Source organism: Xiphophorus hellerii, chromosome 15 (genome assembly GCF_003331165.1).
Source record: "Xiphophorus hellerii strain 12219 chromosome 15, Xiphophorus_hellerii-4.1, whole genome shotgun sequence".
Taxonomy (NCBI): Eukaryota; Metazoa; Chordata; class Actinopteri; order Cyprinodontiformes; family Poeciliidae; genus Xiphophorus; species Xiphophorus hellerii.
Window position 1 is genome coordinate 9,305,919 of NC_045686.1, and position 144,179 is coordinate 9,450,097.

Sequence of the window (144,179 nt, forward strand, 5' to 3'; positions counted from 1 at the left end):
AGAGAAATGTTTCAGAGTGTAACGCAGAAATGTCATGTAGCTGTCACATGCTATATTTAAATTAAGGAATGAAATGTCTCTATTAAAGGCACTCAGTTTGAAATGCAAATCAATGACATCTTTAGGAGCCCTGGCTTTGAGATGATGGAAGACTGAGTTCACTTTCTTAACTGCATGATTTATAAGACAAACTAGTGATAGTATTTGAAGTTAACAGCTAAAGCCTAATTCTTTGATCCTTAAATGACAGATGTTTTCGATGCCAGTGAACTCTTTTTTTGGATGAAAATATCAAACGATTAACTTCAACTTTTGCTCTTCAAAAATTGATGGACACCTTTGAGAGAGTCTCCAAATATAAATAGCTGATTCTACAGATGGGTAGAAGCCAATTACTCCTCAATCCAGTAAAAATGTTCTCTGTGGAACAGATTGAGGACGGAGAAAGGTAAGTGTATCGCAATAGCCGAGGTCACTGACGTAGCTTAAAAGCTCCACAATTTCATGTTCCTCCTGTGTATGAGACTGACCCAGAGACACTGAACGGTCTGGACATTGCTGGACTGTGCCTGACATGCCTCTTCTGTGTTGTAAGGAGATCTCAGATGACATCTGTGGAGTTGCAGACTGGGGGTTGTGGTCCTAGTATTTAACAAAGAAAGAATGTGTTCCAATAATTGGTTGACCACACTATTCTTCCCTGAGAAAGTTTATTCTGGGGTGTTGAAGAAGAGACTCCAACAGATTGCTGAATTTCTAATCGAGGAGATTACCACCTGGATTCCCTAGTTGGTCTAGTGTGCACTGAAAGCCATGACTTGAATAGGATTGCCTATTCAAGTCATGGCTTTCAGTGCACACTAGACCAATTTGTAGGCAAGTGCGAAGTGGCTAGGATGTGAGTCAGTTCCTCCAAGTCTGTTGTCATGGTTTACAACTGGATTGCTCTGCCTCAAGCAAAAGAGTTCAAGTATCGCCATGAGCGATATTAGGATAGAGAATCAGATGGTCTGGCAGAGTGGAGCCCTATTTGCAGTAATGCCTCTCTCTTCTGTTGTAGTGGAGTAAGAGCTCTGCCAAAAAGGTGCAGCTCTTAATTTGCGTCACTCACTCACTCTGGCAGCTCTGCTTGGCTTGACCAATGCCTGTCTCCTATTGAAAGAGTTGTAATTTAGGGCAGTTATAGGAAAACTTTTCCACCACCATTAGTGAGTTTCTCTTCCTCACTTAAATACTTATTACTCACTTGCATGCCTGAGGCAATCTTAAGAAGTAGAGGGAAAGAGGCTGGTATCAGGATACAGCCTCCAGGTTCCCTGATTGGACTGGGGCTGTTCCTTGTTTTTGCCATATAACTGAGCGAATTAGTGATGATGCTTATCCTGTGATATTCAGCTATGCTGCTCATTTAAGCCACACGAGGTTCACAAACTGTCCTCTTTGTTTAACCGCTTACCAAACATTAAGTAGTGGTTGAATAATCTACTTACAGATAAAGCCAGATTTTGATACCGGACAGTGGCATGTATGACAATAAACAGCAACTGAGTGACTCAGACTCAAAACATTTATATTTGATTAAGCTTTTTCTCTAAACCATAATTTAAAATACATTGTAAAAACATCTCAAAACTTACAGTATATCAAGAGTGTCAACAAGTGAACTTGAATGACATGTTTACTTGTTCCTACAAGAAGGATCTTGCTTGTCTTCAAGTTGTCAAAAACTCTGCTCCAAGAATACTGGCTCGCTCAAAAAGATGAACTTGTATAACTTCTATTTTAAAGTTGCTACACTGGTTGCCAATCAGATCCAGGTGTCATTTTACATTTTTAGTCTTAACCCTTCAGAGCTATGAGGAGACAAGATCCTTCCTATTTACAAACCAATTTACCCAATTTAGATGAATGGAATGTCTATAGATCAACAAGTCATGCTGGAAGTTACATTTATAGCAGTAGCCCCTACACAAGTGGGAAAGAATTGATAAATGTATAGTTCTAACCAATCCATCAATCTATTTCTGCACCTGCTTAATCCTTTCAGTAGTCAAGAGGCACAGGACAGGTCACCAGTCCATCACTGGGCAAGATGGATTGCATAGGGAAAAACATATCAGACCAGCGGGAAAAATGTGTTTCTCAAGTTTATTTGATTTGTGGTTATCAAAGACAATGCCCAAGAACATAAGTTATGAAAAAAGCCTTCATGGTGGGGAGGTTTGATATGACATAGCACTTTAAAAAAACAACAACATATATTTATTTCAAATCTTAAAACAGCAAAATAAAAAAAGGAAAACAAACGACAATGGTGGAGGCAGAAAAAATGCCTAAAAAGGACCTAATCATCATTGGAGAGCTTCTTTTTGGTGAGCCTCGGGACGGCTCGTGTATCGGTGCACCATGAGTTTATCACTCTTCATACAACCTAATCATTGTTTGTTATCGCTAGCAGTGGAGTGACAGGTGTTCGTGGTTTGATCTAAGTGCTAAGGGCCGATCAGAGTCCCCACTGCCGCCGCCCGAACACTGTTCACTCAGATATACAAAAAAGAATAACCAGGCACATGGTTATGACATGGCCCCTTAGACTTAAACCTCACACACAGGCACACATGATCACACACATCCTTCTCTGCTTTTCACTCTCTCTTTCACACACACACACACACGCGCACACGCCCACACACACGAGCACACACACTGTACAGTATACAATGCACAAGCCCCAGGCGCACAAAATTAAGACTGTTAAAAACACTCGATAAAAGCACAACATGGTTTCAGTGAAATTAATTGCACGTGATGACATGAAATGGAGGAAGCACGGTGAGATGACGAGAAGCATGGCAAGAAGAGGACACAGTACATTCAGTAAACAAAAAACAAAGAAAAGTACATGAGGAAAAACAAGGCAAGATTAGAATCAAAACCACTGGAAAGAATTAAATAAAAATCAAAACACATAATTAGATTTTTTTGTTTGTTTCTTCAGTCATTGATTCGAAGCTCGTACTGGGGCGTGCCAGGCTTACAGTAGTCCCAGTGTCATTTCAGGACGGACAGCTCAGCCCGCTTGCGTGGAGATCTTAATTGTTTTTTATTTCTTTTTTTCTTGATTTGTTTTAAAAATCAATGTTCACGTCTACGTATCTCTACAAACCCGACGTCAAAACGTCAGGTGGGGGCGCTGGGGAGAGGGAGCAGTGGTAGGGTGCAAGTCTTCCGTGACCTGACGTATGCACAGGCATTTACAAAAGTGCACGCACTCATACACGCCTTCGCAGATACACACACTCGCACACACACACACAGAGTGCATTTTGTTCCTATCACCCCTGGGTGCAGGCTTTTTCTTTTCTTCTCAGCTTAGCGCAGCGTGTACGCCTCTTTCTTCTGTACAAAAAAAGGCAGCCTCCTTCCCTGGAACCGGAGACTACATGTTTCTCCATACTCTTCTTTTTTTTCCCTACTGTCTTCTTTTTTTACTTGTTTTGAGAGTTGAGCAGTTTGTCTGCCTCGGGGTACAGTGGGTACTTCACCGTCTCAATTTTCTCCTTGACCTTGTAGGAGGGGTAGAGGCCTGTGCGTCCCAGCTTGCGGTTGATGCCTTTGGAGTATCCGTCCCAGTGGTTGCCGGCCACGCCGATCACGTCACCAGGCTCCAGGGGAATGTCCTCGCTGTTGCGTGGCTGGTGCGGGTAGATGGCGATCTGATTGTGGGCGTTCTGACCTCCGAAATAGTAGATGTCATCTAGGGAGTAGAAATAAGAGGAGGCGTCCGGATGGAGTGTCTGCATGATCTCATAGGCTACACGGCAAACCTGACAAAAAAACACAAGCAAGGATTATTTTTACAGTCTAAAAAGGTGCTTTAAAAATTAGTGAAATAGTGCCCTGCAAAATAATTCATACTTTTTAAACTTTTCCACATTCTGTCACAATACAACAACAAGCTTTAATAAATTAATACTGAACGGCTTAGCACCACAACGCATTAAAAATCTGCTGTTGTTGTATCAAACTTCCAAACTCCTCAGGTCTTCTGGTTCTGGTCATCCCCGGAACCAGAACCAAATGAGGAGAAGCGGCATTCAGCTTCTATGCACCACAAATCTGGAACAAACTTCCAGAAAACTGTAAAACAGCTGAAACACTGACTTCCTTTAAATCTCGACTAAAAACCCACCGGTTTAGAGTTGTATTTGAAACGTAATCATTAACAATGGCACTTTACTTAATGTGATGTTTTGATTGTTGATTCTATGTTGCATGACTTTGTGTTTTTGTGTTTATGATGTAAAGCACTTTAAAATGCCTTGTTGCTGAAATGTGCTATATAAATCAAATTTGATTGATTGATTTGATAAGTTTTGTTGAGATTGTATGTAATTGACAAAAATATATTACATTTTTTAACAAGATGGAAAATGACAAATGGTGTTTGAAAGTGCCTTATGGGCTTTTATTCAACCCCCTTTACTCTGTTAGCTGGGTCAGTTATTTAAATATAACCAAAGGTAAATTGAGTCAAGTTTGTTTGAATAGCAGATTTCAGCAACAAAGCAGCTCAAAGTGACTTACATGAATCAAACATAACACAATAATAAATTATGAAACAAGCAACATGTGAAGACATAGTTGCAGTAATCATTCCGCATGAAGATAAACGAATGGGAAGTGTTCCAGAAATGTTCTTCAGGTGATAAAAGGCTGACTTTGTAATTAAGTTTATATGTTTCTGAAGGTTCAGATCTGAGTCCATCACTACACCCAGATTTTGGGCTTAATCAGTAGTTTCTAGCTGTAATAACTGAATCTGTGTGCTAACTCTAGAGAATAACTTCAGTTTTGTTTCTTTTCAGCTAACAAAAATGTTATGGCACATCCATACATTGATTTGCTGCACGCCTTTGTTCGTTGCTTGGATGGGTTCATAGTCATCTGGTGACATCGTAATGGAGAGCTGTGTATCATCTGCGTAGTTATGGTAACTTATCTTATTTGTCCTAAAGGAGCATGTAAATATTAAACAGAAATCCCCCAGGACTGAACCCCACATGTGACTTCTAAATTTTAGCTAATCTCAATAATTTCTGGGAACTGCTGTTGTGGTTGTAATATGACAAAGGGTGAAAAATGTCAAGTGGTATGAATACTTGAGCAAAGCACTGTATAGTGCAGCCACGGCGACGTGGAGTCTCCATTTCTTTCTATAGAATAGAGGGATAACATAAAATGAGCTAAGCACCTTACTCTGTGAGATCTTTGATGTAGGTTTATAAACCAGGATTATACGCTGGCATCAAGGAGCTCTCACTTTATTTTTAGGATTGGAATAAGGCCTTTGCACTTCACATAAAAATTTGCAATAAACACGACTTTGGAAGCCAAAATAATCAAAGGAGTGATGCGACATCAAAGCTGTAGTAAATGGGGTAATTGTTTCTGCGCTTTGAAACGTGAGGGAAAATAGGACAATGGGGTTGTTGACAATCACGAGTGTCTTTAATGAAGTCGCTCCAGTTTGGCTTGTGACAAAGTAGAAAATATCAGCTGTTGCTATTTTTTTACAGCTGTAAAATATTTTCTGTCAGCAGAAGGTATCGGAAAACGAAATGCACATCAGATAAATTTTTTAGTGTAAAAATTAATGCATATGATTTTCAAAATAATACAGTTCTGGGCAATTTGTTCTCTAAAGTTGCAAAGAAATTGCTACCTCTCAACCAAATTTCTTGTTTTCCATATTACACAACTTTCAGTTAAATTTTTAATAAACTCCAGTAAGAAATGCTATATAATAGCATGCACGGTTATTTTTCAAGCCAAGAGTCAACTGCTGTGAGCAAACCTGTGAGGAGAACGTGCAGACCAGGAAGTCCGTCTGAGACAGGAAGTGGATGTCCAGAATGACGCCTCTCAGTGAGTTCTCGGTGTAACGGTTGTGAAGGCCCGCTGACCACGAGATGGAGTTATCGCTGATGAACTCGTAGTCCGGATACCTGAGGAAAGAAACAAACAAATGAAGATGATGAGTGCTTTTTAAGATGGTTTAGCCTACTTCATGTCATCAGACAGGTTGTATTTAAGTGATTTCTTGATTGAACGGGAATGGGTGTTGCTATTTTACTGAAAACACTTGAAACTTAGTCACTTAAGCCCCCCATAATTAAACAAGTGGGGCAATCATATTTTCACTCAGTGGTGTGGGTAGTTTTTTTCTATAATAAACAGCGATCATCATCAAAAAACAAATTTTTATATTCATCCAACCTATCTTTGATCATTTAAATGTGACAAAAAAAAAGCAAAATAAATAAACAGATATGTAAGGGAGAATACTTTTTCACTGCACTTTAGCTGTGATTACAAAATCACAAACACTCACTTTGTCTTAGCTTCCTGCAGCAGGGAGGGATCATCTGTGGCCAAATAAACCCGCTTCTTGTCAAGATTGACGCGTCTGGCTAGAAGCTGGAATTGTTCCTCCACGTGCTTCATGTACTCCTCTATTGGATGGAAGGCTGCCTCTGTGCCCACCTTATCCGTCCTCCTAACATGGACCCTGAAAAATCAAAAACACACATGACTATATAGACGAGCACTGCAGGTAACAGATAATTTTGATGAAGCCACTGATACGTTGATGTTTTTTCAAAAGAAAAACAAAAAGTCAAACATGTGAATTAATATTTTAAATTTAGTAAGTACTGATCTTGCCAGTTCATCAGAACTGCACTTCCACTTCGGATTCCAACTTAAGCGCAAAAACAGCAGTCTGCTTTTCATGCCAAAATACAATCAAATAATTCATTTTCGTCATCGATTTCTCCTTTTATTTAATACAATGTGCTGATTCCTGAAGCAGAATTAAAACTTTTGAAAAATTTAGTTTTATACTGCCTGTCTACAAAAACCTGTATTGTTTCTTTTGTCCTAGTCCATTGTGATAATTACAGTTTAGTTGTTCAACACAAATACTTATTGTGGTACAATACAAAGAAGTCCTCACGCTATAAAGAGTAATGTTTTGGTGGAATTATTTTTAGGCATAAATCTATTTTAATTTTTAATACAAAAAGTGAGACGTGGTAAAAGATTTTGCTTGCAAGAATTTTTTTTGTGAAAAAATTAGTCAAGGTGATGGAAGCTTTGTGTGACAGCAGTCACATTATTTGCTGAATGGAAAAAATAATTAATGATTTCATTAACAACTAAAATAAACAAATACTAATAATAATACTTTTATAACAAGTTTATGTCAGATCATGATTTCTTGGTTAATGTCAAGTTGTCATAATGAAGACATTTTGAATGATGTCAACTTTGTATTAAAAGTTTCATTATTTACCGAATGACACTTTATGACAACAGTCATAAATTTTAATGAAGACTTACTCATGTTCATGACAGGTTGTTATGTCATGTTTATGACGGTGTCATGACAGTCTTATTCACAACCCGTCAAATAAAGTGTCACCAAAAGGACTAAGGCACCATAACATTAATGCTTTAAGCTTCCTTTCCTGGAATCTTTTAAAAAAATTCTCCAGCTGTTTTAATAAAATAAAAAGCCACTGAAATTACCCACTTTATAAATGATTTTATTGTTGCAGTAGGAGAGCTATAGGAGAAAAACAAAGCTATGAGGAAACTGTGGCAAACAGGGAATTATAGTAGAAATCATAGGGAGATTCAAAGACAAAGGAAAGAAAAGAAATAATGAGCCCAGTTGTCATTCTTTTTAGCATCCTGTTCATTGCTTCCAGGGAAGAAGGAGAAAAACAGAGAACTCATGGTCGCAGAATTTACATGTGAGGATAAGAGCACAGCTTGAAAATATAAAAAGACAAGAACTCCCTCTCTGGCACAGAAGCAACCCTTAAACTGATGGAGGATGAAACAAAATTTCTTTCTATCCTGAATTATTCAATGACGAAACCAGCTGCCACTAAATCTGCATTGTGACATTTAGATTCAGGGAGCAAATGAAATTTCCAAATCTGAGCGATCTCCCATTTAAGTCGGAAAATCGAGCGAGCATTTTTACATTTTCCCTATATGAGCTGCCCAACCTTTCCATGAACCAAGTATTTGTCCAGACATCCAGAGAGTGATGCAAAAAAATATTTTACCAACCAGTAGAGTGAATGTGAAAGACATTCTAGTAGCTAATTGGTGCTAATTGGGGCCTGTTCTCTTAATTTTGAAACAAGTTGTGATTTTCTTGGCATCATTTTCCAGTTTGACCATCCAACAATGTCCTGGATTAGTCTGGCAAGAAGATTGTTTGAAAGTGGAGATGGAGATTTGGAGGTAGTTGTCCTTCCTAATTAAAAACCACTTTGTGAAATGCAGCAGGGAAACAGCTCCACTACGTGACGCAGTAAGCGCCATGCTTAACAGCTTTGGTTTTAAAGGCTCCTCGTATCTTAGGGTTCTGACACATTTTCCATTTCAACATTTTTTTTTTTTAACTTTTTCAGACCAGATTTTGCTGGCAGATTTTCAAATGTTTTGGACATTTAAGACCGATTTAGATTTTCCCTGACATTGCTTAAAGTTTAGTAGTTTAAAGTAATAGTATTGAATACTGTTTATTTTATAGTTTGTGATCTATGATACTTTTTCTGCAAAAAGTGGAGTCTTAATGTTTTCTTTGCTGGCATCTAAGCCAGACCTAGTTTTAAAATGAAAGATTCAGCTGAATAAATAAAGAGCACTAAAATGGCCCTTACTTGATTCCTCAGTGTGCTTTTAGCTTTGGGTTTCCAGTCAGTGACTCAAGAAACAAAATAGTGATGGATGAAATATTTATCTACAGTTGTGTTGTGGATTTACCAATAACGAATATAAAACTCAAAATGTTCGTAGAAATTTTGATTTTCAGAAGTTATAAGACCTGGGTGGAAGAAAGTCTGGAATCTCCAACATTTTCCAAACTTTTCCAGACCTGGAAGGGAATACTTTCTTGACACAATAAACATTCTTGTCATTGGGGCCAAATAGTTCAATCTTTATCTTCTCTGGCCAAAAACAGTTTCTCCAGAAGCCAGTCATCTTTTACATGCAACCAGCTGCAAAGGTTTTTCTCTTTAAAGCATGGTCTACATTTTTGGCCAGCAGCCTCTTGGCCTATTGTGACGGTGGGGTGAGAGGTTGGAGAAGGAGAAAGCAATGGTGGTTAGCCACTCTAACCCAAAACAGCAGGACGCACTGTTGAAGTATTCCACACGTTCACTTTATTTCACTTCGTCCATGTAAAGCCAGATCTCCACGGTACTAACATTATATTCTCATACACGAGAAAAGTAAGAATAGTTTACCGTTCTGCACCTCATCATCACGATGTTTCTCTCTACAACGACGTGGAAGACGAGTTCTCACTCTGTACAATAGTACTACAAAGAAAAAAGGGAATAGGCGCCCCCTTGTGGTGATACCTACTCATCTCTAGGAACCAAGCGGTATAATGACTGTTACGCTATGGCAAAGTGAAAAATTCTTTACTGAAGACAATGATAATGGTGTTCAATAGGTTTCCAGCAAGCAAACACTTGCACATTTCCCCTCTGGGAACTGCAAAACCCATCCACTGGGTCAAGGATCCATTGGAACATCTTGGGTGAGGAAATCCTCAGAGGGACAAAAAATTGTTGTCTTTTATCTGTTCAGTATCTTTCAACTGATTTACGGATTGCAACGACTTCTTTTAACCGCTGTGCTGCATCCACTACCTTTATAAAAATAAAAAAAAACTCAGGCAAAGGCACAAAAAAGTGCCTCAAAGGTTCAAGGAAAAAGAATAAACAAGCTATACCTAATTTCTGCTTCTGGCAGGAGATCAATCAGTGCCTGTTCAAGGATGCTCTGATTTATTTACGTGGCAAACACAAGCCAGAGAATGGAGGTGAGAACAGAAGGTTGAGTGGGTGACACGGATGTTGGAGTGTTTCATTTGGTCTTCTGTCTGGGATCGGACAGAGGTCCTGACATCAGGCTTTGTGAGGAGCCCTCCCTCCTGCTCACCTCTTTCTTTCATGTCTGCATTTCTTTGTTCCTGTGAAACCTCTTTTTTTTCAGCCCTGTTCTCCGTCTGTCAGAGCAACAGAGGCCGTAGTGACGCACCGCGCAGCTTTCTGCTACTCCACTCCCCCTCCGGTTTCTCTTTCGAACCTAACGGCACTCTCCCACTCCGCCACTACAGTGATTCAATTCAGTCCCGACTATTCATACAGTATTGGCAAGGCAGGGCGATGCTCACGGTGGGCGTAAAAGCATACATTAATGGCATCAAATACGCCCACACAAGGCACAGCAAGTGCTGATTCTGGCAGACTGTGACAATAGCACATAGACTGAATAAATTATTTGTTGGAGACTGACCTCGGGGCTCTGGCTGTCGATCAGAAGCCAGCCGAGGGGACAACAGAAACTCAGGGAAACTTGGCTTTCCAAACCGCAGCCTCCATTAGAGTTCCCGTCTTTAGAAAAACAGCTCATAATTACATACACACGAGCAATAAACTCATTGCTTATGCAACACGTGCCTTGACATCAAAACATGCCAGAGCTGTTATTAAGACGCTTCCTCATTGCGTAAAATTATAGATAATGGGGAATTAAAAGAGCAGCCAAAGTAAAGTGTTTTAATAAGCTGTCAAGGTTGCAAGGAGTCAAAAGAGGAGCAGCAATGATTGCACAATTGTAGCACTTCCAACGCATATTCTCAGATTGAAACGGCTCGTGTCAATTCAAATCCCCCACTGCTTTCAATTGAACTGGCATATGGCGACTTGAACGGAGGGAAAACATGATTCAGAATATGCCAGGACAGGGAGCCATCAAGCCTGCAGTGATGCACCTGATTTTGTCATGTTTGTTCCACTCATGTTTTTGAGATTTTTATTTAATCTGTTCCCCCGAGGAAGTTGAGCTCACAGTTTTTGTGAAATTGTTATTTGTGTGTGTTTATTTCACGAATAAAGTCAAAATGTTTAGAAAAAAAAACACAATTCTGTTTCGTCATCAAAGTCAAAATATTAACAGTTTTGTGGAAACGATATCTGTAGGGGAAGGGGAAATGCTGAAATTGCTCTTCTTGTTTTATTGCAAATCAGACTTCTGACTTGGAAAGTTGGAGTTACCTTACCAACCTTAAGTTTATATTTATTATGGCTGTCATGCAGAGAAAATATAGCTAAAAGCATGCTTCTTTGGTTTTTGTTTTTTTCTTTACATGCACACAGTTGAGAGAAGTATCTTATTATCAGCTTCTGCTGCATCTAGTTGTTAGCAGAACAAGTCCAGAACCTTTTATGAGCCGTAGCAGCCAGCCACCATCAACTAATCACATAATCTATGACGTCTGCCCTTATCTATTAAAATCAAAATTATTCGACAACATATTTCGTATATATTTCTTAAGAATTTCTTTAACAATTTGCAATTGCTCTACCAATGTATATGAGGAGAGGGGGCAAGCTGCAGTCATAATGGCTTTTAATAAGTAATTTGTTCATTAAGGAGGACTGCCTCCAGTTGTGTTCGGCTCCAGCCAGGCTGGTTCTGTATGAGCTGTATTAGGAATAAACATGGGAAATAAAAAGTCTGCTTCACTAACAAATGAGCCAGGTACACCAGACTAGAAGGTGGGTTTGTATGCTTTGCTTATTTCACACCCCATAATAAAGGTGCGATGAATCATGAACATCAACACCTAATGGGCCGTCTGAAAAGACAAAGCCATCGTGAGTTTTTTTAAGCTACTAAATGAACTCTATGAAGTAAGAAATGTTTGTCTCATATGTTCTTTTAAACAAATATACTGAATATGAAAACTTCTGGACCCATGTTTGATGGACCTCCTCAGTCCCTGCAAGCGGAAGTACAAATTCTGTACAGCTGACCAAATAAATCTTACTTACCCTTATCCTGTTTTAATCTGATTTAATTGTGAAGATGATAGTATTTAAATGAATTGAATGCAGAGGCTTCACTTCATTACAACAGAAAGTAATTTAAATGATTAGGTTTTTTGAAAAAGGTTTGTGGATAGATTAATGAATGGAAAAAATCTGAGTACATCATGATTAGACAATTAGGTGGTCATAAGTGGAGGATTATGCATAGCTTCAAAAAAACAAACAAGATTGAAACAATTACTAACTGGAACCAGAACCTCAAACAAATATAGGGGCCATATTATTTCCGACTGCCTGTGTTCCAGTCTAGAGGCAGACAACATGATGTTTTATGCGAGTTAAATATTCAGACATAGAAGCTTCTTTTGCTCTCTTTTTACACCAGCATACAAAATTAAAATCTAAATAATGGATTCAAACAAGTAAACTCAGAAGGCGAGTTATTTTTATTTAAATTTGCAGCTCCAATCATACTGAACACACCAAACTGATGAGCACACAGAGAAATCTGACCTGCTGGTAACCATACTGCACACAGGGAGGATGCAAGCGTGTTTTTGACTGAAACAGCACTTTCTCTCTGGGTATTCTGGCTAATATTACACTGCACTAAATTGTTGCGAGTTGGATCTGTGCTGACGGCTGCTCCTAGTTTATGGCTGCAGAACGGGTCTGAAGGGAGCGGCCCAGAGAGAGTGATGGCGATGTTTGGGACTTGTGTGAGTCCGCCGAAAGACTTTGGGGGCAAAATGTCATCCTACATCTCTCGACACCCTCTCCATCAAACCAAGCCTGCCCTCCTGTTGCCAGGTCTTCGCACTACTTCTGTGGTTTACTTTCTTTCTTTTTTTTTTTTATAACTTTATTTTTATTGAAATTTTTGGAATACATTCAAAAATAAAAATCAAACAATACTTAGAAATTACAAAAGACAAAAAAAATAAATAAAATACAGAGCAACCAAAACAAGTATAACATACTAGGGGGATACTCTTATTCCAGTATCACAAAATTCAAGGGTACTGTTCATACCCGAAATTAGTTCTGTGGTTTACTTTCAGTTCAACCTTTACATCCTCCACATTGTTTTTAGATGCACACAGGCTTTTTCCTGCAGCTTGACGTCAGTGCGAAGTGGCACTACTGAAAGCCAAATAACGAGAGATAAAAGCTTTATTCTACACCAAAATGATTTTAATAACCCCTCTCCGGGTGACATGGATAGAAAAAAGGGAGGGCTATGTGTCGTGTGTTGGGAGTTGTACAAAGGAAAGCACAAAGCGCAGTGATAGAAACGTGGAAAACTGCGAGAGTTGGAGGAATATAGGTACAGCATGATGCCTGGGGTACATAAGAGAGACTGTGGAAAATATTTGAACAACCCTGAAGCAGAGTGAACAACTGAAGACAGAAGAACGATCATAAATGAGGAGATCTGAGGGCCAGGGTTTGGTCGGAGAGGATGGGAGACCAAACCCCCTTTATGACTTCATCTAAGGGCACAGATGAAGACATAAAGCAGCAACATGAAAGTAAAACAAGACAGTTAAGATAAGACATGGGTAAACCTTTAAAAAAACATCATACACTAAGTCTAAGCATTTGTTTTAAACATCTTCCTCAAACAAACAGAGTTAGTCTTATGGGATTCTGCAGAGACTTACAACTACCTGAAAGGACCTGAAAGTCATTTGAAAGACTTCCCAGTGTCTGACAGTTAACCAGTCACCATGCTTATTGCCTTCTTAAGGTAAATCCCGTGCCATCTGCAACAAGCTTCAATGTGTGCTAGAAAAACTGCAAAGAATTATTTGCAAAGTCTTTTTGATTTCAGATTTAAAATGCTGCTAAAGAAGAATATCAGAATATCACGACTGGAGAAAACGCTAGCTGACAGAACATAAGAGCCGGTTGCCGCAGCGCCTGATGGGGATTTGCTGAAACGTAAACAAGTAAACAGCTAAAAAATGTACAAGCTGTTTAAGAGAGTGCTGCTCTCAAAATTGGTCTTCAGTATTTGATAGGGTGCTCTTCAAGTTCACTGTCCATCATATAACTTTTGATGGACTGTGAACGGCAAGTGAGTTAGAGCTCACTTGCTGAACTGGACCAAGTAAGTTTAAAACAGTGGTGAACTCCTGCAGATAGCCCAGTCCAAACAGAGCAGTAATAGGCATATAAAATAAACCCTACTACGTAGTATTATCTGAAATTTTCATCTAGACTTTATACGTGTAGTTTCATAACAGTGATATCAAGACTTAGATTAGTCAACATAATTTGCAATATGGAAATGCATGTAAACTGTGCAAAACCAATTTATAGGTAAGAGAGATTTTTTAAATTTGATTATTATATATTATACATAATATTTTACTAACCTTTTGATTAAAAAAAAGACTAAATTAAAATGAAAATATAACGTGTAGATTATAGGATTTCCTATGAAATATTATATGAACGAATAACTTTCAAAAAAGAATAATCTTCTAACCTAATTTGAAATACAATAAAATAAAATAGATATCTTCCCATAGTCTGATATTTTTGGACTATTTTTGTGTTTTATGCTTTTATTAAGAAATGAAGATCTTTCAAACTAATGCCCAGCGTTTTAAACTCAGTATTAATTTTAACAAAAAAATAAAAGTTTTATTCTATAAACAGTACACGTTAGGAAAGCATACCACTCTTTTGTTGTGTCTTGCTATAAACAGACTTATCTGTGGGCTGAATTTAGTACAAAAGAGCACATGCTGCATGTATCTGAAACTATATTTAGCTATGAAAAAAGAGTATTTGATAAAACATAATTGCGTGTGTGGGATCATTTCAAAATAAACAACAAATACACAGATATAGATCTTTTTGTGTTTAATATTTTCTGGATTATAGAGGTCATTGAAACAAAGCGAGACTACTTTGATTAGATGAATAATGCTTAATAATAGCACAAATTGATAAATTCACTGTGATGCTCCGGCTTTTTGAAACATTGGTTGACAGCGAAGGAAATGAAGCGAACAGTTCGCCTTAATTAACAGAGGCCATTGAAGATAAAAGAACAGATGCTAGGCCACTGCATCTAATAAAAAGTGTAGTTTCCTTGTCTCGTCCAATTTCATTTAATTTGAAACTGCCTCTAGCATTTAATTCTGCAAGTTCCTAGCTAAACTGAAGGAGCTGATTTGATATGAGGTCACTGAGGGCGACAGCAAAAACAAGAAATGATCAAACAAACTGCTTTTAAAAGATAAATAAAAACCTCTGAGTGATGAGTACAGAGTGATGAAATTTCTTTAAACTAGTTGATTTGCATGAGCATAAGCTGAGTATATGCCGGCAGTGCAGCAATACAAAGCAAAACCCTATAATGAGTAACATTTCAGTTTCTTTTCTCTAATAGTAAAGGAATTCTACTGTAGAGGAATACCATAGTAACTGACTCTTTTGTAACCACTGAATTAAAGCAAGGCCGCAAACATAAAAAAGAGAGAGCTAAGTGTCCTTACCCGATGATGGGATGTTTGAAGCCCAGCTTGGCGGTGGTCTGCTGGATCTCCTTTTCCAGCCACGCCTGAGGGCGAACAAGATACTTGACGAACTGCGACACCCACCAGACAGACGGGTCGCCATGCAGACGCTGCAGACGAGGGGCCAGGTCCTCCGGGATTGCCAGAGGTAAGTAGGGGGGCCGAGGGTGTAGACTGTCCACAATGGGCAACTCCACAACTTGAACATCCTTATCATGAGCCTCCCCTAGATCAGAAAACATACAAAATAATCGATAAGGATAAAGAAAATCCCTGTTTTTGGACCCATAAAGGTGACCTACGATATCCGACACTAAGATGTCAGATCTTAGTGTCTGACATCTTAGTGTCAGACATGTGCCAACGATGACCAATCTTATCCACCAATCAGTCATTGTCCAGTCACACTTTTTAAAGTTCCCATTGAACTGCTGTTCAAAGAAGAGGCACATCATCAGCTCTGTGAAACCTCATCACTCAGCCGTTTCATTTTCATTACTAGGACTTATAATTTTAACATCCTTCCAGAAGTCAAAAGTTATATGATGGACTGTGAACTTGAAAAAGGAATCTGGATTTTTGGGTAAGGTACATAAAAGTTGAATTACATGATCTATTACCATTGCATTTTCAGATGATTTGGGTATGAAATTTTATGTTTACGTTTTGCTAAAAGGCAGCTGTTGTCAAATTTATAGAGATGTGCAAGTTTAGGAAAACTCCAGAGAAAAAAAAAAGTTAGACAAAAAGCAGCTGAAACACTGTTTATCACATTTTATGATGTTTCGCAGCAACATTTGATCCTAATTTTGTCTGCATACAGTTAACTAGAACAGCACTGAGTTACATTACAAGCTGATTTATGGAGTCGCATTGGTGAGTACACAATACTATAGAATAGTGGTGCATTATCTTACTCCACTTTAAAGCCACAAATTCATAAATTTTATTACCTTCAAGAAACGGACTGGGACTTGGTGGCCGCAAATGTCTAATTATGGAGAACTAATTGGTGTCATGGACAGAAAAATATCTTTTAAGTTTAAAACATCAAAATCTTTGGAATTTTTTTAAGTAGTTGTCATAATGAGGTTTTAGAGTTATAACTGTTTGTAATTTGTCATAATTAGCAGGAATGGTAAAAATAATGAACCATGTAACCATAATCAAGCTTCATGACTTTCACCTGCCCTTTCTCAAAGACTACAATTACCTTTCAGTCCACTTAAAAAGGAAAAGGAAGTGGTGGTTTGTGGACCAACACTGGATGATCCAAGGGTTGAGTCCTGCTTGGAAGCAGCCCCAAGAAGAAGGGTTGACAAGAGCTGATTATGAAGGTCAGTCCTCTGGACTGCACAACTGCCTGAACTGCCAGACCTCCCTGACCATCAAGGCCAACTGTGCACCCAAATACATAAATGCAGAAGCTGTGCACCTGCGTGTCAGAACAAAGGTTACAAGCATGTACAAGCCTGCAAACTGCATGTATCTACACACACAAATTTATAAAAATGTGCAGATGGTAAAAAAAAAAGTCCTGTGAACTACAATGAATGTGGTCAGACATTGATAAGTTATGTCGGTCCAAATAAAAATGGCAACAAACAGAAATTGCATTCACACTCTCAAACTCACACAAAGAGCTTCAGCTAATCACATCTCGCCAGAAGGGATGTGCCTGGCAGACACAACCTTCACTCCATTTCAGTCTTAAACCCCAAGCTAGGTTTGCTGGTGTGTGTGTGTATGTGTATAAAACCCTTGAATTATGTAAAAAGACAAGTTTTGAGGCCTGTGCTCTGTCAGACTAAAGTGACTTTCGTAACTGCCATACACAGGCTCTAGCACAGCTGCAAACACAGCCTCCATAAGACGCTTCCAAATAAATGGCATAATGACTCGTTAAAAACGGCCTTTCACAGAAAAAGAGTAGCTAAAAAAATATGCTAAAAACAAGTAGAGGAAAAAAGGCTTGGATTTGTGTGTGTGCGCCGGAGTATGAACTGAATATAAATTAGAACAAGCATTAAATATTGAACAGAAAAAATATTCCCAGGCTCGTCTTTGCTTATATAACAACATTGGCATGATTCATAGAAGGGGGAACGGGCATATTTTGAAGCCTGCTTTTCTTGGCACAGATATAGAGATATGAAGTATGTCTGCTTCTCACTGCTACTTAATTAGATCACAAAGCCTCTCTCAAGTATGTCTTAACTGCACAACCTCGGCATATGTTTTCTGTAACAGCCTCTTCCGATGCATATGGATCTGAACTAAAAGAAAAGTTCCTGTATTGTATTTGGAGTCTAAGATGTGTACTGGCCCCAATAAATCTTTCATAAGAGACTATGAAACTGGAGAACCGAGAGTGACACCATCAAGACACAAAGTGCTGAGCTTCTCCATTCATAATACATTTGAGACAGAATTTATGATCTTTGAGATCTCTTGTTTCAGCCTTTGCATGTCAGGGAACATTATGTTTCGCCTTCTGCTCTCAGCATCATGCACAATGCAGAAATATTTTCACAAAGGAGTGCACTTTCTTGGACAAATTATCTTTTTGGTCAGCCAGTCATGGTTTTAAAGATAAACTGGGTTTCTACATATGAATTTGAACTTAGCCAGAGAAGGAACCTTCAGTTGTTCTAATCTTTGCTTCAAAGATGCAACAATATGCGGAGATAAGGCAACAGGACTAGATCTGGGCATTAACACTTATTATTAGATCATCAAAATCCCAGCGTTATGCTAGTCGAGTTTCTATATTTTTGTCATGGCTTCTAACAAAAGGTAATAGGAAAAAGGAATGGAAGACACTTCATCGGCATTGTCATCTATCACCCAGAAGAGTAAAGTTGGTTTTTGTAATTGTCGCTGACTATTTTAACTAAACCAAACACTATATTGTAGAAAACTTCTAATAAAATCTGTATTTCCTCTAAAGAAGCTTAATTTGGGTAAGATTTGTTTCTGATTGGAAATAGGAAGGAGTCTCTCAAAAAATAATTAAACATTGTATTAAAACAATCAAACAATAAAGTTTTTATTACAATTCCTTAAAGCAATGGAATGTTAAATGTTTATACCCTTTTGAACAATTAAAGGAAAAATCACTACTGACATTATAATAATAAAAGTTTTGTATTTGCTAATTATGGTCAATTTAAATGATTACCTTAAAAATATGTGTACCAGGTTAATGGAATTGTTTTTTTGTCTAAACAAAAACATTTTTTGTCTTTTTTAAGCAGCCATGATATCTTACAGGTTTACTTGTTATTTTTCACCTTCACCAAATAATTGTAAATTTACAGTTTAATTCATCCCCTCCCAAAAAAACCCAACAAGAAATGAAATTGCTTATTGGAAGACTTAATATTTAGCATATCAATTCGTCAAGGGGACGTTTCTTACCCCCCTGGGACAGTTGACCATTCAAAGAAAGTTTTCTTTACAGCTTATAGTAATTTCAGAAGAGATTCAGTAACATGACTTCAAAAAGTGAGATATACTGTATCTGTAAAAATAGTTACTTTCCCCATTATGTGTTATGTCTTCTGAGTCAAGTGAGCTAAACAAGCATCTTAAACACAATAGCTGAAAATAGAGAGGACCACAAAGCTCACACGGTCTGTAAATAACAATATACACAATAATTTACGACCATTTATCTCCAGTACCGTACATGGTTTAAGCAAATGGGTACAAAATGGTTTGTTTACAGGTTAGACATTATTGTCGGAGGGGATGAAATGGTAATGCATAGGTGTGAAATGGAGGAATAAACTGGGGACGGGGGCAAACTGCCCTGCAGCTTCAACCTGTTTTTCTTTTAAAAAGATTAAAGAATATAAAAGTGTAGCTATCAAAATGAAAAGGCCTGGAGGAAGAACCTCTTCACAGCATGAATGCAAAGTAATATTCCAAAAGCTGTCAAATGGGGATAGTTGTGCTTTTCCCCTTAAAAATGCCTCAATATTTCAAATAGTGTTGCGGGAATCAATGAGCCGGTGAAAGAAAATCACCAGCCTTCCCTTTCATCGGCTGTGACCGGTGATGTGTTCTGTGGGTCAAATAATTCTTCCTTGTAGTCATTAAATGTATCAAAACTGAAAACTTTTTTTTTTTTTTTTTTTTTTGTTCCATCAGTCTAGCAAACAGCATGATTTGTAACACAATTTCCAGTTAGTCATTGAGTCATTGACTTGCAGCAATCTAGTGATTCTTTCATTTCTGCTAGATTCAGGAAACCTTAAGGACTTTTCTTCTTTTAGGTCACTATGTATTTTATTTAATTCTCGAATTAAAACTAGTCAGCCAAAGTAGGAATCAGAAATTTTACTCTATCAAAGTAAGATCAAATAAATTTATGTTAAGGCAGAGAGTTTTTACTTCAGGGATTTAAATATTGCATAAATCATTTTTTTCTAATGTTCATACTATTATACACTGCTCAGACTTTCATGAACCACAATCATTTTCCAACTGTCTTTGGATCAAGACTTAGCAGTTTATATACATCTCAAGATGTTCTTGAGACGTATATCCCTAAACAGGCCTTCAGATTTCATTTTTCAAAAGCTTTGACTCGTATCCCCAAGCCGTCTTACCGAAATTGACACACTGACACATGCAGCCAAAACAACTTGCTTTGTTCATTGTGAGATAATGATTGGATGGTCAAGTGACAACCCAAACACTGAAATGAATGCAGGGCATCTCCAGTGTCTCATCTGGCTTCAACAGCCCCATTAGTGACCCAAGGAGGCCAGTTCAGGTTTGACTATTGACAACTTTAAAGTATGATACTACCAACTCATTTTTAAAATTGAAAAAGTATTTTGGATTTAGGATGAAGACGTCAAAAAACATCTGCAGTTCTATTTATAACATGTAGCAATCCATTATCCTGGGTGGCTGAGGATCTGCACCAACCTTTCTAAAGACAATAAAATGAAGCAAACTCATTTTTGTATTTGACCAGCCCATCACTAATCTATATTTCCTTGTCTGTCCAACGGTTAGGTTTTCATTTGGAATGATATTATTTTCCACTTTTTTTTAGGCCACAAGCCATTTAATCTCTGCGATGGAGCAAATCCGAGTTGAGGGTTATGTTTGTGTGAATGTGCATTTCTTGCAATGTTTTGTTTTTTTCCCCCTCCTCCGTTTCGCATTTGCAAGAAGAAAATCAGCGGCTCCAATAATAGCTCCATCGCTATCTTTGTCTTTATCTTCTCCTCCTCCCCTAAAGCAATATGTTTTCTTGACAGAAATACCATGTCACAGACACACATAGCATGCATCTTCTTTTGGTCTGTAAGCATCTCAGATCCCAAGAGAAGCACTTAAAAGAGAGCAGGCTATCCATGTTATGATTTGTGGGGAAATTGGAATTTTGCTGGTTTGAGGCATTAGGCTCCAGAAAAGTTCACTCCCTATGTAAGCATAAACAACATGAAAAACTACATTGAAGGCACATTTTATATAAATACAAATAATAGGTTGTGTTTTGGTTTCAGGAATACAGCATAAAATAAATTCTATAACCTACAAGTCACAGAAACAAACCAATAATGACAGTTTTTACATTAAAAAGCCTGTATCTACAGTGTTATCCTACATATGCAAACACTAATCAATCGGTGTGAATCGCTTGTTGGGCGTGAATTATATTATATGGCACATATGGGTCCTTAAAATGTAGCTTTTAATACACACACCACTCACATAAATGGGAAGAAGGGAAATACATTAAAAAGCAAAAAAAGGACATATGAAAGGCAAGAAAATATGAGAGAAAAGGCAATGGGAGAGCAGGAGATAAGAAGAGGGAGCCCAGGAGAGCACAAGTCAAATGAAGCAATACGATAAAAATATAGAGCTGAAAGAATTCAAAGATGATCGCAGAGAAGCTATGAGAGAGAAAATAATTGAGGTAAAAGGCCGCACTAAATGCTTAAGATCATAAGTAAACTCTGTTAATTAGTGCTTTAAATTTTTTCGGCGTATTGAAGTAAATATACATGCAAAAATGTGTAACAACTGAAACTTGTAAAATATTATGTTACAAAAACAAACTTGTATTTTGTCAGGATTCTATGTGATAACCCTGCACAACACAGAGTAGAACTGTGAGGAGAATAAAATGATGTATAGTTTTTAACCTTTTTCACACTTACAAATCTGAAAAGTGTAGCAGGCATTTGTATTCAAGTCCCTTTGAACTTGAATACAAATGTTCACGTGACAGTGCGAAATAAACCAAGTGCCACCAATTGCTCCCAGATGTCACAGAACTAAAAAAACACTGAAACCTAAAATTCTACCAGAACTTATTTGGAAAATAGCCTGAGTTTAGTCAGAAGGGATGTATTTACTTTAATCTAAATTATTTCATTGTAACTGGCGGTATCTTCAGGGTTGTTAACCTTCTTCAAGTTGAACCTTTGACAATCTTCTGAGTCTTTTGCAGTCAAAGTATGAAACCACTGAGGCCCTTTCAGAACAGCTGTATTTATACTGATATTAAATTCCACAAAGCTGAACTTTATTTACCAGTTAGATTACTTATATTTGTAAAACAATTTAGAAATCATGTAACCTTTTCCTTCCACATAACTATAATTATGTGGTACCTTGTGACTATTTGTCACAAAATCTCAATAAAATGACATAAATACTTTTATGAAGCACTGTATTATAATGAGGATTGAAATTGAGTGCAGAACTACAGGTAATTTATTACGTTTTTATTTCCATGTCGTCATTTCTTTTGTAATGGCTTATAAAGCGGGAAAATCCCACTCACACAAACACCACTTACTGTTCCTCAGCCAACACTGGCAGTGAAGCAGAACAGAGAAACAAAATCTTATAAACCCATTTCTATCCTGGGGAACTCTATTGGCACGCCCACTCCTGCCTGTAAAAGTTTAAAGCTTTTACTGCTGCTGCAGCATTTCTCTGGAACATACACAGAGAGACCTGAGCGATATACACTGAACACATGAAGGTGTTGTAAGTGCTGGACAGAGCTGCAGGCCTTTAGCAATCGGGATCATCTGTGTTTCATAAAAAAAAAAAAAAAACTACCTATGGCTAGTTTTTTTTGCAAAATGAAACATGACAGTCATTGGTTGCATAAAAGCTACAGATATGCTGCAAATATAAAAGCGACAAGACACCAGTGTGCAATATGGGCTGGGAGATATTTGCACAAAGTTGATGCAAAGCTGTGCCTTCTCTTCAAAGTTCCAATTTGTTACTTTCTAAAAATGGGAGCGAATGATAATAAACAGGATTCAAGTAAACCACCAGCATCTGTCTGAGTCACTAACCGCAACAGACAACCAGACAACCATCGCGACTGAAACAGTAATGATATCTCTGCTTTTTACTCAGCGGGATGCAACCTCAATGCTCAGCATGCACACAAGTCCATATACAGCTTGTGCAACAGAGGCATGTTTTTCTGTCATCTCGCCTCCCTGTTGCCCCTCGGTTGGTGCATAAACTACTTTTTTGCGTCAGACACTCTCATGAGACCTAAAATGAAATGAATAAAAAGCAATTAAATAGGAAAGATAAAAGCATAAAGCTCGCCTTCTTTGCAGAAAATAAAATAAAATTGTAAGCATGTCAGTGACAGAGGGATGCAAACTTCTGGGATTAGCAGCTAATTTAAAGGTGAAAATAAATTCATATGCTTTTTAAGTAACGGTGCAAAAAAAGTTGAGTGAGCATCCTGGTTATAGATGTACAGTACAATACGCAACACCATCACTGATTTAAGTAAAATAGTAAAATAAGTAAAAGAGTTAATGTTGTTGAACGTAATTTATGCTTGTGCCTGACAGAAAGATTGTTTTTCATGTTCAAGCAGCCAGTTACCATTTAGAAGCCGTCTTATGGTTACGACTGAAACTTGATGACCCCAAGATGTCTCTCTTTTCTGCAGCTCTCCAACTCTGAGGTTTAGAGTTTTTTCATCTACTGTATTTTTTCATTGTGAGCGGTGACAAGACAAGACTTGAGTCCTTGTCCAGTTTTGCTTTTGCTCGCTATAAAAACTGTTTACAGTAGCTATTTTCTTTAGGCCATTTCATGACTCTTTAAGATCAAAACACATCTACCTTCCTTGAATGGGATGTATGGTTGTCTTCACCAATTTGAAGAGAAGAGAGGGACAATGCTCCTACAGTAAAATACTAATTTACTTTTAACCCGTCTTTAGCTGGGATGTTAATAATGGTGGAGAGCACTGTACATCAACCATGAAATTGCAGAACCCCCAACATAACAAAACCTAATTTAACGCATATAACTTTATGCTTCTTGTGCTGTTTATTAAATGGATTTTTGTTGTTTACAGTAAAGACTTATTTGAATAAAAGATAAGATGTTTTAATGGTGGAGAACAAGGAAATTAAAAACTTTGATGAATTTTTAACCTTCACCAAATACAAATAAAAGTCCTGCCAACAACACAAGGCCGTGCTGACATGACTGGGCTGCTGCATGTATGAGCGAGAGTGAGAAATGTAACAAGGAACCTCAGTTTAAAAATATATTGTGCTCAGAACCTGAGTTAATGGACATTTACTTAGACCAATGCTAAAAAAAACTCTTAATAGAAACATGACAAATTTAAAGGCACATACCAGACACATATCGCTGACTGCATGTTCATAATTTATTAGAGAAGAAATATGTGAAAAAGTAGTTGCAAGTTTAAAAAAAAAAAACACTGTCTCAATATTCCGGATGACATTAAATATTGATGTCAAAATGGATTTTTGGCAGAAGTATGTTTACGTTGCCCAGCAGCAGCTTTTAATGTGAAAATATAAGAGCCATCAGTGAATTCGTGCTCCAGTCCAGGGACTGCAACTGAGAAAAACACGCAGAATTAAAACTTCATAAGCCTGCTATGATTGGTGGAATTTATTTCTGACCTGTGCTGAAATGGATATGATGTAAGGAAAGGATTAATCGACTCAGTTGAAAACTGCAAGCATAAACAAGGCAGAAGGGCAGCGGTTGTGTTTACAGGAAATATATCCCAAATTATTTGTTTTTGGGTTTTTCTGCAATAAGGCCAATACAAAGTAACCTCATCCTGCATTGCAGCAACAATCATCAAACTTTACTTTTACATGAGAACAATAGGTCAGGGACATTTTTTAGATGGGGTTATTCCAAAAAAAATAATTAGGTAACTTATCATAATTACTGCTGGCAGGGCCAATGGTAGAGCAGAGGTGGCCCAAGGTTATATGGGGCCCTAAGCAGATTATTATTTAGCAGAGGTGGGACCAAATCACTCTTTTGCAAGTCTCAAGTCTTTGTCCTCAAGTCCGAGTCAAGACTCAAGTAAAGACGGTCAAGTCAAGTCAAGGCAGGAGCTTGGAATTTTATGTCCCTTTGAGTCCTTTTTTTTTTAAAACAATGTTCCAATTATGTTAAATGTAAGTAATAGACCATGTGCTATTTTTAAAATCAAACACACAATTCACTCATTGAACATAAAGCACAGTGGTTTTGAATTTGGATGTGATGGTAAAATAAGTATCTGTCAGTCCAAGTGGGGTTAAATCTACGGCCAATTTCACATCTCAGTATTGATAAAAACATGTTGCCTGAATCAAACTAGCCAGAATCACTAACCAAGACACAAAATAACGTACTGCATTACCATCCAGAACTCAGAACTATCCCACAGCGTCACGTTCAGGATCCTTACAATTACCTTTTCAAACAAAAGTCTTTTCAAGTAAACAGCTTCAAGTCAAGTAAAGTCCCAAGTCATTGGTGTGAAAGTCAAAGTCAAGTCTCAAGTCTTGATTTTAATAACTCGAGTCCAAGTCATGTGACTCGATTCCATACCTCTGTTACTTAGGGGCCTCTCTTCCTGGTAAGAACATCACTACCACTAAACAGCATTTCACTAAATCTATATATTTGGTGGAATGTTTAGCAAACCTTTGGAGATGTTTAATGGACCAAGCTGGAATGCAACCAGTGATAATTGGCTATTATTTGCTGAGATGAATTTGAAGCTCAATCACAAAGATTAAACTCATAGCATCTGACTGTAGCTATGGTAACACCATAATCAACCTATGAAAATTATTTTTTTGTGCTTTAGGAAGTAAACTTGCTAATCCGTTGAATCTTAAATTTAAATGTTAAACAATTGTCTGATTTTTCTACACTGAAACCAATAAATCAAATTTAATTGTACATAAATACTCTGATTCTCAGTAAACATGTTCAAATAATAGATCTCTGAACTGTGTGAAAACCCAAGCACTGAGCAGCTGCTTAGTTCACTTTGCCATTAGCGCTGCACTAGCGCTAGATGCAGCTCATAGTGTGACTGCGCCACTGGGGACGTACCCACCTGACCAGTGTCCAGTGGAAGCCCCAGACCGGTCATTGCATGTGTTGCTGACGGGCAGAAAGACGGTCTCCCAGCCGCCGGGGGCGTAGCGCCAGTTGTGCGACTCCAGGATGAGCGTGCGCTGAGTGCCGTACGCGATCATGAAGCAGTAGACGACGTGGTGGAGCTGGCAGCCATAACCGCAGCCCTTGTTGATGTTACACACCAGCTTTCTCGCCTTACTGCAATCTGGGGGATTCTGGGAGAAAAAGGAGAGAGTGTTTCAACATTTTTTTATAACTCAACTTTCACCTTGAGTTTCTTAGAAGACTGATCTCTGACACGTAATAACACACGGCTCATATTGTTTTATTAGTTTTCATTGCCGGTCTTGTGCTGAACTCTGAATTTTATGTTGCCTACTCATGATTTTCCCCTAGCTTGTCTTTTAAAATGACCTCTTCTATTTATCTCCAGCTGTCTCTTTATTCAATCATTCTGCTTTACTGAAAGAGGAGAAAGAGGCTAAGCTTTTTATTTTGTTGTAATCAAAAAGACCATTTTATTTAAGGACATGCAAATTTATCAATGTTGTCTTTCTTCAACAAAAAAGCAATTCCGGGGATAATTTTCCATCAAAGTGTGTTGAAGATCCCATCTGACCAGGTTTCCTGCACCTTTTTACTGTCAAATTTTTACTTTTGTATTCTCAGATATTTCTGACGATTTAAAAAAAACAAGCAAATACAAAAGTTCACTATTAATTTACAGCAGATATTTACACAATGGTCAGATTTTACCTCCAATGGATGGATGGATTGGAGTAAAAACAAACAACAAAGATTGAAGCAAAAAAGAAAGAATGCAGGGAAGGAAAAATGATCAAAGGATGACATGAATAAAGCAGGAAAATAATTAAGAAAGGAAAGAACGAAGGAATAAAGCAAGAAGGATTGGGGAACAGAAAGGGAAAAATGAAGGAAGGAATCTAAAATGAATGGATGAAAAGACAGATAGAGAGATTAATGGGTCGGCATTTTTCTTAACCAAAAATGGGAAATTGAGTGTCAGAGGAGATCTGCATATTTCTTCCCACTCTGTTGTATTTTATTTTTTTTGTCTTTGCTAATCCCAGTCTGGAGAATACCTCAATCAAATTCCAGACTTCAAATCTGTGTAGGAACCCAGATATTCACTACAGAGTTATTCATTCCTGAAGAATATAGAGCTATTTAATCTATATTTGGCTTTTGTTTGGGTGATACTCAATAAAAGATAGAGTGCTCTTTAGCAGATGTTTTGGAAAATTACTGATTGTTTTCAAAATAGGCTGAATGCCACTGACAGACACTGACTAATTTCCAGGTCTAGTCGTTTCCGGTGATTTGTTAACAAGAAAAAAATGAAAAATAAAGAATAGTGCCAGCTCTATCCTTTAATCTTTTCATTGTTGCTTTTGTTTTCTCTTATTCACTTTTTCAGTGATGCTTTTACTTTGCTGTGGTTCTCCTAAGCCAATTCTTAAGCCGTCCCTCCGCTCTCTCGGCGTCCTATCTTTTAATATCCTTTGTTTCTTCCTCCTTCTCATTTTCCGATGCTCTCTCTCTCAATTCATCAGCTCAAAAATTAGCTGCAACGTTATGCAGTTTGAAGGGAAGAATACCGAATAAGAGGGGCTGGGAGAAGGAACAATAAACTGTCTATTTTACGTACAGAACAAGTGGAACGCAACAGATTGCTGCACGTTATGTCACCGACGAGTTGCCGGGCGGGTTGTGATCCGCTCTGCAGCCGATCTGAGCGACTGGAAGCCAACCGGCTTCCTAAACAGCAATTATTCGCTGATGGGAGTGTTTTCCTCATTAGGCTGCTGCAGCTGTGGATAGTTCAGAGTAATCAGGCCGCCCAACACCCACCGGCTAACGCTGCCTATCACACGCTAGCAGGAGAAGTAAAGGGGAAAACAAGAGAGTAAAAAAGAGAGAAAAAATAAGGAGAGATTAAAGTTTTTTAAAAAAGATGGTATTTAAAAAGAAACAAATTAGCAAAAGAGGACAGGAAGATGGCCAAAACTGAGTAACGCCTCTCTTTCTCGATAACTCAAAGTACAACGGCCGCAAAAAGGGACACGGCAACCCACACAGGTATTTCCTTCTATTTTCAGAATCCCAGTTCACCATTAGCCCCACGGGTGTAAGATAACCCACTAAAATCTACAGTCAGTGGCATCTGATTACAAACGACCTTCTCAAAGCTTCCTTTCTCTATAGAGAGGCATGTCACTGCATCTGCGTGAGGTCATTTTATGGCACGAGTCGTGCTGAGGCGAAGCCGCCGTCACTGGAACCCGGTGTTGCTAATGGTGGAGCTGGAACGGCTCAAGGATAATGACGCCAGCTGCACGCACAGGCAGCGTACTGTAGGTTAAGTACCTCTTTAAATGATATTCTGCTCACATATTATCACCCAGGGTCAGGAGCGGAGCGCTTCGGGTTCGGGCAGACCACAGAGTTATTGTTGGTTTAGGAGCGATGGCTGAAACCAACTGAATATGACAGAATAATAACCTCAGGTAATTATCCACAGTGCTCCCCCTATCCACTCACTTCAAGATGCTTAAAGTGAATGTAGGACGTTTTCTGTGCTCCCACTGGCAAAAGACCTCGAGTAATAAAAGAACAGTTCATCACTGTTGGTATATTCATATCAGGCTTTGTATTCTTATTGGTGTTATTTTAGAAATAAAAAATAACACCAGCAGTGCAACACTGACAGATTTCACCAAAGTTTTAATGAGCAATATAAAAAAATAAATTAAAAAAATCAAGTACTCTGAATAATGGTCTGCCAAAAAAATCTTAATGACATTGAACCTGTTTTGTTGACAGTTTATAGCCAATTGATTCTTTTCAGCAGCAGAAAGTCGATGTGCTTTTAGTCTGAGGCTCATTAGAAAGTTCCTCATTTTTAAAGTCAATTTCAAAATACAAAGTAAAATGTTAAATATGCATATTTCTACAGTGGGTAGATTGAATAGACAAAAAGATGACTTTATACATAGATGAGAACAATAATTAACAAATAGATGAATTGATCAAAATCATAATCATCATGAGACATTTACATTTTAGAAAAAAAGCACCATATGTGTAAGAACATCCTACTTTCCAAGTTATATGGTATAACAAGTCTGGTATAACTTTGTTATACCAGAACTAAATTTCTGGTTCAGATATGAACTGAACCAGAAATATAGTCCTAGGGCTGGACAGAAAAGAGTGAAACAGCAGCTAAAACCAAACACTTCACTTGTTATGGTTTACTAATATGCTCCTGTTTTTTCCCCTCCATCATCTCTAACAAGAAAAAATTGTCACCATTTTTATAAATGATGACAGACATGTTTAAGAGCACCTTATTAATTCGATCTGGATAAAATACGTCCAACTTGATTCTGCGGAGAAACGTTTTTTTTCCATCTCCAGTCATTTGCACATCTCTCTGACTGTGGAAAAAAAAGCTTTTTAATAACCGCATTAATACAGAACTGAAACACTGTGAGAATAATCACCAGCCACCTGCTCAAGTAGTTGCGCTTCTACGGTGCAGCGTGTGGATATACAACTTTTTAAAGGTAATAAATACAAACTAATTGTATTGTTTATAAGTAAAAATAGACTAATAAGTTCCAGGGCTATTCAAAAACCAGCCAGAGCTCCAGCTGTTTTTATGAGCAATTTACACTTAATCACATTGTTTTAAATAGACGTTTTATAAGTTTAGAGACTGGTGTGGTTGTTTAAGTTTAACGCTAGGACAAGCTTCAGGTTTTGGCTCTGGTTTATACACAATGACCCTCTGCTAAACCCACCTGGTTTATTCTGGAAGCTGTGCAAATCTGCTAAAGTAGACAGGATGTCAAATACATGAGAAAAGAAGAAAGAATCAAGTCAGTTTTCAAAATAGAACGTGGCACTATGTGCCATGTGCAGAAATGTAACAATAACTGGTTGGTCAAGGGCTTTTATGCTATTATGTTTATTAGAGGTCTGGCATTAGAAGATCCCAGGACGCTGCATGACACCACCGAAAGCTGCTTTAATAAAAGCCGAGGAGACAAGGTGTTACAATTAACAAAAAGAAGGTGTTTGGGGAGTGAAAAGCAAGTTATCAAGTTATTAGATATCACAGTCATTTTACCCAAATGCCCTCAATTCGACAAAAAACAGACAATACATTGTTTCCTGTTATTTTGATGGTATCTGTTTCTTGGTATAACAACCTCTAGCTCCTTTTTTAAATGTTTTAAACATTTTTCTGATCACATTTTTTATACTGAGAAAAAAGAAAGGAAACATGTCCGTTGCATTTCACAGTAATCAACTTTCCTTGTGTATTTACCCTTTTCTCTTTTTTGAGTAACGTATACTGAGCCACATTTATTTATATTTTAACAGCATTTACAATGGCCAAATCACATTTTTACTTCAAATGTTTACACCATGTACAAATTCCAGACTTTTTCAGACTAAAATTTACAGCTTTTGCAGTCCTCTGTTTACAGCTCAAAATAAAAAACAAACAAACAAACAAAAAACGTTAACCATAAGCTTGTGGCAATGACTTCTACAGCCGATAGTGGAATGAAGGAAAACCCCTAAAGGGACTGAGAAGAAGACACGAGGAAGAAGGGCAGGTAGAAAACAATGAAGACAAAGATGTAGGGACATTAAAACAGCAAGGGAGAAGGACAAGGAACGAGAGAACATATGAAAAGGATGATAGGACACAGGGGAAATAAACAGGAGGAAGGGCAAAAGAGAGGGAATTAAGAACCAAATAAGGAAAGACACAGGTAAGAGAAGAGGGGTTGTCATAAAGGAGGGAAGGAAGAACACAAGAAAGATGACAAGGAATAAGGTGAAGAAGTAAGAAAGGATATCCACTAGGAAGAACTGAAACAAAAGAAGGCAGCAATAAAAGACACAAGGATGAAAGAAAAGCTATATGAGAAAGGAGGGAAGGAAAAAGTACATGATGAAGGACATCAGGGCTAAATGAGGAATAAATGAATACATAAATGCACAGAGGAAGGAAAGAAAGAAGTACAGAAGGAAGGACGGAGGTTAAAGTCCTGAAATTCTAATATTTTTCCATCCTTTCCATAAACTTTTCCCTATTTTTCCAAACTGGAAAAGAGCAAAATTGAATTCCATGACTTCCAGACAGCACTGAAACCACATACATAACCTGTTTTCTTTCTCTTTTTAAATCAAAATAAATAATCTTTTCAAACAGTTCTTGCAATACTTTACTGGTTGTCATCATGTAATCATGTATTCTTCGAACTAAGCAATGACAAAGCTCCGACGATGGCATGATGCCACGAGAACTGTGTCGCTGATGAGAAAGCACAACAAAGCTGGGATTTGACTCATTGTTACCAGGCGCATTTTGTCTGTGATGAATTATCGCTGGGAAAATAACCACGGAGGCAATGAAGATACAAAAAATAAACAAGAACAGTAATAAATATCAGAGTAAAAAAAAACTAACAAAAAAAACAACTGAGCTCCATCTGAAGGAGCCGTGGCTGCTGGATGATGCGAGTGGACAGATGGAGTTAGTTATGGCAAGAAAGAAGAGGAAAGCTGATGCAGGTGGCAGCGACAGCAGTACAAGAAGGAGGAGCCTGTCTGTCTTGGTGCACATATAGATGTATGGAACTGCATGAGAGAGCCAAACACACACACACACACATACGTGTGTGTATACAGGCTATCGCTTTGCATTTAAGCACGAGCATCAATCTTATGGCTCAACTTCAATAACAGTTGCTTGTAGGTGCGGGTGAATCCGTCTGTGCGCGACCGCGTGCGCATGAGAGTGTGTGTGATGAATTAGTGATGGCAGCTGGTAGAGCAGTGTGATCCCTCAGCAGTGGTGACAGCAGCTGTTAGTGGTGCCGTCTCCGCCCAGCCAGACTGACTGGGTCCTCTTCATCAAACACACCGGCTCATTAATGCTGCAGGACCCGCTGCTGCAACGCACCGCCCCGTTCGAAAAGCCTGCGGCGGCAGAGTCGGCGAAGGGGAGCGGGGCTGCTCAGGCCAGGGGATGAGTCCTGAATATCATATATGTATACTGTAGGGGTGTGTATGCGTGTGTGTGTATTTTTTGAACATGCAGCAACGTGGCTGACGGGGCATGGGAGTATTTGTCTTTAAACTGCATAGACATTTCAGTGTGTGCATGTCTGCAGATATGTCATTCCAACTGTCTTTTGGAATGTGAGCGTGTGTGTGCGTTTGACTCGAAAACGCTGACAAATAACAAGAATCCCGCTTGTCAGATCCCACGGCTGAAACCGGCTGCTTTCATTCTTTTTACCTGCTACTTGTGGAAACTGACGCTGGCACATAAAGATGGTGCAAATGAGACAAAAAAAAGCGGAAAAATGCGTATGAGTGCCCGTCCATGTGAGGCAGACACTCGGATGAATGCTAACAATGTAGCTTTGTCTAAATGTTTCTGAACGGAGGAGAATACGGGCCAGCTGGCCTGAGCAGCAGGTGTGTCTGTAGGTACCTGTAGGTAGGTGATTCTGTTCTGGACCAGATCTGACAGGTCTTTAGCCTCCTTTATTCTCCATTCGCCAACTCCATCTGCCTGGCTGAGGTAGTATAAATCTGTCATGATGGATCTGTAGAAACAAGCACACATTTTCAATCAATGAGATTACTTTTTAAACCAACATCCGAATATAAACACAGTCTGAATAAAGATGATTTTTTTTTCTATAAAACATGTTATGCTCATTCTGCTTTCTAGGATAAACACACAACCCAAAATAAAAACAGAGAGGAGGGTTTAAATAAAACCAAAGCATTTTATATTTTGTAAACTCATTAATTGCACTTCTAATAATAATATTAACTCAAGTCAGGTAAAATTATCATTGTCATTTGTATTATTGCTGCTGCTATAAAATGTTATCCCAGGCTATAATATTAACTTTGCAAATTTAAAGAGTGCAGAAAAACTAAAGAAGACAACAATGAAGAAGTCAAAGAAAAGACAATGAAGAAAATATTTTTACATCATGGCAGTTTGGATGTGATTTTAATTATTGTTGTTACTGTAGATAATCCAACTCATATGCATTTAAATCAATGTATTTTTTAAATGTCTGCATTTTCATCACTTTTAATTTTCAGCTATATTCAGTATGGCATTAGTAAGTAAGTTAGTACAATCTAAACACATTAAAAAGCATATGGCCTTTTATGGATATGCAAACAGTATAGGTATTTGTTTTTAAGTTTTTAAGTCAAGTGTATTCTCAACACTATTGAACAAAAAAATGTCCCCATCTTTATCTAATGGTTTGTTAATTCCTGATCTATAGCTCTGGGTCCCGAAAATGTAAAGAAAAAGACAGAATATACTTCATGTAGAATTGCAAACAAAAACAAAATGAAGAGAAAAAGAGGTGCTGGCTGCTTGCTACCAGTTGCCAGATGGTAAGTGTCACCAGAATATTGCTGAAGGGTAATAGTTTAGGTAGCAGTGAGGTTAAAGCTGAAAACCTAAATGCAACTGTATTGTGGATATAATCAAAAGTTACAAACAAACATGATGAGTTATGTAACCACCAGGGCAGGAGAACGCTGCATCCACATACAGGTCTGTTTACCAAGCTTGCTGTTTATTTGAGCATCTGATTATTTTGAGAGTAGTGTTTGTGCTGGTGTAGATTACCAAATGCAAATATAAACTGTGAAATTGCAGTTCAGAAACAGATAAACAGATGGCAATACCTGCTTCAGTAACCGGTGTACGTATCGGTATGAAAACAGCCATGAGCTCAGCTTTCATTATGATAAGCAGCCATGTGGAGCTGCTTTGTTCCTGGATTTTATTTCAAATCTAACTTTTCGCCAATGGAGCATGTTTGGTATGAATGAAGGTGATAGCCGATCACAGCCACAAGCTCTCATTCGCTGGTGTTTAATCACCCAGCGCCCAAACACTGCATCTGGTGATGCCGTGGGAAGTTAAACAGAAAAAAAAAAAGAAAATAGAATTACAAGCAGAGGGCTAGCTGTCTGCAGGGAAACATTGCTACATTTACTTGGGTGTTATTATTAACTAATAAAAATTAACACACTGTTTTTACATAAACTGCACAATACGGCTGTAGAACTGGCAACTTTATGGGGCGAAACCACCTTTTCCCCTGCAGCTGTTTTACATCTCACTGTAACGGAACAATTTTATTAAGTCCAGAGCTCCACTTTGCAGGATAATCTTGACCTTTGAGAAATTACTAGCCCTAAAAATAATCACTCTGGTGTAAAGTTCCAATATCTTCTAACTGTTTTCTCACAATAACTACAGTACAGCCTCTGTATGAATAAACCACAGGAACAATAGTCTGCCTGTGCAAGCAGCTTACTCGCATGCTCTGCTGCTTGCTGTTCTCTGAACCTGACAACAGCAGAGGCAAAATAAAAAAGACTTATACCTACTGCATGGGGGGAAATACCTCGCTTTAGTCTTGTAGCATTATGTAGAGCTTACCCAATAGGTCACAGTGCTGTTTTTCACAAGCAGAGTTTCACATAAGCCACCAAAGGTGAAACGTTCCACTGTTTGCAAGACTATGTGAACTGAATGGAGACATTCAGTGCATTTAGTTAGAGGAATGTGAGACATGGAAAATTAGTTATGAAAAGTGTGGATTTTTTTGTTTTGTTTTTCTTTTTTTATTATGAGAAGCAACTTGTCTTGAACCTCAAATAAAATATTTTATTGTCTTTTACTTTCAGTACAAAGTAATTTAAAACAATTTACTCAAGTTCTACTGTAAAGAATGTGACTTATGATTCCAATAACTAGGGATGCGCCACATATTGCAAATGTATCTCAGTATCAGTGTACGCAATATTAACATTGCCAAGAAATGCTTGGATTGCAATAAATATGAAATTATTGAATAAATGTCAAGCTATCTGGGGTCTGTGGTTGCCATAAACCCATAAGGTTCTGCAATTAGCATAATAAATATAAGTATTTGTTTGTTTATCATAAACTAGATTGTTTATGCACAAACATTAAGCACTGCATGTCTCTCAATTATGCATACTATCAACAACTAACATGTAACAGCATGACATGACTGAGAATTATACTGGTTTGGTCAGCGGTCCGTTCATAACATTTCAAAACGTTCAGCTGGACCAAACAAAGACCAGAACCAAATAAATCAAAACAGAGAGTAATGCAAAGGTTTCATGAAAAAAAAAACAATTTGTGAGCATAACTTTTAAACCAGACCTTAATATACATGATATAAAAATACATATAATCTATTGTTTTTTTTTTTTAATCTTACATTAAGTTGGGTTAAACCTTTATTGTTAGCACGGATTACTACTTTTCCTATTCGTTAAAAGCCAGGATCATGAGCAGAAGACATTTTTAGCAAATATGTGTACTGCTTTCTTCAAATTGAAAAAAGAACCATAAAATAAAATAAAATCCTGTAATGAAGATTACAATATCCTTTAAAAAATAAGGTGAGCTTCAGATATGTTGATATATTTTAAGGCCTTCAAATCATTCCTGGTTTTGAACATTTCAAGACTCAATTCCTATATGATATTTATAGATTCGAAGACGACCTATGCATCTATGATGCTGATTGACAACAGCAGCTTCTCTCTGGCTCCTGAGCTGTATTTTGGATTAAGTCTGCCATCTACATCCCACTGACAGCAAATCCGAGTGCATGTCACACACTGCCTAACGTCGTGGCCATCCACTCTCAGACATGCCCGAGACTTCTGATATATGCAGCTAAGGGCAAACACATCACACACTCAGACACACTTACGCAAGCTTAATTTATTACTCACTTCTCGACCCAAATCAGTCACATCCTGTGCGACGGAGAACTCTTGTACATGTATTCAGCAGCCCATGTAAACACACACACACACACACACACACACACACACAAAGCAGAAGAAACGCACTGTCTCATTTCAGCAGTGTGCCATTGTGAAGAGTGTCTTTCTAAGCTAACTTAGACAGTATCATCACTCATTGTAACATTCTGAAGCAGCAGGCATGGTGTGTGTGTGCGTGTGTGGTGTGTAAATGGATCTAAAAAATTTTCACACAGGGGAACCATCACAAGCCCAGTGCGGTAAGGAACACACCTGGCTGGCCGCAAAACGGAGCAAGAAGGAATCAGCCAACAGGCCCTGTGGGATCTGGCTCCGAGACAGAGGACGTATACGCAGCATTGAAGCCCTGCAGATGAGTTTGTGTGTGCCAACATAAATATTTGTGGTCATTCATATGTGCAGCGTGAAGGCCACTCAAACATTTTGGTCGTGCATTTCCCTGCAAGGTTAGGACCGGACATGCAAATACAGAGTTTCAAGTTAAGATTACAGCAAGACTACGAACAGATCATGTGAGAGAAAACAGACAGGAAAGGTGGGGGACGAAAGGCATTGTCCTAAAGTTAAACGTATGACTGTCATATAGGGGTGGGCATTTCTCATATTTCCCATATGTTGATTAATTGTTTGATGTAATATATAATTACATCAAACATTTGTAATATATAATTACAAATGTTTGATGTAATATCACATTACTTCTCTACTTTACAGAGAAGTAATTTTTTTTTTAACCATAATTTTTACTGGTCTCACAATAGAACCACAAAATATCGCAATATCGCACAAATCTACTTTCACAAACAGAAGCAAGTTCTTAAGCTGCTTAGTAAGGTTGAAATACTACCCTGTTATTTTTGGGCCTCACAGTAATAAGAAGTAAACTATTAAACAATATAATTTAAGGCACACTTTTTCAATAACTGAGTAGCGTGAGATAACACACATTCTGTCATGTTTCAGCCACAAATTCAAATTTATTTTAATGGGTTTTTATGTGACAGATCCCGAGGTTTGTTTAATTAGCACTCCTAATGCTAAGTGATGGTTAGCATACAGCCAACGAATCTCTACAAACACAGAATCACTACACATTACTTCTATCAGATTTACATATGTTTCTTTGCTTGCCAGCTGTGAACATCAACATTATTTCCATATCCGAAAGGAAGAATGAGCCCAAAAAGCGGCTCGTAAGGCATCGACTGATTTCACTGGAAAAGCAGGAAAATCCTTTCATACTTCAATTTTAGAGCTCCATTTCTATTTTACTCGGTAAAACACTCAAGACCAAGGCTGTACTCAGAACACAGCATGCCCTATCCTGAGCAGAATGTAAAAGATGAAGTTGCACATTTGTTCTTTTTACTGCTTTTCATTCTCCCATTTCTATTGGTCATGACTTCCTTATCACACATAAGTTAATCAAAAAAAAGAGAGAGAGACGTGGTAAGTAAATACAGACAAGATACAGTATTTTGCCACATCTGTGTGTATGTGGTGGTTAATCTCTTTTTTGGAAAGCTACTTAGGCAGCGATGCCTGAGACAATAGGTCCTGTAAACTGCCTCAGGAAGGATTACATCTAGGAATGTGACACCTACTTTTCCTTCTGCAGCTAATTCCAGGTGACTCAGAGGGCGTGTTTTTTGTCCTTTGTTATTCTAAAAGGAGCGCGTGCTGCTGAGCAGTGTTAGAGCTGCCAGGATCCAAATCAAGTCCTAGCAGAGAAGAAGCAATTTTGGTTGATGTTTTTTCTTTATTATTATTATGAATGTGGGAGTTTTTTTTTTTTTTTTTTTGTCTTTAAATAAAACAGAAACAGAAAATGGAGTTTGGGAGGGTAGTTTTTAAGAAAGATAACACTGTTTAAAAGACATTCTGATTTGGAAAATGTTAGTATTTTGATGTATTTGCTTAAAAATTTGAGCAAAACTGCAACCATCTGGTAATAAGTGACTTTCTGACTGCAGGAGAAAAAAAACAAGCTTCAGATAAAAATGTATGTAATTTAAATGTATTATGAAATATAAATAATTCATAGTTTCTTTGAAAAGACATGGCTATCCCCCAATGTTTTTCTCTCCACAAAGTACTTTAACAATATATTTTGCTCCACAGAGCTTTGGGATTAATGAGTGCCTCTGCTGGCACATTTAAGCTATCTTAAGTGTTTAGCTAAAGATAATTTATTTAGGAAAATAAATTATTAAATTTTCTGTTTATGAAATAAAACACTGCAAACTTTCTATCTGCATCCATCAAACTGGCTTCAATCACCTGTAGATTTATTCTATAATTTTTTTTGTGTGTTTTTCTACTGCCTATTTTGAGTCATGAATAACTGAACTATAGAGGGGGCTCTCTTCACATCATGCAGAGGACATTGTCAGAGTAACTACAAGTTACTTTATGGAAAAAAGATAGATATTTTGCATTAATTAAATGTTATGTTCTGCTTTTAACCATTTTCTTGTGATGGCTTTTTTACTGTCAGACATTTTTAAGCCTTTTATTATCCAATAACCTGTTAATACAGGGACACAAGTCCATAGCAGGCTGTTAGTCCCACAAAGTCATTTTTCTTGATGGCTGTGACAAGAAAAAGCCATCTTTTTTCACACTGGCAAAACTCATATCACACATTAGAGTCTAAAACTCAATTGAAGCAGACATGTTTCTCTATTTTCAAGGACAACACAATGGCTATTGTATATTGCTATAGAGCTACTTGATGCATTTTATCAGGATGTTATTTGAGACAAAACAAAACAGGGCAACACTTTCAACATTTATTGTTAACAAATACCTAAAAAATATGCCATCTTTTGCTGCACTTACAACAATGAGGATTACAGAGTGTTTCTAAACGCTGCCCTCAGGGCTCACTGTCCTGCTCGTTTTAGGTGTTTTCTTGCTGCCACACACCTAACTAAAAATGTAAACAGGCTTCTTTGTGATGGAGAAGAAGCACATCTAAATACAGGGCTGATAAACATTGTTTTATTGGCGTTGCACCCCTACGAATGGAAAGGTTTTGCCCGTTCTTTGCAAAACAGCTCAAGCTCAGTTAGACTGAGTCAAGATCATCCATGAATAACAGTTTTCAAGCTTTTGCAAAGATTATAAGCTAAACTTCTATCCTTGTAGAATTTGTAGAAACAAACTTTGCTGTGCTTTCTTGCACAATGACAATAAAAAAAAAATCTGATTCTGATTGCCACAAGTCTTTTTCAGACTTGTCTTTCAGTACTGCTCAAGAAAAGCATCTCAACAGCATCATGCTGCCACTACTGTTATCCACGGCGGGGTTGGTGGCTTCAAAGTGGTGTGTAGTGTTAGATTTACCAACAGCAATATAAAATAAGAAATTTGTGGAATGCACTGCTACAAGGAGCATGGGCCTCCTGTGTGTCTCATTAATGGTTTCAATCTTTCAAATTAGAAATAAATAAAGCAAACCAAACAATTTGAGGAACACAAACCTAGAGCACTGTATATTGCTTGAGGGAACTAAGTGCAAACCGAGCTTAAAAGGAGTAAAGAAGTTCCCTAACTCAGAGGCTGCTGCACATGCTCACCTCTCCTGATGTCCCAGGTCCTGCAGGAGTGTGTCAGCATATTTCTGCCTCTCGCTGATTTCCACATTGGAAAGCCTCTTCACCTCGCTCCGCACAAAGTACCAGAACTCCTTGACGCCGTTCTCCACCTTCCTGCGCAGCTCTTCCTGCGTGGGGCCGGGCCCTGCGGGGAGAATAGGGAGGAGAGAACGGCGGGGTTTTAAAACACTTTGAAGCGGCCGGTGTGATCAAAGAGAATGAACCAATAACGCAGCCTTAAATGCAGACTGAAGAAACAAAATACGTTCTCAAAAGATTCTGATTATAGTGGATAAATAACCTCTCGCCAGTAAATGTGCCGACGGGAACTCTGACCCCAGGTTACTTTGACCTCGTTAGGAAACACTTGATCACTGCTTTTGTGAATAATCTCTCTCATGTTTTTCACACACAGGAAATTTATACCCCTTTTGAACCCAGACAATGTGGAGCAGCCAACAAGGGTACTGCATGTGCCTGCCCTGGTTTCTGTTGAGAGAAACAGAATGGAAAAGAACAGAGCAAAGAGAAGAACAGCCTCAAGCAGGAGAAGTTGGAGGTGGTGTTGGAGATGGTAAAGCTCTTTTTTTTTTTTAAACCTTCTACCTCAGATACTCTCCTCACTTTACCCGCTCTGCTGGTGGAAAAAGCTGGAGGGTATTTTTAGCTTTTTCTCCCCTGCAGCATGATGGAAAAACTGACCCTCCACTGCCCTCTACGCTCACATGTCCTTTTTTATTTTCTCCCCGTCTCTTTTCTTCCCTCTCAGTCTCTTATTTTGCCGGCGGGGGGATTCACACTGCTCCCACTTCATTCACACGTTTCCCCCATTCACCTGACAGCTTTCCTGCCCCTTTGACCATTGCTTATAGTAGTAAGCACACACATATAACCCGGCCCCATTGACGCTGTGGCTCCACCATCATCATTGCCGTCGTCAGGCTGCAGCGGGTTGAACACTGGCCTGAACTGACATCGTCCCTGCAGGCAAAAGCTCACACAAGCAGCTGAGAGGTTTCACACCATATCTAGATTTATATCGTGAGCCCACACACACTTACAATACGCTCAACATGCTCCAACTTTGTGCCAAACCCCGTCTTGCAGCCGTTTTGGGTGAGCCTATTTTAAGTTTCATTATTCGTCAGATTTCTGGATTTTCCCATCCATCTGAAAATCCAGAAATCTGACGAATAATGAAACTTAAAATAGGCTCACCCAAAACGGCTGCAAGACGGGGTTTGGCACAAAGTTGGAGCATGTTGAGCGTATTGTAAGTGTGTGTGGGCTCATTTATACTTTTCAACCCTTGTCGAAGGTATAAATGAAAGACTTCAGAATTAATTTAAGGTAGATATTACTGGAAATGGAACCAGCAAACACTACAGACAAATGGATTAACAGGAAGACCAACAGACCAATGAGTGGGTTGATGATATAGAGCAAGGTGGGATGAATGGTTGAATACAGAGTGGAGATAGAGACTCACAGATGGATGGGAATTTGAGACTACAAGAAAAAAATTGAAGTCTAGAATAAATACCTGTCCAGATTCTATTCTCCCCCCCCACCGTCATATTAATCCAAACCTGGAAAATGCTGACACTTTCCAAGGTTTTCCAGACTGCAAAACACCTTTCTACTTACCATCTCCAGTTAGTTTCTGGAAGCTGTGAATCTTCTGCTTGGCTCTGGTCAGCTGGTCCTCCAGGGAGCGGAGCCTTCCTGCCGCCAGCGACCCGGCTTCTGCTTGACCCTCTGGTATCCTGGAAGGCCCAAAAAGACATCGGGTGGCTTAGGAAATTAATGGCAGGAACATGTCAAAAACTCTGAACGTAATAGTCCAATGCATTGACGGAATAACAAAATAATATTTTTAGGAATGCTCAGTTATTCTCTGAATAACTCTAGATGGATTCCGCAAGGCATCCACTTGCAGACTATTTTAGTCAAAAAACTTTCTTCTAATTGTCAGTTGTGACTCAGGAGGTAGGCGAAGCGGTAAGAATATCCTGTGGTTCATCTGATTCAAGACGTCTCTTGCTTGGGTGACTCTGGTCTCATCTTTCAATTTAAAAGTTGCTGAGAAAACTGAGCTGCGGAGGCTTGCATTTCACAATGTTCACCGCTGAAACTTCCACAAAGGTAATTTATTAAAATGCCAGTGTAGACCCCCAAAGTTGTGGCCCCGTGTATTAATTTTGAGCTCAAGATTGTGCTCAGAATACAAACCGGATAAAATCCATGTTTGTTGGGTTCGACCTTTCATCTGCTTCCAAACTCATCCATGAACTACGTCCTGAGAATCTGCTGAATAACCTGTGAACTGAATGGCAATTTACAGAAAAATGCTATGATTATGTGGAATAATAGGAAAATATAAAAAGCAATTATAAACCCAGAGTGATATTCAGCTGCGACACGACGAAGCACCTGATGAGCTCAAAAAGTTGAAATTACAAAAACAACTATTTCAACTTTTTCTTACTTCAGTTTTACAAGAGTGATGTCTAAATTTAACAAATCTATCGTACTGCGGGGGAAAATAAGTATTTGATCTGCCAATTTTTTTTAATGTCTGCTCATGTACAAATTGACAGGTTAAATTTTTTATGATAGTTACATTCCGTTTTTATGATGGTTCAATTTCAATGTGTGCAAAAAATCTGAAAAGCATCACTCAAAACTTAGAAATTAATTTGCGAGTCACTGACATTAACACGTAGGTAATTCCAAACACAGAAGCCAGAATACTAGCACCACTCTCATTTTGCAGATAGAAACTGACCAACCAATGGAGCAAGACAGGAACTGATAACCAAGCAAACAATCAGCTAATCAGCCACACAAGCAACTAACCCTACAGAACCAAAAACCATGTAATAAACTGAAACATCAAACAATAAATCAACAAATCAGCCATTTAACCAACCAAACAAACAACAAACCAATAAGTCAATCAACCCAACAAACTAAAAATCAAACAAATAACCAAACCACCAATGAATCACTCAATAAAAGATGCTCTTGACCTCAAAATATGCATAGAACTTGTTTACAAAATAAATTTCTGTCATTCAGATGCTTCCCACATGGACAAGACAAAACCTTTGCATCAGGCTGAGACAGGCTACAAAAGGAATCAGGAATCTTGGTGAAAATGTGACAGTTGGTGGAAATATTGGGAAATGAAAAGATGATCAGTTGCTCTCAGTCTAGAGTTTACTTTACCTAACACATGCTTATTTGCTGTTATTATCAGAAACAATTCATGTCTGAAAGCACTTCAAAATAATGACCCAGTGGCTAGTATTGTTTAATCTATTTGCGAAACAAGTCAAAATGCAGAAACAAAGTTTTTGATCGAATCACAATTATTGCGAATCTAAATCTACCAGGAGTATAATAAATTATTTTCTAACTTAAGCTCATTTCACCAGCTTTTTTCTTTGTCCATGCTGTCATTACCATCATAACGAAGTCTGCAGGAATCATTCTGAAAATAAAACTTAAGTGAGGCCAGGACAGGATACGTTGTTGCTGAACCATTCAGATGCACGTCTAAAGCTCTAAAGTCTGAACACAAACAGGGAAGTTTCCAAATGAGATTAATTTCATCTAGATGCCCTGGAATAATCTGAAAAACTAAAAGTGACGCATGAAATGTTCACATTCTAAGACTCAGTCGTTACAAGAGTGCAACAGCATTCCAGCTGGTCTTTTATCATCACAATAGTGCTAAAACAAATAGGAAAACTACTTTCATCACAGATGCCGTATAAAATCACTGCTCCAAGCCCACAGGTGTGATGAGTGGGATCATCTCAGGCTCTTCCACATCACAGACATCTGTGATAAAAAAAAGGAAGAATGAAAGAAAAAAAACATACCGCAGTCATCAAATTCACAAGTGCAGAAGCTGTTTTTCATTACCGCTGAAAGCTTGTTTGGATAGTCGTTCAGTTCAATTAACCTAATGTACAGTAATAAACTATTTTCATTTGCATGTATCTAAATTTATCTGCGGAACTGTTGCATATTTTAAGTATTTAGTGAATTATCTCTGGTTGATAAATGCAAATTTGAATTTGCATTTTTCCAGCTCCCTCAGTTAACCGTGAATAACTACCATACACACATGCACCGAAACCACAACTGAGCACTTTGACATCCTTAGAGCACCAAGTTTATATCAGTCAAGGGGAAGAAAAATGGCACTAACATGGTAGAAAATGCGCAGTTTTTTTTTCAGCATTGTATTTGCAAATACCCCTGAGCAATAGACATAATAAATCATCAAGGCATGCAAACTCAATTTGCTCCTTCAGTAAAGAACATCAGTCGCCTGCAGGCATAGAGATGAGACTTTTAAAGTTGCAACGGCCCCTCTCGCCACAAAACTCTCCCTTCAATGTGCGAGTCTGGTCCCTCAGAAGCCCTTGCCTCCCACTTCACTGACTACTAACTGAACAATCTACTTCAAGGGCATTGGAAGCTGTAGGAAAAAGAGCAGAATATTCTACTCAGACATTATGTAAACCAATGATGGACAATGATCAACCTTTCATACTTTCCAAGAACAGAGTTCGCCCTTATTGGATTCAGATTTCCTGTTATTATTAGATCTATGGTGTGTCCGTTACAAGACCCTGAGACGGATCATTGAAATAAAACCCTGTGACATTTTCCTCTCCTCTATTATCCTTTGTACCATATTCAGCAGCGTTTCCCCATAGGCCACACCTTAACATGCTGGTTACACCTCAATACAAAAAGGAAGACTTGCTTCATCACTTTCCAGGGGTTTTAAGTGCTGCTAAAACGGTGACATAAAACAACTTGATATCTTCTTGAACAAGGCAGAAGAAATAGGCCATACGAGCAAAGGCTAATTAGTGCGAACACCATATATGAGGGTTATCTAGAATACAAATTGCCGGTGCACTTGTCATAGCCTCAGTCATGGAAAACGCACCTAGAACAAGATCTGTCGATATAAAATATATCCAAACACTGAGCTGAATCAAAACTAACAGATACACCAGAAAAGGCAAACAGAGAACAACAACAACAACAACAACAAAAAAGACTACTGAACCTGAAGGAGAAATTAGACAAGGTAGCTGGATTCAACAACATCTAAATAAAACAACACAGGAAAGGTAAGAGATGAAAAGAAAACTCAGAGTTAGGAGAAGCTGCACGCAAATATGTGGAGGAATACAGGGGAATAAAAGATGAGCTCTGAAAGCAGGGGGAGGATGAGGCCTGCTGCCTCTAAGCACTGTGTCGAGAAGCAGGAAAGGTTCAAATATTTTACTTGAGCTCAGGTGGTGAAACCACTGCCTCCCACTTCTACACCCAGTGTTCACAGAGTTCACAAGGTGATCAGAGCCGAGGGACCGAGTTTGAACAGTGGGGGCCAACGTGGCAAAACTGCACCTATATTCCTGTAGAAAGACTTAATATACTCAGGCTGACTTCAAAAGGAAACTTATGTGCTGACCTGAAAAGTCATACATATAGATGGAGATGTGAAGCATTCTCTGAGGTCTAGATGAAAGAAGGCTACATGGACACCCTTTGGCTTTGTACAAAGAACCAACTGGCCTGTGTTTAAACGGATATACCCATGCATGATTACATTGTGATGCACTTTGCATTTTAACTGCAGCTTAGAATTCTCACAGGTTCTTCTGATTTACCCACAAACCAATCTTTAGGTGTCATTTGGTAGTGTGCGCTTCTCCACATCCTGCATAGCGCGGTATTTCAGATTTTCTTGATCTCCCACAACTTTCTAATGTGCAATTACAAGGTCTACACTTCTGTATTTAAAAAGGCATATCCTTAAATCATTAAATTTTGATGCACTTTGCATTTAAACAGCTCTTTTAACAAATATTTTCCAAATTGTACATTTGGAGGAGTGTTCTTCCCTATGTCTGTGACTCACTTTTCAAAGGAAAAACATTGCATATTCACCTCTATGTGCAAGGTGTGGGAATAATGGTGAACCAAAATTATGGATTGTTCATTTTTAGCTGCATGTAAGCATATGTTTGTAGCTGCCAGTGCAGTGCTGAGACACACTATGAAAGCAGCTGGATAGTCAACAGTGGTAGAAAAAATATTCAGAAAGCAGCCACTCTGGCGTGTGTGTGACGAGGTTGCAGCCTTAGCATCCAGCCAGCATCGCTAGTTCTCTATAAAATTTCCTGATAACCAATTCATACCTTTGCATTCAGGCTACACATCGTGCCTGAGCTAACACTGCTTCTAGCATAGTCCTCCACTGATATGCAGCCACCAAGAAGAATTAATTCCAACTCAATCTTAAGTTCATGTTTAAAACAAGAAAAAATCCTGCATTACACAAAACCGGAGTGTCCTGTTTTTTTTATGCACCCCAAAACGTCTCTGTAATACTTCGAAAGAGAGTGGGCTTAGTTCAGTGTAATGGGGGCCTCAGAAAACTGTGTTTCATCATTTCTTGATAACTGAGTGCCTTTGCTTGTACCTCACACCACTTGATTCCAATAAGTCAAGTGGGGGGAAATGGGTGGAAAAATCTTGTTTTACTATGAAAACTTAAATTGGTTTTGAAGCCTTAAAGAATAGTTCAGACAGTGGCTTTGTTTTACTTCACTACGCTATCATATGTCAAATCAATTTAAGTTTTTCCTTGCTTTCATGTCTACGGATTCAAACGTTAACATTCCAAGTAAACTGATTCTGTATACTGCATTCCCGCCTCACATGTCCACAACATCTTTAGCTCGCCAGCTCCGCTCTGAGCTCTACTTGACAGAGACGTCCCGACCACAGACAGTCCTAACAATGAGGCTTATGTGTGCCTGAGCGCGCCCTGCGGACCGACTGGAGTTCAGGTCCTGAAGTGGCGCCAGTTTCTGCACAAGGTCAATCCTCGCTCCAACCTTTACTTGAGAAGACAGTGACCTCATCACACTGAGCTATACAAATGAGTTTTTCATGGTTAAAATTTACATTCTTATTTGACTTGAAAGATAGAGACCCAAATGAGGCAGACGTATTCGGAAATGGTAGGTTTTACGAGCAACTGTAGACAAAATGAAACTGAGAAACACACGAGGACACATAAGGAGAGTAATTGAGGTCTAATGGTCAATAAACTATACCATTAAAAGACAATTCCGCTGAAGCATGTATAAACAATTTGTTAGAGATGCACTTTTCTCTCTTTCAGTGTACATAAATCTGAGTCACATGGCCCCGTGTGTGCAAATAATTCCTTGCATCCATTTTAACTCGCAGAACACATTACATGGGGTTTAGAGATCTGCGTCGACTGTAACAGTGCTACGCCACACATAAATCTCCTTTACCGGCTTGTTTCTGACATTATTGCACAACAGCAAACATTCTGCTGGCCCCGAGGTAAGCTGAAATAACAAATAAAACCGATTAGGGCAATGACTGTGGTCTCTGCAACTCCTCTCATCCCTTCAGATGTCATTTTTCATTTTCTCCTTGCTGCTCTTTACTTAGTGAAGTCCTAACGTCATCCATCATTCTCTCGATTCCCCTTTCCTCCTAAACATCCCCCACACCCTCCTTCATTCCATCCTTGCATCCCCTCTGTTGGCATGCCAGAGGAGGGTGGAAAAGGGGGACATCGATCAGATCCTCATCACTCATCCCAGCTGTCACTCTTACCCCCTTGCTCCCTCTGGTGTCGCACCATCAGGCTGGCGCGTGTCATCGTCTCTGCGGGAGCAGTGGCTCTGTGCCCGGGGTGACTGACAGCTGCAGAGAGGGCGGAGCCAGACAGGCCGAGCAACTCGACCTCATGCTCACCTCTCATTAATGCTGCCGGGTGATTGGTGGGTTGGCACACCGCCTGTCACTCACATCACTCAAGAGTGGCCTGATTCATTGGACTGCATCTGTAGGTCAGCCAGGTGAATTTAATTTGAATCCAAGTGTTGACGGACGCTGATTAACCAGACATGACTGTCCTAAGAATTGCGTACGAGGACTAAAGCTAGGATAAAACAAAACGGATTTAATCTTGTTTCTGCTTATCCGTCACACTTACATGTTTCAGATCATGAAATAAATTGTATAATCAGACAACTCACTCTTCTGCCAAATCTCTAAAATATCTCCTTAAGAAAACGTATCCGACAGCATGAAGTAAGCTAAAAGATCTCCAAAAGCAGCTCACCATGTTCTGGTATAAAGAAAGAGGAAGAGTTACCAGGACAACATAACTGCTGACCAATAAAGATATAAAAAAAAGTCAATCCCAGATTAGCCAAAGCAGATGTTGATGAATCTGAAAACTTTCAGAAAAATATCCAGGGAAAGTTTTTAAAAAAATTTTTTGTGTGCATTTCAAAAAATAATATCTACAGTAATAAATAATAGCAGCAGTGTGATGATCTGAGACTGATTTGCTGCTTCTGGACCTGAACCATTTACCCTAACTGAGTGCAGGCTAAGAGCCATTAGCTTTTAACCTTAAGATCAAGCACACTTTCGTGATGTGAAAGGATAATGACGTGTAGCACACCAGCAGGTGTTACCCTGAATGGATTTTTTTTAAAAAAAGAAGGTTTTGGGGTAAAGTCTGGATGTAGATTTGATTTAAATGCCGTCGTTAGACCTTAAGAAAGCGGTTGATGCTCGAAAACCATCCAAGGTGCCAGAACTCTGTCAGAATTCTGCAAAGATTAGTTGGCCAAACTACCTCCACAGTGATGTAAAAGACTCCCTGCCATCGCTTTAATGGCAGCTGTTGCCACCAAGGGTGGAACAGTTTTCTCGTTTAAGGCGTAATTACTTTTTGATAAATGACATTGCTTTTCTTCACTTAAAAAAAACCCAACAATCATCATTTCAAAACTGCATTTTTCAGTTCAATAAAATGTATTTATTGAACTGAAAGTGTGACCAAAAAGGAAAAAAAGAAGAAATCTGTCGGGGGGCCACATAATTCTTGTCCTGTCAGTGATTTATCAAATTATCTAACTGAAAAACCAACTTGGTGGTAAAAAGAAAATAAAACTAATAAAACATTAGAATTCTGTCAGATATATAATCCCTGCACCATGCAGCCTGATAATGCCCAACTCATCTATCTCTTGCTGCTGTGGAGTAATGACACTAAACAAGTTGAATTGTACTCCGATCTATAAATCAGTTCGAATGCAATGAGTTTTTCACAGTGTAAAAACTCAACATGATATGTAATAATGTCACTTTTATGGGCTTAAATTTCTCTGAGGCCACTCGTAAAAAATGAGCACACTTGATGTGACAGTTAGGCGCTTTGGATGAATTTGTCTTTTTTCATCAGATGTCGGCAGGATGCTCGCCTAGAAATCGACTCTGCTCCTTGTACGAGGCACAGAGATCCGTGTTCTCATTCCAAATTAGCGGAAGGAGTGAGCTGCCGAATTAGGTGATCATTGAACTGGCGAGTTGTTACACAGTGGGCCGTTCTGTGACATTCCACTGTCAGCAGTTTGTTGGTGGAGGTGGAGGACGGAGGTGAAGGAGGTTTGAAAAGGCGGAAAATAAGGAGGAGTAGATGTGAAGAGGAGCCAGCCGCAGGGATGATGGACAGCTCACCGGCAACTCATTTATTTTTTAAGCCAATAATACAAGAATAACAGACACTAATGGGGTACATGCAATATTTTGCTAAAGTATTCAAACTCCTATTTGTATTTTAGTGGAAAAATAGTAGTGCAAAAAAAAAAAGTCTAAGTAAATTGAGTCATGATTTTTTTTAACAGTCCACTGTCACTACATGCTTGTTGGGAATGAGTGGATTCAATAAAATCTGCTGGATATTCTTAGATAAATCAGTTTGAATAATAAACTAAACTTTACTGCATTGTTTGATAGTTAGGATCGAACAATTAGGCAGTCATTTAGTCATATAAATGATTAAATAATTGAATTAAATATATTTCCGTAATCTGCCCTAAAGTGATATTTGTCGCAAACTGTTACTACATAAAAAAAAAAAAAATTCTACAGAAGTCTGAAAAATGTCCACATTTAAAAACATTAAAAGAGTAGAGATCAACTACACACAAAGAAAACAATATCTGTCCTCATAAACTGACAGGCGAAGCAAGGAAAGCACTAATTACCCCATGTTAACATCCAGACTGATGTAGATGAATCTGTTGACAGGGTAGATATTAGATGTTCTATCCAAACATTTATCCTTTATTAAAGATAGTTTATGCATTGAACTCCACTGTCTAGATGCACAAAGTGCTATTTCATAAATGCTGGTTGGAGTGTCACACTGCAGAGATACTTTTCTATGGCAGAAATGGAGATGTTGTTCAGAGTTAATTGGAAGACGGATGGAGATAAACACAATGCTGGAAGACAAACAATTAGAGGCTTCAAATAGCTGGAGCTGGAGCTAGAGCTGGAACTAGAACTGCAAGCAGTTATGAATGGGCTCCAAGCCTGACCCAGCTAGTCCACCCCTGGCCCCACCCCTTCCCATGCACTCTCCTCTCTCCCTCCTGTCAGCCTGCCAGCACATCAAGCAGGCTTTTTGCACATCAACCGAGTTGGGAACTTGCAGGATATCTTTGACTCTTGAAAGGTTTGGCCAAAACAACACATTTTGCCGGTGGGTGGTATTAAAGTCCCATCCGCATCAATTCCACTCCTGCTAAGCCACTCCCAGTCCTCCGCCAGCAGAGCAAACATCATCTGGGTAGATGACTTTGCAATTGGGATTTATTAAAGCATTTTCATATGCTACAGTGGCTCAGATGCTGTGTTTGAGGATGATTTTATCTAAATCCAGTTGAGAATGGCAGGACTTTAAATTTATGCTCACAGATGCACTCTTTTCAATCTGACAGAGCTTGAGCTATTGCATAAGGGGTAATGGGAAAACATTTCAGTTTCTAGATCTTCAAAGCTGGCCAGGCCATACACCAAAGACTTGCAGCTGTATTTGCACAAAAATAGTTCTAACAAATATATTGACTCAGGCAGGCTGAAAACAAATACGCACAACAATTTTCAGATTTTTAATTTTAAAATGACCGCACCATTTTCCTCTTTCACAAACATTCACTGCTTTCTGTTGTTCTACCACATAAAATCGAAATTACACACATTGAGGTCTGTGGTTCTGAAGTTAAACAATGTCAGAAAGTTCAAGAGTTATGAGCAGCCTAACCCCAAGCTTAAAAATATAGAAGTGAATAGAGGCCAGAATAAGCCCTTTTGCTGTAGATAGCTCATAAAGCTTAACCTCAGCAAACCAGCAGTTTCCTTTTGGCTTTTCTTCTGTGATACTTAGCTGAAGCTTAGTGGGACTTGACAAGGCAACGCTGCTATACCCCAGTAAACAACTGCCGAGTCCTCAGTCCCAGATCAACATCCTGAACTCAATAACAAGCTGCGAGCACGCAGTGTGTCAGGGACCCATCTGGACATCGACTGAAAGCTGCACTTGTATTTTTTTCCTTTTTTTGATACCATGAATTCCACCTGTGTTTGTGAGCCAAATCTGAATAATTACAAAAGCAGGGGATTTAATCAAGGACCAGCTGTCTGAAGTAATGCATGTGTTTGTTTTTTTTATGTTTGTGTGCACCGATGAGGTCCTCGCATCAAAGTGAATCAGAATATCACAGAGGAACAGCTATGGCAACATCTGAAGCTTTCCCTTAAAACTACAAACACATACACAGACACACACACACACACACACACACACACACACACACGCAAGAACGCACTAATCGCATCTTTCATAGAAGGCGGCAAGCTCACACACATCCATGTCTAGATCTGGGGTTTGAGTGTTTTGAAAAACACTGTCAGCATGCGGTGATAAGAGCAGAACCATCTGCCTCACTGTTACAAATAGCTTGAATGTGTGAAAGACGCTGAGCGGTTAATGGACTTGCACAATGTGCTATTGTCTTTTAAAATATCAAAATCTGGTGAGACGTGTGACACGCTATCCATCTGTCACACTCAGCATCTATCACACCACTGATTAGCTGCTACAATCGTGGACGTCTGATGAAGCTTCACCACAAGCCATCGACTGCTCCGGGTTTTTTTAAAATTCTTGTGATTGGACTGAAAGTGAGGCGACCGCATGTGGTGGTTGCAGGACTTTTAACAGGTGCATTATGTCCACTGTTGAGTGTTTTTAAAAAAAAAAAAAACACTCAAAATTTCACCTCATCAGTTTTAGTACAAACAAAATCCCAGGGAATTATGTGGTTTTGGAAAAGCATTTCAAATATTTACAGAGCAGCCAGTGGTAAGATAACGTCCTGCAAATGTCCTCCACTGGATGATTTGCACAGATGCTGTGAAAGCCTCAACTAACTAGACATTTATAAATATAGTGCTTTTACAGATTTTTACCATAGTTTTTCCAATGATGTTTCTATTCTAATGTTTTACATATTAGGGCTAAAAAAAAGGAGCCAATGTGGAAAAGCTAAACATAGAAAACTAAATAGACCCAATGATTCCTAACTTTAACTAATTTCAATCCTGAGTCTCTACAGCCTTGCGTCAAGTAATTTTCAGCCATTTGTTCCTGCACAGCTCTCTTATGGACCCCACCATGCCCTTTTAATCAGGTTGAGGCCTGACAGGGCGAGTGGAACATCTTGATTTTTCCCTTTTTCAGCCACTCAATTGTAGATTTGTTGCTGTGTTTGTTGTCGACTAATACATTTAAACAGAATTCTATCAGTAGGACAGATGAACTTGCAATTAACTCTTGACTAATTTGGTAAAAAGAGGAAACCAGGTTCTGAAGATGGAAACCAAGCCAAACTAACAGTTGGTTATAGCACAATGTCTCCATTTTGTTTTCATGTGTCCAAAAATACTTAGTTGCAAAAGTCTCGTGGTTCACTGATATAATACTTTGCTAACGAATCCATTGCTCCATATACTTTCAGAGAGAATAGTCATATCTGAGCAACCAATCTAAAGTTGTAATTTATAAGTCTACTTCTAATGGTACTGGCATAAACTTTGAACATTAGACAGACTTATGTTTCCATCTACTGTTCAGTTATTATGCACATAGAGCAGGTTTCTCTACCTGTTGTCTAGCTATGTTTGTTAGCATGAATGCTGCCCACTACACAAGTAGCTAACCCATTAATTTAATAGCAATAGCCAATGTAAAACACGGATATCTAAAAAAATTTGTATTTAGTACAGAAAGCACTTATAGTAACTAGTTTGACTACCAACATGTTCAGTTGTTACTTTTTAAAAAAATATGTATTATTTAAAGCATCTCACCACCAAGCAGTGTTGTCTGCGGGTGGGGTAACTCTGCAAGGAAAACATCTTAATTCAATTAATTTGAAGATTATATTATAAAGAGGACATGATTAATAAAATATATATCTAAAAGCAAACAACAGCAACAATTAGAAACTAAAAATTACTTTGTTTGTGTTTGGTGTTGAAGATAAATCTGTCAATTTGAACATTTTGTTACCTGAGAGATTCTGCCATACGCCGCAGGTCTTCATTCTGCTGCTTAAGCCGCTCAAGCTTGGCCAAAATCTTGGAGAGTTCCCTGCTGGACCGCTCTGGATGCTCGCTGTCTCTCACCAAGTGGCCACCGATGTAGAAGAGGAGAGTGCCCCAGGCTAGCAGCACCAGGGTAATCCACCGCCAAGAGCCTGCCCAGGGCCTCATGCTTCCACCACGCCCACCGAAAATATCTTGTGGTGTGCCCGTCCGTCCGTCGATCCACCAGCCGGCCTGCCTGCCTGGATGCGCACGCAAGCTGTGTGCTCCGTCACCAGAAATGCCACCGCGCTAATCTTGGCACTGGCATCTTTGCAAGGATGACAAATGGCAGATAAGTGGGAGATGCGCACCTCTGTGGCTCAGGATTATCTATGAAAAGGCAAACGGTGCTTCTCCAGTGATCAGCCAGTCTTTCCTGTGTGCTAAAGCATGACGGCCCGATTAGTGGCTTCACCTCTCCCCCGGCTCCGCGCTGACCAGCTTATCCAAGAGTACTGCACTGTGTCCGTCCAGTCCCACTGGATTCTTTTATTCAAGTTGCATTCTGCAGAAACAAAGAAAGAAAAAAGGAGTTAGCCGGGTTACGTGTGGTTAACTCTGATATGCAAACAAGCTCATTAATTATTTTTTGATTTGCAAATATGTCCTGAGGCAAATAGAATCACTTTAAGGATTGACAAAAAGCAACTATACAACCAAAGTGGAAAGAGACAGACAGCACCGTGCAGAAGATAGAGCAGCCCTGGATGCTGCTGACTGGTCCCGACAGAAACCTGTCTCAGCAGCCCACAGGATTGATCAGCATGACACTGCAATTTGCATTTACACAGTGATGTGCAGTCCCTAAGCTGAGCTGCACTTCTGTAGAGACAGGACACGGATGTTCCACTTTCTGCGTCTAGCCTGTTCGCGCATTATGTACACGCTTGTACACATCCACAATGAACTCAGCATGCACATATACACAAGCAAGGACACTAAAAGATTCAGTTTCTTTCTTTTTTTTTTATTCAGTCCAGTCACCACATATTCACCCATCTTCTCCCTCAACGGTTGTGCATTAACCCTCAGTTAAAGCATAACCTTTGCTAAATTATTCAGAAAAAGAATTAGAGATGCTTTTTCTGGTCGATCTCCAGTTTTCTGATCTGCAAATTCACACTATAACAACAAATAAAAGAAGAGAATGTATTGCAGGGTCCTTGATGGATATGGGAGTTATGAGTCCTAAAGCATTAAATATAAGATCAACGCCTCTATTTTTCTAGAATTGCGTCACTAATGGCAGCACCATGTGGGAGTACGTTTGTTACATTAGTTCTGATTTGTTCTCTTTGTAGACTTTTGTGCATAATTGTTTTGGTTGAGGCAGCGAATGTTTCACCAATTATTCCCTCTGGTTTTGGATGCTGTGCAGTGGGAAAGATTTTTGCTGCTACTGTTTTACTTTCAGACAATTGCTATAATGAGTAACCGTGGCAACAAGGTGCTGTTTTCAAAACTAGAACCAGCTGATTAGCTTCACAAAAACTCAAATAATACCTGAACTATGACCCAAAATCCTGGAGACTTTGTGGATGTAGAGCAGGACCAAAGAGCAGAGAGAAAAGGAGGAAGTTCACGCCATCTCTTTCATCCATCAAAATGGACGAGGATCACAACCACAACTTAAACGTCTTTCTGTACATATGGCCAGACAGAGATTTAAAGAAGAGCGGCAAAAGCAAATGAGGTGGATTAGCAGTGCTTTCCAACAACTAATGATGCCATGCAGGACATGTTACTGTGAAATAGCGTCTTTGCTGAAGGAAAAGCATGTCATGACAGTCATAAAACATAAAGCTAGTCTTCAGTCAGAAGCTTCTTCAGATTTATTTTATCCTTGGGATAAAATTAAATTTTTTTAATTGAATTGAAACTTTACACATTTCCCTAAGTTTTAGCTTATTGTTAACAAACCACCAATTGGTTAATGCATTAAGAGAAGGAAAACAGTGATAGTTTAGAATTTTAGTACATTTAATTAACTTTTTTTTTTTTGTATTTTGTCAATGATCGTTAATTCGAGACTTATCAAGTAAAAACTGTCCAATTCTGGTCACTGTCCCACGTCTGGAGTAAAAACCCAACAAAAAGTTTTCCTAATAAGCTCTGTGACAGATTGAACCCGTCTCAAGGTGATTCAGTACACTACCAGAGAAGAGGAACAACTAGAAAAAAACAAACGCTGGATCACCTCTTTCCTTCATCCCCAAGCAGCAGAGAGGATGGGGATGGATGCGTGCTGAGTTTATGAAGCAGCCTTCGCTGTCAACTCCCAAACAAAGCCCTGCCATGTCACCGAGACCAGACCTGTGACAGGATGAAGACTGGCAGATATGTGCATGCGTGTGCAAGTCATCTACATGTGTGCCATCATAACAGCAAGCTGGAATGATGCCAAACATTCCATGAGTGGCACTGGTTGGGATGGGCTTGATAGGCATGCTCTTGTGTTTCCATCTGAGCTGTAGAAACTGAGTAAAAATGTTCCTGCTGGGTTCTTGTGGCAGCGAGGAAACGAGTTAGGGTTGGCTCATGTTTACAGCAGTGCTAAAGTTGATATGTAGGACATAAACGGTGGCATGCTGTAATATTTTAGGGGGTGTTCTGGCAACGGGGACACAAACTTCCCAGTCAAACACAGAGGTGCAGATGAATCCTCTTCACTTCTGACTGAACAATGTAGGAATACTGAAATTTGTGAAGTAGTTAGCAACAGTTACGGTTCTTCCTAACCTGAGCTGGAATGCGAGAAGCTCCTTTTTATGCATACAGCACAACAAAGTGCTGAGCTGTGTTTTATTATGGAAAATAAGAGGTGCGTGAGGATAGCACTCTGCTAGATAATGCATGATTGGGACTTCACTAAAAGCCAGGCTGAATGAACCCTTGTCTCTGTGTTTGAGGAACCATAAATGGGGTTTGAGTGCATCAGACTAAAACAGATACATGTGAAACTTCTCAATGTTTAAATCGGATTTGACAAGATTTTGAGATTAATTTTAATCTACTTGTGACGCTCATACTAATAAGTGAAAACAGACACTAAATGGTTCAATGGAGGGGTATTGATGTCACAGAATATATTGTGCATAAAGGTATTTACTTTCAAGGCAAGTTCAAAGTACAGTCACTGCATTAGGAGGCAAAAAGGATCTTTTTTTTATTATACGCAACTGTTTTTGCACTAGAGGCAAACAGGACCTAATTATTCAACCACTTCACTGGAGAGCTTATTGTTGCTAGGTAACAAATAACTACTTCAGTGGCCTTTAATATCAGCTTCTTTTTCTTTCCATGGTTTTATAGTGTTGGCAGGTTCAAACTCCTCGATTCTGATTGTTCAGGGAAATGGAGCCGTTAATGACAAGGTCGGTGCTCCAATAACTTTTAAACTGAAAGATACAGCAAGGGGTCCGCTGTATCCCACGAGCCTCTACGTGACCATGACATTGAATGCTGTCAACCTTAAATGTCATAAAAGTCATAAGCAAAGAGACCCAGTCAGCACCAAAGAAATAGCACTACTTTGTAAAGTTTTGCTATCTTCCTATACAACTGTCTTTCATCTTGTCTTTTTGCTTTAGTAATTAAAGTATTTTTTCTTCAGCTTTAGTTTCTAAGAGATGACACGTTTTCTGTTTCTATGGCATTGTGTCTTAAAGTGTAAAAATAAGTAAACGAGGGCTTGAATAAAAAAGTTAATAAAGTTACTTAATCAACATCTTGTGATCTGACAGCCTGCTTGCTGCAATGCAGTGGGAAAGCAGGTGTTCTTGAATGTTCCTTAATTGCAGCTCTGCTCATATTCATATTTCCATTGTGTGTAATGTTCTAACCAGTTGTAAAATAAAAAAAAATGATTAAGAAGAAATTAGATTAACAGTGTAAAAAACAAAAACAAAAAAGAAAACGTAATATTTTGTGGTGACTTAAGTTTTGGGAAAACAAGCAATTTGTCTCCTTGAGGCAGAAACCTTGTATTTTTATTTTTAGTCATATCTCGGCTGTTCCATTGATAAATACCCTGTGAAAATGATCAAACATAGCTTGTGACTTTCACCAAAGTCTGTGAATTTACATTCACAAGTAACACATTTTTCATTCCTTAAAAAGTTTAAATTCTTGGAGATATTGAGTTTCTGTATGACTGCAACAATTTGCAAATTACTGTTTAACTTTTGTTTTTTCTGTGAGCATTTGCTTGGAGAGGCATTTAGGCTACACAGTAAGCATAGCATTACAAGAACTTGTGCATAAGCATAACCATTGTTGGGCTAGTTACAAAGTCTAAATCTACTATCGGAATAGATTAGCTACCATATCTATGTAAATGACTCTATATTACAAAGTCACCAGGCGACTCTGAACCCATCCAAGCATTAAACAGATGCTTAGAGCAAATCAATATGTGGATGTGCCATAACTTTCTCCAGTTACCAATAAACTTGATTGATTGATATTTTATCCTTCAAAATCTTTAAACTGAGCATTTAATGACACTTCCTGTTATGTATGTATTAATATATTACCACGAGAACAGTAATTTATTTGGTAATCCTTGTTGTTTAAGGCCAAATAAAACATCCTGGTGTTTAGAGCTGGCAAGGTGGTCAAGTCATGAAGGAACTACTACTACAAAACAGCAGACCTCAAGCAATTTCTTATAAAATCCTTTTAGCAGTGACAGAAGTAATGATTTTTCCACCAGTAGCTGGATAAACTGCTCATTATCTGAGTCCTCTGTTTGCCGGGAACCCAAAGGAGAAAGACATAAACACTTTTTAATTATTTGTTTACTGTCGCAATTCATATAGTTATCGCAACATTCATCAGTGTTATCGAATGTCGCTTGTTTCTAAAATACCGTGCGGCTCTAATTCCTGCCAAACAGTAAAATGAAAATCATAACAGACATTCCTGACACAGCATATCTGGACAGTCTATATTGCCAATTCCAGTCAAAAACTGTATAAGTAGATTGAATAATGTAATTACGTTGCTTGAGTTTACAAAGACAGCAGCAAAATATGACCATGACCACGTTCAATAAGATTCTGGTAAATAAACATACTCTGCGCTGAATGTGTGAAACCTGCAGGTTTGCATGTTGATTCAGTGTTTAAATGAAAGCCATTTGTACCAACTGAACCTTAGGACAATTATCAAATCCAGTCAGCGGCTCCAGAATGAGCAGAAAGGGTTCTATAGTTCCTTTTCATCATGCCTTTCAGCTCGGCTTTGGCTTTGATGTAGTGGCACAGGAGAGGAGAAACACATTATAAAGTTTCAGATAGCCTGGTTTTTATAATTAAAAGAATGAAGCGATGTCTATTGAGTCCTCTGTCCGCAGAAAGTAACCCGATTAAAGAGAAAATGTTGCTCTGCTATGATACTCCGCTACAATTTGTTCCACTGATGAAAATCTGCCAGAGTAATATTCCACTGAAGATTTGAGCAATTTCAGAACCCTCTCACATCTGCCCTTCAGTCAAACGAACAGAAGGGTATACATTATTAATGGAAATGATAATAATGCCATTTAAATAAATAAGAGTTTCCCCACTGTGGGACAGTTATGTAAGTTGGACAGTGTGACAGACTTGCTGACCGAGGGATTTTAGAAAAGTTTTCTCCTTTATTCCCTTAAATCCTCAGCCTCAAAGTAAAGTGGAGACATGAATGCAGCTATTAGCAGTAATGGGCAGGATGAGCTACGTGTCTCCTTAAACATACAGCCTTCCTTCTTTGTAAATGGATATGATAAGTGGGCCTGTGCTGTTCATAAACACGACCTTTGTCTGCACCTGCTACACCCGAGCTTACCAAAGCTCTCTCTTCACCTTGAATTTTTGATAACATTACATTCCCTTTATGGTCTGAGCTGCTGAAGTGTGAGTGACCCTGTAGGACAGACTGTTGGCACCATCACAAAATGTAGCTGAGCAGGAGCAACTTGAAGAGGCCTGGGGGTCAGTAAGACTGACCTGCTTTTGGGTCTGTTGGTGATTTTTTTTGGTGTGTGAGGGCATGGTAGGGGTCATTTATCTGCAGCCCCGGGTCTCCAGGCAATAAGAACGGCGATGAGGTTCACTACTGAATTATGCATGCAGCTCAGCTTACAGCGGCTTCTTTTACACCAACACAGCAACTCAGCTCCGAGGACAATGTGGAGTTTGTCACCCATATTGGACATTGTATAAAGAAGTGTCTAAACGATATAGGAACGCCCCCTAAACATTCTGAATCGTGTATACACAGTATGTACTCTCTTCTCATTTCTGCTTGTTCAGAGGATTATATATAAACTCTGTGTGTTGCTACTGGCAACCCCAAGGGGTTATGTAGCATGATGTGATGCATGTCATGGCATATAACATGGTGGAGGAGAGGTATGATGTGCTTGAGAAACAGGTGAGAGATCTGGAAATGAAGGCGGAACAGTCTTGGGGAAGAAAGATTAAAGAAAGCGGAAAAGCTTTTTCACACAAACTTACACATATAAGCGATACTTAAATATTTATATGGAATATAAAACCCAATGTGAGCCCCGAATGAGGAGCAGATGGGTTTTTGCTGATAACATCAAAGTATTCCAAACAATTTAGATTTTTCCAGTGCAGCACATCACCGGTTTGAGACATTTGATGGTCCTTATCAGTTTATGAGGTACAATGCGGGGGAATTTCTGTTTGGACTACAGAGACAAAACATTAACAACAAAAATGCCAACTCTGGCGGCAGTTTTTATCTATAATATATCCTGTAATGGTCTTTGCTGAGCAGGCTTTTTTTTTTGACAAACACACATCTCTGTTGCCATTAAGCTACAGTGATTACTTATAGTCTCATAACTGGCAGCAAAATCCCCACAGTCCCTCCTGGCATAAATATTCAGTTCAGCAACCTTCTGTTCTTGGAATATTTATTTTACCGTAATTAAGTAGTTTTAGATACACAATGGTGACAACTTTTCAACTGAGTTCAAGACAGTTTGAGTTATATTATATAAAATACTAAAGTCAAATAGGGATCTTAATTAATAGATGGAGGGGAAAAGAGTAGCCATGTCAATGCAGGACAGTTGTGAGCCCTGCCTTCCTGATTTAATATATTAATGCATATTTAATATATTTTAACAAAGTATGCTATGTTATGTTTGTCTACTGGTTCCACCAATGGTAAGGCTCCACTTGGACTAAACTGTGTTGTTCAGTCATTGTTCTAGGGTGGCAGGTGTGGTGCTGAAATCTGAGAGGTCATGGCTGAACTTAAACTAAACATTTCCACCTACATTATGCGTTTTAGCAGAATATGAACCTGATTAGTTTCCAAACATTAGTATACATTTAACAAAGCTTTTAATTCTTAACAAATCAATGGTTTTTTTTTCACATTTTTGCTTCCATCAGAGACCAAAATGTTATCAGAGTGCAACTTTTTAGTAAATACGAATGCAAGAAAATGTGTGCCTCACTCAGCAACAGAACGTTACCCCTCCCAGCGCTGCCTTTCAATACTGATTCTGTGCCAAGATGCAGAGGCACCCATAGCTTTTTGGGGTGCCCCCGGTGTTTTACATGCAAGTGTGTGCCACACAGAGAGGGTGTGTGTGTGTGTGTGGGTGTGTGTGTGTGTGGGAGTGGGAGAAGCAAAACGCTGGCTACAGCTGACTGCATCCGCAGACATTCAGGCATCCACCCTCACACATCGGAGAGCGGTAAATATTTCATGAGCTGCTGTTTACTTCACAACATTTCTAAGCCGAATGTGCAGTAGTCCATTAACTTCAGCTAAAAGGCGGAGAGAAAGCCGGGCATAAGGACAAGCATGGGGGAAATTGGAGAAAATAGATTGATGGAAAGCCGGGGGACTAAAGGGCACGGCGGCCAAATAAATGCAATGAATTTTAATATACACATATGGAAGGAGAGACCCTACAGCAAACGTATTATAAACCGCGGTCATGTCCTCAGTGGGAGTTTATTATGCAGCCATTTTATAATTGTGCACAAATTACAGTACACGTAGCTTACATTTACAGACTGATTAAAATATTGCATTATTTTATTTCTTTCCATGTCACAATTTAGGATGTGATGAATTAAGTCATTTGTTGTGTAGTAGATGGTTTGCTGGGAAATCTGGCATACGGCAGTAACCCAATAATTCAAACCTCAAAATAAACATGTTATTCTATACATTTTTCAGTTCTATTTAATTTAGTAAAATCAGCAAGAACTGCCCATTTTTAGTCTTAAAGCTCTCTGTCAAGAGAGTTTACATCCCTCAGCTGTGTACAATCAATTTTATAAATCAATTTACGTTTTAAATAAGACCTTAATCTGATAAGGTTTCAGATAAAGCTCCTGATTATTTTTAACTTATTTTTAAACTCTTAAACTCAGGATTTAACATTTTGTTTGAGTATTTCCTGGGATGTTTTATCAACCAAAATCCTGGCAAGCTAATTTGAGTGTCCAATTTTTAAAAGCTACAGTCTATATTTGTGTGGAAGTTTGTAAAACTTATCATAAGCCTTCCACTTTATGTTGTTGATCAAAGATATAAAGGTATTCTCTAACAGTGTTTTCTAGACGCTTTGTCGCCATATAATAACTGAAACTGCATTGAAGTATTTTAGAACCCCAAATAGCAAGTCATATAAAAATAGAGGGGAAACATGATAGCAGAGTAAAAACATCAGCTGAAGAATGACAGTTCTAGTCAGGCATTCTTTTTTATTATTGGTTTAGACGTTCTTATTCTTCAATTGGAAGAGACAATGAATGACTGTTCAGGGCATCCATAGTTTTTTATGCAGTGGCAAAAAAAGACTCTACCACGTTAAGTATGTAGGGCAATATTCAGTGACATGGACCCAAGAGCTCCACTGCTTGGCCAGCCAGCAAATTCTTCAGACAGACCCAAATGATTTAGTGGCCCACTTAAACAACTGACCCAAAATTTATTTGCAGAAAAAAGAAAAAGCAACAAATGGGCTCAAAAGGAGACGGATCTTTTTACGTTCCAGTGGAAAAAAAGGGGGTTAAATGATTTGAACGAACTAAACACAAATTCAGCTGCGCTACTGTGATATTTATCTGCAATTTGGAAAAAAAAATATTTCATTTATTTACATTTCTTACTAGTATACATGAGTAACTGCAAGTTAATTATATATACACTGCTCAAAAAAATAAAGGGAACACTTAAACAACACAATATAACTCCAAGTAAATCAAACTTCTGTGAAATCAAACTGTCCACTTAGGAAGCAACACTGATTGACAATCAATTTCACCTGCTGTTGTGCAGATGGAATAGGCAACAGGTGGAAATTATTGGCAATTAGCAAGACACACTCAATAAAGGAGTGGTTCTGCAGTTGGGACCACAGACCACTTCTCAGTACCTATGCTGTCTGGCTGATGTTTTGGTCAGTTTTGAATGTTGGTGGTGCTTTCACACTCGTGGTAGCATGAGACGGACTCCACAACCCACACAAGTGGCTCAGGTAGTGCAGCTCATCCAGGATGGCACATCAATGCGAGCTGTGGCAAGAAGGTTTGCTGTGTCTGTCAGCGTAGTGTCCAGAGGCCGGAGGCGCTACCAGGAGACAGGCCAGTACACCAGGAGACGTGGAGGAGGCCGTAGGAGGGCAACAACCCAGCAGCAGGACCGCTACCTCCGCCTTTGTGCAAGAAGGGACAGGAGGAGCACTGCCAGAGCCCTGCAAAATGACCTCCAGCAGGCCACAAATGTGCATGTGTCTGCACAAACGGTTAGAAACCGACTCCATGAGGATGGTATGAGGGCCCGACGTCCACAGATGGGGGTTGTGCTCACAGCCCAACACCGTGCAGGACGCTTGGCATTTGCCAGAGAACACCAGGATTGGCAAATTCGCCACTGGCGCCTTGTGCTCTTCACAGATGAAAGCAGGTTCACACTGAGCACATGTGACAGACGTGACAGGGTCTGGAGATGCCGTGGAGAGCGGTCTGCTGCCTGCAACATCCTTCAGCATGACCGGTTTGGCAGTGGGTCAGTAATGGTGTGGGGTGGCATTTCTTTGGAGGGCCGCACAGCCCTCTATGTGCTCACCAGAGGTAGCCTGACTGCCATTAGGTACCGAGATGAGATCCTCAGACCCTTTGTGAGATCATATGCTGGTGCGGTTGGCCCTGGGTTCCTCCTAATGCAGGACAATGCTAGACCTCATGTGGCTGGAGTGTGTCAGCAGTTCCTGCAAGATGAAGGCATTGAAGCTATGGACTGGCCAGCCCGTTCCCCAGACCTGAATCAGATTGAGCACATCTGGGACATCATGTCTCGCTCCATCCACCAACGTCACGTTGCACCACAGACTGTCCAGGAGTTGGCGGATGCTTTAGTCCAGGTCTGGGAGGAGATCCCTCAGGAGACCATCCGCCACCTCATCAGGAGCATGCCCAGGCGTTGTAGGGAGGTCATACAGGCACGTGGAGGCCACACACAATACTGAGCCTCATTTTGACTTGTTTTAAGGACATTACATTAAAGTTGGATCAGCGTGTAGTGTTATTTCACTTTAATTTTGTGTGTGGCTCCAAATCCAGGCCTCCATTGGTTAATAAATTTGATTTCCATTGATGATTTTTGTGTGATTTTGTTGTCAGCACATTCAACTTTGTACAGAACAAAGTATTCAATGAGAATATTTCTTTCATTCAGATCTAGGATGTGTTATTTGAGTGTTCCCTTTATTTTTTTGAGCAGTGTGTATATATATAGTCATATATATATATATATATATATATATAGTAAAGATTCCTTCATTTAAAATAAAAAAGTCATCTTGAGAAAAAAACAATCATCGAAATAAAAGGTAATTTGACAAGTTTCGTTTGAAGTACATTGGCTGATAAACCAGAGTAATGTAAGCCTGGGAGATCATTTAAATGTTACCATTTAACTTCTAATCAAATAAGGATGAGCAAAAGTCAATTATTTCCCCTCTTTTCAAGAGGTATCCACAGAGACGGTCTTTCATTTTCATGAACGAACTGTGTGTGCTTTTGCTTTCACTAAAGCACTTAAGCTGCTCCACTTCATTGCAACTTTGGGATTAAGTCTCCTCAAAGTGGCTAAAGGTCTCGGAGAAGTTCTACCGGTGCCATCGCTTGGCCCGCTCCAGTTTGGCGCTCAGAGTCCCAGCCAAGTGCCCGGCCTCTTCTTCAAGGTTATCTCTGTGGAAAATTCGCTGACAGCAGGATACACATGGACTCACGTCCCCAGGGTGACACTAAGATTGGTACTCATGCATACACGCACCCACATACACCTCACTGGCCAAGTGGTGGGGGTGTGATGTGGCTCATTTGTGCCAACAGTGTATGCAAACAGGTTTTAATTGCCACAGAGGGACATAATTAGCAATGAAAAGCACCTATCACTCCTCTGCTCTATTACTTTTTATGTCCACATAAAACCGTGGAGTTGGGAGCGTGTCACACCTGCCAACCCAATCTGTCTCCTGACGAGAGAAGGTGGATCTCAGGGCCGAGCCACGGTCAAGGGCGGCGTTGTAAATCCTCCGTGTCAGGGAAGGTGATGAACTGGCTCTGCAATGGAGCGTGCATTTGTATTTGAGAGAGACAAACTTACAGTGCAGGAGTCAAAGACATCCAAGCGGCTGCATGTATCAGGCCTCCAGCGAGAGCCAAGGACCTTGGGTGTCGGTGTTTATGTGGTGATGGGTGGTTTGCAGAGAAATTCCAAATCGATCATTTACTCTACGCTCAGCGCCGTAAAGAAATCCTGTGTGTGAGCCCAACTGCAGGCTGCGAAGAACCTTGACCATCGTGACGTGAGAGCGAAAAGAATAAACTCAGGGTCAGAGCTACCCCTCTACCTCGAGCAGTATTGCTGCTGGGACTCACACGCATTTACTGTCTGTTCCAGTTTCTGTTCCACATAATGAGTCCCAAAGATGACTGACCTTTCGCAGCCTGGGGTGCCAGGGACCGGCTAAAGAGAGGGGAGGGTGAACGGGTTTTCAGTGACCCCATGCAGAGGTTGCCAGTCTTCATTAGGTCATTCTAAACAAGCTTCCTAGACATTTTTCATAAGAGTCCGGACTAGAAATTTCTAGCATTTTAAATTACATGGCAAAACATTTACTGGAAATAAATGTTATATTGACCAAGCTTTAAATACAGAACCAGCAAGTAGAGTGGAAGCATTACGGTGCTTGCACAAACAGATGGAAATAATGTATGGATGGAAAAGATGGATGAATGTGGAAACAGATGATCAAATATATTTAAATCAATAAAATAGGAAGTAAAATAAAAGTTTTGTAAACAAAATTAAATCCGAGCTGGAAAACATGAATATGCAATGAACTGAAGGAACTTCATTTGCAGTAGAAAAGAAACAGAAAAAGAAAGGAATACCAAGGCAAAAAGTAAGCATAGAGAGTAATGAGAGAGAGTGGTAGAGGCACCATTATAGATGATCCCTGATTTTATACCCCAAATATGCACAGATGTGTAATGCAACTCAGTGGATCCTCTGAACATTCACATTGTTCATATTACAATCAGAATAAAGTTGCAAAAGTGGTGAGACCAAATACTGATGATTGTCATTTCTATAATTTGTCTGCAGTGAATGCAAAATAACAGTAAAAGCTAAAGAGTCCAAAGATACTCATAATTACTGGTTTCTTAGTTTATAGATAGGGTTGTAGTTTCTAAATGACGCAAACATACGTTATTTTCCCCTCGCTGTGCACTGCAGCAGCAACCCTCCTTTGCGGTATTTTTTATTTCTGTCTCTTTACGGCCCTCGCTGAAGGTTTAGTTGGCCCTGATGGATTTAAAATGGCAGAATGGAAGAAAGATAGATGCTGTCAGTTTGAGGTGTGCCAAAGTTGACACAAGGCTGGCATAATGCAAGGTGGTTTCATGGTAATGTCATCAATTCCAGGAAGAAAGGACAAGACTACAAATGAGGTGCTTCTGGATTAGACGCAGTGACGTCTTTGGGAGGAAATAACGCAGAGATGTTACGCAGCCTCGAGACAATTTCACAAGCAGGATAGAATTTGGGTACACACCTATGTAAACCAAGGCAGGGACTTCACGTTCACCCTTTGAAAAATACAACATTTAAAGCTCCAGATCAGTATTTATAGCATCTTTACATTCAGAATTCAATATATATAACATATAATATATTATTAAATGTGTGAGTCTGCTAGTCTCCAGGGGTTGGCCTCTTCTAAATTTTACACCTCAAGGCTGAAATGTTCTGTCGAATCTCTGATTTTTAAGATAATGCTCTCTTTGCTCAGGCAGCTACATTAAGTGCAGTTTTGTTAGGTCTGTTTTTGTGCTCTACTATTTTCATAAATAGAGTTTGAACTGAAAAGTGCTCTTTGAGGTGTTTTGTATATTAAACTCCTCTTCATGATTCTCTTTGTTCACTAGTGTTCTCTGAAGTCAGATCTATACTGAGATCAGGTAACTTCTGAATTATTTTGGTTTTGCTTGATTTAATTTAGGGGTATCAGAGTAATCCCACGAGAGAAAAAAATCCAATAAAACACAATCAAGTTTGTGGTAGCACTGTGACAAGATGTGAAAACGTTTTAAGGTGTGTGAATAGTTTAGCAAGTAAAAGATAATAGTGAAAGGGAAAAAAAATTGGAAAACTGGGAAAAGCACTGCAGTGAGAACGAACGGAGAATAAATGTGTCTGGGGTTGAAACAGGCGGTTAGGGAACACCAGCCACAGAGGGAGACGGTGAGGAAAAATTGCTGTGATCTTCTCTTGCAATCTCCCAATAAAAGCGAGGATTGACGAGAACAGGGGGGCCCGGCAGTCTCATGTGCAATAAGTTACATTTCCAGCACAATAAGCAGCACGCCCCACCGCTGAACATTTCATACCCCTCGCATCTTCTGCGGCCGAATTTACAGCCGGCGGTTAACTCCCATTATGCCCTGGCTCAGGGCAAACGTAACACCACCCTGCAACAATTCAAAGCTCTCTCTCTGAGGCTTGAGTCATAAAGCAAAGACGACCGGGGCTGGAAAAAGAAAAGATGAAGAGGAGCGAGCTTTGGCAGGCGAGACGCGAGCAGCTGTGGAAGAGGAAGACTAAAAACAGGGAAGAGGGCAAAGGACACAGCTCAAGCGTGTAGAGGCAGACAAAAGAAGAGAAATAGCTCTAGAGACATACAGACGTGGAAAATAATAAAGAGGCAAGGAAGGAAAAGAGGAGACGAGACATGTGGCAATGAAAAAACACGAGATGCAATAGAGATTCATCACTGCGCTACATAAACTCCCATCATTTTCCCCTTAATGGATGGCTAATATGCTGACCTTAAGTCTAATCAGTGAAGAACTCCTGTGCTCTGTTCAGCCTTAAAGCTTTCACCTTGACAGGAAAAACAAAAATTAGCTGGCACCTGTCCCAGGCAGCTGATTGCAAGGTAACCTTCCTGGCATGTGCATAAACAAAATCTTTCTGCAACGAAAAAACAAAGCAGTTTCATGCATTTTGAAATGTTACCGAATTAAAAGAACGTTTGACCGAAAAAGACAAGATTGTTGAAGTTTAATCTATTTTGGGACGCGGAGTCGAGCAGAAGTCGGGACGTCACCGGCAAGCAAAACGTTGCAGGGGCTCTGCCTTTACTGTCAGCTTCATTCTTTCTTTCTCGTTTCTTAAGATACCCAAGTGAGATGGAACAAAAATAAAGCATCGGCTCAACCTTCAACCACTGGTCTGTCTGCATTGTGCTGCTGACATGCTGCCAACCTCCATAAATAACAAGCAGACTGTGAAATTAATAATTGACAAGTGTAGATGAGAGATTTTGTTGCCTTGCCCTTATATGAACACCTCTGCGGGTGTTCTTCCATCTTCCACTTTATTTTGCTTCCTTGCTTCCTCTTAACTCCATTTCCTCTTCTTCATCCTTACTGAATTTGGTTAGAGCTTGGCATTTAAACCCCAACCCAGTGGGACCTGAAGGGAACAGCGTTGGGTAAGCCTGTAATGAATTTTCTAATTTAATCAGTTTGGGTCTCGGTCACTTGAAAATATTTAAACAGTCTTACTTTAATTTAACAATGAGAAATTATGAAATTCATGAGAACAGTAGCCTTGGATGTACACGGCCTTGTAATCCTTGAACTCTTTCGCATTTTGTCACATCATAGCCGTAAATTTTATTAGGACTCCATGTAATAGACAGGCAGTGCATATTTTTGAAGTGAAAGGAAACAGATGATTTTGAAAAATTTTTATGGAGAAAATAATCTGAAAAGTGGCATTTGTATTCAGAAAGGGTGAGCAAACGACTTCTTTTGCCCGGACATGTCCGCTTGTGCTTTAATCAACTGGTGTGCTGCACAAAATACAAAAAACTTTTCTTTTTTGACACCTAGTGGGAGCTGCTGCCTGGTGGGTGGTTCAGAACGAACGGCGACTGAGTGCGTGGCGGATGGAGCAGAGAGGCAAGCAGATATAAAATACAGCGGGCTGCGCTCCAGCTCCGCAGCTGATGTTTACAATGTGCAAATATAGCTTTACGTACAAGACGGAAAATACATTTCCTTCATAGCATCCCAGTTGAAACAAAGGGGACGACGCAGTGAACCACAACAGCAGATGGCTGATGTGTCTCTGTTCTCATCCCATAGGTCCCATGGACACAAAACCTATAAAAAGGTTGTGCAAAATAGGATTAATCTATTAAACTGACTAAAGATGAAAGCAAAAAGTGTCTTTGTGAGACTGATGCTTTTTAGTTTTATTATTGCATTAAATATAATTTCAGATTTTTGCGTAATTTTGGTCCAGGTTGACTTACAAAAGTGAGCTATTATTGTTACAAGTTCATTTTCTACTCCTGAATTATTCTAATTCAGGAGTAATTATCAGAGATGCATCAATATGAAGATTTGGGCCAATATTGATAGCCTGTAGTAATACTGCTGTTATTGCGATATTTACCAATATGATATACAATATATTGCTACACATATTTCCCTAAACTTTCAACACTATGTCAGTTACTTTGTCATTTACAGTGCTAAACGTATGAACTACTCATTTAGCCTTCTGTGAAAAAACTCCCGAGGCTTTGCAGACAACACTGCTCCAGTGGAGCATCTTCAGCCTAGAAAAATCCAAACTTTATATAGTCATCATCATCATCATCATCATCACACTTCCTTATTTGACTCACCCTAGCTTTAGGTACAAAAAAATCCACCCACATTTTCTCTCGAGTAGGCTGAATGAAGTTGGTAAAATGTTCAGAGTTACTTTTTGTATTCACTCAGAATATAAAATTCTATATCTTATATTGCATCTCAATTGTAACTGATTTTATGATTGTTCACTGATAACTGAGATATATTGGGCCTAACATACATTTTTCTTCATTACATTGTCCCACCAGTCTCTGGGTTCTTTATCGTCTCAATCACTAAAATCAACATCAGGTGTGGGCGTCTGTCATGGTGAGTGAAAGTCTATTCAAACGGTCCAATAGAGTAAATGGACGGCACCTACAAAGGTGATGCTTTGGAACAGCGCTTTTGATTGCAACAGACACTTAATGTTGCAAGTAATTCATATTTTTGAGAAATTGGCTTCTTTTTTTCCATGTGTTGCGTGTTCTAAAAAAGGCTAAAAGTTCAATTTGTGTTTGAGAGAACATTCTTCCACATGAGCGGTGAATCTCTGCAGCTCCTCCAGAGGTACCATCAACCTCCGGTGTTTTTCTCTGATGAAGGCTATGTTGTTAGTTCTTTACCAAACCTCTGAAGCTTCCATAAAGCTTGGTGGTTTTTACATATGAACTTGTCAAAAAAGAGTGAATTGCAAAGAACTGTAGTAACATCTGGTGGACTGAACCAAAACGGAGTTCAATTCTTGATTATTTCAGAACATTTCCAAGGTATACAGTTCTTCACTTCAGAAGCAAATGTTTACCAGTACTGTTTATTCATTTTCTTTCATCTTTGTTAAAGAGTTCCACCTTTTTTATGCTCTTGCTGCATCAGTCTGAATGCATCATAAGCCGTATTGACAGACCGCCACGTCCCCGTCAGGTTGCGTTTTCTGCTTCAGGTCCGTACTCGTGCGTATGCATGACTTCACCTCCGTCTCTTCCACTCCGCCTCTATGTCTGGAGTTGTTGTGGGTCTGCTCAGCCCATCAGCTTCCACTTGGATGATTCTTTCCACTCGATGTGACCTGTTTGTAAGTTGTTAGTAGTTAATGCATATATTATGTAACCGATTCCTTCTTGTGCCGATCCTTTTTTTTTTTTTGTGAATGGAGGGATGATTTACTTTGACTGGTTCAAGAAGAGTTTATTCTGGTGTTGTAGCAAAACAATCCTGTCATCAAACTAAAGCATTTCTGCTTGACTGGAGACACTAATCAGATTCACTATGTTCAGCCTTGACTTTCATGAACTGCTTATATCAGTGTAATGAAACTGACAATTACAGGCCGCGGTAGACATTCCCTCTGCGGCTTTTCAAAACCAGCTCCTGTTTTTTTCCGGCGTATTCACTCGTGCTTGGCCCCAAATAGCTCAACTCTGCATTCCGCAGCTGGACACGAACGAAAGGAAGAGTCAATAAGGGGGAGAAAACCCTTGGCTCACCTGAAGAAGATGAAGCTGTTTACTAGTGGATAAAAGGAAGCAATTCCCCGTTGTCTGCACTGGCCCCTGAGAAACCTGCCACCATCCTTCTACCTTCCATCACGGATCTGTCGCTAAAAATCAAAGTTTGCAAACCGCAAACGAGAAAACCGGAGGCTTGGTGAGTGCGGCTAACGCAATCACAGTTACAAACAAAATTCCTTGCGTACGGACAAGAACAAAAATACATTTATGCGTTAGTGCAAACAGACGGATGGAGTCCTGCCCTCCATCCGGAGCAAGCACCACAGAGGCCTTATTAGTACACAGGAAAGCCAGAGCAGAAGTTTACACAACGTGACTTGGTAAAAGCTGAAAGTGAGGAGAGAAAGACCAAACATTTCTTCCACTGCTGGCAGAACACAGCAATCCAGCTGGGAGCAGCTGCATCCTTGCTTGAACACGCTGGCGCCCTTACAGTTGGGAGGATCAGTTGAGGGACATCCTGCAGGGGACAGATGGACTCCTTCACGATGCTTTGGGATGTTAACGGTCAACTCGTTTTGCATCAGACGTCATGCCGTTTTCACATAGACTTTATAAAAAGATATATTAACTTTTTTTATCCTTATATTTTGATATTAAATCATACGAAAGTTAGGGTCACTGAATTTATTCTTTGACTTTAACTTTACAGATAATTTCATTGTCACTTTGTAGTTTGAATTGTATACTCTGGCTTGTAGGCTTCCCCCTTTTTTACTCTAAAAACAATCAGAAACGAAGGGTAATTTAATCAACTTGTGAGTAATATCGCAACAAAATTTTAATGCAACAAAATCTTTTGAGCCTACATGACTTCTACTTTGAAGTATTAATTAAAATATATCCAGATAAATCTGTGAAAACTGTTAAACCGATTTTTATTTGAAAAAAAAAAATAGTGTGACAAATAAACATCCTTGAGAACTTGTATTTGTTTGAAGCACTTTTATACATGTTACCCAAAATTCAGCTAGTTTTCAAGTTTGTTTGAGCTGTTGCGTTAAATACACCCAAAGTGGTGTGTCAATTTAACCTAAATGATTTAAAATCTTTTAAGCCAAGACATCATCATCTTCATTCCTAAACTAGTAAAGGCATAACACTCGTCATGTATACAAACTTCTAAGTTTAAAGAAAGCAAAATAAAAGTTCATCCTAACTGGCTGAAACAGAAAAGAAATCGTCTTATTTGATGTCAGACAAAAGAAAAGGATGATGTGTGTTTTTATATGGCGCACATAAGAATCTGGTACGAACTTTTACATGTGCATCATGTCCAGTATGAACTGTCCATCAATCATGTTCCAGGTTTGTCGGTAACACACTGATTGTGTTTCCTCTCCCTCCGACTTCCTTGCAGCTACTATTCTCTGACTGTGTAAGCAGCCGCTGTGCACAGCTGTCATGTGTTGGATGAAAGTAGAGTGACTGACACTCATTGTTCAAGATTGAATATGCATTTCTCCCTCCAGGACTGACGCATGCCAAATGAAGGACATTTTCTCAGATTGATGACATCTATTTATAACAAGAGCTATCCCATTTTGCTCTTGTGGAGATCCAGTCACCATTTCTTTTCTGTTTTAGAGTCTGCTGTACTAACTTTCTGATGGCGTCACAGGAAGAATTCAACACTCGAAGAGCAGAAGAAGCTGAAAGAATCAAGAAAGATTAAATCAAAATAAGCACAACCCTTTCTGAACAAATTATGCAAAACTACACAGGCTTATATGTGGAGGTCAATCTTGAGAGACCAAGGTTACATCCCGATCTGATCAATATTGGTCAGGCAATTGTGTTTCAGCACTGCAGCCAGCAAGGCTTTGGAGAAGGCTGAGCTAAGCTAATCTCTTTTTCTGCATAAGAGATTGGTCTTTCTGAAAAGCCCTGACAAATTTATGAGAAAGAGGGAAAGAATGGATGATGGCCGTGGCCGATGAGTGGACGCCTGAGCCAAAAGCATGCTTCACCATGAGGAATTAAGGAGTTCACTATCTTCAGACCCACTAAATAAGTCTGCACTATCTGTGCTCTTGTCTACCAAGTGCTGGGCCCTGGCTCGGGACAACCGCCCCGCCGCAGCTTATCAATGCCAGTCGAGCCGAGAAACAAAATCCTTCCTCAAAAGCTGATCCTCCCCTAAAGCGGCATCAGCAGCTTCTTGTTCAGCTCAACAAACCAAAGCAGCGACTTCCGACTGCATTTGGTCTCATCTTCCTCAAATGAAGCACGATTTACGTTAAATACACTAAATATACTTAGTGCATTTAAATTTTAAGCAACATAGGAATTATTTCCATTGCTCCCCATACATTATTTTGATACACAGTATTTAGGCATAGGCTATGTAGCAAAATACTACAGCTTTAAACAATTGTGGTTTGAATTTTATTATTGTACTGCTCCTACGTTTAAAATTATTTTATTGAGACATAGACCTAGATATGAGAATGTGTGCATGTGTGTGTTGCCCTGTGATGGACTGGGCAGATAATAGACATTAGAAGCAAATGATTATTTTAACTGTAATAGCCAATGTGGTATACTATATTTTAACAGAAACTGAGCCAATTGTTTTGACTTGGTTTAAAATAAAAGCAATTAAATTCAGTTCTACATTTTTCCCTCAAGTATCTAGGCCATTGAATGACTTATCTGGCCAGCTGTGACATAAAAACAAGAAATGCACAAAACAAAAATTGCCTGGTTAACAGTATCAGTCCTTAAACTGTATTATCTTCGCCTGGTTGAGATATGTCTGCAGTTTATTAAGGCTGTAGGACAGCGAGTGAGAGCAAGACACACAGCATGTTTTGTTTTGTTCCATCTGTTGGCGCGTTTAACATTTATCTGTCATGGAAATTTGGGGATTTTTGAAAATCTCCAATTTGATGATGAGCTACATTTTCAGAGACTGTTGTTATATTAATGCTCGCAACATTTCTAAATGTGAACAGCTGATGTTAGAGATGGTTTAAAAAGTCAACTCCTCAATTATTTGTTTCTTTGAAAATGACTTTCACTTTCATGCCAGTGGTCACTGCAATGGACAGCTACCTAAAAGCCATTTTCTTGTGTTTTTGGGGGATTTTTATGTTATAAACACACAGAACTGAGGTAGACACTAGTGCATCATACAATACATTATCAACTACTGGCTATTCACTGCAAGTGCAAAAAAATACTTGTTAAATCCAATATGCCAGACAGTTGAAAAAGCATGCCGGCCAACCCAGTCCCTCCTTCTACTGTAGAAGGACCCTACAGGGTTACCCTACCCTATCATATTACAAGAACCCATCCATCCATCCATTTTCTGTTCACCCTTTGTCCCTAATGGGGTCGGGAGGGTTGCTGGTGCCTATCTCCAGCTACGTTCCAGGCGAGAGGCGGGGTACACCCTGGACAGGTCGCCAGTCTGTCGCAGGGCAACACAGAGACATACAGGACAGGAGTGTGAGTGTGTGTGAAGTACACACACACTCACACTCACACCTAGGGAGAATTTAGAGAGACCAATTAACCTGACAGTCATGTTTTTGGACTGTGGGAGGAAGCCGGAGAACCCGGAGAGAACCCACGCATGCACAGGGAGAACATGCAAACTCCATGCAGAAAGACCCCGGCCGGGAATCGAACCCAGGACCTTCTTGCTGCAAGGCAACAGTGCTACCAACTGCGCCACTGCGCAGCCCCTATTACAAGAACCAACTTCCTATATTTTTTTCACATGGAATTCCACAACATAGAGGTGTTAGCATGACCTGGAAGCACTTAGTATGGCGTGGTCACATTTCGGAAAAATCCTTTTCTTTTATTTTTTAGCTTACTGATCAGCTGGTCATCAGGCTGAAATGGGCCTATTACAATCACCAAGAAATTTTTCAGTGCGACTCCATCTCTGATAAATCTAAAAAAAGCATGCGGCATGTAAGACAAGCCGGTACAGCTATAATGTACTGTACATGCACTTCAAGTCATAACATGCCAGAGGCAGAGTTTGTGTTTACAGTATTGCATTGTATCATGAAATAAACGTGAGATCCTTATGACTGGTTAGGGAAATTTTTCCCTGCAGAGATTTCTATTGCAACGTTGCCCCGATGCAAACAGTTCCTTGACTCAGAAATTCAAATCACGTCCCTTTAAATTCAGGATCCCAGAGAAACACAAACCGTAAGAGGCAATTTCTGTACAAATTATGCATTGATCCCGGTGCTGCTGAGCAAGCCAGCTATTATGCCAGGTTCTGAACAAGAGAGGTACTTCCTTGACCCCGTCTGTATGCCTGTTGATAATGGCCCGGTTTGGTCTCGGTCTGTGCAAAGGTAAAAAAAATATAAATATATATATTCATCCTGCTCTACAATCTTTCCTTTCCTCCCCAGTCTGTTGGATCTGATCCTCCCAGTGTGTCCTCCATGCTGTCTGCTTCTGTTCCTCTTCCTGTCGGTAAGCTGAGGGCCAGCAGAGGGGAACGTGCTGCCAGCATCTTGGCCTGGTTGCCTGGCTCCCCACAGCCTTGTCATTACTGCTGGCTAACAAGCAGAGAGCGAGGGACGTCTGCGGCTGCTCTTCCCCTTAACTAACAAAGAGAAAGACCTCATGGGTAACTGTGGGAGATGCTGCTGCGCAAAGGCACAAGCTCCTGCTGGACACATAATGGGGCTTTCTCATTACAGGCTGTCTCCTACGAAAGAAAAAAAAAAAAGTTGTTCACGCTGGGTTACAGGTCCTTTCAACTAAGCTCTGTGGGACTGCAGGGGTAGAAAGGAACGAACATTATCTGCACGACCTGTCACATGCCACTGCTTTGAATTATCTGATGCCGTGGTATATGTGCAGCCTGTTTTTCTGTCAGATGCTAAAAATGTTTATGCGCTTCCTTAATGTCATTTTTGCAGGTAATGGGGACGGGGAAGCAGAAACGGGGCAGGACTCACGCAGCCCAGGAATTCTTCCATAAATATAGATATAACCAAGCACAGACATGCGCTGAGCTTTCTGTGAAGCGCACAAACCTGCAGCGCATGCAGGCTCTCCCCTGAAGTTGGCAAGAGGTTACAGTGATGAAGAGTTGGGGGGGTGAGGGGTATTAATGACTTGTATACAGATAAATCTTCCTCCAACCACTTGTTAGACGCTCGCACCAGATTTCGGCTGAGAGTCCAGACTGAAGTAGGGTGTATTTTGGCAGGGTCTCTGTTGACATTTCATTGAGTCGGTCAATATCACATCTTTGCTCAGGCGCAAAAAGTCTCCCGCTCTTTTACAGACTAACGAGTCGGGCGTCATTTAACCTGATCGTGCAAATTTACAGAAGTATTATGAGACGGAGCGAAAAACCTACTGCATTTGAAAGCATTCATAACGTCTGGTAAGTTTTGTTTGTTTAAACTGCTTCAGCTGTTCAGTCGAAAGCAGCGCCTAAGTTGGTAGCTGTCTTCCAACAGTGGGCAAAATATGTAACAAAGGATTGTAAACCCTAATGCAATCCTGTGCAACAGTCCTGCGGTACGTGCTGCTTTTGTCAGGAATACAATGCCTTTTTGTTGGCTGTGTAAGAGAGGACTGTTATGATCATTTCTCGGGCTGAACTTGGTGGTGGGTTTGCACAGAGTTGTGTTTTTGTTCGGCATAATAGAAACACTGCTGCACTGTATTACAATAATAAGCTTTTAGATGTCATTTTGCAGACAAAAATAACAGAAGCTTTGCGAATGTATTCAGCTTATGAGGGTTGGCTTTATTAAGGTCGCTGACTGCACCAGTGCAAATCATTATGATCACTACTACTGCTGCTTTGTTGCTTTCAATCCTCAGAATTGTTTCTCACAAAAAAAATTGCTCCATCTAAAGCATTCATTATATCTTCACTCTGCAGGAGCCCAGGGTTGCATGCGTCATAAAGCAGCAGTGTGTTACCAGATGCCATGACAACCCCTGTAGGACCTAATATTCATATTTCCAGCAAACTAATAGAGCTAAGACAGTATCACTTTGAATTAAATATTTACATTTTGCTATACAGACAGATAGCTTTATTCAGGTTAAAGACATTCCTTGTGAATATTGTGCAGAAAGTTTAAGTTATGCTGTGTTTAAAGAAACCCTTCATGTTAGAAGTAGATGAGGTCACATTGTACCAAGCCCCAGATGCCCATGAATGCTTCTCTATGTGTGGATAATAACACATAACACATGTATTAGAAATGAATTTCAATACAATACAAAGAATTTCAGTGCATGTTGTCTAAGAAACTCTAATAAGAGCTAATAATTTGGATTCCTGCAATTTCATCCTCAGAATTGCAATTTTCAAACATTGTTCCAATTTTTATAATAATATGGGATCTGCAAATTCCCTAATTGATTAATGGATTGATGGAAGGAAAAGAGAAGTCTGGAAACACAAATACTTTTTCATCCTCTCTTCTGTTTTTCTTGCATATTTTAATCAAATTCAGTAAATTCTGAAAATCCAGAAACAATTCAAGTGCTAAATATACATCTCTCTCTCTCTGTCTCTCTCTCTCTATATATATATACAGTATATATATATATATATATATATATATATATATATATATATATATATATATATATATATATATATATATATGTGTGTGTGTGTGTGTGTGGGCTGCTCAGTGGCGCAGTTGGTAGCACTGTTGCCTTGCAGCAAGAAGGTCCTGGGTTCAAGGGTGTTAGAATATATATATATATATATACACAGTACAGACCAAAAGTTTGGACACACAGTTGTGTCCAAACTTTTGGTCTGTACTGTATATACTGTATATATGTATATTTAGTGCTTGAACTGTTTCTAGAAGCAGCAGAGATAGCTTTATTAGAGACCCAAATGAAAGTACAAAAACATGCAAAAATTGACATTTGCTTAATAGGTTCACTTTAAAATCAACTGCCTGTGAAAATTCCTACCACGGTTTCATTTACAGCTTAATTTTCAAGCAATGTTTTTTTTTAAATAATTAAATCTATTATTAACTTTAACACTTGAATCAATAGCAGCCATAGTAACAACTCAGAGGCACTCTGATTAACAAGAACCGTTGATCATAAACCTAAAGAAATTATTTTTCTCCCCTGACACAAAGGCAATCATTAAGTCTCAAAGGAAATAGCTCCATCACTCTTCAGCAGTATCGCAAACAATCATGGCAATGCAAACATTTGAAACATCAATTAAAATGTTTCCCCAAAAGCATAAATCCCAAAGCCACCATACGACACACACACAAAAAAAATAAGAGCTACACACACATTACTTTACTTGAGTTTTTAATTTCTACAGAAGGGATGCTAGCACCGCCCTTGATCCTTCAGTGGCTCACAGATGATCCACAGCAGACGTGTTACCGCCTAACCATCCGGACAAGCCCTATGTGCAGTCAGGTCACACAGCTGATCTCTGAAGGGTTACACACAGAGGCCTCTGACCTCTGGTAATCAGTCTCTGAGGGCTGAGGGGCCGTAGGGAGGTTCACGGCAGGACCATGCTGTTGGGTTGTCTTGTAAACGGGCCTGCGCTCCCCTTGGGACCGACTCATGCACCCTGCAACCTCGCAGGACCTTCTCTTCCTCATCCACACTCCATCACAATGAAGTGAGGTGACGCTGTTGCCAAGGTAACTTGGGAAAGAAAGAGGGCGGGGATGAGGCAAAGTGGTACAGATGTGATGGTTTGTTATCCGTTCACGCAGTTGAAAAAGTATGATGAGGGGTTCTGGGAAGTACAGGGGTTTTGTTCAAAGGGGAGCAGAGGAGAGTAGCAAAGCTATATTTTCAGACAAATTGCAAAGACATCGGGGTGCGCTCGTGGGGGTGTGTAGGTGTGTGTGTCTGTAAGCATGTCTAAGCAGAGTAGTGCTTGGTGAAGCTTAACCGACTCCGTGGAATGTAAACTAAGCACTGCAGCACCCGGCTCCTGTCTGCCCTCAGTCACACTCCCCACTGGGAACCAGCATGCTGCTGGTTGCCACCCCCTCGAATCCCCACCACGCCTTCACCTCTCCGCATCCAGCAGCCAGTATGCAGGGCCAAACACACATTTAAAACCGGCAGCTTCCAAGCAGTCTACCTTGTGTCTATCTCCAATTATGTACGGATAAGTTCAAGCGAAAAAAGTAAGCAATCACTTACCGCACAGGATAACTTCCCATCAATGTTGTAGTCTCAAAGCAGCAGCTAGCTCCCTGCGACCGCCCCAGGAAAGGTTCAGTGCTTTAATCTAATCTGATGACAAATGATTCGATTATCTTGGCTACTGATTAACCCTTTCCGCCTGCGTTTTGCTCACCTATAGCTGAGCAGGGCTCATTACTTCCACCATCCTCTCCCTGGATGTGGCTTGACAAATGCCAGAATTGGCTGCATGTGTCACAGGCTTGATGCATCGTGTGACTGAATGTGTGTGTAACAATGGCTTCCCTGCACCCATGGCTCACCGACCATCTGCAGCCCACTGTGGGACACACGAGGAAGCCGGCTGAGTCACCCATTACCCAAAATTAGACCCATCCTTCCACTATTCAAGGCAGGAGGCTGCAGGCAATGTCACGCACTTGAAGCCATTATATAAAAAAAACAGGTTTTAAACGGATTTTGCTCAGCAAATACTATTATGCCCTGAGATTAGAAATATGACAGATTTTTTATTTTTTTTAATCTGAGGAAGAAATTGGGCGTGGATGGAGAATCATATTAGGAACATTCTGCATCAATGTCATGGAGTTCTTCTGTGGTAGAGAGCGGCAAGTAGCAGCCACAACCCTGAAGATAATGAGTGAATAATGATAAAATATCTAAAGATGCAAAAACATCACGCAGTTAACTAATCAAGGTACCAGATATTAATAAAACTATTACAAGACACCATCGTTTTCTCTTAGTAGAGGAATAAGCCATTAATTTAAAACAAACACAAAGACAGATTTGCAAATACACTCAATTTCTGGAGACATGTCTTGTGATTTGGCAAAACAAAATCTGAACTCTTTGGTCAGAAAGACCAATATTCCCATTGTCGGAACAAGAGGGATATTGCAAGCCTGACAACACCATTCCAAACTCTAAAGCATGTAGACGGCCGCATCATACAGTGGAATTATTTTGCTGCAGGAGAGACTGGTGCACTTTACATAATAGATGGCCTCATCAGGTGACAATATGCAGAACATTAAGATAAAACAGGACGAAATGGGTTTTCCTAATGTTCAACAAACCTTATCATGTTGCCACGTGGTTGCAAAGTAACTTAACAACAGAGTCAGTGATTTGGATTGGCTATGACAAAGCTCTTATCTCAATGCCACAGGAAATCTGTGGGAAGAACTGAAAAAAGAGTGTGGGAGAAAGTCTGGAATACTGACTGAGTTTTGTGATGCCGTCAAGAGGATTGGGTCAAAATTCCACCAAACTACAGTACAGACCAAAAGTTTGGACACACCTTTTAATTCAATGAGTTTCCTTTATTTTCATGACTATTGACATTGTAGAGTCACACTGAAGGCATCAAAACTATGAATAACACATGTGGAAATATGCACTAAACAAAAAAGTGTAAAACAACTGAAAATACCCCTTATATTCTAGTTTCTTCAAAGTAGCAACCTTTTGCTGTGATTACTGCTTTGTACACACTCTGCATTTTCTTGATGAGCTTCAAGAGGTAGTCACCTGAAATGGTTTTCACTTCATAGGTGTGCTCTGTCAGGTTAATAAGTGGGATTTTTTGCCTTATAAATAGTCATGAAAATAAAGAAAACCCATTGAATTAGAAAGGTGTGCCAAACTTTTGGTCCGTACTGTATATTAGAAGGTTCACCTAAAAGGCAATGATACCACAACCTAAAGGTAAGAAAAAAGTTAAATATAAATATTTTGGGTAATCTTATCTGATATGTAGCAGGAATATTTAGTATATTTAAACATCAGACAGGGTAAAAAATAAAAAATATTTAATAAAATATCTTCTGTAAACATCTGCTTTCAACTGTAAGTCCACAGCAGCTCTGTCTTACTTTGAAATTTTCAGGTTATTTTCTAAATCCAAGAAAAACTAGAAGTTTCAGAGCTTTGAATAAAATCCCTTCTTAGGAGGCTGCAGTAATGTTGAGCCGTGCTGATTAAAGGCCTTATTTTGGTAATCAGCTGTCCAGCATGCGGGCCAATTTATCCAAACAACATACTCGGCTCAAACCGCATGAAATTGCCACTTTGTTCATAAAACAGAATCTGATCTACTCTTGTTTTTTGTTCTTTTTTTGCCACACCTTTCACTATTTTGTTCAGTTAACAATTGCAATCGGATGCCAAAAAACTGCTGCCTAGCAACTAAATATTCACCCTGCGGAAATCACATCAAATTTTCAAGAAGCTCTTTCCAAGTTTCCCATTTCTGAGAGGGAAAAAAAAAGCAATCTTTGTAATGTGAAGTTTCCAAGTCTCAGTTGTGCACCTGCAGTGGCATGCATATGAAAAGAGGAGCAAACCCTCAGTCAAAATTACAAAGCTAAACACCTGCAGAGACGCCGCATGTTTTTCAAGGCAGCTGTTTTGATACAACCGTTGTTAAAAACCAGAAAAATAGATTTTTTTTTCTGTTGAAGTTAGAGTTGATTTGTCGAAACCATTATTCTTATATTAAATCACAGTACTTTGCAAAACTATTTACTCCTCCCTTTTTGTTTGTGTTACCCCAAAACTTTTTTTTTTTTTTGGTAAACACAAAGTAGTGCATGAATGTGAGGTAGAAGGAACAGGTCTTCAAAACTTTCTAAAATGTGGTGTGGATGTGTATTCAGGCTTTCCTGGTCAATATATTGTGCAACCTCTATTTACCGCAATTACTGTTGCAAGTTTTTTGGGTTGTGCCTCCACAAGCTTTGCACTTTTGGATAAAGTTTTATAACCTACGACTGTCTTTAAAGTTCTGGACAGCATCCCTGACTTTCAGTGGTGTGGCGCATTCTTTGGTCTTCTTTATGCTACTTGTTCATGAATGTTCTTCAACAAATGAGGCCTTCACTGAACAGCTGTACGGAACAAAATGGCACGCAACGCATCTGAAAAATCTGAAAGCCTTCTATCATATTCCTTCCGCTTCCCAATTATCCACATCGCATTGATTAATCATTTAAAATCCAAATAAAGACATTGAAGTTTGTGGTTGTTGTGACAGAAAATATGAAACATTGAAGGAATATGAATAGTTTTACAAAACGCTGTGGCTGGTATACATTTTTGGGACGCAAGAACAAGAATGAAGAATCAAATGAGCGTTGCTAAACTTCTCACTGATTGACTGAAATCCCTGATTGGAACTGTGTAATGGGCCTACTGAATGTCTCTTTTTTCCCCCGCTGAATGCTTTTGCAGCCTCTTAAGAGGGATGAACATTAAAATGAAAGTTAGACTCATATATTTCCCCTGACTTGTGGTATTCCAGCTCAAATTGATCCAGCAGTGAACATATTTCTTACCCAGAAGACTGAGCGTGTGCCTGTGGCTAGCTGGCAGTGAGGGCTGAACTCTGTGCTCGCAGTAATATCTCTGTTTATTCAGAACAACAAAGGCACTTGGTCATAAATACCAATGGGTGGAGGCTTTGCAACGAGCACAGCCAACAATGTGGTTGTGCATCATTTCTAGTTATGTATCTGTCTGATCACAGATGTAATGTGCTTCCAGCTACAGATGCAATTTAGCAAATTTATTTGGGAATACATTTTGTGCCTTTGTAGCCTTAGATCTTATACTTTTGTGATGTTTTTATTTTTGCTTCCCTATGTGCCTGTTGATAATAATAATAATAATAATAATAATAATAATAATAATAATAATAATAATAATAATAACAACAACATGGGAGGCATGATTTACTTTAATTATGAGTCCAAGGAAGAGGAGCTACGCCCTAACTGTAAAACATAATGAAGTTTAATCACTTCTCTCATGTGCTTTTATAATTTATTCAGTAACCACTCTAATGAAAGATGTTTTAAGTAATACATGTGCAAGACAACAAAGAAGAAGCAAACAACAAGGATTCCTAATTTGAGGCTATAAATCATTCAGTTGATGGATTTAATTACCAGTTAAAAGCAAACAAATGAGAAAATCAGGGAATTGCAATTGAGCGATCATATGCTAAAAATTTAATACAATAATTATGGTCTTTGAAAAAAGATGAATAAAAATTTTTTTTAGTAAAATGAACCTTTTAAAATCTCGAGGAATACTAAATCCGGAGCAATTTTAGCTCTAAGCTGCCAATGTCACACATCCGCTGACGTACAGAATCAATCTCTCTCTACACGTCTGTTGGGATCTTCTTAAAATCCCGTCTTTTCAGGAACATTGATTGAGCAACCTCTGCAAAGAGATTTAATGAAGCATCAGAGAGTTCTGAGGCTTACAGGGGATGCTCTCGCACATCCTCCTCTGTGGCTGTGTATTCTGGCAAGTAAGGGAATAAGAGTAGCAACACAGACAACTAACTCAGGGCTTGTTCTTTTTTATAATTAATGATGTTCTTCCGAGACCTAAAAAAAAAAACGAACCTACTTATCTGATGTGGGCTATATGCATGGCTGCTTATTAGGAACGTGCCATTTCCAATCCCATGCTAGAAAAGGAAACAGAGCGAAAGGTTCAGAGTTAAGCAGGTTAACGCTGAACAATGAGAAACAAATAAGTGCAGCTCAGTAAGCTACAGCACTAAAGACGTACTTTATTTCACTTAACTAAAATAAGTGTAACTTTTGTTGTACATCTGTTACATATACAAAAGTGACATATTTCAAACTTTTACAGTTGATAAAAAAATATTAACAATTCGGCTTTTATTAATTTAAAAGCAGAATTAATTTATAAATTTATGCAAATTTAAATATTGCGTGAATGTTGCCGTACACAAAACTATGACCATCCACAATACAGTGGGGATCCTTTTTCATTAATTTTTGCATTAATGCAGTTTGGCAGCCTAAGTTACTTTTATAGCAGTGTCCAGCTCGTCTCCAGTGGAAATGGCTACATTTTCTATGGGGATTAGGTTAGGTCAGTTTGCTAGCTAGTCAACAGTGATAGTATGGCCAGTAAATCAGGAATTGGTACTTTTGGCAGTGTAGGTACTTGTTGAGACTAAGCCATTTAAATTAGGGTCATACTTTGCCTTCTGATTATTAATATTTTTTGTTCACAGAGACATTGTAATCCATTTTATTTCATGTTTCAATTTTTTCAATATTCAAAAATAATATTGTTTTAAGTTGTGTTTTATTTTGGGTATTTAAAATATCTTCCAGCTCTCGTGTCAAAGGTTCTTTACAAAATTAATATTTATTAGGTTTTGAGAGGAAAAATTCAAATTATTCTGCCATTACCAATATATTACTTGGAAATGGTCTCAAAAACAGCAATCTTATCATTTATCACAATAATTATTGGGACAATTTATCATCCAGCAAAATGTGTTATTGTGACAGACCTTGTCAAGTCCTCCTGTGGAAGCGTCACATTGGATCTGAAGCAACTTGATTTATGTGCCTCTCTGCTCCTTCTCCAAACTGTAGGACCTCAATTTAAAAATGAAATAAAAATTTACGTTTATCTAAAAAGTGAACTTTAGACCACCGAGTGCAAATACAGTCTATTTTTTTCCTTAGTTTGTTTAAAACACGTTAAGTGTCACTATCTAAAACTCTCACATGTGAGATAGCAACATTCTGTATTGAAAATATTTTTTTATTGGTGTTGAAATTACATGGTTTTAGTTAGCTGTAAGCTATGATAATCAAAATGACTTATTTTACAATTGCATGTCGCAGGAGATGCTATTAAATTCTCGTTACAGTCTAATGCACCAAAGGTTATATGAGTATGTCAGCAAACTAAAGCCACTGACAGCCGGGTAAACAAATTCACATAGTGCATTCTCACGCTTATGCAAATACTTTTTTATGAGTTCACACTTGTCTTAATTTGACAAGCGCAACTCAGTCTTGACTTGCTTTGGATGCAAAATGGTAATTACTCCTAAACCGTGCAGCAATAATGAACTCGTTAGCATGCTCAGCCCCCTAGAATTCATTACCCCGTCTCCGTGTTGCACTCCTGATGGAGCAAAACCTGTTTTCATTCCCCTAACCGCTCAAAGGGATGCACTTTGAAGCAGACACCGAGTCACGCGGCTCCATTTGTCGCCGCATGTCCAGCAGCCAATACTCATGCAGTTTCCTCAGATGTATCAGCTCATCTAATGAGATTGATCAGTCTTGTCCCTGACTGCAACTGTCTCATGTGATTAGCGGAGCACGAGGATGGTGAGGGGAAAGAAAATCTGGTACAACTTAATTAGGCAGGAGACCGTGAGGGAAGGAGCGTTTCAAACCAACAAGCAGGGCCCAGTGTTGAACGTTTACGTGAACATAATCTATCAGAATAATTAGATTCATTGAACATCTTTTTTATGCAAAAAAAAAAAAGTTAGGAGGCAGCTATTTGACTCGTGTGGGAACTACTGAAACAGAGAGGTAGTCTCGAGGGAATGTAGCACACGCTTCAAAGGACAAGTCCACCGTAATTTATGGCTTTGCTATTAGTTTGGATTTTCTGTCATAATAAATTTTTCTAAATCTCTGTCATGCCGTTTCTGTGTTTTACTCCAGTTTATTCATGTTAATAACGCAATTTCAATCACACACTTCAGAATTTTTTATTTTAAGTTTGCAAATTTGTGTTTGACTAAAACTTAAAAATGAGATTTTAAGAGGAACACCTGGCTGTTTCCACATACTCATATTTGAAAGAATTGTAAAGGTGTTTTTCTTCATTGCTTTGTTATATTTTAAGCACAGCCTTTTGAGGATCTACACACGTAATTGCTTCCCACTAAACAAACCAGTGACAGTGGCCTTAAACTACTTCTTGTAAATAAACTTCTAATTTTATAGAAGAAAGTGTAAAAGCTCTTAAGTGTTTCTTCTGTAATTATACAGAGCAATAAGAAAAGAGACTACTGCGTAAATTACAAAAAAAATGAACCTGTTTTTCTGGGATTTTTTTTTTCTTTCCCTTTACGTTTCCTCTGAAACACAGGTTTTGCATTTTAGTTTGTCTTGTCCTGACTGGGCGGTTTCAGACAGTTATTCTTGAACTTTTTAACATTTGTTATGATGAGTGAGATGCCAACCGGAGAGGTGTTATTATACAGGGGCAGCAAACGGAGATTTTTCTAATGCCTGGAATACAAGCCTCAAATCTCCTACAAGCTGAAGAGGAGATGTTGCTGACGCAGGAAAGAGGCGAGACAGAGAGCTTACAGGAAGCGGCAACCCAGTTATTATGGGCAATCTGAGATTTTCAGCAAACAGAGTAGATAAGACAGACGGGGGGTGTAAAGATTTATTCGGCTCATGAGAACTATGCAAAATGAAATTTTTGCCACTTTTTTTTTTTTTCTTGGTTAACTAACAATACTAATTTTCTCAGTTTTATAAATCCCAAACGGGGTTTTAGTAATCTGTAGTCAATGCAGAAAGATTCAGTCTAGTCTTTGTTTTGTGGTCTTCTATCTTAAAAGTGGTCTTTTTATTCAAGTAGAATATAATAATTTAAAATTCTATCTGAAAAAAATCTCTATTTGATTGGGTTTAAATTTGATCTGACAAATTGTTAGATTCCTAAAAACAAAAACAGACAAAAAAAAAGGGACGGGAAGTTAACTCTTCTACTTCAACACCAAATCATTTTTCTGTTGTTAGCTGCTACATGTAAAGATATTTTCAAACATGCTCACTAGCTTTCCTACTTCAAAATAAGAGTCTCAGACAAAGATACACAATATCTAGAGGTTTTCATTATATCTTCTTGTCTAATACATGACTTACTTCACACGACAAAGACATGCTCTCTGCAGTATCTCTGTATGGCAAAGTCTTGTAGTAAAGTAGCGCTGCTTTAAAACTACAGTTGGCAAACTGTGAAAGGTATGGCTGTTAAGTAGCAGACAGCAGACTGGCTAATGGAGTAGATAGCCTGACTAATTAACCAGTTAATAATGGTTTATTATGGTCTTATTACTCTATAAAGACCAGAATGGTAAAAACATATAATGTTCTGTGCAATAAGCAGTGTAGAAATACTAAGTGGGTGTTCAATACTCTTAAAACAGCAGTAAATAAATGTTCTAGTTAGTGCAACATGTATTGCGTGATAGCATCAAGCTAATCTGGACTTTAATCTCTTGCTTCTTGACAACACAACTAAAAAAGAACAAAAACAAAAGCATGTAACATGCATGCAGCTCGTCTTCAAATTCTATGCCTTCAATAACCCCACTGATACACAAGGTTACTTCTTTAAAAGAAGTAACCTTCTTAGGTATTTCTTAGGTATTTCTTTAACATACCTAATTCTCTACACTTTCTGTTCAGCAACAACTGTATGCAACAATTAGACATCGAGAATTGCTAACATAGCTTTTAATTCTGTTAATATAGAAGCCAACAATTGTCCCAGTAAGCTTAAAAAATGCATGCAAAATATAAAATACTTTATAAAACTATGTTAAAGAGAAAACATCTTAGTATGTATGCAAGAAAATAAGTTGTATAATTGAGCCATCATTGAACAAGATCACAAACAATGAAAAAGTGAAATTGGATTTTTTTTTCTTCCCCTTAGCTTAAGCCAGCTGTTTACAAAGCGCCATGTGTATACTCTTGACTTTGCACTCTGCCGCACTCTCAACGTCTTTACTGCCAGTAAGGTCAAGGACGGATCAGGGAGACGCAGCTTCAGTCAGCGATTGTCCTCTATCTAAGAAAAATGTTTGCAGGGGCTCTGCCTGTTTGTCCACCGTTTGACTCAATCACACCACTAAATGGGCTTAGAGTCAATGCACATATTGCTGATTACACTTCGGATGGCTATCAGGAAGTAAACATTTGAATGACAGCACAAACAGAACACTGTGACAGACACTGCACAAAGCTTTGCCAAGTCTCGCAGTAAATTGTGAGGATCACATACTGAAACACGTGGCATCTGCCAGGTCTTTGTGGAGGCGGATATTTAAATGAAATCGACTACACCTAGCATAGGCAATTTATGACAATACACCAATTCTAACATTGCACTTGCTTTGACTCTGCATACAAGCGTTGGGTAAATAGCCAATCAGTGAAACAGAATGCAGCTTGTTTGTAGCATAATTTCACACCTGGGAGTGAGAAGGCTTTTATTTTTATTTTTCGGTTTCAGTGTATCTGCTGACAGCTCGACCGATTTTTCACGATTGAAGCGTTTAATGGAAACAGCTGGATTGCAAGTGAGTTAATGTAATGGGCTTTGCATGTTGAGCAGAAGTGGCGCTAAGCTCTTGCTATCACATAGTAGTCAACGGGTCATACCAGCCGTTCCATCATTCTCAGTGGCCTGCCATCTACTTTTTTCCCTCCCTTTCTAAGCACCCATCAATTGAGGTGGTGAAGCCATCAGTGCCCACGCTTAGCCTGCCTGTATCATTGCTTAGATGGATGTATGCATGTGAAAGCGCTTCAGTTTTTAAGGGTGCTCGTGTGTGGAGCACCTTGATTCGACTGCAGCAGAGTGGAGCATTAATGAAGACTGTCTGTCAGAGCCCAAGTCCTCTTTGCACATATGTGACCCATCAGTGTGAGCAAAGACTCAAAGATCAGTGCAGCCTGATTTAAATGGGTTCTCCTTTCCACTCTGCTGACTTAAGGGTCATGGTTTCTACAGTTGTGTTGGTCATTTTCAAGTACAAATGTGAATTAGAAAACCAGAAATACATCCAGAAATTTGGGTCAAGAACTATTTTTAAGGCGTTTAGGATGTTAGTACAGATGCATGGCTTGTGCTGACAAAATCTGAGTCAAACATTGTCATAGAGAAAAAGACAATTGGCCAAAATAGTAAGCAAAAAAGTTGTGTGAAGAACAACAGAAAGCTGTATTTTCTACACGCAGCATGGCGACACAGTTATTGGGACTGTTGCCTTCCATTAAGTAATACTTTGAATCAAATCCTGACAAAGGGTAATTCTTCCAAGGAGTTTGTGTGTTGTTTCCAAGAATTCATATCTTCTCTATGGGTAATCCGGTTTCCTACCACAACATAAAAATGTAGTCACGTCAACAATTAATGTATTTTTTGTTTTCTCTCTCCATGTGTTTTCCTATCATGTACTGGTGACCTGTTGGGAGTTTACCACGCCGCTAACCCAATGACCACTAGAGATCGCTTGTATGCACTAAAATGTGGCATTTGCAATGATTTCATAGGTCTGTAACTGCAGAGCTGTGTAATGCCGACTGCTCTCCCTCAGACACAAATGGTGTGATGTTGTTTCTCCTCCTAATATATCACAACCACAAAAAGGCAGCTTAAAGCACTTCTATAGACACAACAAATTGCTTTAACAGTCTCTCAAATATTAAATTGGACGGCTACAATTTATATTGAATTTTATATAAAAAAGTTGAAAAAAAAGGTGCACTTCAATATTTTAGTATTACACCTTACAATAAACTTTCATTTCATAAATATACACACATATACACATACTCTTTACTTTATATATAGATATAAATATACATTTGGTGAAATGTGCATGAGCACCAATATTAACCATAAAAAGCCATTTGCACTATGATCCAGCGTTTGTCCACCTCTGTTTGCCCTATTCTATAGACCCACAGCTGGTTTCTGCGGTACACCAATAAAACCAGTGATGGAGCAGAAAATATGGTGTTTGCAATTGTTTTATGGGTTTAGCCCACATCCTGTATGCGCATGCAACTTCTGTGGGCTTATATAGATAAGATAATGCCAATGAGCAACTTCTGGCTCATTTTTACTACCAATGTAGCACTAAAGGTAGTTATGAAACGCACATGTAGGCCGTGGTGCATTACTGCCTTTTTAGCACTATATAAAGGGCTCATTTGGGGACAGTGCAGCAAAGTTTGAAAACTTGGAACACCAGTTTTACTTAAAAAGTATGCCACTCTTGAGTTTTTTTTTGTTTGCCATCATCATACATCTTTTAATACTCCAGGAGGGAGTAAGAGCTAATGTAGCAAAATGTAGCAACCACTCCCCCCTGGAATAAGGCAAGGCAGGACAGTTTATTTGTATAAAACGTCTTAAGCAACATGGCACTTTAAAGAGCTTATGTGATTAGAAAAAAATATGTGAAAGTACAATAAACAAGGAAAAACATTATATTGTAGAGGGGGAAGGATGGGAAAAATTATGACAGTTTGAAAAAGATTATTGTTAATGATGTTTTAGTTGCTATTAATCACAGGAAACTAACTTCATTTAAAGGAAATTAATGTTTCAGAATCAGTGCAGTTTTCTGGACCTTTGTTCAACGTCTAGTGTTTATTTCTTGAGCTTCAAGGAGCAAGTGTAAGGACATTAAAACTAATATAATATGCTCAATTTTCCTAGTTATAGTGAGAACACGAGCAGCAGCATCTGGATCATTTGCAGCTGTTTTACTGACTTTTTATCAGACTTCTTAAGACACTGTTGCAGTAATTAATTTCAACTACAGCTAAATGCCTGAATGAGTTTTTCAAGATCAAGTTGGGACATGAGTACTTTAATCCAGGAAATGTTCTTCTGGTGATAGAAGGCCAATTTTGTAACCGTCTTTATGTGTATCTGAAGGTTCTGGTCTGAATCCATCACTACACTCAGATACACTATTTTCTAGCTGTTGTAGCTGAAGCTGTGTGCTGACTCTTGATAATTAAGTCCAAAAAAGTAATTACTTGAACAGAAAGCTAATATAAAGCATCAACATTGCTGGGAAAAATTATGTAATCTAACTGTGCCTTTCTTTTACTACTCAAGTGATCAAGGAAGAGTCCAACTATCAGTTTCTGTTTCCAAAGAAACCTGATTCAAAGCCAAGCTTCAGGTGTGGTTGAGTTGTGACTTCAATCTAAAATATTTAAGCTACGATTTTCATTTAAGACTGAAGTCAGAGAATTTCTGGTAATTTCAGAAAAAGAAAACATATAAATAAAGGAACATCACTGCTTTCAGAGAGACCAGACATTTTCAGGATCGTAATGGTAGTGAACTTTAAACACAAATCACTTGACAACTGAATAAAGCATTAACTAAACAAGAACAGGCTACGTAATGGAGTGTGCAGAAGCAACTGAAATTCAACAAGACTGAAAGCTACAAATAGTAGCTAGCCTTCACAAGATTTAAGAGTAAAAAAAATAAAAAAATCACAATTTCTATTCTTGTTACTACTAAAGATTATATTGCTCTTGAAAGGAAAGAGACGAGTAAGAAAAGGGGAAAGACGCTTTAAGTGGCTGATGTATTCAAATCAGACATAAATTTAGAATGGTTTTACTCACTGACTCACGCAACACTAAAAATAAATATAGATAAGTGGAAACTCAGCACAGTGGAGTCCACAGCAACCAACTAAACATAAAGCATATTCCACTTTAACTGTGCTACTGAAAGATTTTAGAGAAGTGTTATGTGTTATATCATGTTGTGTCACTGTTTAAAGAAAATTAGTTTTTTTGTTTTGTTTTGTTTGTTTTTTTACTAATCAATAATGAGGCAACATTTAAGTGAAAGAGTCCCTTCAGGTCAATCTGAATACATAATTAACTTACACTCCTCTCTAATCAGAATCTACAGTAATAGCTCAGACTCAAGAAGCAGCCAGCCACATAATGTCAACCTGCGTTACATCCTTCCACTCCACATTAGCGAAGAGCACTTATTATGGACATGCAAGGTTACAGCAGATTCCAGCTTTTGTCCTCACTGACATTTTTTTTTTATTTAATGAGCCTGGGGGATTGGATTGACTTGATTTGCATGTGCTTGTTACAGAGCTGCACACTGTCACCGCTCAAGCCCACACACTCCCGAGTATAGGGACATTTTTGATTCCATTTTTCGCTTGGCTTGTCTGTCAGTTTACGCAAGCAGAAGGGGCCATGACTCAATTTTCCACCGAGGAGGATTCTGGGGGACTTTTCATTTGTGAGCCCTTTTTACATCAAGACTGGGATTTCTGCCGTTCAAACGCGGCTGTGTGCGTGAGCGCGAGGTGCGCCGTTTAAAGCAAGAGTTTGCCGGAGAAGTGCTAACTCTTTTGTGAGAGGTGGGGGAGAATGGCTCTGAAGAGAATAGTGCTGATGTGGTCTATTACGTGGACAACAACCAAAGAATACCAAGTGGACTGCAAGATATGGATGAAAATCCCTGAAAAACTCTGAATTCAGATAAAGTTTGGCTGTGATCACATCACAGAGAGAAAAAAAATATCAAACCCCCTCCGTCTTCTGGTTGCTGATCTGAAAAAGGCTTGAACAAAAGCGACTCATACTGTACTCTGCGATTAAAATCACCTGCGGCAGAGATGTATCTCATTTTGATTATATCGGCGCTATTTTTGAGCGAGAGACGGGTCAGCGGTGGAGTCACGGACTTTGAACGCCTTTAGCTCTCTGCGAAAGGCCTGGATGGATGAGAATGGCGGGGCCAGTGTGACAGGGAGAGCAGAAACAGGGGTGGGAGGGGGCTGATAACCCTGCAGCGAGGTTGGAAGCAAACAGGGAGAGAGGAAGGTTATGGAGAAGAGAGGAGGTGAGGGGTATACAGGGAGAGATTGAAAGGGAGGGAAGCACAGCAGGAGAGATGATCATGATAGGAACAACAAATGGGAGCTTATTTATACACACCACAGAGGAATTCACCAGGGGAAGTAAGGAGGAATGTATTAACAGCGAGAGGAGCGCGGTGAGAATGAGGCATGTTAATGAAAAGGAGCGCCGCTGAGACACAGACCGAATGGGAATATGTCTTTGAATAGATGAACCTTGTTTCAATAATGACTGAAAGGGGAGATGATGGGAACAGAATTAAAACCAAGAACAAGGGGACTCGAATCAAAGTTCAAAAATGACAACCACGTCAGAGTGGCACGGTGAGACGGACGGCCCTCATTTCCTCAACAACAAGCCGGGGTTAGCTGCTTCGCATTGTGGCCAAAGAAGGAAGCAAGTGGTTGGTTTCCCATCAGAAACCTCACGGTGAATCCACAGTGCTGAATGGATGGGAAACATCCATGACTGCATTTCAAAACAAAAGCGAAACAGCCATCTGTAGACTTTTGCTGAATAATTTAAAGAGCAGGGATTAAAAAAAAAACTTTTCTGTTGCAGAAGCCTCCTGCACAGATAAATCTAAAGAGTTTTTTCTTTGTTTTTTTTTCTGGCCTTATTAGAAAAATACAGCACGAGAAGCTGGTATCTCCAAGGGAAATTTTTTTTCTTTCAGCCCAGGTTTTCTAAACGTTCCCAAGGAATCCTCTAAAATCTCTAGTTTGACAATTTCTTCAATCGGAACAATAATTCAAAGGAAAAACACGACTGCAATCGTTGGCTTAGTACCCAATTTTCTTTAACCACCACCCAAAAGGAGATAAAAACATTCTTCAAAGCTCACTGTAAAAGAACTACAGCAAAGGGTGAAATCTTTGCCATCAGATCCCAACTAAATGGCAATCATTTATTTGGCAGGTGTGCCAGTATTTATTTTTTGTCTTAAAATTACAAATGTATGTATGTGCAGGTTGTTAAACAGTCCTACTTTAAACTAGCACTAAACATGCCCATCAGTAATTCCAATGAAGAATCTAAAAGGTTGCAGGCCTAATGATGTTCTGCTGCTGTTGTTTCTTTTGCAATAAAGAATTTAAATTATTTTAAGATGCCAAAAGGTGTGGAAACCACCACAAAGTTCTTTCATGCAAATCAAATGTGAAGTACATCGTAAAAAAAAAACCAACAAAAAAAAGTCAACTCATTGAGCCTTCTGGAACATTGGCAACAAAATAAACCTTCTAAACAAAGCCTGATCTTTTTTGGCTTTTTCTGCTTTACCATTTGTTTTAAATCCAAAACAACAACCTAATTAGGAATTGTTTGTTTGATATTCTACACGTACACAATAATTTCCATCTGCGTGCTTTTTGGAGGAGAAAGGGGCTTAGGGATAGGGTTGATGAAGGAGGCGGGGAGTGTTGTGTGAGCCAAAAGGTACGGTCGTGACAACAAGGCCATCTGGAAGGCCAGTGGGAGCCGAGGACATGACAGAGAGAGCAGGCTGCCACCTCATTCTCACACCTGAGCTACGGCAAGTGTTGAGCTTACAAAGGAGACGCAGAGGAGTTGACAGAATATTAGAACTAACTCAAGAGTCCTGGTTTTTAACATTACTGCATATCTGTGAGCTATTTTTGTTTGTAAATCAGATCATATGAAAGAAATGGGAAGAGAAGGTGAAGAAGTACAAGAGACAGTGACAGATGGAGAGAAAATGAGGTTCTGAGAGTGTGACAGATCGTACCGAAGGAGGTGCATTTCACCAGAACGACTTCACATAAAATAACTGTTTTGCATTCTTAGGCCAATACAAAGTCAAGGGTAAATATGACGGAAGGAAAATATCAAAGTGTAGCGGAGGGAAAGCTTAGTAAAAGAGAATATTCCCAAATGTTTTCTCTTTTCCTTTTGCACTCAAAGATGAACATGAATTAATGCAGGTTCAAATATATCAGATTTTAGTAATTTGCCGTTTTAGAACTACCATGCTGAACTCACCTTCAGCACGAGGGGCTGCTGTTATGGCTGGCTGAAATGCCAACAATATCATATCAAGACTTACTTTTACAAGACTTACAACAAAATATAGCCAGGCAAAGAGTTAATGGAGCCAAAGTACATTTGTTTACATTTCTAAACAAGTTTTAAGAACAACTGGCATTCCATAAATGGGCTGACATATTTATTATGTCTTGAATGTGGTATCAGCTTTTTTTTTTTTTTTTACCAACTACAAAAAGTAGTAATGTGCCTCTACTCAATCCTATTAGCCACAGATAGAGATGAGACACTTTCCCCTTGATTCACACTATAGTTCCAATGAAGAAACATCAGATTTTCAGCTAAGGACTCTTAGCATTTTCTGTCAATTTTACATCTAATTTTGAATTAAAACAAAGTTCGCAGAAGTTAGTTTGTGTGAGTTTCAGTGAGAAATCGCTATTGGCTGGTAAATGTCCACTCCATCCATCTTTAGACTTAATGAAATTTCTGTGATTTGCTGTAGACTAAGCAAAAACATGCAACATGATTACTGTATGAAGGTTAAGTTTTGATGACGTTTCCAGAGCTGTTAGAATTAAACCAGAATATAGAGGGCAAAATCATTGTGAATTCAGACACCCCAATAAATATCAAATATAATTAATATTACAATACAATATGGATAACAACCAGTTAATGTCCGCTCAGGTCAATGGAGTAAAATAGGATCAATTGGGAACCTTGTCTAGGGTCTAATATAGCCATGGAGGATGACATACCTTTTTTGTTCTGTGAATATTATCTTCAGGGAATACAGGAAATATTAGAACTTAAAATAAGGATAACAAAGCAATAGCTATCTTGTTTGGTTCATTTACATAAATTACCATCAAAAGTTTAAACCAACTAGTGCTTGCTTAAAATGTTCAGATTTTTATTCCTTTTTTATACCCTACGGTGGAGCTTTTTAGTAATTAGCCCTTTTTGTTTTACTTAAAAAAAACAAACACTTTCACCTCCAAGGTCAACAATCAACCAATGAAGTAATTCATAAGGCTGTTGTTCTTCCCCAGGCTTTTTTTTGTGTCTTGTGCTGCCAAGAAAGGAAACTCATACTTGAACTTATTATCTCGCGCAGAAGGAAATGAAGTTGAAATACATTCCTGAAGGCTTCAGGTGACATTCAAATTGCCTATTTTCTCTGATTCCCAGACTCATCAATATTTAATCGTAAGGTGAAGCCAATTCACAATCATTTTCCCATAAATACTGTATGTTCAATGAATTTTGAGGGGTGGTTCATGCAAGCAAACTGGATTCTGAATTCTCAGCCAAGAATACAACAAAAATAATTAAAAAATTTAGAATTAGAATAAATTGAGGGACTTCCTATTTACGTTTAAGGAAAACGTAGTAATCTGCTTAATTTTCCAACCATCAACAAGTGATTTCTCATTTCCAGCTTGCAAGAGTTAAATAATGCTGACCAAAAACCTCACAAAGCAGGAATTGCACACAAACGTGTTTGCTGCTGCAATCTGTTTAAAGGTTTCTTCTTCTGCCAAGTACAACTTGATGTTATTACACCACAGCCCCAAGCCTGGTTATAGCTGGTCTGAAACAGTTTCCTCTTGAAATGCGCCGTGCATAGTAGGTCAGCGTGGATGCTTACACAATCATGTCGAAAAATGCAACCATACACACACATGTATGCACAAACTCTGTGTGTGGCCTTTTGGCTGTATAACCATTCTCCCTGCTTTCAGTAATAGATGTTTGTTTGCTGGATCCGTGCTAGCCAGCAGCATTAACCTGACGCATCCAAGCGTAGCCTGCGCTGGACACACCCTCTGCAGGCAAGGAGAGCCTTGTGTTGCCAGAGATATAGTGCAACAAATCTATACTGCACAAAGAAAGCAAGAGTTCGGAGGGGGTTATCTAGCTACAGTACATCATAGACTCTGATAAACACTAGGGGTTGGGATGCGGGTCAACATACAATTTGGTTACTCTGACAAGTCTGATTCATTGCGTACCAGTACGTGGCCCTAGCCGTCATCTGAGAAAAGTAGTGGGTTGGAGAGAGGGATGAGGGGGCAAAAGAGAAAAAAAACTGTCAAGGAGCTTAGAACAAACAGAAGAGGACTTTACAGCATGAGATGCAAGCAGATAAAAAAGATCAGACGCAGAGTCTGGTTTATCAGGATGCAAAAAAGTAGGAGAAGAGTTGTATTCCCTGCAGGGAGAAGAGAAGGGAAGTGATGAGCTGTACAGAGGGGTAGAGGTGAATGCAAAGAAAATAAAAAAATTAAAATATACATCCTGACTTCTGGCAGGAATCTAGTGCCTTTTATGACATAGTCCTAGATGTGGATTACTTTGAGTTTTTGGGAACTACACTAAGTGAACTGGTGGTGTTGGTAGAGCAACAGAAGCCATAAGAGGCAGAGTGCTTGTGTTATGTATTAACTATAATTGGGTATATCAGTACTTAGATTTTTCAGAAGGAGCTGGAATCACTGTAGCCTCTACGATAACTTACCATGTTAATTTATCAAAAAATTTGCTTCTGAATGAAAACGAGGCAGCTAGCTCACAGAAATTAGAAAAACAAAGTAAAAGCTCCATTAATTAAAAAAAAACACTTTCCGTGTTTTTATTAAACTTTCTTTTAAATGGCATATTAAAAACTAATTATTATTAAAACATCTTTATTAGTAGGACAGAAATCAAACCCTTCCTTAATTAGTGGACCAGCTTTTTGCATGTCTTCACTGGTATTTTGAAGATAGATCTCCATGTTATCGTTTGCGCCAAGCCAAGTCTCTGTCTGGGTCCAAAAAAAATTACATATTAATGCTAACATTAATATACTCTGTAACTTATCGCTTCAATGTCCTATCTTGGCCACTATAGTCAAAGACAACATTAACAATACAAACAAGCCAAACAAGATGTCTCCCAAAAAGTTGCTAGATTATGGAAGAGAGATGCAAACACTGTGTGTGAGGATCCCAGAACTCCTGAGAGATATTTCTTCAGGACAATCATTTACTAGTGAATTTTCTTCACATATTGTAGATATGTCTGATTAGGACACCTAATGACATATGAAGCCTTTATTGCCACCCTGTGGCAATGCTATGTAGAGTAGTTTATTACTTTTAAACAAGTTAATCAAAAGCTGGCTGCTTCACCTTTTTTTAGACATTTTTCAATATTTCCTTTTTCACTGAGTGCAAAATCGACTACTGAGGGGAGTTTGGGACTTAATAAAGGAAAAATATGGTCTCCGTTTTAATTAACAGTTCAATTATAACACGGCTAATGGCTTACTAAATATAATAGGTTTATAGTTCAGAAACTATGATTAATTACCTGATTATCACTTTGTGAAACTGCAAAAAGTTTCAGTTCAGGCACTTAGCCAAGCATGGCAAAGTAATAACAGTCCTTCAACTTTTCCACCATTTTGTTTCATGACATTTAATTGTGATTTTCTCTGTGTGATGGACAAACACAAATGAGTTTGTGAAAAGAAAGGAAAATGATACATGGTTTTCATATCTGTTCATGTAAAAAAATGGAAAGAAAGTCGGTCATATCTAGCCAGCCCCGATTAGTGAGTACTTTAATATTTCTGTACTATTATTACTATGGCTGTCTTTTTAGGTCATACTCATTTTGAAAGGTGAACTCCCACCGTAATATAAAGTCTTTTGCAGCCTCCAGCATTTCTTCTAATCTTTATTCATCTTCCTGTCTACTTTTACCAACTTCCTTATCATGCTTAAGAATGTTCTTTCTATATCATGATGGAGCCAATACCATATTTAAAAGTGATCATTTGTCTTTCCAGTGTTAGAATTTCAAAAGCATACTGTAAGCATTCTTTCTGTCTTGTCTTCCTCTTTTAAACATTAAAAAGATTTTAACTGCCTTCGCATAAAAGCCAGATTAGACTTGTTGGGTTCACAGCTAATATTGTTTCATGTGTGGTCACAGCTAATATTTGTGTTGTCCCAGCTTTGGTCTCAGTTCCTTGACAATCCCCATGCTACACACAGGTGGAGGCTGAAATTAAGTGATTAGGTTCCATGGATTTTATTTAAGGCTAAGGGTGAGCATACACACTGGATGAGCACATTTTGAAGTCATTTCGAAAACCATGTTTTATTTCTGCTTTCAGTTTTCGACAATATATTGCATTGTGTTGGTCTACCGCAAAAGAATTGTAATTAAATGCACTTTGTGGGTGTGGTACAAGGTACGAAACTATGAACTGATGGTAATTTTTGCAAAGCAATGGAAATGTGTATAATTGCATTGGTGCCTATATGAGTGCATTTTGTGCACCGATGTGCACTAGAAAGGACCTATTTGTGAGATGAGTTTTATTTTATTTGTAGGCAAAAAGCTCACCAATCAGATTTGATGAAAATGTACATTTCAGGGATTTGTGATTTGTAAGCGGATGATCCTGACACTCAGCAGGGCTTCATGTTTGCTAAACAATTGTTTGAAAATGCAAAACTAGCTAAACTCAACTAATTAGACAGAAATGTGTTAAGCAGCTCTTGAACTGAAGAAAATATATGTGTGCGTTTGGGGATGTGTTTGTGTGGGCATGGGCCCAGTGAGGCAGAAACAGTGCCAGCAGCTTTTGAGGAGGGAGCATGTGTCCAGCATCCACCGATGTTGTGCTAGGTCACAGATGTCACCTGGTCCCTGCCTCACACCACTCTCCCTCCCCAAACCCCTCTGCTCCAACTGTTCGTGCGCAGCTCCACAAGGAAGCACGGACACAAAAAACAAGATGTTTTGATTGTTTAGATCTTCTATTACTGAAAAACCGATCAGAAAACGAGAACATTCAAGAGAATTCACAAAGCAGTCACTACAGAAAACCAAAATACTACAGAAATGCTATCCAGAGCTTCAGGCAATATCAGGTTGCTATGATTTGCCAAGCACTTACAGTGCATGCTACACTAAATTAAACATTGGCCTTAAACACATCTTATCAGTCTGGATAAAAAGCCTAGCAATGGATAATGTACTTAGATAACGTCAGCTGCAGGAAGATGCGTGGAACCACAATCACTGAATAAATGGAACAAAGATCACTGTGTGTACAGGTTTGTGTCTGTGCGGTGAGAGCATAAAGGCTCTGCTAATCGCTCAAAGGAGCTCCCCAGCCATCGTGTGGTCATCTTTTTGAGAGGGCCTGAAATTCCTTTTGCATGCTTCGCCACTTGTTTGCTCGAGAAGCCAGAGTTGGTTCGCCGCAAGAAACCACCATGCAGATTGTTGATGCATCATTTTCCTTCTCTCTCTCGGTCTCTCTGAAATGTGCCCACCCACACATCCCTGACATTTCTTTTCTGTAGAGTCTTTAAATTACCACGCATATTAGTGAAGCACTGGGAAGACTGCTTTTTATTCTTCTTCTTAATATTGTGTGCTTTCGAGGTCAGTGGCTGCCCCTGCTCCCCACTGTTTGTCTTTACTTTCTCCTTCACTCCCCCGCCTCAGTTCTCAACCCCCCTGCAGCTTGGAGGACACAAATGGTTACACCCAGTGTCCCAGAGGAGCACCGCTTTGCTCTGACAAGATCAGCATAGGACGGCACAGCACACTCCTGTTCCATGCCTGCCTCCATTCCCTTCAGCTGCCACCAGCCACCCACTTGCTGCCAATTGTGACTCATTTCTAATGACACCAACCAGGGCACTTATGTGTGCTGGTTCAGTACCATTAGGTAAAAGTCATTTTGTCACAATTTCTGTTACTTATTTAGACTACTTCCATGTAAACTCAGGTTTTATGTTACACTTGAGCCATAATTAATATAAAATTTTCAACTTTAAAGAATCAGTTGCCTTTGCACAAACAACATGACAGAAATAATAAAGAGAGCATTCACACCAGCCCTGTGTGTGTCCAATGCTATATTAAGACATTGGTTCATTTGCCTGGAAAGGAACCAATGTGTTTCTGGTGTAAAGTGCCTTAAGTGGTCATTATGACACAAAAAGTGCTATTTAAATTCAGCCGATTTACTTTAGAAAGAATGCTTTCAATGTGTCACTTTTTCAAAAGGAAGAATATTTGGCAGATCAATTTTAGACTAACATTAAAACAAATTTCTTTCAGCATCATAAGCAATTTGAACTCAGCTGGTTGGCACTTCTGCCTCTTTCCTAAAAAGAAATGCCCTTTAGTTTTAGTTACTAGTTAAATGGTAGTAGACAAGGGCCAGAGTGAGACTTTCACAATCTGACAACCTGGATTAAAATTATCACAGTTTTTACAATATTACATATAAAAAAAACTAATTGTATGAATTTTATCAGATGATCAACATTTTTTTCAACTGCTCCATAATGTTAGTAGGAGCAACAGAGGATGCTCAATTCTCTGTTGCTCTGACTGTCCAAAAATTCTGTCCTGTAAAAATTAAGAACGACCTCAGTCTGTAGGAATGGCATTCTCTTTTTTAACCCCGATTGTTTGAAACCTTTTCATTCATTGACATTGGTAAACAGTCCATGTCTAAATGCCAGACCAGAGCTTGATGGCATATGTCTACTACACCTTAAAAGGTAATCTTCTTATCAAGTTTTGATTACCCAAGGCATGTTTACTATTCATAATAATCAGAACCATCCAAGGGCACAATGGAAAGTTAGGCCAATTTCTTGAGGAGAGGGCATGTGCACAACATGAGGGCCCGAGCTTCTAATCCCAGTTAAGACAAGCCCGACAGGCAGGCCGACACAAAGGAGCTTGGTCCAGTGTTGGTGGAATTAAAGCAAAGCCTCCTCTCTGTTGTTATGTTAATCCACAAGACAATGATTATCTGTGGGGTAACGTTGCCACAGTGATAAACGTGGCTCAAGAGTGCCTCAATTAGGACGAACAGAGCGAGTGAGGTGGGTGATGCTGCTATGATTGAGAAAGGCGTTTTGTTATTTCACTTGAGTAGATAGATCGGCTTTTAAACGGAGGGCTGAGTTTACACATGAAGCCTGACTACTCCCAAGATCTAGGTTCAATAATGCCTATAAAATTAGTTCTCAGAAGATCAGGTCTATCGGTATCTAAATAACTCCATAACATGGTATTAACGTGAAATGACACTGAGTAAGTATGCCATATGGGGTTTCATTGTGCCTCATTGATCTTGCAATGTCACGGCAAAGCAGTTCAGAAAGCTTTCCAGCTTTATTTTCTTTGTTTCAAAATGGAAAGTTTCAATGCAGCCATAAAAGTGAATCCATCAACAATAATCCTTTATTATCTTCCAAAATCAGAGTTAAAAAAGAGTTCTTGGAAGGTATTTAAAGCTCCACATTAACTTGATATGCCGACTTTAATTTGTAGCATTGTTGTCAGATCAAAAAACAGCCACACAAAGACATGTTTCTGTTTTTCTCATCCAGCGTGTCACGTAGCTGTTCTACAGATGCATATTACCAACGTGGTAGCATGTCTGGCATCACATGAGTGTCTTCTCAATCCTCGTCAAAACTGGCTCAGGGGCAACTGACGCAGACAGGATCCGTCCCACTGGCTCGGCCTAACTCCATGCTGTTTTCTCGGCCCTCTGTCATGCTTTCCCTGCTGCTTGAGTGAATGATGTTGCATCATGTTTTTTGGACTGCGGTCAGGCACTTGCTGTGGCTTTCCTTCCTCCCCTCCTCCAATGTGTCTTACAGCTCCAACAACATAATGGGTCTTGGACAGCTGTGTCATCACATTGAGGCCTATTAGGAGCCTCATATCTGACTGGCATGTTGTTATTGCTCTTCAAGACAAAAGCTAAAACTGAGGACAGGGTCTGCCAAACTGGCCTTTCAAAGTCCTTCATGCACCGATGGCAGTGGCAATAAGACAATGTCAGATTGTGCAATGAAAGTATGAAAAGAGGAACAATAGGAGAGGGCAAAATCTCTGAGGCTACATGGCAGAAGTGTCAGATGGATATGGCCTTGTGCTGGTTTACTGAGGTTCTTGCCATAAGTGAATACCACTCTTATAAATGCTGAGAGGCATTTACAAGCCTGCAGAGGCAGCAAAATGCACTATTTTAAAGAGTGCTGACATGGGAAAGCAAGTTAGTGACAGGAAACCTAACCAAAAAAAAAACAAACTTGCAAGGATTTTTGTTCACTTGTTTGTTCTTTCTAGGTATACTTGCAATGTAACTTGGAGTGTGGTGAAAAATTGAGTTTACAACAACAGACAAACTAAGAATGCCCTAATACAATAAAGGTTCCATGCAAATATACACTAATGAGTCAGCCAAAGATCAGAATGGACTATATTTTCTTTCATTGCTTCTGATCGTCAGGGCTAAAAAAAAAATTTGATGATTTGATGAAGACACTGTGGATCCCCGTTTTTTCACGGTCAAGTATTTGTGGATTTTTCTGTTGAACTTAACTAACTTATTCATGGAATATTTGCCTATTTACAGTTTTTATTCCCATGCCCAAAATATTCTCAAACACATGAAAATTGGGAAGCTGAAATACCCAGATTAAATACTACTTGATATGCTATTGGCTGGTGGTTGCAAAGCCTCCAACCCAGGACCACTCATTTTCCTTGGTGCCAATTGGCTGCATCTCCAAAGGTAGAGATAAGGAAAACCTCCAAGATGGTTTCCACTGTATCAATGCACATTAAGGTATATCTGGTGTTTGAACTGTTAAAATAGGTAGTTATAAACATTTTAATTATTTGTCAAGTATTTGCAGATTTCAGGGATTGGTGAGCAGTTGTAGTCCCCAACTCTCACAAACACCAGAGGTCCACTGTATTGATTACAGCTCACACACAATTTCCTGATACAGTTCTTTCTTAACCAATACACAATGTCCCTGCCTTTCTCTCCATGAGCTCCAGCATCTCAACAACTGAAAATTTACATATGGTGTGGGCTTTAAGGGGGTTATAGTTCACCCAACTAGGAAAATGTATGAGTGACTTGTGGAGTGTGAATGGAAGACACTTGAACTATAATATTCTACCGAATACTGCATGTAGAAAATGACTGTCTGTAATGGTGTTAAGCAACAACAAGTACTTTGGGGCACTTTATCCAGCTGAAAATAAGATAAAGGCTTTGGTGCATAAATAGGAATAATTTAGCAATTCAATTTTTACTGTTAATTCAAAAGTTGTTACATCTATCAAAATATATGAAAAAATGCACACTGTTTTTTATAAGATCTGGAAAATTGAAACAAGAATTGATATTGATCAGGAAAAGCCTGTTTGTTGTTTTTTTGTACATCTAGCTTATTAATAAATCACAAACTGTTTTCTGATGAAACTGTAGTCAGGGTACAATAATCTAGTCAACAATCTAATTTGTCCACATATTTCAGGTTTTTTTTATTGTTTTCAAAATCTATAATGATCCTAATGCTTATGTTTTCAAACATGTAAGGAAAGGTTTCAGAAATCTAACACGATTTTAACAAATCCCTGCTCAATGTAGAATTAATTAAATACCACACAGAATTCTAATTTTAAGAATCCAAAACAATTTGAAACATAAAACCACGATATAAAAAGTAAACAGGGAAAACAATTGACCAAAAGGGAAAATAAGAACTAGATTCTTTTTCCATTCTACAAAGTATCAAACTGTGCCAATGCTAATCTACAAATGCTAGTAAAAAATGTGCTCCATAACTGACTGAAGTTTCAGAGACACCAGAGAGCATATAATCTTGTATTATAATAAATAAGAAGCTTAATGTAGAAGGAGATTATATATTGTAGAGGAATGATCAACGTTGAAGCACTGGTATGAAGAGCAAATTTACAGACAACACAATTTAAATCTTAATCATTAACTGGGAAGCTGCAGCTATGCAAAATATTAAAAACAGAGGGATTACACATGAAAAGATGAATCAGATATCAACAGAAAGTAACAATACTAATTGTACATCTCAATTTACTTTCAACATAGCATCTGATAATGGAAGCAGCCCATTTTTTCACTTCTGCAAATATTTATTTTAGGGGTGATGTGGAACAGAAAATTCAATTGTTTCTTGTACATGAAAAACCGCTGTCATTCTGTGTTGCCTGCTTTGTCTCGAGAGTAATGCATGTTGCTTTTCATAAAACACGCGCATTGCTTAGACTGACTGCCCCTGCAACCAATAAATAACTTCCATCTGCACTGGCACAAGGAGAGGATTTTTATTGACAATGCAGCATAAAATAAAAGAAGAGCATATATATTGCACTGGCTGCAACATAAGCATTATAAATTCATTTTATAATTCAATCAATAACCAAAGCATTGGAAATGAGACTTTCCTGGCCAACAGAGCTCCCTAATACCCAGGAATACCATTAAGCGATCATAAATTGAACATCACAGTGAGGTCTAATAAGAGATATTACAACCGTATTCTAGGAGCGGAACGCTCCTGGAAATGTTTCAAGATACATCTATTAGGTTAATATAACAATAAATCCTTTCTTTAAATGCACTGCAATTACAATAACTGTCAAAACATGCTGATGTGATGCTTTCTCCCTGCTTTGTAGATCTAGTTGCTCCGCGCTTTAGTATTTTGCTGAGCCAACCGCATGAAAGCCTGAAGTAAAGCTTGCTCACTATGGGAATCGCAGCTGCTCCTTCACATGTCGGTTGTCCTTGGGTTGCAGAATGATTGTAAAAATAGCATGCAGTGGCCAAGGGTAATGAACTCAAACTGATAGAAAGCGATAAAACAAGTGAATATATCACCTGCGCTGAGTCACATTAATAGTGACAAAATGGTCGTTTTCTTTTTTTTTTTTTTTTACTGTCGGATCATCATGAAAGTCTGTTCGTGTTCCTCCTGACTACCAGGAAATAAACTGTGAAAGTTGAGGAAAGTTTCTGAATTTTAAATCAGCTGTAAAGAAACCTAGCAGAGAATGATTTGTATAAAATATGAACATAAAATCCACTTTTCATAATTTTTTTTCCAATAAGAAGGCCATGCTGCTCACTATGCTAAAAGAAAAAGAAAAAAAAAACGTTTCAAGGATAACGGAAATCATTTCTGGTCTATTTGAATTTACAACAAAAGGCCTGAGATGTTAGGATCAAGGATTACATTCAGTCTCTTATGGCTATAACAAATCCATGTACCTTTAACAGGCGACTACTTAAAATTCCACTCCTCTTCCTTCTCTGCATTATCAGCTGAATCTTTTGCTGATGACCCCAATTAAATCCCCCTCACTCCATTGTGCAGCGATATAAAAAAAATAAAACAACTAAAGCATGCCGTGTCCTCAGATACATCCGCAATGTTTTGAAAAGCACAATATGTACCAAACAATGCATTTCAGCTTTCATTGGTATATTTACAATTTTGTTGTTTGTGTTTTTCATCATATTTGGCTTGAGTTAGTGATTTCCTATATTTCCCAGAGTGCTTTTTAACAAGCGCTATAAAAAGAAAAGCAAACAGAAGCATTAGCATCTTAATTCGACCAGTAAAAGAAAAAGACGGTAAGCATGGCGGATATTCCTGGAATCCAGACAAAAAAGGCTGCATTTGAGTTTTTAAAGGCGACAAAATAGTTTAATACTTCTATGTACGTCTTTGTCAAAATCAGTTTCTATGGTGATCAGCCTTTAAATATGGAAAACCTGCAAAAACTCCGGGCTGGCTGGTAGTACAGGCAAATGCATGGATGGACAGACGGAAAGACATGATGGGTGGACTACTCAACAGGTGGACGGACGGATGGATGTATATCTTTTATAAAAAAGCAACTTATTTCCAAAGCTCATTTATTCAGCAAGTAAACAACAGAACAAGCAAATCACTCCAACACCGATATTTTTCCACCTTCTACTTTCTCTTATGATTCAAGTCCTTGAAAATAGAAACCTTCCTTTCTTCAGATTGTGAACTTTTACTGTTCATCTTACACACAACCCCCTTGAGTTATACCGAGTATTTGTTGGCATTTTTTCCCATTGTGAGTAAGTGTGCCATCAGTGCCTGACTGCCGATTTTGCGGTTTCTTCACAGTTTGACTGCTGTCTGATTACCGCCCCGCCGACTTCCAGAGCACCATGCTGTGCCAGGTGACAGGACTCCTGCGGCTGAAATCCAATCAGGCCAATCCTCTCCGATCCCTCGCAAACCGTTTCAGCCAACAGCCGCACGCCGCCACACCATCAGCAGCACACACTGCAAATGCCACATGCACTTACAATGAACTTATTGAGAGATATAGAGCAGCAAACCATCCACATTAATCACCTTACCTCTTGTGAACTTGGCAAAGACATATGGGAGGGAGGGAGAGGTTAGGTGTTAAGTAACACTGGATCGCTTCCAGCTTTACAAAGCAAGTAACCTTGCTTCATGACCTCTCAGTGCAGGTCAGAGAGATTAATTGACCCCTTCAAGATCAATAGTTCAACAGCAATCACAATGTTGCCTTACTAATGCAAACAAGCCCTCCAGGAAGGAGGACTAGCAGGAGTGAAACTTCTAGCTCCCCGCCTGTGAGCAAGGTAATGCCCACCTTTCATCACATTCCAGTGCCCACTTTCCAGGGCCTGGGGATGAACCCTCTGTGGACACGTGAAGAGGTCACACAAAGGGCACTCGATACTGGTTAGCACTAAATCAGATATTCCTGGCTAAATGGAGGACATTCAGCGTGTGTGTGCGTATGAGGGCGTGCGCGTGTGTGTATGTGTGTGGCGATGGAGTGGCTGCTGGGAAACTCCGACTCGGCACTGAAAGCAGAATAATCCCAAATTTTGCCCCATGCAGAGGCAGGCCTGTCACACAACCTTTTCTACCCAAGTGTGGGAACTGCACCAGTTCTGTCACATGAGCTCATAGTCGTGCTCTTTTCTGCCTTTCTGCATGTCGCTGTGGGCCTGGGGACTCTGAGTTCCAGTTGGGGCTATTGTCATTGTGATCCTAATGTCCAGCGTCTGGTTCTTCAGCTGTTCTGTTGTGTTCTAGAAATGATCTGAGTGTTTGTGCCTGAAGCAAGGCAGCCATCTCAATCTCCTCCTCTATCTGCTTTTTCCAAACTCCAAAACCTTTGTCCTGCGTATCCTTTGATGCTATCAGAGTGGGTTGTGCGCTCAACACATTCCAGTTCAGAGGAAGAGGTCTTGAAGACCAAAGCGAACTCAGATCCAGCTTTAGGTAAGGCGCTGTGTGGTGCCACTTTCTAAAACCCAGAAAGCACAGTATCTTCTCCGGCAGCTGAGAATTTTTCACAGCGTCTCTGAATCCCTCCAGCCCTCCGTGCTCGCTCTGATCCCGTCCTCAGCCGTGGACTCACAGCAGCTAAAAGGCACTTTGATGGGCCAAGGGTACTGAGCACCAGGGGAATCTGCGAGGATGTGGGAGGTTTTGAGGGAAGATGGGGGGTGAGGGTGGTGGGGGGTGTTTGTGTCCCACTGTGAATCCCTGAGCAACTTCTGATGAGCTAAAAGTTCCCACTGTGTGTCATACCCATTTGAATTCAGCTGTTAAGGAAGAAAAAGAGCTGGAAACCTTCATTTGTTCTGATGTACTTGATCACACTCACAGAACTACACACAAAAAAAGTTTTAATGTAGCAAGTAGCATTTATGAAATGACAGATTAACACAATAATGAGAGTGATTGTTGTTGTGTTTTTTCTTTTTACAAATAATCTGAATAATATATCATCCATGTGTATTCAGCCTCCCTGTATCAACAGTTTTTCATTGCTTTTGTAGCTAAAAATATTTGGCTATGTAGAAATTTATGAACTTTTTTTGCAAAATGGCTCTAGCTCAGTCAAATTGAATCAGAGCATTCGGGAACATAGGTTTTCAAATCTTTGCAATGATTCTCAGCTATAGTTCTAAAAACTGAGATGGCAATTCTAAGATATGAAAATACATCATTCTAAATTATACAATTGTGGGTTTAGCTGTAGGTTTAGGGTCATTAATATGCCAGAAGGTCAACCTTTCTGCAGTTTAAAATACTTCCAGAGCCTCTTGAAGGGTTTCTACCAGGATTGGCCAGTATGTAGCTCAATCAATCTTCCTGTGAACTCTGAGAAGTGTCCCTGTCCCTGCTGAAGAAAGGCATCCACACAGCATGATGTAGCCACCACAGTGTTTCACAGCGGGGTTCTTTCTATTTCCGGATGACGGATTAAAATGTGCTTTGGAGAAGTCCAGACCTTGGGATATTATTTAATAACTTAACCACAGTCCTTTTTCAAACTGGGCCTTTTTTTTCCCTAATGTGCTCCAACAAAACTCTAAAGCCCTAACAGAACAGCTGTATTTTTAGTGGGACTCCATTACACACAGATGCCAATTAGTTGCACTGGATTTTATAGTGTGAGTGAAGAGAGCCGAACACTGGCCAAAAGCTCGCCACTGTCCTGCAACATTTGGATGCATGTCTACTCTGACACACCTAACTCAAAAGGCTAAATTACCTCCTTGGCATGACAGAAAGTTTTTAAAGACCTGGCCATTATAACTTGCGTAGTTCAGGAAGCAAGTGGTATCCAAAGATAAAAGGACAGTACCTCACTGAGACTGGAGCTGCTAATCCTTGCTCAATCCCATAAAATCTCCATGAAGTTAATGGTTGCAGCATGACACAATGTGAAAAAAATGGAAGGGGTATGAATACTTGCAAGGATTAATTCAGGAGGAGGGAGAAATTTATGCAAAACCACAGGAGGTCAAGGAACTACAAAGTTATGTGCTTCTTACCTATACCAAGAAAAAAAGGGGAATGGAAGTACAGGATGCCCATTTCTGGACAGCCCCAATGAGCCAAGAAGACTCACTTCCCAGGCATGGCTGCTGTAGCAATAACTGCCCAAGATATAGCAAAACCAAACAGACATAAGTCTGCCTAATGTGAGGACAGAAATACACATCTTTTCTAATGTTATCTTGGGGGTTTTTTTCTCTCCTGCTGAGCAAACTCCCTGCAGGGCCAAACAGAGCCAGGGTAGCAGACCGTCTGAGGTAGCGTTCAGGTCAAGCCCTTGCTCTGGTAACAACTGAAACAAAGGCAGGCCACATTCTAAGCTAAACTATGACCCAAATCTAACATCGTAACATCTTTGATAACCAACAAAAGATAGCTCTATGTTATATAAATCCATTGTACAGAAACAAAATCCAACCTAATGCCACAAAGCTGTTGAGTAGAGCTACTATTGTTCTTTTCAAACTGAACTATTCCAAACTCCTCAGTGAGACAGGAAGATAAACAGCAAGAGGCTTCTGGGGCCTTACTCTTTCACCTGCTGGAGAATGCTATCAGCCTGGATCAGTCTAGCTTGTTCAAGCTGAGCTTCAGCAGCCTCTCAGGCCGGTCCTCGCCACCATTCTCCATGGAAACCTGTCTCACACTCACCCTGTGATTGGCTCACACAATCACCAGACAGACACTCTGTCTTACAATACAGATAATAATGGCCCTCCGCAAAGGATGACAGCGAGGGAAGACTGATGGAGGAACAGCTTTCTCCTACAGATTTTGGTCTTTAGCCACATTCTGAAAATATATAAAAGAAATTCAGTGCCTACATGCATACGATATAGATGATGTGCTCTTAAAAGTCTTCACCACAGAACTGGGAGAAAAACAAGTACTGATCATGTCAAAAAAATTTGTATTATATATTTTCAACAGGTTTATTGACATGAAGTTAACACTAAGAGTGGTTAAAAGCCCAAGTAATTGATACATACATAGAAACCTCTAATGACACTCGCAATAGAGTGCACCTATCTGACCAATCTTTAAAAAGCCTGACCTGCCGATTCCAATTTTGCCCAATACAGATTTTTTATTTGGTCTAAAAAATTTGCTATCAATAAACTGGCTAAGTTGGGAACCGTGGGGTGACTTTTTTTAACTGTGCACACTCAGACCTAAGTGATGGGCACTTTGAAGCTTGTTTAAAGTTTCCTGCAGAACATTTGAACAAACCAATATAACACTGGGAGAGTATCGTCTTAGGACATAGGATTAAAACTGGACTCTTTAAATGAAAATGCACACACCATGTTTGTAAGAGAAACATGAAAACCAGCATATCAACTGTGAAGTTAGGAACTGGGAATATTTTGGTGTGGGGTTGCTTTCTAGCATATGGTACTAAAGTGGTTTCATATAGCAAAAAGATAAATGTAGTTGGGACATTCTTAACCAGCTTAACAATATAAACTGTCAATACCAACAAAGGCTTTTCTCCTTAGAATTGAAAACATTTCACAAAGCATTTTCAGTATTTATTTTCTGTGCCATTCCACCTTATTACACAAAACCTAATTTATTGACTGTTTTGTTTTTGATTCTTTGTACGTTTATGTAACTCAGATAGTGAATTTTGTGTCAATAGCCCCATTAAAAATACATTTATTGTGGAAAATACTGACATGTTCAATTGTTATTATTGCCATTGTACGCATTATTAGATTAGTAATTGGTTTCAAAAGATGGCAGAGAAAAAATAAAGCCAACATGAAAGGCAAATATTGCACAAAATATCAACCAGTTGCAAACAAACGTTGTTTTCTTCACATAACACATAGATATTTATTCCCCACATTTAACACAGGCATCTTAGCCTAAAACTGAGGTTCCCTGCACTGAGATGAACAATTCCAACAAAACAATGCTTCGCTATGAACATGCTTCCTTTGGTCGCTCTGTCAACACAATTTGATACAAGGATTTTAAGGTCTTGCATAGAGTTTTTACTTTCCTGTTGTTTATGCTCAAAGTATGAGGCACTCCACCTCAAAATATTTCTTAGAAATAAATCCTGCTTCATTCAGGCTCCCCCCAAAACCCCATCCCCATCATCAACCTACTGATGTCTTTGGAGGGGAAAAACCCAGGATATATCTGGAACAACGAAAGAAGGGAAGAGGATGTATACACAGCATACTGAAGCCAATATCAAGCATTATACACACACTGTACACTGAGCCAAAACACTGTGATGCTTGAAATTAGAATGGCTTTTCATGCAAACATGGGCGCTAGCTGTGCAGGTGACGGGGCTGCTGCTGCAGACAGAACTGAAATGAAAAACAAATCCGAGTGCTATTTTAAATAAAACTCCACTTGGCAGTGAGTTGCTGCACAAAAGGAAAAAGCCAAACAAACACAGAAAGGCTCCTCACCATGTGACAAATGCCAACATTTTATATACAGGTTAAATTATCACAGGAGTCACCGCCAATTTTTGCTCAGTGCAGCGCGCCTAACGGCTTTGGCAGAGCAACACTAATGTGTTTAATGAAGTCATTAGTCAAAAAATGAAGACAGACAGTGGTGTGAGGTATTAGACGTGGGGCCATAAATGGGGCAGAAAGAGAGAGAATGAAATACAGCAAACAGAGCCTACTTCTCAAAATGCATTACATATGCATGTGACTAGGTGTAAACATGACAGGAAAGGTGCCAGCGTGCTGAAGTCATTTGTTTGAAAAGTCAATGCTGGTTTCTACTAAAAAATTTTTTAAAAAGCTTCAAAGCCTTTCTTGAAAATATTAAGAATCATTCTGACTGCCCTTGCTATTATTTGATTTAATCATCAAAAATTGCACAGCCTTGAATTAACTACTCCAATGTAATTATTTGCACTTGGCAGATATGAATACCTAAGTTCAGTGCAAAAAAAATAAAAAATAAATAAAAAATGGCACGACAGCCCTGATCAAAGCAAATTGCAGCCGAACAGTGAGTCACTTTTGCTTTACGTAAAATAATTGGCCACTGACAGTTGAAAGCAGTTTAAATTTAGGCAGACATCTATCTGAGGCAGGCCTGGTCGCTGCCGCCGGAGTACAAGACTCGCGTCCCCCCCGCCATCACCGCTTCCAACTATGGCACAAAGTGCTGTCGCCGCAACATATACGGCTGTTTACTTATTCATGAATGGATTAGGGCAACTAACTCAATCAATCTGCTCTGCCAGTAACCAAGGCAGGCTTTATAAGATAACATTAATGATGAATTAGTTGTCCATAGGAGTTGAGTTTCCTTCCGCCTTATCAACAGCTGCAATTCTAGTAGGAATGTTGGTGCAAATGGATTGGGAGTCTGGAATTATTACGGCACTTATTGTCAAAACAGTTTGCTGTCATGTGAGGAAGATGAAAAGAGTCTTATAAAATAAACAGCAGAGATAACAAATAATACTGGACTTTTTCTACGTCTTGTTGGCAGGACAACTATTAGTGGTGCACTCCACAAATATGGGCTGTCAAAATGAAGTCACAAGCCAGAAATGACAGCAAATATGTGCTGTCAACTCTAAAAACGGCATGTCTGTGGTGAAACTTGGTAGTGGCAGTGTCATGTGGTGGATTCCTCCCCCCCCCAATGTGAGCAGGGAATATGGTCAGAGTTGATGGCATGATGGATGCAACTAAACACAGGACAGTTCATTAATAACTTACGTCAGAGGCTGTAAAGAAGCTTGTGAATGGGGCAGAGTGAAACCGTCCAACAGGACAAAAACCAGAAAACTGAAGTCAAAATAGGTTTAGATTATATAATGTGTTAAAATGGCATAGTCAAAGTCCAGATTTTGATCTAATTGAGAATCTGCGGCAAGACTTGACAATTAGTTCACAGATTCTCTACATCCAATATGACTGAAACAACAACAAAAGAAATCTTCCTCTGGAGCTGCAAGGCTGGGGAAGACCCTATAACTTGCTTGATCTATTACATAAAAATCCAATAAAACGCAGTGCAGTTTGTGGTGGTAACAATAAATCATGGAAAAGTGAACGGGTCACGAATATTTACATGCAATGTATTGGATGCGTGCAGTTTCCAAAGAGCTGCACATTTACACCAAGTCATTTCACACCATCCACGTTTAGCACATCATTGTTTCTGCATGACGTCTTCCGGCCTCTGTAATCATAACAGCTTTGTAAAGTTGTGTGAAACAGAAGTCACCCTGTCACTATCCTGGTGTAATGCCAGACCGTTTCGTTTAATCACCGTATCAGAGGCCTTATTAAACCACACCTCAAGATACTGAAAGCAAACTCCTGCCTGGCAGGCTGTGGTGATTATCACCCTGCACATTTCTCATCCTGGCCGCAGCAGCCATGCGATGATGCTGACCAAACTGGCAGCTGCACTCACAACAAAACAAGACGACACAAGTGGATGCACAACTAATTGTGTCATGCGGGTTTCTTTCCAGGTTGTGGGTCACATGTGTTTCACTCTTCTTTCTTTCTTTTACGGTATTATCTCATGCAGACGCCACACCATCACAAACAATACTTATACTTAAGCTAAGTGCCTTCTTAAGCTCTAACTGTGCCTGAAAGAAAAGCTGTCAAATAAATGATTAACTCATCCACCACACTGAATGTACGGTCTCACAACTGAAACCAAGGTAACAACACCGGTCCTGCTTGCTTTGCTCACTAATAAACAAAGCATGGCACGGAGCACCGGCTAGCATCCTCACATCCCCAACAGAAGACGCACAAACACATCCGAGCAGCGGCGCTCAGATAACGGTAACAGGGATTGCTCTCTGCCGTGACCGCTATTTGGCTACCCTGATCTCATCAGCCGCGACGCAGTCAACAGGCCGGGAAATGTAAGCCGAAGCGCTGCCTCCTTTTACAGCGTTTGCGTTCAAAATGAAAGCGATAGTTCGCTTCCTACCTTTATCTGACGCGCCAGCTTCCAGAGGCATCCGACCGGAGGGACGGCGGCGGGGCTGCTGGAGGCTGGGTCTGCTGCGAGTCTTGTTGCTCCAGAAAACTGAGCAGAAAGGCTGCAGCGGAAACAGGAACTGGAGGAGCTTGGGTCTCTGAATACGGCAGTCCAGTCTGCTCGGTGGGGATCTACTGAATGGCCGGTGTCAACACAGAGCGGGGAGGAGGGAAAACACAACATCCGGTGAAGAATTTCAAAAATAAAAGTCTTTGTAATTTCATTTTTGAGCAGCATTTTTGCCGGGGCTTTGCTTGTGAAGTTATCAAGTCAGTTTATTTACATCGCGCCAAATTAAAGACATATAATCTTTACAAAAAGCGTCGATTTATCTCCAGAAATATGGAACACAATTCTGTCCAAATTTGAGATCATTTCATAATATCCTATTATAAAAAATACGATATATTATATATACAGTACAGACCAAAAGTTTGGACACACCTTCTAATTCAATGGGTTTTCTTTATTTTCATGACTATTTATAAGGCAAAAAATCCCACTTATTAACCTGACAGGGCACACCTATGAAGTGAAAACCAGTTCAGGTGACTACCTCTTGAAGCTCATCAAGAAAATGCAGAGTGTGTGCAAAGCAGTAATCACAACAAAAGGTTGCTACTTTGAAGAAACTAGAATATAAGGGGTATTTTCAGTTGTTTTACACTTTTTTGTTTAGTGCATATTTCCACATGTGTTATTCATAGTTTTGATGCCTTCAGTGTGAATCTAAAATGTCAATAGTCATGAAAATAAAGGAAACTCATTGAATTAAAAGGTGTGTCCAAACTTTTGGTCTGTACTGTATATCGTATATATATATATATTAAAATATATTATTATTATATATAATAATACCGTATTATGAAATTCAGATCCAGTAAGATAAAGTGCGGTTCAATCCAAATTACACTACAGGACAAATAGAATTAGACCCAGTCTGAGGCAAAGAAACAAGCCAGCAGAAGTGAGCGAACTTCCCACACTAACACAAGATCTAAATCTCAAACTTCACATTTGTAATCAGATGACTTTTTGAGGTGAACCACATGCTTAATCATGTACAGATAGCAACTTTTAAATTAAGGAAGTATAGCCTAGGGGTAGGTCTAATTTACTGCAATAAATGCAGAGTGCAGAAAAGAAAAGCAATTAAATAAATTTCCCTGATTCATGAATTTTATTGTTTCTGAGGCAGACCAGGAGTTTGAAATTGACTAAGTTTCTGAATGGTTAATCACCACAGTATTTCAAATACAGATGAATAATGCAAAATCACAACTGGATGTCATTCAAACTCTTACCACTAAATGGGAACAAAGGGCCTGCAATGTGATGCTTAGTGTTGGTAGAAAATGCACACACAGGCACCTTGGCTGCATTAATAAATCCAGAAATAGCTTGAGGCAATTTCGCAATCACATAGTGTAACAGAGGTTGCATAGAAAGTAACCAACAAACACAGTAGTTATGCTCATACAATAGCGAATCTTCAGACTTTTGTAGTTTTGTTAAAAGGATGGTGTCATACTTTCCAAGCACATAGTGTAATTTCATGATGACATGATATAAAGCTCAAAAAAGTCAGTTTTACATAAACCTAAACCTCTACTTTTTAAATGGATTAGGCCTTTCACAGTAAATGAATAGTGAGTCAGCATGCACCATGACCAACTGTTAAAAGGATACAGCAGTCACTTTTCTTTGTTAAAGAAAAATACGATACACGTAATTAGTAGCAGATACAGCTGTTAGTGGTTAGTGGACAATGTTTTGAGAAACATGGTTAAAGAGACTAATGCTAATCCAGTAGATTCATCTATAGAATACAAAAGACAGAAGTTATAGTAAAGGGTTGTCTTCAATGGCTTTTTACAGGAAGGAGACAAGGCTAAGCATGGGCCAAGAGTAAATTAATAGTTATATTTAGTTGATGTTATTTAGTCATTTCATAATGTGTTTAAGTTCACATCTTAAAGGATTTCTGGCCTTTATTTTTCAAAATGATTGATGGGTTTGTACTTTGAAAACTTAGAAAATGTGGTGTTTAGAAAAACATATATTTAATAAAAAGAGCAATTCTCTTTTTCTGACCCCAAAAAACTCACTTGCTCTGGCTTCTGCCCCAATAATCTTTGCTAATTTCTGGCTCTGCCCTCTCTGATTTTACTAATTGTTTTGACTGTGAGTGAAAATCTGCCGTTTGCAGATTTGCAAGGAAACCCGCAAACATAAATAAAAATGAAGCACAAATTTCTCCCATCAGTTCCTCAGTCTCCATATGCAGAACTCACCTTTATTCTTGTTTTCAAAGTGCCTCCACCTCCCACCAGAGGCTTGGGAATAGAATAGAATAGAATAGAATAGAATAGAATAGAATAGAATAGAATAGAATAGAATAGAATAGAATAGAATAGAATAGGTGATTTATTTTGAAGGCGTAGCAAATTAATTTCCTGCATGCGTGTGGCTGATGCAGGTTGGCTTGATTTTGGCTGCTGCGGATTCTGGTGTGAGTGGGTTGGAATGGAAGCTGCAGTGCGCACACCAGTGTCAGGTTGTTGTACTGCATTCACTCGGGCTCACATAGAGAAGGAGATGATGCCAGCTGGAGTCACTCCCTTCTCCTCTGGAGCCATGCAGTGTAATGCAAAGTGATCATTCCTCATTTATATCGATATTGCCTATTACTTCCCAAGAGGTGTGCTCGGTCTCAGCCTCATCTTTTTAGATTACAGTTTGCAGATTAGGAATCTAAGACAAACTTGAAATCCACTTTTATATCATGCATGGAAAATCCAAGTTTGGAATATGAGAAGAATTTACACTAAACAAAGAAATTTTATATTATACAGAGAATTGAATAGTATGACTAAATGTAATAAAAATAAAATGAAGCATATTTGAAATACTGGTGAATACATTAAGATTAATTTACATATAAATATGTAAATATATGTTTTAAATGGCTAATTTGAGGATTGTTGGTGAGTTTACAATTTTTTTCCAAACTGAGCTATTCACTTGATTTAATTTAAGGTTTAAAAATACTGAATTTTCCTAAAATGAAATAAACGATTTTAAACTGCGTTGAATAAACTAATACACAAACATTTACTTCACAATTCTGAGGAACAACCTGTTAGATTGAGTTCATTTCCTGACTCCTGAGCTCTGGTTTAGACACTGTTTAAAAAATAATTGGTATTCCTTGTTGGCAACTCTATTAAATTTTCACATAGCTTCATGGAGCAACTCTAAAGAGATGCAAAACAATTACACAGAGCTACAAAATGGCACAAAGTGAAGCACACAACCACAAGAAAAATTTAAATAGCAGAAAATGTGCAAAGCAATTAAAATGAGATACTGAACAAACTCAAATGGACTGCAAACTCTTACACACAAAATAAATATGCAAATCTAGACAGAACTGACTAAAGGGAGATGCTAAATGAATACAAATAGATACAAACCCCAGTGCAAATGCAGAGGGAAGTACTCTTAAACACAAAAGGACAGCAGGGAGATGGCGCATGATGCAAAACTGCAGCAAATACATGCAAAACGGCTGCAAACATCAAAACAAATGAAAAACTGAAACAGAGACACTCAGAAAAGGAACTGAAATGTTGACAAAATGATCAAGTGAACATGCAAAAATGACAGCTCAAAGGTAAATGAATCAAGAAGAGATGAAAATCTTTTAAAAAAAATATTGAGCTGGTTAACAAGGGATGAAGCAAACACTTCATAGAACAATTAAAACGGAGTAGAAACATATGCAAATGCTAAAATAAGTATAATTTCAGTTAAAAGACAGTAAATCAGAAACTTGTATAGCTAACAAGTCGATAAATCTCCTGAAGGAAAGATTCAAGGACCAAGTGTAAAAAAATGAAGAATACAGATTCTTTTTTTGGACAAGGTCCATGTTTAAAGTCAAACTTGAAGGATGAGCTTGCCTGCTGGAAATCTGCTTATCTGTATTTTTCCTTGATTCAGTTTCCACCTCTGCACTCTCAGCTTTTGGGAAAAAGTTTAGTCTTTTTATACTTGATGCTGATGCAAAATCTACCCATTTACATTTATTAAAAGCAAACCTGGGCGGACAGGTTCTGGATCAGTCATCAGTTACACAGCTGGTGCCGTAAAGGTTACACTTCATCAAATTCTGCTCTATACAAAGACCTGCTTATTCAGTGATTCGGTCTAATCATTCAGATTAAATGGCATTCATTTTTTATTGCGGTGGGTCAGCTTTGTACAGCAGAAGTTCATTAACTTGAAACATACTCAATAGAGACATTCTCCCTCACACACACCTTTCATGTTGCTAAATGATGCCTTCCTGAAGCACAGAGGAATGTGAGCACAGTTGCTAATGTTTTGTAGACATAACTATTCCTTTTTAAACTCATGAATTTACCCCAGTTGGGGTCAAGTTGGTTTGCAAGGGAAAGACAAACCACATGCATACATCTTCTTTTAGTACTGGATGCTGTGAAACAGTAAACAAGCTTTCAGGTTGCAATTTGTTGCCTCTAAATGTGTAATTTACCACAACACTCCATGAACCACTGCATGCTGTTTTCCTACCCCCATTTTCTGTCTCCCGTGAGAATTAAGCCACTAAATCAAATTCATAATACCCACAGGCTTTTTATTTGTTGCCTCTATTTCATGAATTTTTGAAAAATATGCAGTGCGCCTCTGAGAGGTCTCTCTCTCCTGTGGCAAGGAGCTGAATCACAATAACAACCCTCGCCTACATTTGTTACACACATATTTTCCTTCTTACTTAGCTGTTTCAATGACTAATGCTGGCAAAACACCGCCATCATGTGGTATAACAGGAACTGCACATTTCTACACAGACGTCTAGGCCTGATTTACAGGCATAGATGTCTATGAATCAAGCCTGCTTTGGTCCAAGTAAGAATAGAATAGAATAGAATAGAATAGAATAGAATGGGTTGGATAAGTACAAAAAATTTTGTGTGCCTGTATATTTGTGGATAAAAAGAAACAACAGATTATCTAAAACAAATGAGAAAAATGTGCTGAAAACAGCAGAGATGTACACATTTATTTTGTTAGTCAAGAGCAGTGATGGTTACGAAGTCTTCTAGAAGGGAGGATCTGCGATTACGCTCCCTTGTGCACCTAGCATGCAGCTGCTGAGTTTGTTAACTTGTAACTTTTTTGAGTGGTTTGTGTTTTTTATACAAAACACACACACAATAGAATAGAATAGAATAGAATAGAAGTACTTTATTCATCCCAGCAGGGAAATTACTTCGCAGTTACAGCATAGAGACAAGACACAATAACAACTACCACTGAGTAGTAGTTGTAGATAAAATAAAAATAAAAAATAAAATATAAAATGCTATAAATTGTAAAATATAAAATGCTGTTAATATAAAAAGCCAAAAACTGTTGCTACAAATACAACATTCAGTCTGTTTATTGGTCAGATGTGTCTGGGGCAGGAGTACCAAAAATAAATGTAAATACAGGAAGTAGATGCTTTGCTCTGAGTTAGTAGAAAACATGGAAAATGAATGCCTTGTTTCCACTGAGGGGAACCGCTCAGGTCAGTGCATTTCAGTAAGCTTTTACTGGACCATTCCTGGGCCCTCTTCAGTTGTAAGTCCAGAGGATAATGGTACTATATGGTAAGGGTGGAGCTGCTCAGATGACAGAGTGTTTGATTGGGGGAAAGAAAAGTGTCACTGCTTGCGACAAGTATAAGACAAACTAGTGTAATTGCCCTAGTATGATGCCATGCTAAGTGTTTGCGTTTAACACCCACCTGACCCTCCAGTGAGAGTTCAACTAGTGTTGGAAATACTCTCCTGAATACGTTGGACCATAAAATAGCATACCTAACCGCACTGAGCCAAGCTGGAGCGCTCTTTGTTAACAGGACATTATTAAGCCATTTGGGTTATAATTGAATTGTACCAAGTATTTTTATCTGCACCTTAGTGCAACCGCTGAATTCACATAAACACAAATGGCACACAGCAATGGTGGGGCAGGATAGGGGAGTGAACCAGAGGTTGTTTTAAGTGGTCTAAACACCTCAGGTGTGAAAATTGCCTAAATTTCACACGACTTGTTCCAACTGAATTGCTATTACATTCACCTGCTTTTTGTGTTCAAAAGAGAACATCCCACAAACTGGTTATGTAAACAAACCTAGCAGTTTGAAACATAAAAAATGAAATAATGGGGCGTGCTGTGGTGGCGCAGGGGGTTAGCACACCCCACGTTTGGAGGCCTTAGTCCTCGACGCGGACGTCGCGGGTTCGACTCCCGGTCCCGACGACCTTTGCCGCATGTCTTTCCCCCTCTCCTTCCCTGTTTCCTGTCAGCCTACTGTAGACAAAATACGAGCCACTAGCGCCGTAAAAACTCTTCGGAGAAAAAAAAATGGAAAAAAATGAAATAATAAAAAAAAAACCTCAAACACACCATCCAAACCACCTGCATTGAAGCCAGTTGACATGACCCTCAATGTCGATTACACTGAAGGGAGAGGCAGGTGGAACCTCTTGACCTTTTCATTTAGATTTTTTTCCCGCAGCTTTTCAGAACAAGATGCAGAATTGAAAAAAGAGAAAGAAAAAAAAACATAAGAACCCAGAGTTATGTGCTGCAAAATGACAGGTTCAAACATTCATTCATTCTCGAAAGCAGCTTATCTTTGCAAGGTGGTGAGGAGAGGAGACAAGGGGCTTCTGACTGTCAACAGTGATCATTGGGTGAGAGGCAAGGTACACCCAGGACAAGTCTCCAGTTCGTCATAGAGCAACACAGGATAAACAACCACATCCTCACCTCTAAGGACAATTTAGAGACAGCAATTAACTTAAAGGGGCAGTATTACGTTAAGTCGACTTATTTTAGCTTTACATTGTGTTTAATGTTTTTCCCTCATCAACATCATTTGGAGTGTTGCCTTGAATCTTTCATGTATGTTTGAGAAATCCTTTAATCTCCAATGGCAACCGCTCAGCAGCGCAAAATGCTTGGTGGGACCCAGCACTGCCTTTGAGCGGCAGCTCCTCCTTGGTGCTGCGATTTTCAAGCTTCTGAGGTTCTGCCTCAAATAGCAGCCTATACCTGCTACTCCCTCACTCAGCTCCTTCAGACTAGCCAGAAGCAATTAGCAAACACCTGGTGGAACTGTGCATTAGCTGAGGTAATATGTTACTAACTATAGGCCAGAGTGCTGCAAGACAACAGAGTAGCACTGTTGCCTTGCAGTGCAGCCCAGTTGAGGTCCTAGTTTAAAGAAAAAACTTGTGTAAAATAGAAATGTATGCATTTCTACATGCATGGAAGATCTTGACAGAACGGTGAACCATTCATCCACATTATTTGCCAAACAAAAGCAACAGTTAGAGGTTACAATCACAGCTGCAAGTCTTTTAGGAGTTTTTAGTAGCTAGGCCTTTAAAAAAACAAACTCATGATTGATTAAACATAATGTGGTGTGTGAGCATTGGCTTTCAACTTTGCCATATATTCTTAATTGAATTTAGGTGTGGACTTTGACTGAGAAACTGAAAAAGTTGAACAGGCTTTAATCTAAACCATTCCACTAAAGCTCTGGCTTTATTCTGAGGTTTTTGTTTTGGCATCTCCCCCAGTGTTGATTCTTTTGTCCCTAACAGGTTTTCTTCCAAGATTGCCCTGCATTTAGCCCTGTCCATTTTCCATTAACCAGGTTCCTCCTGGCTTTTGGAGAACAGCTTCCCAATCATCATGTTTCACAGAGGGGATGGTGTGGTCAGTGGACTTTTACTGTTTTATTTTCCAATTCTGTTTTCATCTCACCACAACTTTAACCCTCACCATTCTGGTTTATTGATCTTCATGATGCTGTTTGTTCACTAACGTTCTCTCACAAATCTCTGAGACTTTCATAGATGAGCTAAATTCAAACTGTAATGAAATTAAATGGCAGTAAAAGACACGTTTGACCTTTTCATTTATTGTAAATCCAGATTAGTTGGTCTTGGAGTCTGAGACCAGGTTTTTTGCTGTTTTAAAATAATCTCAAAAGCATATAATTTGTTTTTGAGTTTAATTTTTTGTATTTTTTAAACCGTTATTTTGCTTAGAATGATTGGTTATCATCATAGGAAATGCAGGATGTGGTTCACCGCCAGATCTTCCTGAGTGAAACACAACTGAACATGAATAGCATTTCCGATCCGAGTAATCATAAAACTAAAGCAATTCAAAAAGCTATAGCGATTTAAGTCATCATCATTTTATAGATTTTTTACATTGCCACACTTTTCCGTTAGCTAGGTACTCTGACAGGGAATATTTTCTGTTTTTTGTTCTGTGTATGCTTCTCACAAGAAGCTAATTAGTGGTGCACTGCATTCCAACTCTGTCCCCGGTGCAAATAATCAACAACTTATTTCAACCATCCGCTGCAAACTAGTGATGAAAATGTTTCTTTTTTTGCTCAGCTCCCACGTGGCTTTTCTTTTAGTGTCGCTCGTTACCTTCTTTTTACCCAAATTGTCAATCAATTACAGTTTATCCATCCATCCATCTTCTTCCGCTTATCCGAGGTCGGGTCGCGGGGGTAGCAGCTTCAGAAGGGAGGCCCAGACTTCCCTCTCCCCAGCCACTTCTTCTAGCTCCTCCGGGGGAATCCCGAGGCGTTCCCAGGCCAGCCGAGAGACATAGTCCCTCCAGCGTGTCCTGGGTCTTCCCCGGGGCCTCCTCCCGGTGGGACGTGCCCGGAACACCTCACCAGGGAGGCGTCCAGGAGGCATCCTGACCAGATGCCCGAGCCACCTCAACTGGCTCCTCTCGATGTGAAGGAGCAGCGGCTCTACTCTGAGTCCCTCCCGGATGACTGAGCTTCTCACCCTATCTCTAAGGGAGAGCCCAGCCACCCTACGGAGAAAACCCATTTCGGCCGCTTGTATCCGCGATCTCGTTCTTTCGGTCATGACCCAAAGCTCATGACCATAGATGAGGGTGGGAACGTAGATCGACCGGTAAATCGAGAGCTTCGCTTTTTGGCTCAGCTCTCTCTTCACCACGACGGACCGGTACAGCGCCCGCTTGACAGCAGACGCTGCGCCAATCCGCCTGTCGATCTCCCGCTCCCTTCTTCCCCCATTCGTGAACAAGATCCCGAGATACTTAAACTCCTCCACTTGGGGCAGGACACCCCCCCTGACCCGGAGAAGGCACTCTACCCTTTTCCGGCTCAAGACCATGGCCTCGGATTTGGAGGCACTGATCCCCATCCCGGCCGCTTCACACTCGGCTGCGAACCGCTCCAGCGAGAGCTGCAGATCACGATCTGATGAAGCCAAAAGGACCACATCGTCTGCGAAAAGCAGAGATGAGATCCTAAGGCCACCAAATCGGATCCCCTCAACACCTTGGCTGCGCCTAGAAATTCTGTCCATGAAAGTGATGAACAGAATCGGTGACAAAGGGCAGCCCTGGCGGAGTCCAACTCTCACCGGAAACGAGCCCGACTTACTGCCGGCAATGCGGACCAGACTCTGACACCGGTCATACAGGGACCTGACAGCCCGTATCAAAGGGCCCGGTACCCCATACTCCCGGAGAACCCCCCACAGGGCTCCCCGAGGGACACGGTCGAACGCCTTCTCCAAGTCCACAAAACACATGTAGACTGGTTGGGCGAACTCCCATGCACCCTCCAGGACCCTGCCGAGGGTGTAGAGCTGGTCCAGTGTTCCACGACCAGGACGAAAACCACACTGCTCTTCCTGAATCCGAGGTTCGACTATCCGACGGACCCTCCTCTCCAGGACCCCTGAATAGACCTTGCCAGGGAGGCTTAAGAGTGTGACCCCTCTATAATTGGAGCACACCCTCCGGTCCCCCTTTTTGAACAGGGGGACCACCACCCCAGTCTGCCAATCCAGGGGAACTGCCCCCGATGTCCATGCGACATTGCAGAGTCGCGTCAACCAACACAACCCTACAACATCCAGAGCCTTAAGGAACTCCGGGCGGATCTCATCCACCCCCGGGGCCCTGCCACCGAGGAGCTTTTTAACCACCTCGGCGACCTCGCCCCCAGAGATTGGAGAGCCCAACCCAGAGTCCCCAGGCTCCGCTTCCTCAGTGGAAGGCATGTTGGTGGGATTGAGGAGGTCTTCGAAGTACTCTGCCCACCGGCCCACAACGTCCCGAGTAGAGGTCAGCAGCACACCATCCCCACTATAAACAGTGTTGGTGCTGCACCGCTTCCCCCCCCTGAGACGCCGGATGGTGGACCAGAATCGCCTCGAAGCCGTACGGAAGTCTTTCTCCATGGCCTCTCCAAACTCCTCCCACGCCCGAGTTTTTGCCTCAGCAACCGCCCGAGCCGCATGCCGCTTCGCCCGCCGGTACCCATCAGCTGCTTCCGGAGTCCCACAGGCCAAAAAGGCCCGATAGGACTCCTTCTTCAGCCTGACGGCATCCCTCACCGGAGGTGTCCACCAGCGGGTTCGAGGGTTGCCGCCGCGACAGGCACCGACAACCTTGCGGCCACAGCTCCGATCGGCCGCCTCGACAATGGAGGCACGGAACACGGTCCACTCAGACTCCATGTCCCCCACCTCCCCCGGGACGTGTTCGAAGTTTTGCCGGAGATGGGAGTTAAAGCTCCGTCTCACAGGGGATTCCGCCAGACGTTCCCAGCAGACCCTCACAACACGTTTGGGCCTGCCAGGTCTGACCAGCTTTCGCCCCCACCACCGGAGCCAACTCACCACCAGGTAGTGGTCAGTGGACAGCTCCGCACCTCTCTTCACCCGAGTGTCCAAGACATACGGCCGCAGATCCGATGAAACGATGACAAAGTCGATCATCGAACTGCGGCCTAGGGTGTCCTGGTGCCAAGTGCACATATGGACACCCTTATGCTTGAACATGGTGTTCGTTATGGACAATCCATGGCGAGCACAGAAGTCCAGCAACAGAACACCGCTCGAGTTCAGGTCGGGCGGGCCGTTCCTCCCAACCACGCCCCTCCAGGTCTCACTGTCATTGCCCACGTGAGCGTTGAAGTCCCCCAGCAGAACAAGGGAGTCCCCAGGAGGAGCACTCTCCAGTACCCCCTCTAAGGACTCCAAAAAGGGTGGGTAATCTGAACTGTCGTTCGGCTCGTAAGCACAAACGACAGTCAGAACCCGTCCCCCCACCCGTAGGCGGAGGGATGCTACCCTCTCGTTCACCGGGGTAAACCCCAACGTACAGGCACCGAGATGGGGAGCAACAAGTATGCCCACTCCTGCCCGACGCCTCTCACCTTGGGCAACTCCAGAGTGGAAGTATGTCCAGCCCCTCTCAAGGAGACTGGTTCCAGAACCAGAGCCGTGCGTCGAGGTGAGACCGACTATTTCTAGCCGGAACCTCTCGACCTCACGCACTAGCTCCGGCTCCTTCCCCACCAGAGAGGTGACATTCCACGTCCCAAGAGCCAGTTTCTGCAACCGAGGATCGGACCGCCAGGGTCCCCTCCCTCCGCTGCCACCCATCCCACACTGCACCCGACCCCTTTGGCCCCTCCCACGGGTGGTGGGCCCATGGGAGGGGGGGCCCATGTTTCCTCTTCGGGCTGAGCCCGGCCGGGCTCCATGGGTAAAAGCCCGGCCACCAGACGCTCGCCATCGTGCCCCCCCTCCAGGCCTGGCTCCAGAGTGGGGCCCCGGTGACCCGCGTCCGGGCGAGGGAACACCAAGTCCAAAGTTTTCCTTCATCATTGGGGTCTTCGGGCTGCTCTTTGTCTGGTCCCTCACCTAGGACCTGTCTGCCTTGGGTGACCCTACCAGGGGCATGAAGCCCCAGACAGCATAGCTCCTAGGATCATTGGGACACTCAAACCCCTCCACCACGATAAGGTGGCAGCCCATGGAGGAGAATTACAGTTTATTAGATGGTAATCAAGTTTTACATGGAGACAGATGACTCGCTGTGACGACTCCTTAAGGGAAAAAGCCGAAAGGAAAAGAAGAAAGTGGTAATCGATTTTTATTTGTTGTTCTCATATAAGTCTTATTTCTATGCTTTTTTCCATGACAAAAAAATACAGTTTGCTATTGTTCAAAGAGATTCTATTATGAAAGATTCCCTTTTTGCAAGTTTTTGTACATCCATTTGGGCCTGTACCGACTCTAGAAATAGTCCAAGCGCTAAACAAAACCAGCCAGAAATTTTCTTGCAATAACTTAATGCTTTTAGGTTCTGGAAAAAGAACAGTTTCAACCCCCCCGATATTGAAGTCACAATCACCGAACACTGTCTCTCACCTATCAACCCCAGATGACCCCAGCCCCTCATCTAGCACAGTGCCGTCCACTTTATTGTTAGAAGATGAGCATGTTTGGTCACCTGACTGTATCAATTTATACAATGGCTGCTGGAAAAGACAAGTGTTGTTGACTATACCGTCCAGAAACCACTTGGTGCATTTTGATAGTCGTGTAGGAGGCTACACTTCTTCCACTTCAAGGTCTGACTCAAGGTCAGATGTATGGTTGTACAACTGCGTTCTGTTTGCAGCCATTTTCATATAAAGTGCTAGTGCAAACACTGAGTTGGGGGGCAACAGCTTATTTGCATGAAATAAACTGAGTCTTAAAACAGCTCATTCTGAAATAAGATCAAAATAGGCAGAACTGAGCAAAAAAAATCTAACCAGAGAATGATGTCATGAAAAACAAAAATGCAATGAACAAGTTTTGCATAACACGTAGACCTATCCTAGGTTGTCTAAAAGGAAACACAATAAGTCCAGTTTAACATTTTAGTAAAATATTTAAAACCTACTTGAATTTAAATCCAATTGACCTTTTTTTTTGTCCTCTCTGTGTATCTCACCTATATCACTATTCTAGCCTTTGAGTGTCTGCCCCTCTCTTCCTTCTTTCACATCTGATCACAGTTTTTGCATGTGATTGGCTGCCTTATGCGCCTATCGAATTCAAGCTGTATGACTTGATTCATAGCTAATTAGGAGTATCAGCCATATACGGAGTTCAGCCCTCCACATATGGAGGGTGTGTTTGCAGGGCTGACTCATTCACCAAATGATACATTACTGATGCAGATCTAGAGCTGTTTCACACATTCATAGAACTATACTAAATGAGAAAAGCAAGACACTTTTGTTCTGTGGGTAAAATAATTACTCACTTAAAACCTTTTAACAGAACATCACTGCAAAAGTCCTCAAATATCACATTGCCGACCAGCATATTTGAAACATTTAAAATGAGTAATGATCTTAAAAGATTTAAATTTTTTAAAAATGAAACATGTATCCTAAAGATTTTTTCCTTGCAGGTCATAATCATAATCTGAGGTTTATTTAAAAACATGCTTCCAGTACATTAAAGGCCATATTAACCTATAGTAATACTTATATTGTCTTAAAAGGTGTAGGACGAATCTAAAATGGTCTCATATTGATGTACAGTAGTCAGATGGATTAGTATGGGGCTGTTGCTATTTATACCTCTCTCTATCCCTTGAACTTTTTCACCTTTCTAATATAAATTCTTGAACAAAGTGGTTGTCATGGTGTACCTGCCAAATGCAGGCACAAGGCAGAAATTAAATTGCTTGTACAGAAAATTCTGAGATGGTTTTCTTTATCTTAAACACTAGATGGCAGTGTAGTATCACAGTAGTATTACTATCCTCATGACTCTGTGCAGCTTGGCAAATATAATCCACAGCAGAATCCACTAATGATGGTTTTTGTTAAAGATTTGTGTGAAACTCTGCTTGTGCGTTAGTCGATATGAAATCAACGAGGGAATGCACTCTGCATTCCCTCGTTGATATTTCTGTTTAATGCCACCCACATCTCTGTGCCACCAGGCTAACTGCTGGGATATGTAAATCCGCCAAATGATTAAACTCAACGAGAAACAAATGTGACAGTCTCCCATTGGTTAAATTTGGATAAAAATTGTGATTACAGGAGGTCCCGTCAAGGCTGTCGATGCAAAAACAGGTGTGATGGTACCTTGCAGCAAAGGGAGCTCAGTCCTGACACAACAGCTTTCCCTGCATCATCGCCATCATTTTCATCCTCCTTTCATCCTTTTCCAAATCAGCTAGAAATTTCATGATGGCATCAGCTGCATCTAAAACAAAGATGAAAGGATTTCTGGGGTACAGAGGTAACAAGGGTACTCAACATGGAAAAACAAAACTAAAACCTCAGATAAAAGACAGTCATCTCGCATCTCGTCTACCTACTTACACTTACACACTTAATGACTCATCGGGATCAACAGTATTGACCTTTTTCAACACCCAGCCCATGGTGTGTGTGCTGGATTAGCAGCAGGATTTTGACTTGCTGTGATGACCAGGTCTCCAGTCCTGGGTGTCGCCTGATGCCGTTGGCTGCTAAATGTCATCGAGAATGGAAGAAGAGAGCAGCGATCTGCACTCAGGCTGTAAACAAATCCCTTTTTCCCAACCACGCTGCTCACCAGGGGTCACTTGCCAAAAGCTTGAGCAATTGCAGTGTTTACTTTTTCTTTCAGACACTTCTTTTATAATGACTGACAAGAGAAATAAAAATATAGATGTTGTACAGAAAAGAAACATGCTTTGAGGACAGAGTGACTCCTGAGGGGCGACTAGATATAAACAATGTATTATGTCTGGAGATGAAGCAGCAATTGCTAACATGCTAGCAATATGTCAATACATACAGTGTCTCTCAAAAGTATACACAGCCCTGAGAAAACAATGAGACTTTGATAAATCATCTCAAAACCTTTTCCAGATATGGCATATATCCTGTACAGTTGACAAAAAATACTAGAGGAAGAAATATAACATGCATCCTTTACCTGAAGCCATATTTTTCAGCAATACTGGGGGCATTGCATGAGTTTTCTAACAAGGACTGACTGTCTTCTACATGTGACAACTATATACTGTGTTCTCTATTTCTGTTCTGAGGAGTAGAATTGCAAGACTGAATGCTTTGTTCCCAAGAAAATATCCAGAGATGTGTAATATTTTCTAAAACCATGTGGGTGAAAGAGTTGTGATCTGATGAAGCAAACCTAAATTTTTGGGCCCCAATTCCAAAAAGTATGTTAAGCACAAAAACAACACAGCACATTGTCAACAGTCCATAGCCACCATTGACATCTGGAACTGGAGATGCCTTTCTTCAGATTAAACTAAGATTGTTGAAATCAGACATGATTTCAAAAAGTTGGGTTAGGTGAAAACATTTAGGTGTCTACAAGAAGGCTAAATATAAAAGCTACTGAATGTTCAAGCACACACATTTCAGGGATGTTTCTATTGCATCCAGCCAGGACTGAAAGTGTAAATAAAAACACTTAAAAACTAACATCTTGGACCCAGCATCTGGTGCATAGGTCCTCAACCCTGGTCCTCAATGTCCACTGTCCTGCATGTTTGAGGCGTTTCCCTGTTGCTGTACACCTGGGTTACATGAGTAGGTGATTAACAGGCTTCTGCAGCAATTGCAGGCATGCAAAGGAGGTAATGGGATCATAATCATTAGAATCAGCTGTGTTGGAGGGAGAAAACATCAAAAATATGTAGCACAACTGCACTCTAGGGATCGGGTTGGGGTCTACTGGTGTAGGGTGTACATTTTGAAATGTTTCCCAATCATTCTCCAACGCATTTCTATTTCTTTTGTGTTTTTCGTACTTTTACTTCTCAACACATAAACAAGTTTATGGGTTGCAGAGCAAGGAACCTGCACCAGCATTCTAGAAAGTGATGAGGGTTTCTAGTGTTTATGACAGGATATTTTATGAACCCTGTACTGTGAAGCTGACATCTACTTCCATATTGTTGTACTCGTGTCATCTCATGATTGATGGAGGCACCTGTGTTTACTGTCAGAAGCAGGTTTAAATGGCTCCAAGTCTTCCATTTTTAGCAGTGCCTGGCATTTACAGATAATGAAGGGCATAATCGGTGCAACCATGAAACTCATCAGTAGTTACACTCAGCTTGAAAAGGCCAGTCATTTGAATGGAAAGTAAAACAAAGACTCAAGGTCAAGATCTACTGGTAAGAGGGGGATTTCTTTTCAATTCAGACACTGCACTCAGCAGCCGGGCTTGCCTCTGCAGAAAAAAAATAAAATCCTTGTCATCTTTACAACATGACCGCTCTAAAGCCCAGTCTTGTACACAGCAAGTCAAGAAGGAATTTAAATTCAATTGTGGTAGTTGAGATTGTTGCAGATCTGCTGCAGTTAGGGGCCTGGCTAAGTCACTGTTCTAATTTGTGAGATTGTTGGTTTTCTAGGAAATCTCTTGCTGCATCTGGCAGATCCAGTGGTGATACATGGATAGTAAATGGTAGATATTTTTGATGTTGCTTGCACTGCATGTGGGCAGCTTTGTCAGTACACCCTACTTCTGCTTGGACTGTGTGAATATATTCAAAATCACACAAAGAGGGGTTGATAGGTACTTCTTTTTATGCTCTTATAAAAAAGGAAATTTATTAAAAAAACAAAAAAGGAAAAATATTCGGTCAGAAACAGGTTTTAAAATGTCAGTTTTTGACTGGAGTAACCTTTTCCAGAAACAATGGTCCTTTGGAGGCTGTGTTTAACTATTTTCCTGTTTCAGAACTGCTTTTTCTGAGCCATATCTTCCCAAAATTGACAATGATTGAGAAATGACAACTAAACTGTGGCAAAAAAGAATCAAGCAAATAAAAAAGTAATTCACTGTACCTAAAGGCACAATTGAAAACACACACTCTTTCATAGACAATAGTAACACCCGTAGATTTTGGGGTCAAGTTGGGAGTGCTGTTCATTACTTTGCACATTGCTCACAGCCCTGCTGTTTAAATTAACACAAAAAAATCAAGTAAAACTTTAGATTTCAGATCATCATATAGACTTTAAAGAAAAACTCAGGAGTCTTTCAAACCACAACACTTTTGACAACAATGTGCCAAGTTATCAACCCAAGCTTTTAATTTTATCATGATTTAATTAACTCATTGACTAGTTTCAAACTGTTTTCAATACAGTTTGATGTTAAATTTGAAGATTATGTCCTTAGAAAAAAATGGAGCTGATGTATCGATAAGATGTCATCGGCCCATGATTTATTCTCTTTGTTCAAATACAATTTTCACACCTTTACAAACTCACATTTTATTTGTCTGGCTCATTTTTGAAGTATGACTAAAGTTCACCAGGGATTCATGGAAGACATTTCAACAGTGGTCAGGCTTTAATTTTGGGACCTAAAACCACAGACTGAGGAAGAGGGTGGATGGATACCCAATTACAACAAGGACAGTTCAAAGATTTTTCCATATCCATTATCCTTTTTATAATAGAAATATATTTAAATCATGTCCCACTCTTTTCCATACTTCACAGGAACCATGATTGTTGTGAAAGATGCTCAATAGGAGAACAGAATCTATCCAGACTCCTTGGTCAGACAATGCTGCTTCTTAACAATGTTAACAATGGCAGCTATTCAAATGTGCATCGTTTGAAAGCTTTGTGCAATCGTGTTTCTTTTCAAGCTTGAAAAAAGAATATCTTTAAGGTTGTATTTAAAAACACAAGATCCATATTGTGCATTAGAGATTTCTTTATGCTACAAGTGGAGATAATAAGAGATGGCTTGAAAGAGTATTTATAAACCTGAAGAAATATTAGTAGCCTACACATCTTTTAAAGAAATCTACAGTCTAATCCGAAAAGAAAATGAAACTGATTTCTGCACGGTAATTATTGGCCTTTTTTAATTTACCTGAACTTGGAAGGAATCCTTTGTGAAAAGGAACATGTTCGAAGGATATTTCAATTGTAACATTTTAATCGCTGCACCAAAACATTTGGGGTTGCATCACTTACACTGAAAACCTTTGAATGAAACTTTGTAGTAGAATGTTCATACTAATGTCTTAAAGACTCACAATTAAAATGTTTAAATTTTAATATTAAAAAAGGGTAAAACATTTTATAATAATCTTTGTTTCCTGTTGGTCCACTGTTCCAGTAGCTGCTGGTAGGTGTTTACCAGGGAACAGAGCATTTAATTACAAACTGAAAAAGCACAGACTGCACAGTATGTTTAGAAATGTTTTCTATTAAGAAAGCTGACCTCAGGATACATTTAAAGTCACCAATCTGCTCCCACAATGTGAAAAACCTAATTACTCTTACATGTTTTTACATCCTTCGGTGCTGTAGAATTGAAAATCAGAAAAAAATTATTTTAAACCTGCGATTACCATATTCTCCCCCTCCCACGTTTAAACAAGAATCCAGCAGTGCTGCAACCCCTCCCATAAACTTTAGGGAAAAAACAGATTTTTCTCTTGTAGACCATGCAAAAAACAAAGATTAACCCACTCTCCAAAAAATCCTCCCAATGGCTTATCACACAGTCCATTCAGGCATCACTGAACGCACCAAACTTAACGACGCCGAGGAAAAAACAAACCTATCAGTTTCAGACAGGAAGAAGGAGTAACCACGTGTTTCATTTCTCCCTGCTATCGGGCTTCTTTTAATGATAAGAAACCGACAGTGACAAGCGCGGATGCAGTGATGGCCGCGCAGGCTTCAGTCTGCTAACCAGCAGGATGGGACAAAGGGCTCCTCTTCCTGCTGATAGCTACACTAAAGACGATGCAAGAACAGAATAATGACAGGCAAATCACGGCAGTGCACCTTTACAAAGGCAGATACAGCTCCTCGCAGAAGTATCCATATTCACTGAATTTTTCAATAGTTTGTCAAGTTAAAGCCAAATCCTTCCAAGTACTTTATTGACATTTTATGTGATAGTCCAACACAAAGTTGCAAATGACAAAAATGTAATTATCCTCATGAGATTCAGAGAAGACACACAATACACACTCACACTTCAATAAAATGCTTGGAAAGATGTGTGTTGTTAATGAAGATGCACCCATACAATGTGTATTATTAATGTTATATTATAAAAATTTTAATGATTTTTGTAATAACATGATAATATACTATGCAAACACAAGAAAGATTTTTAGAACAATAAAGTTTTTACAATATAGTATGGTTTTACTTTCTTCATTTTTCCTTGGACGGCATCTCTGTAATTTTAAATAAATGTCTAAATTAGGAATTTTTTTTAGGAAGTAGCATTTTTTTCTGTTTTCATCTTTCAGTGTATAGCAAAATGTTTTTACAAAAATTTATTTTTCAGGTTTCATTCAGGTATGAAAATTCAAAAAAAAAACTGCATTAAACATATAAAACATGCAACAATTCATATTGTTCTGAATTGGTGCTACATAAATAAACTGAATTGAAAACATCTTAATTATAAAAATATTGCATTTTTTAAAATTATTATTTTTGTCCAAAGTTATTACGAGCCTTTGTGAAAGTTGTAGATCCCTGGACTCAGGGGAAAACAATAAAACTTTTGAGTGAAATAAAAATATAGAGTACATTGACATGTGCTGGTTATAAATAGCTTATAAAGCTTTTAGAAGGTTACTTTAGAAAGACACGAGGTGTGGGTTTTCACTACAGGACTTAATTCTTGGCTGTCATTGGTCCAGACCAAATGAACTATCCAAACAAAGTCCTGGTGAAGAAAACGTGGTGACTCAACGTACTATGAGAAGACGTTGAGTCACCACGTTGTAAACGAAGAGTCTCTTACATTTGACAAGGGCATCTCTTCTCTCTGATGAGGACAAAGGCCGCACTGTCAAGATAGATGGGAAGTGTGAGCCTAAATCCAGCCATGTCTGGGCATCTGACAAGATTAATTTACTTCATAATGAGGGCAGCGGGGATTTATGTGTAATGGGAAGGTGAGTCCAATATCTCAGCGGGCACCAGTTCTTAATTTCAGGCAAATCCACTCACTCATGTCACCGCTCTCTGTGAACGTTGCACCTTTTCACTCTTGTCTGCTCTGCACCGACAGAGGTGGCAGTTTCCCTGATGAGCTCTGTTCTGCTCGATATTTTCAGATCACGGTGAACTGCTGCTGTTGCCAAGAAGACAAGACCGTGGAAGAAATATTTGGACAGCCAAGGAGGAGAAACTTCCATCCTGTACTTAATAACAAGTCACAGAGAAGTGCAGTAAGGTTAAGCTAAACCGATGCACCAAGTTGCTAAATATATTCAGAGTTTGTTTATGCTCTACGGAAATGCCTTTTGCCTGAAGCGTGTTTTTATGCCTTTAAAATAAACAGCTTTGCATCCTGCGAGAGTTCTTTCACATTTTTGGAAAGCTTTTCAGGAGCAGATTCAAAGACAGTTGTGGCACAAAGCACAGTTTCTGAATTTCTAAAGGATACAAGGTTACAAAAAATTTTTAATTGACAAGTGGCAGTTTGGTCACATTAGATAACATGTATCTTTGAACAAGGACAAATTTACAGCCACAATAATAATAATAATAATAATAATAATAATAATAATAATAATAATAATAATAATAATAATAATAATAGTAATAATAATAATAATAATGAAAGCATAAACACAGTTTCAAAGCAACATACTGAGGAAGTGGAATAAACCATCAGGATGCTGGAAGCAGGGGACTTGATGTTAAAGAATCTGCCTCTCTCTACTAATAGCACAACTGCTAAAATATTTTGGTGTTAGGTTGTTTTGTTTTTACAGTTGTGTTGTAGTCAAAATGTGTTGGTTTGAATTAGTTATTTACGTTTATGCATTGTTTGTCTTTGTCTCATCTCCCACCCCTCCTCATTTGTGTAGGCTAGCCTTTGTGTATAAATTCCCCTGTGTGTTCATTGTGTGAGGTCAGTTTTTGGTTTGTTATCCTGAGTTAGGTATGCCTTAGTTGATTTCTTTTGGGCCCATTTTGCTATAGTTTTGAGATTTGATGTTGGAAGTCTTTTTGTGAAGAATTTTTGGAAAAAATAAATAGAAAATATTTTTTTACATATGCCTTTGTCCTTGGGCCTTACTGGTCGGACCGTAACAGTTAGATAACCCAACTATTTAGCAAGTAAACCTAATTTTATTCTATTTGGGTTACTGTATAAATAACAGGGAATTTAAATGTGTGCTAAAAGCTTTTCAAAACCTACTAACAAATGAATCCTATGTCTAAGTTCAGTTGCTAGACAAGTATTTTTGGTTTTGAATTTTAATCTTGCATAAAAGTTGGCCAGTTTTGTACTATTTGAAAGTTATACTTTCACTTTGCACACCAAAATACATTTTGTGTCTTTGCCAGGCTTGCAAAGCAGTGGCTAAACCTAGAGGTGTAAAAGGAACAAGCGGGGAGAGCACAGCAGGTATCTTTAGTCATTACTGGAACCCCAGCAGAAAGGATTTGTGTTTACTGTGAGCAAAGCAGCTTCCCGGTTCTTTTTGTCGGCCAAAGCAGGCTCATTTTCTCCACGATTTCATTCCATGCCGTTTGTTTTCAGGCAAAGTTTTGTGCTGTTTGCATTAGTCACGCAACCAAGGCAGGAGTCACGACACAAAGAGTGCCATTCATCATGTCATCAGAATGAGATGTGTTTTATTGTGGTGCATTATAGCAAGTGACAGATTTGAAGATATAGAGGAGTTTCATTTTTTCTGGCTAAGCTAAAGAACCACCGATTGTAAATGATGTCTCGCCCCTAAAGAAAGGCCTGGCCAAGTTGTTCATGCTCACCAGGCCTTGTCTTGCTCCACTGGCCCCTGGACTCAACACGCAGCACCTCCTTTTTCCATTTTCCAAGGCAGCCAGAAGCCAGTTGGTTTTATTAGAAGTTTTTTTTTTTTAACTATAGCCTCAAATATTCATCCTCTGTCCTAACACATCCTAGACAGTTTTCTGTCTGTTCTCCCTGCCTCACTTCGTCTTCATTTCTCACTCATCTCCCTCTCTCTGTGCTGTAGACATTTTCCCTCTTTTTTGAATTTTTTCCTTTTTTTAAAAAAAAACTTTCTCACATTTTCACTTAATCCTCCGACTTATCCCCCAGAGCTCATTCCAGTGGATCAGTTTGGCCTGGCTTCTTTTAAACCCCTCTTCCACAGAAAATCAACACAGCAAACACCAACACTAGTTGAAGTTATATTAAAAATTTCCTCTTTTTTTTCTTTTTTTTCCTCTTACCACACAGTCTTCAGAGAACACGGGTGGCTCTCATCTACTTTGCTTTAATTGAACTCCCACAGACAGACTGACACAAACACATTCTGCTGTCGACCTAAAACTGAAGAGATGGACCTCAGTATTTTTTATTTTTTTTTACTTTATTGATATTCTGCTGGTTGAACTTCCCAGGGGGGAGGTCGTGGTCAGCAGCTCTAAAATAATTACAACAACAAAAAAACGAGCTGAGAGTCTTCAATCAGCGGTGTGATGAATTAATAAAAAATCTTTTAATTTGAATGAATCTCTTCTCTTTTGTTTTGTTGCATTTTTTTAAACACCCTTGAGACTTTAGCTTATGGATCATATAACAAAGGCGAGTTTTCTTTGATTACAGCTTAATTAGCGCTTTTTGCTTGAACGTGTCATAAGGGCACACTGCTTGACATAAAGTAAACCCATTATTTACCATGAGGCAGAATCTGTCCCCAGATGAATTATTTAGCAGTTTATTTCTGCATAATTTCCAGATGATGTGTCCAAATCCTGCACACAGGCGTGGCGTTTCGTCTTTGCTTCCAGAAATGAGCACATCTGCGGAGGGATCTTGCGGCTCTCTGTGAAGCCGGCTACGCAGCATCTGTGTTCTCTGAGATACATATCCGCTGGTTATGGGGCCTGCTTCAAAAACCCCAATGAATCCTTAGAAAACGACAGACAAATTGAGAGACTGTTTGGGAAGATAAATTGGCAAGATAGTTTAGTAGAAATTAGCTAAACGCAAACACGTAGTGAAGCTTTGTAACTAATTTGGACCCTTGTGCGCATGGGATATTATGCTGAGACAAATCGTTGCCATGGTTGCCTTCCTGCTATACATAATGTTTGTGTCATGATGCTTCCCTGTCAGAGAAATAAGCTGTTTCTCACTTGCACTATTACATAGACACAAAATGCACTCCATTAGGCATAAAACTGCCTCAGTGTTTAGCTTGATTACTGCCACTATCTTCACTCGAGCTCCTTTTCATTCTCATGCCATTGTAGTTATTAGTGTGCTCATTAACACATTATTATTACATCATTTAGAAGTACACATATGAATCCTCCTATTCATCAACTACAACCAGTTTGTCATTATCATAGAGCAAGTAAAGATGGGTAATGATACTAGAAACAATTATTACTTTTGGCCAACAGTGCCTTGCAAAAGTATTGTAAACAGAATTACACACAGATGGATTCTACTGTATTTACTAGTTAGGCAACTTGTGCAGAAAAATGGCTGGACTAGATTTTATTTAACTGCATCAGGGTAAAGGGGTCTGAATACATTTTGTGCAGCTTTTTGTTGGTGTATCACAAGAAAATCCAACCAAAAACGTTACAGTATTTGGCATTAACTTGACAAAATGGAAAAATGTAGTATTTACTACTGCAAAGTTGTGCAAATGTCTTGGTCTGCAAGGTGGCAGAGTTGTTGGCATGGTTACCTTGCAATCAGAAAGTACTGGACTGGACTTGTGTCATGGTCATGGCCATTCTGCATGAAATTATCTCGTTAGTCCGGCTTAGGTTGTTTTTTTTACATAAATAAATTTAAGGAATCAGTTCATTTTGTCTATGACCTTATACTATCTTTAGCTTTCATTTATGGATTGAACATAACAAATAGGATAAAAGTGTGACTTTGTGACAATTGTAACAAAGACTCAATTTAAAACTGATTCCTTGCTAAGTTGCCTGTTATGTGCAGCGACACCATAATGTGTCCCTGAAGCTTGGCAGCAATTTTAATGTCTACACTAATCATAGATCACAGCTAAGTGGCCCAGGAAGCAAAAACAAAAACAGAGAAAGAACCATTCATCTGAAATGGACAGGAAATTATCAGGAAAAAAAACTAATAAAAGAAGAATCCTTAAAAAAAACAAAACATTCAGAAATACTGAAAAGATTTAAATTAAAGCATTAGAAAATTATTTGGTTCTAATAGAGTTGAATGCTCAATGATTCAAGGTTTAACCACGCAATGGTGGCATCATATGAGGATATTTTAAAATCCTCATATGATAGGATTTTACTTTTTCGTTTTAAGAAAATACTCAAAGTGCAATTTCAGAGAGCCCCATTTTTACCTATTCTTCTTTAAAAGGGGGTACTATGTAAGATTCCTTTTTTTTAGCTTTACTTCATGTTGGAATGTTATTCTCTCATCAAAAAGAGTTGCTTTGATTCTATCGCCCTTTCCTTTCCCCTCTATCTATGTGCTTAAATGGGACAAACTTTATAACTCAAAAATAGCCGCAGAAGCACATTGGGAAAAAAAAAACCAAAATCAAAAAAGTCATCAATCTGAATTTTTCAGAAAAGAATTACCAACTGAAGCCAAAATGACATCGGCTTAATTATAGCAGGAAAAAAATGGATCTAATCTTCTTGATGCAAGGAACATAATTACATCACCATTTTAGATTATCTATTTAAATTATATTTTCATAAATGGGTTTCATTTCATTACTCTGAAAGAAATTCTTGATTGCAAGTTAATTCAAAATGGATAAAGGCTCTGTAATGTTGGCTGCACATGGACACAATGGTCCCAGACAGACAAATCTATTTTTTTTTGTCCTGCAGTGCACCTAAATATATGTTGCATATTATGTCAAGCGATTTAAGTAACACCTATGCATTTCCAGTGTTGTATAGTAACGAAGTAAAAATACTTCACTACTTTACTTAAGTATATTTTGGAGTACTTCATACTTTCCTGGAGTATGAAAATTTTTGATGACTTTCACTTTTACTTCACTATATTTCCGAACTTAATTGCGTACTTTTACTCCGATACATTTTCAATGTGTGGTTTAGTTACTCGTTACAAAAAAGCGAGAGAGAGAAACGCAAGTGTTTTGACCCCACCTACTGATTAGCAAGTAGCAAGTAGCTACCGAACAAAGTCCGTAGCCTGCTTGCCTGGGCTTGTTCATCACCACCAATAGGATACTTCTTCTTCTTCTTCTTTTCTATTATGGCGGATCACAAGCAACTTTAAGGTGCATACCGCCACCTACTGTACATGAGTGTGTAGAAGCATTACTTCATATCTATTAAATTCTACTTTTTAATTTTGTATTCTTAAGATAAATAAACAATGCTTTCCTTAATTTGTGAATATCTGTTATGTTTCCTTCATTTCCTAATATACCTTTAAGATTCCATTCATGCCCCATATTTCTAACTATTCTCTTTAATTCTTCCCTTTCGAGTTCATTTGACTTACAGTTCATCAATATGTGTTCTACATTTTCTTTCTCTCCACATCTCTCACATTTATCATTATTTTTCCTCCCTATTTTATAAAGCATGTCATTTAAGTAGGTATGACCTACTCTTAATCTACTAATTATTATTTCTTCTCTTCTGTTTCGTTCATTAATGCTTCGAATTCAAACTGACTTTTGTACTTCATATAATCGTCTTCCTTTCTTATCTTCATTCCACATTTTTTGCCATTTCTTGATTTCTTTACTTTTAATTAGGATACACCTGTTTCGCTTCTCCCATTAAACACAAAGCAAGTCTCGCAATCAGTAGCAGTCACATGGAAATTCTATCTTACAAAAACTCCCCGTCCAACTTGAAGAAACACATCGAGGTAACTTCTTATGAAATGGTTATAATCCTCCTGTTTCAGTAACTATAGCTTGGTCACTAGGCACTACTGTATTGTGAAATCTTGACCATAAATGAACTTTGTTTGGCATTGTTTCAGTTCCACACGTGGTGTATTTAGCTTAGGCCTAATGTTGACTGTAGCAGGCTACCTAGACTCCTCTGTTCAAGGGGGGACAGAAGCCATAGCGATAGCAATTTAGACTAAATTTAACGAATATAGGAAAGGCATGCAAGTTCAAAACCAGGTTTACAGATGCCAATAAGCTGCATTTCCCTTCCAATTCTTTTTTTCTTTTGCATAATGACCAGTTGTGTGCACCACCTACTGACTGTAGGATTGACTGATTCACTGATTTGTGAAGTAGAGTAATCGTAACAGCTCTTTTTCTTCATGTTGGCCGCATTTTCTGTACTATTTATTTTTCTCATTTTCAGCACTGACCTTACTTGAAGGGAAAACTTAAGGCTTACAAAAACTTTGTATTTTCTGTCCTGGAGGGTATACTAAGAAGCTGGTTCAGTTGTAAAGCAGGTTAAGTTAACCTTGTGCTATAGGTAAAGCACCTAATTTTCTTAACTAAATGATGCCTGCAGGTATATCTATTAGCAGGTTTAATTTTGCCTGCACTTGGTTGGGTACATTATTTTAAGTGTATTTGACAAGTTTACCAAAATATAAAAAATGTCATTCAAACTGCATTTGCTTTGTTTTACTTTTTACTTGTACTTTTCATTACATTACTTGAGTACATCCATTTTTACAGTAATTTCCATACTTAAGTACAAGAAGTTTCAAATACTTTAAGACTTTTACTCAAGTAACATTTCAGTCAGTGACTTCGACTTTTACCAAAGTCATATTTTGGAGAGGTACTTGTACTTTTACTTGACTCTGAGATTTCAGTACTTTATACAACACTGTGCATTTCAGCAAAGTCTTGCGTGCCCCGGCATCCTCAACTTGTCACATCTGACAATCTGATAATTCCACTTTGACTAAAAGCCCTAAAAATATCCCAAAGGAACATACAAACCAGCACAGCCACGCATGAGTCAAATCCTGGAAATACGAAGGTGTAAAATGAATCTCCATGAGCCAGACTCATATCTGACTCCTGAAAATAACTCCTATCTGGATGCTATTATTAAAAACCTTATTACCTTCTTCATCTGCAGCCCCTTTGTCATTATTATTACAGTCACACAGCATATCATCAACTTCATCAGAGCCACAACGATAACCGTCATCATTATCATCATCATCATCATAATAATGCTATTGCTCCTGCTGTAACTTCGGTGTTATTACCCCGTCATCAAATATTCACTTATTATCACCAAGTATTTGTGATAAAAATGGTCGTGATGAATTTGGTAATTCAGCTCAGCAAAGTAGAGCAATTTATAATCTTTGGAAATAATTATGTGTAAAGCTTTGGTTGAAGAGACTCCACAGCTCAAGCAAGTTCTAAGCAAATCTCTGCTTACGCTTAGATTACATCCTGTGAATTAAACACACAAATGAACAATAATTTTTCTTTTTTTTTTTTTTTAAATGACAAATAACGGAGACAAGAGCCAGCAGCAGAAACCACTGCTGCTATGAACTAGCTGGAGGTGATATTTTGAGAAAATTCCCACACCTTCATTTGACCCAGTCGATTAGCTGGTGAATCAAAAGCTGATAAATGATTCCTGATGACACCCAGATCAGGTCAGAAAATATGAAGTTTGGAGTGGAGGCAGTTTTATTATGATCTTTTCCCCCAGAAGGCTTTTGGTGGACGTTTTCGTTTTTGTTTGACATGACAGATGCAAAGACACTGAAGAGAAGTGCTGTCACCGACAGATAAAATGAATAACACTGTTTATCTTGTTCAGATGCCCCCAGTCAATGAGTGAGATATATTATAAAGGAGACCGCCTTTTTCTGAAGTCAGGCTTTTTGAAATACTCATGAGTAGTTAGTCTACTTTTGAGTAGCAGGCCGTCAGAGTGCCGTCTATTTTCAGATAAAAGGGGTTTTATGACAAATAAATCAAAATGATGTTGCTTTTGAATGGGGACAAAAGAGAAACAGTTTTTCACCATCTAATATCCCCTTAGACCACAAGAAATACTCTATGATTCAATGTGAATACCACACTGTGGATTTTTTTTTACTGCTATTTGAACTGCATGGACTCTGTCTGCGTGACACATCTTGCTATTTGGAATATCACTCGGAAGGTGTTATATCAAACTGTGAACTCTGCTGTAAATTTCTGTAGATAACAAAATTGGTCTAAAGCTAGTCTATATTATAATATTGGTTAAAATACAACAACAATTGGTTGATCCAAATTATACATTAGAGAGAAAAATGATCCTTTGCATGGCAGCATTTCAGATCTTCACAATTTATAAAACTGCAATTTAAATATTGCATAATATCAATGTGTATAATTGTTGGTTTGTGATGAAAAATCAGACAGAATCCAGCAATTGTAGAGCTCTAATTTTTTTCCTTTATGCAATTCTTCAGACATTGCACTACAATTTAAAGAATTTAAAGTTCAAAAAGTATTCCATGCAACTATTTAAAATAGAAGAAATTTCAAATATTACATAAAAAGGTCAAAACATCTTTCATACAGCTGGCCTCTATGCAAAAGACAAATTTCAAATGCACCCATCAAAAGTGATCCAGCAACTGAAGAGATAACAATTTTATGACGGAGGTTTATGGGGTCTAATGGGCAGTGAAGACTGTTCTATCTGCACCACCGACCACAGAAAATGGTCTGCAGCTTGCTCTGGAGCTGCTAACCTTTCAGACTGTCCATGCTGACCCAAGTAACTAGCAAAAAGTGTCAGTTGAAAGCAAATTGATTCACTACAGTGTTTGTCTTGTGTAACTTAATGTGTTAAATCAGATTTCTTTTGTTCAACACAACATTGATTTTGGTACTCGAGTCTAGTTTATCCAACAAAGCGGTGGTGGATGTTTAATGTTGACAAATGGCAAAGGCTGAATCTTCTGTGAAATACTGACATTCACATCAGTGGTATGAAGACGTTTACAACCTGAAACATTGGCACAGAAATTTTGTCTAGGCACTAGCTTTCCGTAATGAAAGCTCAGAAAATGTGCAGCGAAATGTGTCTAAGACTGATTAAGCAACAGTTAAATTCAAATTGGAAACTAAATCTAAAAAGCTCAAAGTACATTTAATTTACTTACAGAGGAGATGTTGCACAGAGAAAAAAAGGATGCCCCTATCTTAAGGCATGCCACTATTGCATACTTTAAATTTTCTGTATTGTTTCAAAAAGAAAATATTAAATGATCTCTGCCCACATGCATTCGTTCCTTACACCTAGCAAGATTCTATCATGTAGGTTTTATAGTCCTATTTTCACAAGTGTCAGGGTTTCACCTGAAGATTTCGGTTGTATTACACTTCAATGCCGTTTTTTGGGAGACGTGTGGTGGTTAAACCTCTGTTAAATCTGCTTTTTCAATTTCGTCTGAACCACATAAAATCCATTTTCCCAACAGGCAAAAAACAAAACCCTCGAACACTGATGTGTGAAAACATCTAGCGGTACAGCACCTCGAAATGTTATTGGTAATCTTTAAAGTGTTCATTTTTTGTTCAATGCATTTTATTAAGATCTCATGTGATAGACTGACACAAAATAGTTCAGAATCGTGGAGTGGATGAAAAAACAAGAACATACACTTCAGAGAAAATAAACTGAAGAATGTATGATAAAATAAAAAACTGAAAAATGTGTGATACTGTAATCCCCATGCTGAATTAATACTTTTCAGAACCACCTTATCTGGTTTTTGCCCATTGTTCTTTACAGAATTGCTCAACATCAGTACGATTGAAAAATCAAAGTGAAATGTTCAAGTCTTGTCACATATTACTATTGGATTTGGTCAGACTGGATATTTGACTGAGTGTTTCAAACACTGGGAAAAAAAAATTGTTCTAAGTCCTTTTATTGTAGCTCTGCTTGTATATTTACCGTATTTGTCCTGCTTGAAGGTGAACACCCACCAGGTCCTTTGCTGGGTTCAACAGGCTTTCTGCCAGTATTATTTGGTATTTTGCTCATTCCCATCACCTCGCACAAGGTTCCTTGTTCCTGCTAAA

The 144,179-nt window shown here is 39.3% G+C and overlaps 1 protein-coding gene across 1 annotated transcript; it reads right to left on the reverse strand.

Moving 5' to 3' along the window:
* Nucleotides 1-2,134: 2,134 nt before the first annotated feature.
* On the reverse strand, nt 2,135-114,360 carry fut8b (fucosyltransferase 8b (alpha (1,6) fucosyltransferase)). Its single transcript, XM_032585495.1, has 10 exons — nt 114,165-114,360; nt 52,946-53,527; nt 41,074-41,192; nt 39,409-39,571; nt 32,442-32,556; nt 25,875-26,112; nt 15,443-15,689; nt 6,395-6,571; nt 5,858-6,008; nt 2,135-3,827 (listed from the first exon to the last, which is right to left on the reverse strand). The coding sequence occupies exons 2-10, from the start codon at nt 53,146-53,148 to the stop codon at nt 3,489-3,491; spliced, it is 1,752 nt and encodes a 583-aa protein (XP_032441386.1). The 5' UTR covers nt 53,149-53,527; nt 114,165-114,360; the 3' UTR covers nt 2,135-3,488.
* Between the last annotated feature and the right edge of the window lie 29,819 nt (nt 114,361-144,179).

Bases quoted from the DNA above. Each gene is read 5' to 3' on its own strand.
- fut8b (XM_032585495.1), bottom strand. From the start codon at position 53,148: ATGAGGCCCTGGGCAGGCTCTTGGCGGTGGATTACCCTGGTGCTGCTA. The intron at 39,572-41,073 runs GTAAGTAGAAAG...TTCTCCCCGCAG, and splicing joins CCAGAAACTAACTGGAGATG to GGCCCGGCCCCACGCAGGAA. The intron at 15,690-25,874 runs GTGGGTACGTCC...TTTCTGATCTAG, and splicing joins TTCCACTGGACACTGGTCAG to GGGAGGCTCATGATAAGGAT.